At 43.6% G+C, this 144179-nt stretch overlaps 3 protein-coding genes across 3 annotated transcripts; all 3 read right to left on the bottom strand.

Annotated features, from left to right (window-relative positions):
* Nucleotides 1-7475: 7475 nt before the first annotated feature.
* LOC121008766 (importin subunit alpha-5-like) lies at nt 7476-96333 on the bottom strand. Its single transcript, XM_040441460.1, has 11 exons — nt 96286-96333; nt 74914-75048; nt 74291-74299; nt 74016-74101; nt 73491-73759; nt 60876-60957; nt 59709-59973; nt 27331-27564; nt 26966-27148; nt 26609-26758; nt 7476-7571 (listed from the first exon to the last, which is right to left on the bottom strand). Exons 1-11 carry the CDS (start codon nt 96331-96333, stop codon nt 7476-7478), a joined length of 1557 nt encoding a protein of 518 aa, XP_040297394.1.
* A 902-nt stretch (nt 96334-97235) lies between these two features.
* LOC121008634 lies at nt 97236-100197 on the bottom strand. Its single transcript, XM_040441296.1, has 2 exons — nt 100076-100197; nt 97236-99670 (listed from the first exon to the last, which is right to left on the bottom strand). The coding sequence occupies exon 2, from the start codon at nt 99230-99232 to the stop codon at nt 97298-97300; it is 1935 nt and encodes a 644-aa protein (XP_040297230.1). The 5' UTR covers nt 99233-99670; nt 100076-100197; the 3' UTR covers nt 97236-97297.
* On the bottom strand, nt 100197-101985 carry LOC121008635 (lamina-associated polypeptide 2, isoforms alpha/zeta-like). The gene is made up of 2 exons (XM_040441297.1): nt 101560-101985; nt 100197-101482 (listed from the first exon to the last, which is right to left on the bottom strand). Exons 1-2 carry the CDS (start codon nt 101614-101616, stop codon nt 100199-100201), a joined length of 1341 nt encoding a protein of 446 aa, XP_040297231.1. The 5' UTR covers nt 101617-101985; the 3' UTR covers nt 100197-100198.
* Between the last annotated feature and the right edge of the window lie 42194 nt (nt 101986-144179).

Below are 144179 nucleotides of genomic sequence, written 5' to 3' on the forward strand. Positions count from 1 at the left end.
ATAAGAGAAATCTGTATTAAAAAAAACACATAGATAACAGAGACAACCATGAGGGAACTACAAGTTTTTTCTGACCACCCAGACTACGCAACAATGAACCATAACATAAGCAATAGAATCTACCAAAATGAACAAAACATTGTAGCTACCAAAGCAAACAAACTACAAAGAGATAGAACAGACAAACAACAAGGCAATTATAGACCACAACAACGGAAAAACAGCACATACCAAAACCCCGCAAGCACCATTCCAATCCAACATACCACAGACAGTACAGCACACGATCACAGACCTAAGCCTAACCACGAACATAGGAAAAATAGTCATCAGGAGGTTAGAACACGCTCTTTTACTAATCAAACATACAAGAGACCCTTTTCCAAAGACACCACAAACTCACAAGTCCAGAATAGCACCACATCATATAACAGCACAAGGCGCAAAGATCTCAGACCAACATACATTCCCATAACACCTCTGCAAGAATCACTAAAGACAAAAAATACAGCTTACACAGAAGTACAAAATAAGAAAGAGACCCATACCTCTCAACCTGAAAATAGCAAACGTTTGCTACCAATACAATCACATACAATGCTCTCCATAACCACACCAAAGAAGAACACTCAAACAAAAGATAATTTAGAATCACCGTATGTATACAGCCCAAAGACTGACAACATAGAACACAGTCCCCATTGTCCCACAAAGAAAGATTTAGACACGTCCACAGATGTTTCTAGAAAGATTCAAAACCCTAAAATCTAAGTATTTAGACTACAAAAAGAAAAACACAATGAGAAGAGAACAGGAGACAGTCACATTCACACCACTGATATCACTCAGTCCTCTGAATACAGAACACAAGGAGAACCATGCATCTGGCATATACAGCAAAATAAAGGACAGTACTCAACCTCCGTGGAACCCTACCCAAGACACTAACATAAACCTGTCCATCCTTACAACTCACCAAACCTCTATCACAAAAGATCAGATAGACATTACACCGCTTATTATCATAGACAACACTGTGGTAGGCACATCGGCCCTGGTTCCTTTTTTAGATCGTGCCAGACCCCCGCAAGTCAGATATACAGAACCGATTATTCACAAGGACACCATCCCCAAAAAATACCCCAACCAGACAGTCACCCCACAGATAACGGAATTCTGCAAGCCCACTCCCGGAAAGAGAAAATTCGAACCCGAGGCTGCAGGGGAGGACAACACCAGAAAAATAAAACCCACATAAAAAACAAAAAAAGAGACAGAGATGAGATACCAACAGTAAAAATCTTTAATCTCTCATCCTACCGAACCACGAAACAAGATAGTCTGCTACAAAAAGGATTATCTTTTTGCCCACTTCACAACATAGACCCCTTTCAATTATATTTAGACATCCAGAAATTTATAAAAAACCTGACCATAAAAACATTTTTCGAAGAAAACCGCAAAAAAACTGAAAATATTACACCTGCAGAAGTAGAGGAGATAGATACATATAAACATCAGGAAGTACATCCAAAATAAAGTTTTTTCCCGGTACACAGAGAAGGTCATTTCATACCTACCTTCTTTGACCTAATAACAGCAGATCTGAAAAAAATCCCACAAAAAAAGAACAAAAAAGACCCCCCACTAGCGGAAACCTAACACACTGTGAGACACGCGCTATGAAAACCCTAAAAAATAACGAGAGCATAATAATAATAATAATAATAATAATAATAATAATAATAATAGCCGGCTGACAAGGGGGGGGGCATAGTAATTCAAAATATAGAAGATTACGAAGCAGAATCACAGAATATCCTGAGCAACACTGAATACTACCGTGTAACAAAAGATAACCCATTCCCAGACATCATTAAAAGACTACAAAAATCTAGTAAAACATGCCCATGATCAACAGTACATAAATAAAAAAAGAAAAAAAAAAAAAAAACTTCCTTATCCCTAAAGCTCCCTCTAACCCATATTTCTACCATCTACCAAAAATACACAAAAACCCAGTTAAACCACCAGGAAGACCAATAATGTCAAAAACAAACTCATCCACAAGCAATATATCTCACTACCTTGATCTTTTCCTCCAACCGTACGTTCGCAATCTAACCAGCTACTTACATGACTCCAGGCAGCTCATTCAAGAAATAGAAAAAAATAAAATGGAAAGACACATATGGCCTATTGACCATGGACGTAACGGCATTATATTCTAATATCGAACACGAACTAGGTATCAAATGCGTGGAAACCACCCTGAGAAACGATAGCACTTTAAAACCACCACAAATCCAATTTTTATTAGACAGTCTACGCTTTGTCTTGGAAAATAATTTTTTCATTTACAATAAGACTACATATCACCAATGCCGGGGTACCGCGATGGGTACGAAGGTAGCACCGTCCTTCGCAAATATCTTCATGGGCCAATTTGAGGACACACATATACAGGAATACAGTAACACTCAAACACATTGTATATTATAAAAGATATATCGACAATATTTTCATTATCTGGGAAGGAGACGAACAATCCGCACAAAATTTTTGCGACAATCTAAATAAGACAACTTGGGGAATAACCTTTACGCCTAACTACAACAAAAACACAATAGACTTTTTAGACATCTCCATCACTACCAAAAACAATAACCTGACAACTAAAACGTATTTCAAACAAGTAGACACCAACAGCTACATCCACTACAAATGTTTTCATCATAAAAAATGGCTCCACAACATCCCTTACAGCCAATATAAGCGGATAAGACAAAATTACAGAGGACATCGACTTTATCCAACAGGCAAAAATCATCCAGAAAAGATTCATAGATTAAGGCTACCCGAAAGAAATCATAAAGAATGCCTACCAAAAGAGCAAAAAAACAAACACAAATAGAGTGCCTGAAAAACACCAAAAAAGAAAAAAACACAAGAACAGAAAAATACCCCAAACACCTTAATTTGATAACAATATAATACCTCAAAAAGGGCCGTCCAAGACATCCTGTCCAAACATTGGCATATTCCAAAAAGTGACCCATACCTTGAAAAATACCTCCCAAAAAAACCTGCTGTGACCTACAGGAGAGCACCGACCATAAAAAATACCCTAGCCCCCAGCAAAAAGAATACAAAAAAACCAATAGAACCTAAAAAAGAGCCAGTAGGCAGCTTCAAATGTGGGATAAAACGGTGCCTCTGCTGTAACACAATCACACGCAACAATAAGAGTTTCAGCTCAACAAAAAATGGGGCCACCTTCTCCATAAAACATCACCTAAACTGTAAAAGTAGCTATGTCATATACCTCATAGAATGCAAATGTGGACTTCAATATGTGGGGCGAACAACACAAGAATTACATTGTAGACTCAACCAACACAGACACAACATACAGAAACTCTGCCCCAAACAGCATCTCACGACACTGCGCCACAACACCAGAAAAAAGCAAACATACATTTAAAATCACACCCATAGACTTCATCCCAGATAACCCTTACAATAGGTTCAGCAGCCTTCAGAGGAGAGAGATCTACTGGATCTACCAGTTAGATACACTGACCCCATACGGTCTTAATGAGATAAGCGAGACTATTCTATAATCCCCAAAACATTTTGTGACTAAAGAAAGTACCAAGTATTCACACGCTGTTAAAAAAACACAATAACAGTAACATTATCATATTAAGGAGATGGAGATGACTATACAGGGAGGAAACACCATTACACTAGGCTCCCATGCTTATATGTCTGTGTATGTGTGTGTATATGTGTGTGTATATAGATATATATGTATACCATGCGTATGGGTGTGTATGTATCTATACACATACGGACCCTAACCGATCCATATGTATGCTTTTAGAAAAAACCTTTTTACAAAGGTGCTGATTGTAAATGTTTGCGCTTTCCCACATACACTCAGGTTGTTTTCTGTGGGTATAAGTATGCATATATCAGCCTTTTAAGTCTTTTTATATCAGCCTTTTTTAGCTAATTGTCTAGTAATTTAATCCTTTTTACCCTTTTCTATGTATTTAATTATTGATTTATCCATTTATCTATATCTATCTATATCTATCTATATCCATCTATATCTATATCTATTCATGTGTATACAAAATTCTCTTTTTACCTCCGATGACAGTGGATGCAGGAGCACACAGCAGTCACCTGACTATGTGGGCGGACACAAAAAAAAATCACATGACCGCACGCAAACACCGCCCCCGATAACATCCAGATACCACATTGAAAAGACCAGCCCACTGAGGTCACAAATGGGCTTGGCCTGCTACAGCACGATCCAATAAAGATCTGATGACAGTGGATGTAGGAGCACACAGCAGTCACCTGACTATGTGGGCGGACAAAGAATCACATGACCGCATGCAAACACCTCCCCCGATAGCATCCAGATACCACATTGAAAGACCAGCCCACTGAGGTCATCAAATGGGCTTGGCCTGCTATAGCATGATCCAATAAAGATCAACCTAGGAGCCACGACATCATCCAACGACTGGCCCACTTACACCAGCGATAGGCTGGAGACAAACACGTCAGCCGAGCATCACTCCTCCCCGCATGTGATATATATGCCGCACTGCAATACCGGCCCACTGACATCATAGAGGGGCGTTCCTTGCCGCGTCACCCAGATGCCGCCCCCAGAATAAGGCCATACAGACACTGCACAAACTAGCATAATCACCGCCCATACCACGCCCACAGGACGTCACAAGCCAACCTGAAAAACAATATGATTGGCCACTGAACACTGGGGGAGTGTCTGGTATCCTAGCAACAGGAAAAAACACTCACGCCCCCAGCCCCCCCCCTCTCTCCACCCATGTGATTTGCACACATTGCGCCCAAACTAAGTAGATAAAAACTGGAAACATTGTGTTTTTAATGTAATAAGTTTTATTGTCCTGAGGAAGGGGGATGTTTTGCCCCTGAAACGCGTAGACTTACTTTATTATTAATAAAAAGATTACCTTTATTGGTACCTTCTGAGCACAGAGTCCTTACTGCACCAGCGCCACCGAGAATGGTCCGACTTTTTCTTCACTTCTCTGCATACAACTTATCCTGACAACCACAACCACGGCAAGGGATACAGACCAGGGGCAGCAGACGCAGTCTTCTCTTCTCCGTAAACTGGACGGATAAATCCAGACAAGCATTTCGGAGGCATTGTGACCTTTCACAACCCCTTCTGGTAAGCATAATCAGTAGCATTTTTGTGCCTATATACTGTGCTGTAAGGTTCCACACACGAGGCGCTGCCTCTTTCTTTTTTCCTTCTATATTCAACCCTAGAGCAGGGAACCTCTGCATCTATCTCTTGTAGGGACAGGATGAACACTGGTGGGTGGAGGTGGGAGGGACCTTTTTAACCTCTCTGCTTCCTGTGCCAAGAAGGTCAAAAGGTGAACATCCTCCTGTGGTGCTGTCATGAGGGATGAGCTGGAAATAAAGTTATACTGCACAGAATATATACGTCTCCCATAGGAAAGGCCATCGGGTACAACCCCTCTAACCCCACCAAGAGTACAGAGCCAGGTTCTGAGACCACATCCTGTCTCTCAAACCCCACGCTGGGATCCTCTTCACATTTCAGCAAGGGGAATGCATGCTGCACTTCCAGAACGTATCTGCGTCCTGGTGTCTCTTCCGGCCCAGCTTCCCTGCCAGCTTTGACCTCTGCTCCAGCCCCTGTGCAATTTGGACTAATCCCGCCACACTAGGGGGGTGGTTGGTACTGCTATGTATGAATGCAGGAACAACTAACCACCCTCCACCGCAAGTTAACCAGAACACTTTGAAGCCTAATAGTTCCCAGGGGATCCCACAGCCATGGGAAGATAAGGAAACCCTGGGCTTAAAAAGGGCATCTGTCATCAGATTTGTACATATGAAACTGGCTAACCTGTTGCATGTGCGCTTTGCAGCTGAAAGCATCCATGTTTGATATGTGCTCATATTGATGAGAAAAAGGTTTTATTATATGCAGTTGAGTGTCTAGGACCAAGGCCAGGCAGGCGTGAAAGTTTTCACTACCTGGCCCAATCAATAAAGTGCTTAGGACGTGGCAGTTTGAGAGAGCAGGGCCTATGGGCTCTTTCACACGAGCAGATGCCGTGTGGGTAGTAATCCGCTGCGTGAAAGACAGCCAAGTCTCGCTCCCCACAGCAAAGACACTGAGCAGTAACATGATTGATAATGCTCTTTGCCTTTGTGACTTTTACTACAAAAATCACAATCCTGTTAATGCTCAGTGTCTCTGCTGTCAGGAGTGGGGCTTCGCTGTCTTTCACGCAGCGGATTACCCGCACGGCATCCGCTTGTGTGAAAGAGCCCTATAGGTGTAATGGCAACACCCCTGTTTCTCCTAGAGGTTTCTTAGCATATATTAAAACATTTATTTCAGCGGTGTGGGCACATAACATAGGACCAACACAGATGTTTTCAGCTGCCAAGCGCAAATGCAACAGGTCAGTTTCATAGGTACAAATCTGATGACAGATGCCCTTTAGCAGCTCCTAGTCGAGGCTTATGCCTAGAGGTACTTCCATGCCCATAGAGTTTTTTTTTTTTGTTTTTTTTTATTATAAAAGGGTGGGCCTACAGCACCACACACAATCCTGGAAGGTGTATTCCTGTCATTGGACAGGAAACCAGTACTATGAGGAGAAAGGTCCTTTTGAATGATCTTGGGAGTTCCTGTATCCTGTTCAGATGGGAGAATGTCTCTCATAGGTGCTGCCATAGGGCATAATTGCAAGTCTTGCATTTACAGTACATTGATATTCTGGCAGTTGGTAAGAATAGTGGGCTACATTTTGATAAGTGATTGGACAGGCCTATATTTTGGCACATCTACACAGTAGGTTTGGTGCTCAAATATGACCGGGATCAGCCTGTAAAACATGCTGTGTGTGTTGGCCAAATCTCCCAGGCCAACCATTGCTCCCCTGACTCGATAGACTTGCTGTATCATAAATTACTATGTTATGTGGCCATTGTCGTGTACTCACGAAAGTACACTGTAATAGCCCCATCAGAAGAGAACTGACTGCATCATAAGTTACTATGGTACAGTCAGTTTTGGTCAAGGGAGCTGTGATCGGCCCTGGAGAGGCAGTCAACACACGGACAGTGTTTACTGGGATGATCATGGTGGTTCCATCTGTCTCAAAAGCAACTAGTAGTTAGATAGGATTAGTAACTCTGCTCCATTTTGACAACTTAACATACTGGTATGAAAAAAAAAAAAATGAAAAAAACGACAATGAGCAATGGGAATGAACAGAGGCCTTCCTTTAAGGTTAGGGAATACAATGAAGACAATTCAAACTGCTAGAACTGCACATTTATTGAGTTTGCAACAAGAAAAATATTTTATAATTATACAGCTTACTGTCCTTTAGTCAACCTTTGCATAAATATTAGAAATTGAAAGTTTCTTTCTGCACATTTGGAGCTTGGAATTTGTAGGTGTCCTTAGTAGCTTCGGGTGCCAGTACAGCCATGTCATCCACCTCCTGATACAGAGAACAGAGAATCATGCACATTAAGGGAAGGAAATAAACTATCATATCTAAGCACTTAACCACAATGTCTCAGTATTTCATATTTATAGTAATGGACACAAGTATTTATCATATAGAAGAGATGCACATTTCATCATTGTTAGTTTAATGTCCAAGTTGGCACAAGAAGTAGCAAATTCCATCAGCTCCCATGGGACTATAATCTGATCAGACCAAAGTTAGAGACTACAAGTCTATATGCATTCATTCCTGACCATAAGCATAGCAGCTGCTATGGGGCCCTAATAAATAAGGTGCCCATCTCCACATGTGCAGTTAAAGGGGTTGTCTCACTTTAGCAAATCACATTTATCATGTAGGCAAATACAAGCTACTTACTAACTAAATTGTGATGTCCATATGCCTCCTTTGCCTTCCATTACATTTATAGAAATAATCAGTCAGCACTCTGGAAGAAGGAAGTGCTCATATCCTGGGTCGCAGACCCATACATTAAGTAGAAGAAGCGGACATGTTTGAAAAAGGCTGTTTAGCAGAACAAGTCACATCAGCCTATATTTCATTATGGCAATAAAGTTATGATTTATTAGCGTCAAAAAGTGAGTGCTGATCCACTTCTACTTCCATTGCATTATACATTGCTTGTTTTCCATGGTCACAACTAGAGAGGAGCGAATCGAAGCTTAACAAAGTGGAATTCGTTTAGAATTTCAGGAAAAATTAATTAGATTCACAACTAATGAGTTTCCTCGTGCTGATAAGGAATCACAATTTTCCTAAAATGGCGGCTACACGTGTGAGGACTGAGGGCAAGGAACTCTGGGAAGGCGGGATCACCCAGATGGACATGCCTGCATGCAGCCAATCAGCAGCCAGCCCTGTGATGTCAGTCCTATAAATACTTTTGTCAAGGACAGATCTAGATTTCCCTCCGAAAAGAGGGAAAAAGAGGGGTGGAGAGAAGCACACAATAGGGTAATATTGTTTATACAAACAAATAAAAATAGTGGAATTTATCCACACTCACCTTGTAGTGTTGTGCTTAAATAGGCACAACTCTACTGTGAACTTTGTAGTAGTAAGGTCTTTTATCCAGGGATGCAGCCGCAGATGGTTTATTCTTTTTGGTGGGGTGTCCACTCCCCCAAAAAATAAATTTCAAAATAAAAGAAGAAAGGTTTCTGCCTTCATCAGGTTTGATAATGATCCTATAAATACGTCAGCCATCTTACAGTCAGACATTTTCCAGCATTCAGAGTGAAGGGACAGATGTGTGAAGGCGCTAGGGACAGCAAGTAGAAAAACTACTGGGGGGGGGGGGGGGGGGGGGGGGGTTAAGACAAAAAACGATTTATAAAGTGCAGGTAAAGGATAGGGAGGAATCATTTCACAGCATCTTAGTGCAGGGAGAGACGTCAGAAGGCGCCAGGGACATTGATAGGAAAGTGATTTACAAGTGCAGGGAATGATTATTGGGGATCCAAATAGTCATTAGACAGCTCTGTCATTACAGCTTTTTGTTATTGGGATGCAAGTATTATGTTGAAAAGCCTTAGAGATTTATAGCTTAGTATCTTATTCAGTACTACAAGAAAAATATATTCTCCATTCACTTCTGCAGTTATTTCTGGTGAAAGCGTAAGGGGCATATTTCAGTACTATAAGAAAAATATTTTCACTGTTGCTGTGCTGTGCTATCTGGTAAAGCATTTACTGGCATATTGCTGTAGAAAAAAAAAATAAAAAACACATTCGCCAGTGCACTTATATGTAGAAAAATGTATTAACGTACATCGGTAGAAACATAAAAATATATTCAGCATTCACTGTTGCAGTTATATGCGGTAAAGCCTTAGTGGCGTATTTCTGTAGAAAAATAAAGATATATTCAGCGTTCAGGCACTGCAGTTATATGTGTTAAAGTCCTTTTTGCGGTATGGACAGAATTAAGTTTGTGGTGAAATTTTGTATTTACGTTTCACACACTGAGCGCTTATGTGACGTCTATAAGAGCGGCGCAGCAATACAGGCGAATTCACTATGCACTAACCCTGCACAAAAATACGAACCAATTTACACCAGCCCGCATCCATCTGCGGTTTTGCTTACTGGACACTATGGGGACTTCTCTGCAGCACAGAAACCGCGTCTCGCTCTTCCTGCGCGGACCTACTTCCTTCGCTACGGCCCATTCACTTCAGATCACTCCGCCGCAGTTTTTTTTTTTTTTTTTAAACAGTCTATAAGGCTCTGTTGAAAAGCCTTTAGTGGCGTATATTAGTAGAAAAAAGAAAATAAATCTTCGGCGTTCAGCGCTGCAGTTATATGTGGTAAAATCTTTTGTGACTTATTTCGGTGGGCAAAAAATTAAAATATTGTATTCAGCGTTCAGCGCTGCAGTTCTATGCGATAAAATCTCCATGATATCTATGAAAGTTCTGGCGCATGGGGCCCCTGTGTGGCTTCTACACACTTTAAAAATAATCCTCAACGGAGCGAATAGATGCCGGATGACGAGGAGTTTGTATTCAGCGATGCGGTTATGTGGTAAAATCTTTGTGACTTATTTTGGGGCAAATAAAGGTACATGACACTGCCAGCCTGTTAAAGGGAATTACAGCATGATGATACCACAATACATTTGATATGACATTTAGCAAGAGTTTAAAGTGCCCACATATAGCATATAGTGGGGCACTGCATCAAGATGAATCAGGCATGGATCAGCCAGGATTTCCACACACCAATGCCTGATACATCAGACTAGATCATCCATGGTGCCACACCAACAATTTGATATAAGAAACTGTTTCTTTCTGGCTACCTGCCTCAGCTACTATTCTGATGCTGTTACCCGCTTGATGCCACACATCTGATGCCAAGTGCCTCTTCTTTCCCCTACCATCTTCAGTGGGGTGTTGGTATTGCCACCCACCTCCACAGTATATCACCTTGCCACACTGTGGCCTTCTCCTAATGCTGCTGCTGCCACCTACAAACTGTCATTGGCCACTCTGTGGTCTCCTCATGCTACTTTTACCTCACCACTAGGTCATAGGTCCACTCTGTGGACTTCTCATGCTGTGCCCACCCTCCCCACTTCATGACTGGTCCACTATTTTGGCTTTTGGCCTGGCTGACATTTGAAACTTCTGATCTGTTAGAATGAAGGAAAAATAAAACGCACAACGGATCCTGTCTGCAGCAGCTTTAAGGCCTGTATGATACCATCAGAATTGGCTTGTGATTAGTAGCTAAAAGCAGGCGTGGGTACAAAACACAGAAGACATGCAAATATTCCATTCACTGCGTCATCTGTTTTGGACACACTCCTGTTTTTTTGGCATTAGCAATACTGATGGATTACTGACCAAATGCACAGAGTGAAGGCGAATGCTCCACAGACAGGATCCAGTTTTTCTGGGTTATTGTTCTGACGGATCAGAGAGTGGGGAAAATGAATCCGTGACGTCAACACAAACTTGACACCTGCTGACAACCCTTTCCACTCTGTCAGGGGGCTCTACTTGTATACGCGTTTAATATAACAGGTTCTGTACACATCTATGTGGAATCATCTACCTGTAAAGCCGAGTTGATACTCGAGTTGTTTGGTCAGTTTTTGGCCCCGTGACTGCCCAAATAAGTGAAGTGTGCAGCGATTCTAAGAGCGACGCCTGTCATCTGCATGTCATACGGACTCAGTATTATTTTACTACCAAAGCAGACTCCCTATGCAAGGCACAGTGTTCTACACCACTATAAAGGCTCTCAGCAGCCAGGAAATAAGTTTTTTTTAACGTAGTTTGCTGCGAATATACTCGGATCGAATCAAATTTTTCCAGAAAAATTCAGCCAACCAGCGATTAGAATTTTTTAAAAATTCGCTCATCTCTAGTTACAAACACCATGCAATCAAGCAGTAGGGGCAGTGCTTGCACACTATAAGAAAGCACACTAGCCTATCTGCACACAAGCGTTCCTGGTCGTCAGATAGGCCAGCACGTTTCCCTATAGTGTGCATGCGCAGGCACCGCTGGTTAATTGCATAATGTAATGAGGGGGGGAATAAAAATAAATCAAGCCACCAAAGGAGACCATATGGAAAAAACACAATACATTAGTAAGCGCCTTGTATGAACTTTCTCTACATGATGAATGCCACTTGCTGAAGTGAGAAAACCCCTTTAATGATATACACTACTCAGTTAGGGATATTCGGCTGTTTGGTGAAATTTAGGGAAAACAAAGTTCATGCTACCATATTATATCAGAAAAGTAGGGCATTTAACCAGTTGCCGCAACTGTAACGCCGAAAGGCATCATCGCGGCGGCTCCCTCAGGCTACGCTGACGCCGTTTGGCGTCATCTCGCGCGCGCTCACAGGAACGGAAGGTAAGAGAGTTGATCTCCAGCCTGCCAGCGGCGTTCGCTGGCAGGCTGGAGATGTGATTTTTTTAACCCCTAACAGGTATATTAGACGCTGTTTTGATAACAGCGTCTAATATACCTGCTACCTGGTCCTCTGGTGGTCCCCTTTGTTTGGATCGACCACCAGAGGACACAGGTAGCTCAGTAAAGTAGCACCAAGCACCACTACACTACACCCCCCCCCCGTCACTTATTAACCCCTTATTAGCCCCTGATCACCCCCCTGTCATTGATCACACCCCTGTAAAGCTCCATTCAGATGTCCGCATGATTTTTACAGATCCACTGATAGATGGATCGGATCCGCAAAACACATACAGGCGTCTCCCTGGAGCCTTCCAGGGGGGGTGATCACCCCATAATAGACTCCCTGATCACCCCCGTGTCATTGATCACCCCCCCTGTCATTGATTACCCCCCCTGTCATTTATCACACCCCTGTAAAGCTCCATTCAGACGTCTGCATGATTTTTACGGATCCACTGATAGATGGATCGGATCCGCAAAACGCATACGGACGTCTAAATGGAGCCTTACAGGGGCATGATCAATGACTGTGGTGATCACCCCATATAGACTCCCTGATCACCCCCCTGTCATTGATCACTCCCCCCCTGTCAGGCTGCATTCAGATGTCCGTATGATTTTTACGGATACATGGATCGGATCCGCAAAACACATACGGACATCTGAATGGAGCCTTATAGGGGGGTGATCACCCCATATAGACTCCCTGATCACCCCACTGTCATTGATCACCCCCCTGTCATTGATCACCCCCCTGTCATTGATCACCCCCCTGTAAGGCTCCAGACATTTTTTTGGCCCAAGTTAACGGAAATTATTATTTTTTTCTTACAAAGTCTCATATTCCACTAACTTGTGTCAAAAAATAAAATCTCACATGAAGTCACCATACCCCTCACGGAATCCAAATGCGTAAAATTTTTTAGACATTTATATTCCAGACTTCTTCTCACGCTTTAGGGCCCCTAGAATGCCAGGGCAGTATAAATACCCCACATGTGACCCCATTTCAGAAAGAAGACACCCCCAGGTATTCCGTGAGGGGCATATTGAGTCCATGAAAGATTGAAATTTTTGTCCCAAGTTAGCGGAAAGGGAGACTTTGTGAGAAAAAAAAATAAATAAAAAAAATAAAATCAATTTCCGCTAACTTGTGCCAAAAAAAAAAAAAAAAATATTTCTATGAACTCGCCATGCCCCTCATTGAATACCTTGGGGTGTCTTCTTTCCAAAATGGGGGTCACATGTGGGGTATTTATACTGCCCTGGCATTTTAGGGGCCCTAAAGCGTGAGAAGAAGTCTGGGATCCAAATGTCTAAAAATGCCCTCATAAAAGGAATGTGGGCCCCTTTGCGCATCTAGGCTACAAAAAAGTGTCACATCTGGTATCGCCGTACTAAGGAGAAGTTGGGCAATGTGTTTTGGGGTGTCATTTTACATATACCCATGCTGGGTGAGATAAATATCTTGGTCAAATGCCAACTTTGTATAAAAAAAAAAAAATGGGAAAAGTTGTCTTTTGCCGAGATATTTCTCTCACCCAGCATGAGTATATGTAAAAAGACACCCCAAAACACATTGCCCAACTTCTCCTTAATACGGCGATACCACATGTGTGACACTTTTTTGCAGCCTAGGTGGGCAAAGGGGCCCACATTCCAAAGAGCACCTTTCGGATTTCACCGGTCATTTTTTACAGAATTTGATTTCAAACTCCTTACCACACATTTGGGCCCCTAGAATGCCAGGGCAGTATAACTACCCCACAAGTGACCCCATTTTGGAAAGAAGACACCCCAAGGTATTCCGTGAGGGGCATGGTGAGTTCCTAGAATTTTTTATTTTTTGTCACAAGTTAGTGGAAAATGATGATTTTTATTTTTTATTTTTTTTCCTTACAAAGTCTCATAGTCCACTAACTTGTGACAAAAAATAAAAACTTCCATGAACTCACTATGCCCATCAGCGAATACCTTGGGGTGTCTTCTTTCCAAAATGGGGTCACTTGTGGGGTAGTTATACTGCCCTGGCATTCTAGGGGCCCAAATGTGTGGTAAGGAGTTTGAAATCAAATTCTGTAAAAAATGACCAGTGAAATCCGAAAGGTGCTCTTTGGAATATGGGCCCCTTTGCCCACCTACGCTGCAAAAAAGTGTCACACGTGGTATCTCCGTATTCAGGAGAAGTTGGGGAATGTGTTTTGGGGTGTCATTTTACATATACCCATGCTGGGTGAGAGAAATATCTTGGCAAAAGACAACTTTTCCCATTTTTGTATACAAAGTTGGCATTTGACCAAGATATTTCTCACCCAGCATGGGTATATGTAAAATGACACCCCAAAACACATTCCCCAACTTCTCCTGAATACGGAGATACCACATGTGTGACACTTTTTTGCAGCCTAGGTGGGCAAAGGGGCCCAAATTCCAAGAGCACCTTTCGGATTTCACCGGCCATTTATTACAGAATTTGATTTCAAACTCCTTACCACACATTTGGGCCCCTAGAATGCCAGGGCAGTATAACTACCCCACAAGTGACCCCATTTTGGAAAGAAGACACCCAAGGTATTCGCTGATGGGCATAGTGAGTTCATGGAAGTTTTTATTTTTTGTCACAAGTTAGTGGAATATGAGACTTTGTAAGAAAAAAAAAAATAATAATAATTTTCCGCTAACTTGTGACAAAAAATAAAAAGTTCTATGAACTCACTATGCCCATCAGCGAATACCTTAGGGTGTCTACTTTCAGAAATGGGGTCATTTGTGGGGTGTTTGTACTGTCTGGCCATTGTAGAACCTCAGGAAACATGACAGGTGCTCAGAAAGTCAGAGCTGCTTCAAAAAGTGGAAATTCACATTTTTGTACCATAGTTTGTAAACGCTATTTTACCCAAACCATTTTTTTTTTATCAAAGACATTTAGAACAATAAATTTAGAGCAAAATTTATATATGGATGTCGTTTTTTTTGCAAAATTTTACAACTGAAGTGAAAAATGTCATTTTTTTGCAAAAAAAATAGTTAATTTCGATTAATAACAATAAAAGTAAAAATGTCAGCAGCAATGAAATACCACCAAATGAAAGCTCTATTAGTGAGAAGAAAAAGACGTAAAATTCATTTGGGTGGTAAGTTGCATGACCGAGCAATAAACCGCTAAAGTTGGAGTGCCGATTTGTAAAAAAGGGCCTGGTCTTTAGGGGGGTATAAACCTGTGGTCCTTAAGTGGTTAAGTAGAAGCATACAATGGCGATTTCCTCATCTCAAACAATTTATTGAAACAAAAGCCAACAGTGGTCGGTATACCCCCACAAACAATGTCTGTCTCAATAACTTCAATAAGGAACAAAACCGGCACTTCTTGCGATGCAATGTATTCTTTGCCACTTATGAAAAAAATTATGCGCGTTTCGGCAAGTGCCTTTATCAAACAATATATGTGAGCAGCTAAGTACATGAATGAAGACATAGGCGTGTGTTTAAATTGCCCGCTGTCGGTCACATGACTAGAACCATTCAGGTCATGTGATGACATCATGTTGGCAAGGTAACTGGGATAGTTTACAAACACTATCACCAGTCTTACTCGAAAAATACAAGTCATGGCCATGATCCTCGCATCTCCTCGATGGTCAGGGTAAGTGAATTCTCAATTACACTGCGGAAACACATTTACAAAATATGTATTACATAAGTCAGGCAGCTGGGATAAGTACATGAAGTGATAATACAATTACAAATAGCTGGTCACCGCATACTCTATTTAACCCTTTCGGTGTCATCGTCTAAGCGGTGAATCCAGTACGCCTCACGTTTAAGCAACAGCTCAATTCTATTGCCCCCCTTCTAGGTGGCAAGACCTCTTCAATAATTTGAAACCGAAGTTGACACGTTGTGTCTGTTGATGGAAGTGTTGATGGAAGTGTAGTCGGATGGACAATAAAAGGTTTTCATTGCGAATTGTTGATTTGTGCTTTGCAAAGCGGTCTTTCATGCGCATCGTAGTCTCACCTACATAGCAGAGGCTGCATGGACACTTCGACAAGTATACAATGAATGTACTGTTGCAAGTAAAATACCCCTTGATTGGGATTTTTTCCCCAGTGTGTGGATGTGAAATGTAGGGGCCTTTTATTATACTAGAACAGTGGATGCAGCTTAGACAAGAGAAGGTACCTTTTTTAACTGTAGACAATACCATTTGTCAGGGACCCTTTCTAATGGTGCAAATATTCGCTCTGATAATTTTATCTCTTATATTGCCATCCCGTTTGTAGCATAACATTGGGGGGCTTTGAAACTCTGGGATCTGCGGGTAGGACCTGGTCACTATATTCCAATGTTTGTTGATGATGGCCCGCACGCGGTTAATCCAGGGGTGATATTGCACTACTAGGGGGAGTCTCAACAACAAAGAAATAAATGTGAAATAGCCCCAGTAGACAATGTTAAAACATCACAAGAGAGACTCCCTAGTAGTGCAATATTACCCCTGATTAACCGCGTGCGGGCCATCTACAGGACATTTGATAGTAGTATACTCTGCAATGCAAAAGCATAGCAAAGTATAGCACAGCCATTAGCTCCACTGGATCTTCAGATCCAAGTGGGACCTAAATTTATTTTTTTAAATAAAAATGTAATTTAAAAAAATAAAATTGCCTTTTCCTATAAAAAAAAAAAAACAAAAAAAAAAAACAAACCACCACATTAGGCATCACCCGCGTCCGTAACGACAGTCTTTATAAATATATCACATGATCGACCCAGTCCGATAAACACCATAAAAATTTTTTTTAAAAAAGCAATTTTCACCTAGCGATCAAAAAGGCGTATGTACCACAAAATTGTACCAATAAAACAGTCACCTCATATCGCAAAAAATGAGACCCTACAGAAGATTGCTAAAAAAAAAAAAAGCTCAAAAAAAAATTGTGTCCCCATGTTCTATTTCAAATATGCCATTATTGTGTTAAAGTAAAAAAAAATAAAAAATAAAGTGTGCATATTAGATATTGCCGCGTCTGTAACATTATCGATAAAAATATCGCATGACCTAACCCCTCAGGTTAAGACCGTAAAAATAAATAAAATTAAAAAAAAAGCACCAAAAAGCCATTTTTTTTTTCACCTTACATCACAAAAAGTGCAACACCAAGCGATCAAAAAGGCATATGCCCCCCAAAATAGTACCAATCAAACCATGACCTCATCCTGCAAAAAATACCATATTTAAGACAATCGCCCAAAAAAAAAAAAAAAAAAAAAAAGCTATGGCTATCAGACTATGGAGAAACTAAAACACAATTTTTTTTGGTTTAAAAAATGCTAGTGTGTAAAACTTAAGAAAAAGTTGACGATTAGGTATCGCAACTTCCGTAACGATCTGCTCTATAAAAAACGGTCACATGACCTAACCCCTCAGATAAACGCTGTAAGAATAAATACTGTTCTAAAACAGCCAATTTTTTAGTCATAAAGTGTAAGTGTAATAATGAATGATCAAAAAATCCTATGTACCCAAAAATGGTACCAAAAAAACCTTAACTCTTTCTGCAAAAAACGAGCCTCTGCACAAGACTATCGGCAGAAAAATAAAAAAAATATGGCGTTCAGAAAATGGACAAACTTTTTTTCAAAAATGCTTTATTATTTAAAACTGAAACAAAGAAAGAAAGTAGACCTATTTGATATCACTGCATCCGTAACACCCTGCTCTATAAAAATAGCACATGATCTACCCTGTCAGATGAATCTTGTAAATTAAAAACAAAACTGTGCCAAAACAGCCATTTTTTGGTTACCTTGCCTCACAAAAAACTTACTACAGAGCAATTCAAAATCAAATGTACCCCAAAATAGTACCAATAAATCTGGCACCTTATCCCCCAGTTTCCAAATAGGGTCACTTTTTCGGAGTTTCTTCTGTAGGGGTGCATCAGGGGGGCTTTAAATGGGACATGGCATCTAAAAACCAGTCCAGCAAATTCTGCCTTCCAAAAACCATGCGGCGCTCCTTTTCTTGTGCGCCCTTACATCAGTTTACGACCACATGTGGGATGTTTCTGTAATCCGCAGAATCAGGGTAACAAATATTGTTTTGTTTGGCTGTTAACCCTCAATGTGTTAAAGAAAATAAAATGTAATCAAATGGAAAATCTTTAATTCTTGTGGAACACCTAAAGGGTTAACAAAGTTTGTAAAATCAGTTTTGACAAAATTGAGGGGTGTAGTTTCTACAATGGGGTCATTTATGGGGGTATCCACTATGTAAGCCCCACAAAGTGACTTCAGACCTGAACTGGTCCTTAAAGGATAACTGTCACATTTAGACCCCAATTTCAATTTTTATATATGTAGTTACTAACATGATATTCCAGAATCAGTTACTATTAGACTGACTTACCCCATATTTAATACGATTCAGCCCTTAGCAACCAGTCTGCATAAAACTGCAATTTCACTATTCAGTTAAGATGGCCGCCACTGCCCTCATCCTGAGGCTAATCACGTCTGCCCTCACTAGCCAGTAACAATAGCCCCCCAAAGTGTCAGTAACCAGAGCCCTCCCCCTAAAGGGTTAATCTCCTGCAGCACAAAGGGGTCCTCTTACCACATGTGGCTTTCATTTATACACTGAGCAGATGGCAGATCTCCCTTCCCTGTTGTGCACTGGTTCAACTCTGCATTCTCCAGCTCTGCTGGGTGAGGGAGCGTCTGCCAAGCGCAGGGACAGGGAGAAGTGCACACAGCCCAGGCACTGTTATCAGCTGCTGGGGAGGACCTGGCTTTAATCATTTACTTACAGTCCCTGGCTGTCACTAATGTGAGCCTGCACACAGCCTGCTTCTGCGTGCTCTGTCCTTCAACAGATAGATGGACCATGCCTAGCAACCTTATTTTAAGCACAGGTAAAAGTAGGCAGTACAGGGAATGAAAATGTGGAATTAAGGGTTAATTGAATACACAGTGAAAAGTTGAAATGGGGTCACCAAGGGGATATTAATCACCACAATCCAATACAAAAAAAAACAAAAAAAAAACAAAAAAAACACGTCAGTTATCCTTTAAAAAGTGGGTTTGGAAATTCTTAAAAAATTTAAGAATTGCTTCTAAACTTCTATGCCTTCTAATGTCCTAAAAAAATAAAATGACATTTCCAAAATGATGCCAACATAAAGTATACATATGGGGAATGTTAATAAAGGTTTTTATGATGAATCACTGTTTAAAAGCAGAGAAATAGAAATTTTGAAAATTGCAAATTTTTCATGATTTTTGGTAAATTTGGGATTTTTTCATAAAGGTGAAATATATTGACTCAAATTTATGACGTAGAAGTAGTCATGAAGTAGAATGCGTCACGAGAAAAAAAATTCAGAATGGCTTGGATAAATAAAAGTGTTCCAAAGCTATTACCACATAAAGTGACGCATGTCAGATTTGTAAAATTTGACCTGGACACTGGGGCATCAATGACCCTTGGTCATGAAAGGGTTAAATATGGCATATAGGAAATGTAAAATAATTGAATCAGAATAAGCCTATTTAAAATGCATTAACTTTTTAAATTGAGCCCATGGGGATTTCTGGTATTCAAATGAAAAATCCAATAGGCCTCTCAGGAGTATTTTCTTTTTCATATTGCCTCCTCTGATGGGTATAGCAACTTTCTCAACGGGAAATGCGTTCAGATTGTACAGTGTTGTGACCGTAGGACTGACTAAGTGTTGTGCGACATTAGAGATATTAGTGGCTCGGGGGTTAGATATATACAGTAATTAAGGTGTTCTCTGAACCTGGTTTTAAACTGTCTGCTGGTGCTGTCCACAATCAGGTCACAACTAGTGCACCTATTCATGTAGACAACACCAGCAGTGTTAGTTAATCTAGTTCTGAATCGCAAACTTCTCAGTATGTAGAGAATTTTCAAAGAATATTGTTTTAGTAACGAATCTACAGGTCCAACATGGGTGACTTCCACATCTAAAAAAAAAACAAAACACAGATTTGAGACAGGTGTTGCTTATAGATGGCTGTGCACTGTTGAAAAATGAAGGAGACAATATAATGCCCAGTGTCTGGGATCTTGTGGGCACTATACGACAGCCTTTCTTGAGGATATAAAACAGAATATGGTCCTCAAAGTATGGGAAGACATTTTTTGGATTGTCAGTTTGATCTCAGCAAATTGACGACTGTAGGTGAGAATGAGTGTGGGTGCATCACTTGCATAAAGAGAACTCTGGTCCCGTTTGTCATTTGAATCCACAGCTACGTCCGCGGTTTGCAAATTGGACACACAAGTACCCCCAGGGATCAGTTTGATGTTATTTGTTTTTTTAGAGAAAAGTTAATCTACTCTGCTTTTGTTTTTAGCAATATTAAATGCTCCGTTAAGCATCGAGTGAGAAAATCCTCTGTCACATAGGTGATCCCAAATAAGTGAGCATTCAGATTCAAACGCAGCATCAGTGCTGCAATTGCGTCTTGCTCGAATAAATTCTCTGACGGGTATCTCCTTAATGGTGTGCATTGGATGATGACTGGAGGCTTGTATTTCCCGACATTGGTTTATGGAATGCAGTAGTTTGAATAATCAAATCATGCACCCACGTTAGTGTAAGGTCCAAAATGCAAATGGTGTTACTGTCAAAATGACAGGTAAAACAAAGATTGTAAGGATTGTCATTGACATACCAGACAAGGTCTGGTATGGCAGACACCACCGCTCGAAATAAGGAGCAGATCATCGATGTATCTGCCATATGTATGTTATTCCCCTTGCTGCATTTTTTTTCCTGTTTTTATAACTGGTATTACTATCTAGGGTCTCATGCAGATTGCGTGTTTTTTTTTTTTTTTTTAATTATGTTCAGGTCTCATTTATGACCATCATTCATATGAACGTGCAGATTTCTTCTGCATGACACCCTGGAACAACTATTATATAGGAAAAATCTTATATTTAAGAATTTTTTTTTTAAATTCATTTATGTTGGGTTGTATATTTTACTATGTTGAGAGCAGGCTGGGCTTTGTTTCCATCTGCAACCCCACCTCTGGTCACCTGCACACTGTTTCCCATCCCCCTCCCCCCTTTTCCCTTGCAACTGATTGGAGGTAGGGTCCCATATGTGTGTGCAGACCCATACAGCTTACAGATTATGACTAAGAGCCAGCTGGCTTGAAACAGGTCGGTCTGACCAGGGACAAAGAGGGACCTTTTTCACTACACTGCATGTACGTTTGGAATATTCAATAAAGAACATGCAAGATTGTATCTCCTTCGTGCTGGAAATAGTTTATTTTAATGAAGTTAACGTTGAGCTGACCTGGCTGTTCCGTTGCACGACTGAATTGGTGAGCTGGATTTTTACCCATTTATACCGTGGTCATGTACCGTTGCAGGTCATCTAGCATGCAGGCCACACTGATGTAAATTGTTTCAAAATGGTCTGATGAGATTGTTCACAATGAAACGGTCATCGGTGTGGGATGTGGACAAAGGACGTCCACTTCTATGCCTGTGACTCTTCCAGTCCATCTCTATTGCAACCTGCTGATGACACTAAGCTCAGTTGCCACTTCCATCTGAAAACATCTTACTTGAAGCCTCGCAATGGCGAGGTACTGTTGATCAATTGTTAGGTATCGTTGGTCTCAGGTCGTCAAAATGTGATCAGCATGATGAAGAGGACTGTTTAAATACCAATTCTTAGGGCCTCTTTCAGACGGGCGTTGCAGGAAAAGGTGCGGGTGCTTGCGGGAACATGCACTATTTTTCCGCGCGAGTGCAAAACATTGTAATTCGTTTTGCACTCGCGTGAGAAATCTGCATGTTTGGTACCCAAACCCGAACTTCTTCACAGAAGATCGGTGTTCTGTAGATTGTATTATTTTCCCTTATAACCATGTTTATAAGGGAAAATAATAGCATTCTGAATACAGAATGCATAGTAAAATAGCACTTGGAGGGGTTAAAAAAAATATAAAAAATTTAACTCTCCTTGATCGCGCAGTGGCCCGGCATCTCCTTCTGTCTTCATCTTAGCTGTGTGCAGGAACAGGACTTGTGGTGACGTCATTCCGGTCATCACATGATCTTTTACCATGGTGAATGGATCATGTGATGGACCATGTGATGACCGAGTGATGTCACTACAGGTCCTGTTCCTGCACACAGCTAAGATGAAGACAGAAGGAGATGCCGGGCTGCGCGATCAAGTGGATTAAGGAGAGGTTAAATTTTTTAATTTTTTTTTTAACCCCTCCAGCGCTATTTTACTATGCATTCTGTATTCAGAATGCTATTTTCCCTTATAACCATGTTAGAAGGGGAAAATAATAATGCTCGGGTCTCCATCCCGATCGTCTCCATCCCGATCGCAGCCGTGCGTGAAAATCGCACCGCATCTGCACATTGCTTTTCACGCAACCCCATTCACTTCTATGGCGCCCTGCTGTTGAGTAAAAACGCTGAATATAGAGCATGCTGCGATTTCACTGCAACGCACAAGTGATGCGTGAAAATCACTGCTCATGTGAACAGCCCCATAGAAATGAATGGGTCGGGATTCAGTGCGGGTGCAATGCGTTCAATCCGCGCGGAATACTCGCCCGTGTGAGAGGGGCCTAACTGAACCAGGAAATATATTGGGGCGATTCATGGATCAAACACCTGTTGTGATTTGGCCATGAGCGCCTTGTTAGAGAACAGCAAGTTGTGCAAACCGTTGAAAAGTTGGACATTGTGCATTAAAAAAAGTTTACAGGTGGTCACATTAAGTTCACTTTTAGTACATCCTGAAATTTTTAACCGACATACCAAATATCCCCAACTTTTTGTGAGTAGTGTATATAAACTAGAGATGAGCAAATTATTGGTAAAAATCGATTTCGCTGCTTTACCGAATTTACAAAAATAATTCCAATTTGGACAAATTAACTTCGTCAAAGCACATTTCTTTTAGTTGGCGCAGGTGACAGGGGACGACGATTGCACCTCTCCCCATCATTGTACCCCTCAGATGAAGTGTTACTTAGGAAGCAACACTGAGTGACAATCAATTTCACATGCTGTTGTGCAAATGGGCTTGACAACAGGCGGAAATTATAGGCAATTAGCAAGACACCCCAATAAAGGATGGTTCTGCAGGTGGTGACCACAGACCACTTCTCAGTTCCTATGCTTCCTGCTGATGTTTTGGTCACTTTTGAATGCTGGCGGTGCTTTCACTCTATGGTAGCATGAGACGGAGTCTACAACCCACACAAGTGGGCTCAGGTAGTGCAGCTTATCCAGGATGGCACATCAATGCGAGCTGTGGCAAGAAGGTTTTCTGTGTCTGTCAGCGTAGTGTCCAGAGCATGGAGGCGCTACCAGGAGACAGGCCAGTACATCAGAAGACGTGGAGGAGGCCGTAGGAGGGCAACAACCCAGCAGCAGGGACCGCTACCTCCGCCTTTGTGCAAGGAGGAACAGGAGGAGCACTGCCAGAGCCCTGCAAAATGACCTCCAGCAGGCCACAAATGTGCATGTGTCTGCTCAAACGGTCAGAAACAGACTCCGTGAGGGTGATATGAGGGCCCGACGTCCACAGGTGGGGGTTGTGCTTACAGCCCAACACCGTGCAGGACGTTTGGCATTTGCCAGAGAACACCAAGCTTGGCAAATTCGCCACTGGCACCCTGTCTCTTCACTGATGAAAGCAGGTTCACACTGAGCACAATGACAGATGTGACAGAGTCTGGAGACGCCGTGGAGAACGTTCTGCTGCCTGCAACATCCTCCAGCATGACCGGTTTGGCATTGGGTCAGTAATGTGTGGGGTGGCATTTCTTTGGAGGGCCGCACAGCCCTCCATGGTGCTCCGCCAGAGGTATCCTTGACTGCCATTAGGTACCGAGATGAGAATCCTCAGACACCTTGTGAGACCATATGCTGGTGCGGTTGGCCCAATGCTAGACCTCATGTGGCTGGAGTGTGTCAGCAGTTCCTGCAAGACGAAGGCATTGATGCTATGGACTGGCCCGCCCGTTCCCCAGACCTGAATCCAATTGAGCACATCTGGGACATCATGTCTCGCTCCATCCACCAACTCACACAACAGACTGTCTCAGGAGTTGGCAGGATGCTTAGTCCAGGTCTAGGAGGAGATCCCTCAGGAGACAGTCCCGCCACCTCATCAGGAGCATGCACAGCGTTGTAGGGAGGTCATACAGGCACGTGGAGCCACACACACTGACTGAGCCTCATTTTGACTTGTTTTAAACCGCTTTAAAAGTCCGCCCATAGGATATAAACGTCCTATGGGTGGACGTCTATTTCTGAAAGCACGTTTTAGAACGTCCTTTCAGAAATAGCAGCTGCACGCAATCATGCAGCTGCTGATCGGGGTTGCCCGCTGTCATGACAGCAGGGCAACCCTAAGACAAGGCAGGGACAGTTCCCAGGTGTCCCTGCCTTCACGATCGCTGCAGACACAGCGCTCACCGATCGCTGTGACCGCCGGACCGGAGAGTGCAGGGGCTGTGTGAGGAAGTAAATGTCCCCCAGAGGTCTTGTATGACCTTATGGGGGACGAAAAGTGTAAAATAAAAAAATAAAAATAAAAAGTTGAAAATAAAAAAAAAGTTTCACATTTAAAAAAAAAAAAAAAAAAAAAAAGTCCCCAAGTAAGGAATGAAAAAAATAAGTTAAAAATAGAAAATTTTTTAAAAAAAGTATACATATTAGGTATTGCCGCGTCCGTAAAAACCAGCTCTAAAAATATCACATGACCTAACCCCTCGGGTGAACACCGTAAAAAAAAAAAAAAAAAGTCAAAACAAGCAATTTGTGTCACCTTGCATCACAAAAGGTGCAACACCAAATGATCAAAAACGCGTATGTCCCACAAAATAGTACCAATAAAACAGTCACCTCATCCCGCAAAAAATGAGCCCCTACATAAGATAATCTCTCAAAAAATAAAAAAACTATAGCTCTCAGAACATGGACACATTAAAACATAATTTTTTTGTTTCAAAAATGCCATTTGTGTAAAACTTTAATAAATGAGAAAAAGTATACATATTAGGTATCGCCACGTCCGTAACAATCTGCTCTATAAAAATGCCACTTGACTGAACCCCTCAGGTGAACGCTGTAAAAATAAATAGAAACTGTGCTAAAACAACCAATTTTTTGGTCACCTTGCCCCATAAAGTGTTATAATGAATGATCAAAAAATCATATGTACCCAAAAATGGTACTAATAAAACTGGCACCTTATCCCCTAGTTTCCAAAATGGGGTCACTTCTTGGGAGTTTCTACTGTAAGGGTGCATCAGGGGGCTTCAAATGGGACATGGCATCTAAAAACCATGTGGAGTTCCTTTTCTTCTGCGCCCTGCCGTGTGCCCATACAGCAGTTTATGACCACATGTGGGGTGTTTCTGTAAACCGCAGAATCTGGGTAATAAATATTGAGTTTTGTTTGGCTGTTAACCATCGATGTGTTAAAGAAAAAAATTGATTAAAATGGAAAATCTGCCAAAAAAGTGAAATTTAAAAATTTGATCTCCATTTTCCTTTAATTCTTGTGGAACGCCTAAAGGGTTAACAAAATTTGTAAAATCGGTTTTGAATACCTTGAGGGGTGTAGTTTCTACAATGGGGTCATTTATGGGGGTATCCACTATGTAGGCCCCACAAAGTGACTTCAGACCTGAACTGGTCCTTAAAAAGTGGGTTTTGGCAATTTTCTTAAAAATTTGAAGAATTGCTTCTAAACTTCTAAGCCTTCTAACGTCCTAAAAAAATAAAATGACATTTCCAAAATGATGCCATCATAAAGTAGACATATGGGGAATGTTAAATAATAAATATTTTATGAGGTATCACTTTGTTTTAAAAGCAGAGAAATTGAAATTTAGAAAATTGCGAATTTTTCCAATTTTTGGGTAAATTTGGGATTTTTTCATAAATAAAGGTGAAATATTTTGACTCAAATTTATGACTATCATGAAGTACAATGTGTCACGAGAAAACAATCTCTGAATGACTTGGATAAATAAAGGCATTCCAAAGTTATTACCACATAAAGTGAGATATGTCAGTTTTGCAAAATTTGGCCTGGTCAGGAAGGGGGCAAATGGCCCAGATGGCAAGTGGTTAAGGACATTACATCAAAGTTGGATCAGCCTGTAGTGTGTTTTCCCACTTTAATTTTGAGTGTGACTCCAAATCCAGACCTCCATGGGTTGAAAAATTTGATTTCCATTTTTAATGTGTGTGATTTTGTTGTCAGCACATTCAACTATGTAAAGAACTAAGTATTTCAGAAGACTAATTAACTCAGATCTAGGATGTGTTATTTTTGTGTTCTTTTTATTTTTTAGAGCAGTGTAGTTGCATCTGTTCTCATCCTGGTTTTGGCTCACAATCATGGATGGTAATCACTGACCAAGTAAGAGCATGCAAAAATTTGGACATAACCTTTCATATAATAACTTGGAAGATAACAAGCATCTCAAGATAGTTATAGGAAAAACAAGTAGGAATTTGAAATATTCTTTACCTCGCCTGAGAAGTATTTCTCTATAAGTGCCAAAGCAGCATGATAAACCATGTGGTTGTCATGTGTCTGTAGAGCTTCAATCTTTTCTAGTCCTCCCAACTCTTCTACAACTAAACATAGTTTGTCCAACTCACCCAGTTTTTCAGCAGCCTGTAATATATCAAGTTTGTTGGTATTTAAAAAAAAAAAATCAGCAGGAAAAAAACATGCACTTGTTTGTACATGTTTAAGAAGCACATTAAAATGTACACAAGCTCGGTTTAAAAAAAAAAAAAAAAAATTCTAAAAATAATAAAATTGTAATGTACCAGCCTGGCAACTATACCAAAACTTTGTACAACATAAGAGTATACTTACCAGAAATATGTTGGAGATGGCATCTAAAATTACCAAGATAGTTTTACTGTCCTTAACTGTTAGTAGGTTGAGAAGTGGTTCCAGCACTCCACTATGCACTAACTGTACTACCTGCTCCACAGTGCCCCCACTAGTGTAGTTGGTCACTGCCCACACCGCCTCTTTCTGTGCTTTAAAGTCACCCTAGGAAAGAAGAGAAGCTTTCACATATAGTCATCTAAATGGGTACTGTAGTAACTATACCATGATTTCTATTAATAAATCTCACACTGGACATTAGTGGTCAGGGGATGCCAATCTAGATCTATTACATCAACTTAAGAACTGAGTGTTTAAAATAAGATCACAGCAGTTGTGCCACTTACCTTATGGAGAAGTTCCACCAGTGGTGGTAGGAGGCCACAAGTAATAAGTTGTTGAATCTGAGGAGCTGGACCTGCTGCAATATTACTAAGTGCCCACGCTGCTTCCCTCTGAACACTTGACTTCGGATGCCGAAGGAGCTGAGGCAACACAGACAAGACTCCAGCATCTATGGCTACCTGGGTTTGTTTATCTGTTCCAGTGACTATGTTCCCAACAGTACGCAATGCTGGTGTCTGAAGAGGATTTTGTAAAAATTAGGACATACCATGAAAACAAGATATCACATTAAACATTACAGTGTTTGCCTAATGGTCTCTGTGGAAAGTAACAGAGGGTTACCTGTATTTTTAGGAGGGAAACAAAAAAAAAAAAAAAAAAAAAAAAAGGACATACCTTTAATGTATGCTAAAACTAATTACAGAGTTCAAATAAAAATTACATGGGAACCATTGGACCCGGAGCATGTGTTTTCTGTATTGCATAGCAGTTTATCTGGAGGCATCAGAATATAGGTACAGTATATAACTGCCTTATTGTCCCAAGGCTTGCTAATGGTCAGCAGTTGTAAACCAAATGCCACAAAGAAGTGTAGTACCCCCGCCCCAAGAGGAGCAACCTGCGGGTCTGTTGTTGGAACCTTTCCTAGTTACAGTACTGTTTCACCAGCAGTGGAATTCACTACAAATGACAAATTGTGAGCGGTCTATTTAATTGCCAAGCCACACTGTAGCTGGCCAGCTAAGACCTGTCCCAGGTTGCTAATACAGCTTATATGTTTATACAGCTAAACCTGCCAATAACCTTAATACAGTTCCTATGTTTGTGTGTTAAAGACAATAGAGTTATTTACTGTGACTTCATGTTTTGGATGTCATGTAATAGTTATATTGTGTGTCCACAGAAGCAGAAAAAAAGATAATGTGCTTTTAAGATTCATTATATAATGATGTAAGGCAAGCTCAATGACAGCAGAAACAGAAAGCATAGAGTTAAACTGTTGTTGCTGGGCAGGAGTCTTGACCAAATCACAGCCAGCCTCACAGTCTGTGTGGAAAATTCCCCTAGCAGGAGCTGCTAGAAATTATTCAGAGAAGCTGAACAGACATTCACTCCACTAAGAGCTGTGTTTTAAGGAAGCAGAGAGGCCAGAATAGGCATTTAAAACAGTTAAATAATGTTCCTACTGTTAATAGTGATTAGAACTGTATACGGAAGCAGGTGTGTTTACTTACAGTTCCACCAATTGCAAACTACAAATACCATACAAACAATTGCAACAATTCAAATTCCATATTGCAATCCAAATTGCATACAACCATACCAGATCATATTCAACCAATCTGCAAATAGTTACTGCTAACTGCATATTGCAAATTGTGACCAACTTCAGCAAGTGAACTATTAGTTAGACCTCATACCTCTCAGAGAGATCATAAAGTGCTTAAATAACTTAGTGAGTACAGATACGCAAGAGAAATATATCCACCATTTTATGTTGAATGACATGATTGAACATTTGAACCACCATCTTATGCATGCCGCCATTTTGAGATATCTTTTCAACACGTTATGTACAGTCGTTGCCAAAAGTTGAGAATGACACAAATATTAGTTTTCACAAAGTTTGCTGCTAAACTGCTTTTAGATCTTTGTTTGTTGTTTCTGTGATGTAGTGAAATATAAATTACACGCACTTCATACGTTTCAAAAGGCTTTTATCGACAATTACATGACATTTATGCAAAGAGTCAGTATTTGCAGTGTTGGCCTTTCTTTTTCGGGACCTCTGCAATTCGACTGGGCATGCTCTCAATCAACTTCTGGGCCAATTCCTGACTGATAGCAACCCATTCTTTCATAATCACTTCTTGGAGTTTGTCAGAATTAGTGGATTTTTGTTTGTCCACCTGCCTCTTGAGGATTGACCACAAGTTCTCAATGGGATTAAGATCTGGGGAGTTTCCAGGCCATGGACCCAAAATATCAACGTTTTGGTCCCCGAGCCACTTAGTTATCACTTTTGCCTTATGGCACGGTGCTCCATCGTGCTGGAAAATGCATTGTTCTTCACCAAACTGTTGTTGGATTGTTGGAAGAAGTTGCTGTTGGAGGGTGTTTTGGTACCATTCTTTATTCATGGCTGTGTTTTTGGGCAAAATTGTGAGTGAGCCCACTCCCTTGGATGAGAAGCAACCCCACACATGCATGGTCTCAGGATGCTTTACTGTTGGCATGACACAGGACTGATGGTAGCGCTCACCTTTTCTCTGGACAAGCCTTTTTCCAGATGCCCCAAACATTCGGAAAGAGGCTTCATCGGAGAATATGACTTGGCCCCAGTCCTCAGCAGTCCATTCACCATTCTTTCTGCAGAAGATCAATCTGTCCCTGATGTTTTTTTTGGAGAGAAGTGGCTTCTTTGCTGCCCTTGACACCAGGCCATCTTCCAAAAGTCTTCGCCTCACTGTGCGTGCAGATGCACTCACACCTGCCTGCTGCCATTCCTAAGCAAGCTCTGCACTAGTGGCACTCCGATCCTGCAGCTGAATCCTCTTTAGGAGACGATCCTGGCGCTTGCTGGACTTTCTTGGACACCCTGAAACCTTCTTAACAAGAATTGAACCTCTTTCCTTGAAGTTCTTGATGATCCTATAAATTGTTGATTGAGGTGCAATCTTAGTAGCCACAATATCCTTGCCTGTGAAGCCATTTTTATGCAACGCAATGATGGCTGCACGCGTTTCTTTGCAGGTCACCATGGTTAACAATGGAAGAACAATGATTTCAAGCATCACCCTCCTTTTAACATGTCAAATCTGCCATTTTAACCCAATCAGCCTGACAATGATCTCCAGCCTTGTGCTCGTCAACATTCTCACCCGAGTTAACAAGATGATTACTGAAATGATCTCAGCAGGTCCTTTAATGACAGCAATGAAATGCAGTGGAAAGTTTTTTTGGGGATTAAGTTCATTTTCATTACAAAGAAGGCCTATGCAATTCATCTGATCACTCTTCATAACATTCTGGAGTATATGCAAATTGCTATTATAAAAACTTAAGCAGCAACTTTTCCAATTTCTAATATTTATGTAATTCTCAACTTTTGGCCATGACTGTACATGGGCTATCTGCTGCAGAGGCGGCAGTGTTATATGAAGAAAAGTTGAAGTTAATAAAGAAGTTATTTCAAGTATTTGGTGTGCTCTTTAAACCTACTGTTTCCATGGAACGGCCCTAGAGGAATTACAGAGTAACACAGACAGGCTGGTTAGACTAAAAGTCAGAGATATTGAAATTCTTCTAATGCCAAAGCGCGAAAGGCAATTCATAGTGCTGCATCAGCCACACACACACACACACACACACACACACACCCCTCTTACTGGTACTAATACCAGGGAGATCTTTCTGGTTCTATGTTCAGGTCTAACAAACTTATGCATTATGGCTGGTTTTTCTGAAAAAAAACTGTTACCTGCTTCTAACATCAAAACTGTATTCAAAGAGTTAACCAAAGCCTATGAAGACATTAAAGCGTGGTGGAATAGTCAGTCATTAGAAAACTACACTCACCTAAAGAATTAGGAACACCATACTAATACGGTGTTGGACCCCCTTTTGCCTTCAGAACTGCCTTAATTCTACATGGCATTGATTCCACAAGGTGCTGATAGCATTCTTTAGAAATGTTGGCCCATATTGATAGGATAGCATCTTGCAGTTGATGGAGATTTGAGGGATGCACATCCAGGGCACGAAGCTCCCGTTCCATCACATCCCAAAGATGCTCTATTGGGTTGAGATCTGGTGACTGTGGGGGCCATTTTAGTACAGTGAACTCATTGTCATGTTCAAGAAACCAATTTGAAATGATTCGAGCTTTGTGACAGTGCATTATCCTGCTGGAAGTAGCCATCAGAGGATGGGTACATGGTGGTCATGAACATGGTCAGAAACAATGCTCAGGTAGCCCGTGGCATTTAAACAATGCCCAATTGGCACTAAGGGGCCTAAAGTGTGCCCAGAAAACATCCCCCACACCATTACACCACCACCACTAGCCTGCACAGTGGTAACAAGGCATGATGGATACATGTTCTCATTCTGCTTACGCCAAATTCGGACTCTACCATTTGAATGTCTCAACAGAAATAGAGACTCATCAGACCAGGCAACATTTTTCCAGTCTTCTTCAACAGTCCAATTTTGGTGAGCTCGTGCAAATTGTAGCCTCTTTTTCCTATTTGTAGTGGAGATGAGTGGTACTCGGTGGGGTCTTCTGCTGTTGTAGCCCATCCGCCTCAAGGTTGTGCGTGTTGTGGCTTCACAAATGCTTTGCTGCATACCTCGGTTGTAACGAGTGGTTATTTCAGTCAACGTTGCTCTTCTATCAGCTTGAATCAGTCAGCCCATTCTCCTCTGACCTCTAGCATCCACAAGGCATTTTCGCCCACAGGACTGCCGCATACTAGATGTTTTTCCCTTTTCACACCATTCTTTGTAAACCCTAGAAATGGTTGTGCGTGAAAATCTTAGTAACTGAGCAGATTGTGAAATACTCAGACCGGCCAGTCTGGCACCAACCATGCCACGCTCAAAATTGCTTAAATCGCCTTTCTTTCCCATTCTGACATTCAGTTTGGAGTTCAGGAGATTGTCTTGACCAGGACCACACCCCTAAATGCATTGAAGCAACTGCCATGTGATAGGTTGACTAGATAATTGCATTAATGAGAAATAGAACAGGTGTTCCTAATAATTCTTTAGGAGAGTGTATATGGTGAACAGTATTGAACCAAAGGGATTATGCATTACAGTGACAGAATGTATTAGAAATGTCAATATTATGACAAAATGGGAAAGAGGCCACCTCAAGTTACCTTAGGTGCAGTATTCTATTTGATAAATAGCATGCTGTGAAAACAAATGCTCAAACTGAAAGTTGCAGTTTGAAGAAAAAAAAAAGAAAAAAAAAAAAAAGAAGTAGTACTTTCAACATACCATTAGGGAAACAATTTGTGCGCATAATTTAAAAGAATATGGGGCACATTTACCAAGACCGCAGATTTAGATGCCAGTATTAATTGTGCCTGCACTGCTGGAGGAAGCTCCAAAGTTATGTGGAGGTGCAGACGCAATCTATAATCTAGACCAGCTCTCTTACTGGCATAGACCAGTCATTTTGTATGCCAAAAAATGATGGAGATGGACCTGCCAGCCCACAATTTTTTTTTTATTTTTTTTTATTCTTTAAAACCTAAATCAGGCAAGGGGCGTGAGCAGGGAAACTGTGCATTTCATGGGTGCCTCCCCAATGGCACCGACAGGAGGGTATACCTGCCCCCTGGACAGGACTGGAGCTCCAGATTAAAAAGGCCTCCTCATCTTACCCAAGCCAGGGTTGTTTCCTGTCCACAGACATCACGGATGCTCCTGCCAGTACTATGAAGATTCCGCATGGCCTTGATGTTTCCCCCTGCATTGGGAGGGCCACTGCAGAGGTCAGAGACTCCGGGGATGCGGTGGCTACCTTCTCCCATCTTTGGCATAAGCCCTTCTGTGGAAGGCAGCCCCGGGTTTCTTACCCCTTCTTAGGGGTTGTGGATCCGACTCGACGGGCATCGATGCAGGTGGGGCCTTCTCTAGGGTGGAGATGGTTCTGGGAGCGGAGATGATCGTGAAGTCATGCGCACGCACACGTCCCTGCATTCAGGGCGCCTGGTGGAGGGGATTTTAAATATTCATGGCCACTGCCTTGTTCGTGGTGCGTTTCCCTGCTCTAGCATTTCAACTCCTTAGGAAGATGCGGCCCGCAAGCCTGTGGATCCTGGTTCCAGTGCCCTCATCCTGGTAAGCCTCCTCTCCTGTAAGCTTGTGCAGATATTCTCTTGACTGTGGGGCTCCTCATTTTACAAAATACACTAATATATTAGCCTAATCCACCAGACACCTATAAGATTACTAGCCCTTTTTTAAATCTGTTTTAGGGCAGAGAAACCTCCACTACCAGGACACAAGGAGGAGACTCAGGACACAAAAAAGTGTGCTATAAGCTTCCACCTCTCAGAAATCCCATAGTTCCCAATTATAAGAATTTGAGGTTGATGAAGGGGAGATCCTTGATGACAGCTCTGTCTCCTTGGAAGACTGTTATTCCTTCCAGAAGAATCGCAGAGTCTTAAAAAATAAATAAAAATCAGGGCTACTATGGATATAGAAGACCCTAAAGAGAGCCAGTTAGTACAGGATCAAATGTTTCTGGGCCGATGAGAAAGAAAACAAGTCTTCCCAGTACATAATAGTAATAAAGATCAAATCTCTAAGGAATGGAGAGATCCGGAAAAAAAGAGCCCCGGTTACAAGCTCTTTTAAAAGGAAGTATCCTTTTGCGGATTCTGATGAGACTCTTTGGAATAAAACGCCTAAGATTGACGCACCGGTAGCCCGTATATCAAAAGAAATCCTCCCTTCCCAAAAAAAATTTAAACATTTAAAAAAAGCATTGGATATCAATACTGCGATGTTTAGACCCAGTATTTCTTCCTTTTAAATGACAAATACGTGGTCTTAAAAAGGCAGGAAATGCTGAACCCCAAATGCAGTTGTACATTTATACTCAGGGCAACCTATTTTTGTAATTATTCTATCATTTCACATCCACACATTTTACCATCTGGTGTAGGATGTCTCTGTGGCACTTGTGGTCTGTTGCGGGCATCTTCCACTGTAGGCATTTTTTGCTGGGGATTGCCCTTAGCAACAGACCACAAGCACAGTATCTGCTCCCCTGAGTATAAATGCACAACTGCATTTGGGGTTGAGCATTTCCTGCCTTTTGAGACCACATATTGTCATTTAAATTGTATATTTATATGTGGAGGTGTATAAAATCCAATCTAAATGTGCCTTGATTACCATCCATAGGCAGCATTTAGGTGCACCTGTGAGGCCAACAACATATCAGCCAGCCATGTGTGGGGACTCTAAGCCTCCTCTCTCCTCCCATGGTATGTGTGTTTAGTCACACTGGAGGGGACTGGGAGCTGGATGCTGCGAGTCAGACCTTGCGCTGGAGTAATTTGCCCACTGGCTCCTGGTACTACCCATACGGTACAGGTAGGTTTAGCGTTGGGTCCCATGCCATTTGAGAAACCTTGACGTGGTGTGCGGGCTCAGGTAGGTCCTTAAAGGGAACCTGTCACCGGGATTTTGGGTATAGAGCTGAGGACATGGGTTGCTAGATGGCCACTAGCACATCCATAATACCCCGTCACCATAGCTCTGTGTGCTTTTATTGTGTAAAAAAAACTATTTGATACATACGCAAATTAACCTGAGATGAGTCAGAGCTTGAAAAATATGACTCTTCTCTGGTCACACAAGTAAGATATGACTTAATTTGCAAGTGTATCAAATAGTTTATTTTTCATTTTATTTTTTTTACACAAAAGCACAGAGTTATGGGGACTGGGTATTGCGGATGTGCTAGCGGCCATCTAGCAATCCATGTCCTCAGCTCTATACCCAAAATCCCGGCGACAGGTTCCCTTTAATATAAGGATATACTGGCTAAAGTCTCATTTTTAACATCAGTGTGAGGGTTAGTCAGGTTACTTTTTGCATCCACCACAGTAATACACCTATTTTTGTAATTATTTATTTCAGTATTTCTTCCACCTGCACAGCTAGGTCCTTGCCAGTATGGCTAGGTAAATTAGATCACCTGGCAGCTGGAACTCCTAGAAAGGAGATCTTAGCATCTCTACCAAATTTGAAACAAGCAAACTTTTTAGCCGATGCTTCAACCGATTTAGTGAGACTGTCAGCTAGATCAGTCACCGTCTCCAATGCAAGGGCCATCTGGCTCCGTTCCTGCTCAGGGGATATGGCATCCCCAAAAAATAAAATAAAAAAATTCATATGTTCAATGCCCTGTGAAGGAGACTGTCTTTTTGGGTCAGTCCTTGACGATATCCTTGAAAAGGCCTCTATAGGCAGTCTTTGAATGCTGGGAGTTATAGTTTCGCAACAGCTGGAGAGCTGCAGGTTGGCCATCCCTGATCTAGACCAAGTAAAGGAAGTCTTACTTTCTTTAGGATGGATTATAATCACACAGAAAAAAAAAATAATCTGATTTCATCCCAAGTCAACAAAAATTCTTAGTTCTACTGGATTCATGCCTTCAGATGTCCTTCCTCACAGAAGAAAAGCAGTTGACCATATATCAAAAGAGCTCTCAATTATGCAAGTTAAAAGGTTCCATCAGAAACATCATTACTGTTTTAGGTTACCTAACATCCTCTATACCTGCAGTCAGATGGGTGCAGAGCCATACAAGGGTTCCACAATCCTTTCTTATAGATTCCTGGGATGGTATCCAAACCTCCTTAGAAAGAAAGGTCAGCCTTCCATCAAGAGTATTACAGTCCCTATCCTGGTGGAAAATAAGAAATTTGCAGACAAAAATCTGCTAGTAGTCACTACAGATGCCAGCAGCAGAGGCTGGGGTGGTCATGCGGCAGACCTGATGGTTCAAGGAGTTTGCTAGAACCGCAAACTGCTATAAGTTCCTTTTTAAATTGACAAGGCAGTTGCCATGGAGTTGTCCCACTATTCAAAGATGCCTCTACGCCATGTAAAAATCTTATTTGACAACACAACCACGGTTGCAAACAAACAGTCATGGGGGCACTTGGAACAAGTTTCTAGCCACAATCGCAAAGAGGATTTTTCTATGGGCAGAAATACATCTGACTTCCTCATCAGCGGTCCATTTAAAGCGAAGGAAAAATCTCATGGCTGATTTCTTAAGCAGGCAGACAATAATGGAAGGAGTCTGGGCCCCGAGTCCCGACGTATTCCAACTGATCACAGCAAAATGGGTTATTCCAATCCTGTATTCATTTGCAGATCAGGGCACAGGAAGGTACAGAGATTTTGTTCTCTGTACCCACAGGACCAGCCATGCAGATTCTAGACGCCCTATCTTATCCATAACCAAAGGGGCTGCTATATGCGTTCTCCCACTTTCAGCTTAATTCAGAGAACCCTAATGAAAGTGGCGGGGGAACAGGTGTAGGTAATTATGATCGCTCCTTATTGGACTAGAGCCTGGATTTTCCTGCTTCTCAATCTGTCAGGAGGGGGAATACTGGACTCTCCCAGCACTTCCAGATCTTTTATTTCAGGGTCCGATTCACCACCCCAGAGTCTCAGCTCAAATTGACGGCTTGGAGATTGAACACCTAGCTTTAAAAAAAGGAAAGGGCCACTCTGATCCAGTAATCTCCACAATACTAAAAAGGTACGAAAGCCATGACAATTTTTTTTTTCATCTTAGGACCTGAAGGCCTTTCTTGCCTTTGCGAAGAGCAAAAACTGTCAAAAATTCCCTTCCGAATGTTTCCATTATTTGGGATTTCCTACAGTCAGTGTTGAACAAGGGTCTCAAACCCTCTACCCTCAAAGTTCAGATATTGCCTTTGAGTATTTTTCGGGATGCAAAATTGGCAGAACAACCTTTAGGCAAGCAATTTTTTTAAAAGTGCAGTCAGAATCTTACCAACCATACGCTCTACAATTCCAACAGGGGACTTTAATTTAGTTCTTACAGTCTTAATGGAGTCGCCATTCGAACCCATTGATAGTATCTTCATGAAGCTTTTATCACTTAAGACCGCCTTTCTTCTAGCCATAACAACTGCTAGAAAGGTGGGTGAGATCCAGGCACTCTTTTCGTGCACCGTATCCTAAAATTTTAGATGACAGTCTAATCCTTAAGCATTGCCCAGCGTTCCATCCAAAAGTAGTTTCAAAATTCCATTGTAATCTGGAAGTTGCTCTGCCATCCTTCTGTGATTCTCCTACCACGGACCAAGAGGAAGTTCCACAATCTGGATGCAAGACGTTGCCTACTATGTAATCTGGAGAGAACAAAAGCAGATCAGACAGTCGGACCACCTCTATCCAGTTCCAGGGTCCTAATAAGGGTCTAGCAGCCAGAAAGCCTACGATCGCTCGGTGGATAAGAGATATTCTGTTATACCAACAAGAAACTTGTTTCCCCAGCAGGACTCAAGGCCCACTCGACTTGGGCTAGGTCAGCCTCCTGGGCAGAAAACACTGCTATATATCAATTCAACAGATTTGCAAAACGGCTGCCTGGGCTAATCCTATGACCTTTTAAGCACTACAGGCTGGATGTGACCCATAATCAGGACTTGTCCTTTGGGCGTAGAATTCTTTCTACGGTAGTCCCTCCCTGAAATATGTTCATTCTCTGTTAATCCTTCTTTCAGTGCAGTTAGGGAGGCGCCTGGGAAAAAAGGTTAATTACATTTCCATTAGCCTCCCCAACAGCACTGGGAGTTTTCCTCACCCTTCTTTGTTGCCTTTGATAAAAGTATAATTACCTTGGTGGATTGTATTATGTTGAATTAATAATTTTTCTTGCATCATTTTCCATGTCCTTGGTTATTAACTGTCTTATATAAGGACAGGAGGCCTTTTTAAATCTGGAGCTCCAGTGTTTCCTGTCCAGGGAGCAGGGATACCCTCCTGTCAGTGCCGTTTGGGAGGCTAATGGAAAATCCAAATACCGGTAAGAGTAATTAACTCTTTTTGTCTCAAAATGCCTTGTGACGAGATCTACAACTGATATGCCACAAAAGTGGTGTAAATCAGCACATAAAAGGGACCCTTATATAATTTTCCTGAACAAAATCACATACAGAAGAGGAAGCTTCTAGGGTGGTGGAAGGGAAAGGAAACCAAGGCTAAAAACAGTACAGATACACATTTTAGCTCCGCCTCCACAATGCCCAGGAACTTCTTGCCCCAAACAGGAATCCCAAAAAGCATATAACCCAGTATGAAAAAATGACATCTCCTCTTGCACTGTGACAAAAAAAAAAAAAAAAATGCACAACAGAAGCCTTTGTCACAAAAGCGGTTGATACTGCCCTAGTTTTCAGTTTCTCTAGCAGCACCTTTCCCATGGTTTTGTAAGACTCACATATGGGCAACCTTTTCCATCTAGCAATAGAGCATTTTGAATCCTTCATACCCTTCCCGCAGTGGCATAACTACCACAGCGGCAGACCATGCAACTGCTATGGGGCCCAGGGCAAGAGGGGTCCCAGTCTTGGTTGGGATTTTCTCCTTCTACTGGAGGTGAAAACTTAGTCAGGACTCTACCCTCAAAAGGAACAACTTTTAGCAAATGAGGCAGGGGAAAACTGGCCCAAGGGTCATTGAAACGTGTTTAGGCAGAAACCCTTCTGTCCTATGTGGGGGGCCTGGTTTGATCTTTGCTATGGGACCCTTACTCTATGTACGCCACTGCCTTCCCAGTCTCCAGGATTCAGTAACTGCCAATTATTGACATCAACTTATGAAACACCTTTTCGGACTGTTTTAAGATTTTTACAAAGAGGAAAGAAAAATACTTCCTCTAATCTGTGAAAGTCCATCACTACTTTAGAAAGGAAAGAAAGCTATTAAAAAAATTCACGAAACAGCCAAAAAAGGGTTGAACAGATTCACCAGAAACTCATGGATCAGGAATTTCAATATGGTTTCTTTTAGTTGTTCAAAGGCAGATCATGTTAACCCTGAAAGAGCTAGATTCAGATTCCATGGAGGAACAGATGTTCTAACTCTTGGTCCAAGTCTATCAGTTCACTTCAGAAGACTTCTACATCAAGGATGTTCTGCTAGGCTTTAAAATAAAAAAAAAAAAAAGACTGGAGGACTGGTACCTGCACTGTGTACTAGTTCTTAAACCTTAACCTTTAGTGAATCCTTGCTGTAGACATTCCAAAGTAGTAGGAATATGTAACTTACTCTGCCAAATTAGAAGTATTACACCAGGACAGATACTTCATCCAAATCTTATACCACTACATGTCACCACATTTCTACTAGCCATCACGGTGTCAATATCTGACAAGCCTTTTGTTTTAAGTAGCATCCTTTCATGATCCAAGATGCCAGATCTTTCTCCTTGAAGGTGAAACACGAGCCCTTGACATATCAAGTCCTGACTCCAAGAGAGTTTGGGCTTTCTACTGTTGATGCTAAAATATAATAATCTCAATTTTTGGGGGCAGTTTAGGGCTATTAAAATAATCTTCCCTTCTCTTCCTGAATTTTCCTCAGAACTTGTGGAATCAAGGGAAGAGGAGGAAAGACGTATCCCAGTTGAAAACTCCATGACAAGTCCACCACATCTATCCCTGCACAAAGTGTCCCCTTTGGGCCCAGAGAGAATTATTTGGGAAGTTTTGGATCCTTTTGACATGCAAAGAAGTCTACTTTGGAAAGGCTCTATTTCTGGACTAGAATTTTGAATATCTACTTCTTAATATTCCATTCCCCTGGATCCAACCTTTTTTGAATCATCTTTGACAATACGGTGGGGAAAATAAGTATTTGATACACTGGTAAGTTTTCCCACCTCCAAAGAACCGAGGTCTGTAATTTTTATCATAGGCACACTTAAATTGTGAGACAATCTTAAAAAAAAAATATATATATAATTTGCACTTTATTGGATGAAAAATATTTGATACAATAGAAAAACAGAACTTACTATTTGGTACAGAAACCTTTATTTGCAATTAATTACAGAGGGCAGACATTTCCTGTAGTTCTCGACCAAGTTTGCACACACTGCAGCAGGGATTTAGGCCCACTCCTCCATACAGATCTTTTCCAGATCTTTCAGGTTTCGGGGCTGTCGCTCGGCTACATTGAATTTCAGCTCCCTCCAAAGATTTGATTGGGTTCAGGTCTGGAGACTGGCTAGGCCAGTCCAGGACCTTGAAATGCTTCTTACAGAGCTACTAAGTTGCCCTGGCTGTGTGTTTCAGGTCATTGTCATGCTGGGTTTTCAATGCTTTTACTGAGGAAAGGAGGTTGTTGGACAAAATCTTGCAATATATTGCCCTATCCATCCTCCCTTCAATACGGTCATTCTGTCCCCTTTGCAGAAAAGCACTAGTGATGAGCGGCAGGGGTCATATTCGAATTCGCGATATTTCGCGAATATTTGTCGAAAATTCGCAAATTCACGATTTTTTTTTACTCAAAAAATCGGAAAGGTAATAACTGTGCAATATGCAAATTTTTGGAATTTGGATTCGAATTTTTTATTGCGAATTTTTCAACTTACAACTATTAAAGAAGATTATATCACTATATTAGCTAAATTGCTCTATTCGATTTTTTTAGAATATTCTCTATATTGCTATAACTTAGTTTTTTCGAATATTCATAATATTCTAAAACAAGAATATATAGCAATATAGCGAATATTCAAAAAAACCAAATAGAGCAAAATTCGCAAAACACTACTACTCCTAAAGTCAAGTATATTGCAGCCTTCTTATTGGCCCACAAGCTAGAAGCAGTGAGGGATCATGTGTACTGAAAAAAAATAATAATAATAATTCTGAAAAAAAATCCGAATTTTCGAAGTACCTATATTCGCGATAAAAATTCGAAATTCGAATATTCGTGATCAACACTAAAAATCACCCCCAAAAGTATGATGTTTTCACCCACCATACTTCATGGCCAGGGCAGTGTTCTTAGGATTGTGCTCATCCTTCCTCCAAAACATGGGTAGTGGAGTTGATACCAAAAAGTTCTATTTTGGTCTCATCTGACCTTCCCCCATGCCTGATCTGGATCATCCAGATGGTCACTGGTGAACTTAAAATGGGCCTGGATATGCGCTGGCATGATCAGGGGTACCTTTAATCCATGATGGCGTAGTGTGTTACTAATAGAAATCGGAGATTGTGGTCCCAGCTCTCAGGTCATTGACCAGGTCCTCCCGTGTAGTTCTGGGCCGATTGCTGACCTCTCTCAGAATCCTCCTTAACCCACAAGGTCATATCTTGCATGGAGCCCCAGACAGTTGACAGTTATCTTGAGTTTCTTCCATTTTCTAATAATTGCATCAGCAGTTGTTGCCTTCTCACCAAGCTGCTTGCCTATTGTCCTGTATCCCATCCCAGCCTTGTGCAGGCCTACAATTTTGTCCCTGGTGTCTGTAACGGATCACCGGGCACCCCGACCGGGTACCTCCGTTGAATGAATGCTCCTAGTGCTTTCCGAGGACTCCAAGCACTCCACTTGACACCGTACGCACTGCAGACCCCACGAACTGCCGAAGCTTGGTGGAGGTCTCGCCGTCTCCTACCCACCCTGGACCTATGACAAGGCTCCAGTGGGTGAACCTCTCCTAATTACAGAGGCAGGAACCAGGAGCAAGCTCTTACAAGAGCTAGGAGTTATAGCCAGGGGAGTATACACGTATAGCAATCCCCACACACGAGACGAGGCTCTATGTTGAAGGTGAAACAGGAACTGACTGTACTTCACGTACAGCCTCTTTTATTCACAAACCAAAAACATAGTACTGCCCACAGGGGTTTGAAATACAACCAATCAGTAATTAACAACACATACAATGTAACTACAGCAACCAATCGTTCACGCCCCCAGAGGACCAGAATGAAGACTGGGACATAGGACAACATATCCCCACAATGCATCATGGTCTCCTCCCCTCTGTCTGGAGACAACCTGAGGAGCAATCCAATTATCTCTCAGAACAAAGGGAGATCGCCAATACACATGTAGATACAACAGGACAGACATCACCATTTAAACACACAATGGGACAATGGCACAATAGAAACACACCCAGCATTTTCCTCCCAAGCTGACAAGTTACAATTATTATAGATTGTTACAACTTTGTGAGTTTACATTGGCCATACATATAACTTACATTAATTCAAACAGTATAACGTGGGGACAAACCTATCCAAAATTCACTTGAATCGGTTCAGGGGTTTAAAAGTTAGTATATGGCCCATAATCCTGGGGCAAAAAGCCAGCAGCCAGTCCTCTCCAAAACCCAGTGGCGAGGTCGGTTTCGCCACACATCTCCCCCTCCCAGGGAAGACTAACCAGATACCTGACCTCACGGTCAGTACCTGAGTTAGTCTGGCAGTCCAACCACAACCCAATACTGGACCTGTTGAATCTTGGGGCCTGGCTCTGTTCTGTATGTCCCCAGCTGTTGAGTGGGCATCTGCTACTCCTCGCTTCCTTGTGGTTCTCCAGCTTGGAACTGTAGGTACTTGGTGGGCAGAGGCCGACTGCGCTCTGCCCAGATGCCAGCTCTTCCGCTGGGGTAGCCTGTGGGAAGTCCGGCTCTGGAGAAGAGGATAGGGGAGGGCAGAGGCCGACTGCGCTCTGCCCAGATGCCAGCGCTTCCGCTGGGGTAGCCTGTGGGAAGTCCGGCTCTGGAGAAGAGGATAGGGGAGGGCAGAGGCCGACTGTGCTCTGCCCAGATGCCAGCGCTTCCACTGGGGTAGCCTGTGGAAAGTCAGCCTCTGGAGAAGAGGATAGGGGAGGGCAGAGGCTGACTGCGCTCTGCCCAGATGCCAGCTCTTCCGCTGGGATGTGGTCAGGGAATCCTATCCCCAGGATCTTGTTGCAGATCGGCTGTGGAGAGGAGGAATCGCTTACCTCCTCCTCCTGGCATTCCTGCAGGGTTGGTGGGGGATCTGAACCGGCCGTCCAGCATCCCGGTAGGCCTGGTGCAGAGACCGCGGTCCCATCTGCACCATCGGAGTTAGGGGTGCTGTCCCCCTCCTCCTCCTGGTATCCCTGCGGAGATGGCTGGAGATCTGGACCGACCGTCCAGCATCTCTGTAGGACTGGTAGAGAGACCTCGGTCCCATCTCCACCTGCCATCTGTGGGTCCTCCCAGGACCAGTCTGTGAGGTCCCTCAACATTTGCGAGTAAGGACCACCTGCGTCCACACCTGGCAACTCCGGCTGCTGTTGAGGGTCTGGGCCAGCTGCCCAGCATCCCGGTGGAGAGACCTCGGTCCCGTCTCCCCCTGCCTGTTGTGGTTCCTCACAGGACCAGTTTATGAGGACTTCTACCTCTGTAGCTGGTACTGAAGCAGGGGATACTTCAGTCGGGTCTTCCCAGCTGTAGGGTTGTAGGTCTGGGACTGCCACCCAGCTCTCTGGCAGTGTATATTGGGACCGAATTGAGCTGAAGAAGTATTGGTAGTCCTGCTCCAGCTCCCACTCCTTTGTCACTAGAGATGCCAGGTCTTGTCTCACCTCTCTCGCTGTAGCCCAATCATGCATAGCCTCCCTGTAGTCATAGATATCCCAGAACCGGGACGCTCCAGCATCTCCGAACTCCGGTTCTGCGAAGGCCTCAAACAACAGGCCAGGGCCATCAGAATTCTCACCCTCGGGTCTGTCGTGCTCAGCCATCCAGGGGGAGTGCCGAATCACATACCACCAGAGTGCCTGGTAGGCGTCATCTAGCCAAAGCTCCTTCCATACCAGGCTCTCCAGTTCTGTCACCCACTCATTCAGGGGCTTCTCTCCCAGAAGGGGCATTCGCAGGGCCACTCGCATCCGCAACTGCTGTTCCTCACTGGGGAGACACTCGCCCCGCCGCCGCTGGGCATTTTCCAGGGCATCATACCAGATGCCTTTCCGGACTGCATCCCTCCAGTCCGGGTCATCCTCATCCTCGTAGTGGAACGCTGTTTGAAGACTAGCCGATTCCATCCTGCTGTAGCCAGGGGCGCTGTACGGATACTAGCGTTACCCTCAATTTAGTAAATCCACGAACGGTGTCTCCGAGCTGCTTCTCCTCACACTAGGACGCCATCCCACTGCTTGCCACCAATGTAACGGATCACCGGGCACCCCGACCGGGTACCTCCGTTGAATGAATGCTCCTAGTGCTTTCCGAGGACTCCAAGCACTCCACTTGACACCGTACGCACTGCAGACCCCACGAACTGCCGAAGCTTGGTGGAGGTCTCGCCGTCTCCTACCCACCCTGGACCTATGACAAGGCTCCAGTGGGTGAACCTCTCCTAATTACAGAGGCAGGAACCAGGAGCAAGCTCTTACAAGAGCTAGGAGTTATAGCCAGGGGAGTATACACGTATAGCAATCCCCACACACGAGACGAGGCTCTATGTTGAAGGTGAAACAGGAACTGACTGTACTTCACGTACAGCCTCTTTTATTCACAAACCAAAAACATAGTACTGCCCACAGGGGTTTGAAATACAACCAATCAGTAATTAACAACACATACAATGTAACTACAGCAACCAATCGTTCACGCCCCCAGAGGACCAGAATGAAGACTGGGACATAGGACAACATATCCCCACAATGCATCATGGTCTCCTCCCCTCTGTCTGGAGACAACCGAGGCGTAATCCAATTATCTCTCAGAACAAAGGGAGATCGCCAATACACATGTAGATACAACAGGACAGACATCACCATTTAAACACACAATGGGACAATGGCACAATAGAAACACACCCAGCATTTTCCTCCCAAGCTGACAAGTTACAATTATTATAGATTGTTACAACTTTGTGAGTTTACATTGGCCATACATATAACTTACATTAATTCAAACAGTATAACGTGGGGACAAACCTATCCAAAATTCACTTGAATCGGTTCAGGGGTTTAAAAGTTAGTATATGGCCCATAATCCTGGGGCAAAAAGCCAGCAGCCAGTCCTCTCCAAAACCCAGTGGCGAGGTCGGTTTCGCCACAGTGTCCTTAGACAGCTCTCTGGTTTTGGCCATGGTGTAGAGCAGTGTTTCCCAACCGGTGTGCCTCCAGCTGTTGCAAAACTACAACTCCCAGCATGCTCGGACAGCCTTTGGCTGTACGGACATGCTGGGAGTTGTAGTTTTGCAACAGCTGGAGGCACACTGGTTGGGAAACACTGGTGTAGAGGTTGTAGTGTGATTGTGTGGACAGGTGTCTTTTTATACAGATTACGAGTTCAAACAGGTGCAATTATTACAGGTAATGAATGCAGAGTAGGTCTGCGAGAGCCAAAATTCTTGCTGGTTGGTAGGTGATCAAATACTTATTTCATGCAATAAACAGCAAATAAAAAAAAAATACAAAAATCATACAATGCGATTTTCTTACAGTTGAAGTGTACCCATGATATACACACACACGTCTGTCAACTATAGCAGTATTTTGCTCCTTGATCCTCGATTTATATACACTGCTCAAAAAAATAAAGGGAACACAAAAATAACATCCTAGATCTGAATTAATTAAAATATTCTTCTGAAATACTTTGTTCTTTACATAGTTGAATGTGCAGACAACAAAAATCACACAAAAATAAAAAAAATGGAAAATCTAATTTTTCAGCCCATGGAGGTCTGGATTTGGAGTCACACACAAAATTAAAGTGGAAAAACACACTACAGGCTGATCCAACTTTGATGTAATGTCCTTAAAACAAGTCAAAATGAGGCTCAGTAGTGTGTGTGTGTGGCCTCCATGTGCCTGTATGACCTCCCTACAACGCCTGTGCATGCTCCTGATGAGGTGGCGGACGGTCTCCTGAGGGATCTCCTCCCAGACCTGGACTAAAGCATCTGCCAACTCCTGGACAGTCTGTGGTGCAACGTGACGTTGGTGGATAGAGCGAGACATGATGTCCCAGATGTGCTCAATTGGATTCAGGTCTGGGGAACGGGCGGGCCAGTCCATAGCATCAATGCCTTCGTCTTGCAGGAACTGCTGACACACTCCAGCCACATGAAGTCTAGCATTGTCTTGCATTAGGAGGAACCCAGGGCCAACTGCACCAGCATATGGTCTCACAAGGGGTCTGAGGATCTCATCTCGGTACCTAATGGCAGTCAAGCTACCTCTGGCGAGCACATGGAGGGCTGTGCGGCCCTCCAAAGAAATGCCACCCCACACCATTACTGACCCAATGCCAAACCGGTCATGCTGGAGGATGTTGCAGGCAGCAGAACGTTCTCCACGGCGTCTCCAGACTCTGTCATGTCTGTCACATGTGCTCAGTGTGAACCTGCTTTCATCTGTGAAGAGCACAGGGTGCCAGTGGCGAATTTGCCAATCTTGGTGTTCTCTGGCAAATGCCAAACGTCCTGCACGGTGTTGGGCTGTAAGCACAACCCCCACCTGTGGACGTCGGGCCCTCATATCACCCTCATGGAGTCTGTTTCTGACCGTTTGAGCAGACACCTGCACATTTGTGGCCTGCTGGAGGTTATTTTGCAGGGCTCTGGCAGTGCTCCTCCTGTTCTTCCTTGCACAAAGGCGGAGGTAGCGGTCCTGCTGCTGGGTTGTTGCCCTCTTACGGCCTCCTCCACGTCTCCTGAGGTACTGGCCTGTCTCCTGGTAGCGCCTCCATGCTCTGGACACTACGCTGACAGACACAGCAAACCTTCTTGCCACAGCTCGCATTGATGTGCCTTCCTGGATAAGCTGCACTACCTGAGCCACTTGTGTGGGTTGTAGACTCCGTCTCATGCTACCACTAGAGTGAAAGCACCGCCAGCATTCAAAAGTGACCAAAACATCAGCCAGGAAGCATAGGAACTGAGAAGTGGTCTGTGGTCACCACCTGCAGAGCCACTCCTTTATTGGGGGTGTCTTGCTAATTGCCTATAATTTCCACCTGTTGTCTATCCCATCTGCACAACAGCATGTGAAATTGATTGTCACTCAGTGTTGCTTCCTAAGTGGACAGTTTGATTTCACAGAAGTGTGATTGACTTGGAGTTACATTGTGGTGTTTAAGTGTTCCATTTATTTTTTTGAGCAGTGTACATACACATACATATACACACACAGTACAGACCAAAAGTTTGGACACCTTCTCATTCAGAGTTTTCTTTATTTTCATGACTATGAAAATTGTAGATTCACACTGAAAGCATCAAAGCCATGAATTAACAAATGTGGAATTATATACATAACAAACAAGTGTGAAACAACTGAAAATATGTCATATTTTAGGTTCTTCAAAGTAGCCACCTTTTGCTTTGATTACTGCTTTGCACACTCTTGATGAGCTTCAAGAGGTAGACCCCTGATGGTTTTCACTTCACAGGTGTGCCCTGTCAGGTTTAATAAGTGGGATTTCTTGCCTTTTAAATGGGGTTGGGACCATCAGTTGCGTTGAGGAGAAGTTAGGTGGATACACAGCTGATAGTCCTACTGAATAGGCTGTTAGAATTTGTATTATGGCAAGAAAAAAGCAGCTAAGTAAAGAAAAACGAGTGGCCATCATTACTTTAAGAAATGAAGGTCAGTCAGTCGATAGTCATGAAAATAAAGAAAACTCTTTGAATGAGAAGGGGTGTCCAAACTTTTGAAAATATATATATATATATATATATATATATATATATATATATATACTATACATATTTATATATACACACCTCACTACAAACCACACACTCACAATTGATAGGGTGTGCATTGGTCATATCATAAGCGATTGATCTATGTGAGATGTGTCGATAAGGCAAGGGGGTGAACTAGTGTATATTGAAATGATATTGTCATGTTCATCCTGTATATTATTTAGGATAGTACATTGGTGCGTTAAGTGGTGAAAGTCTTTAATGGTGGGAGTGTGTGAGATGAATAATGGGATTCTCCAGGTGCTTGTGGTAGTGGGATGAGTTGCTGGGTGCGGATTATGTTTTAAAGAACATTTTTTTTTAGGAAATAAAAATAAAAGCCTTTTGGGGGGGGGGGGGAAGAGTTTAAAAGTTGGTATATCAAGTTAATATTAGGAATAGGAGTAGATATACTGTTCTTTCCTGTGTTTGCAATATCTCTCGGATTGGTGTGGTCTGTATGTTTGACTTCTATATGTAGAGATGCATAATGATCCACTACTAATATCCTTTCTCTGATCATTTTATTTTTTCTTCTTCCCACTAGTTACTGGAGGGATGCATCCGTGAAAAATGTGAAGAATCGTCAGGGAGGAATATAATGAGAGCATGAATGGTATATGAGACGAGAGGGTGCTGGGTGGGGAGCGGGTGCCTATCCGGGAGAAGAGATGGTGGGACCGGTAAGCACCCGGACCTAGATTTCCCATCCCAGATTGGCCGCCGCCCCAAAGTTAGTAAGTTACAAAAAAAAGAGTTCTATTTCCTCGTTCAATCCAGCTGGAATGAGGGTATCGAATTCAAATTTTTTTTATTCCGTTTTGGACATGTTGATAATTGGTTACCCCCTCTCCAATGTCTCCTGATCTTCTCAATGGCCACAAATGACTGTTATGGTGGGTCTTTGTAATGTTTAGAAACAATGTAATTCAAACCCTTTTCGGATATGAGCCATGTGTTCTGAAACTCTTTTCTTAAAGATGCGTTTAGGGTGCCCGACATACTGCTTATGGCATGGACATTACAGAACGCAGATAGACGTCTGTTCCTTCCCTCAAAAAAAAAAATTTCCCTTGCTTTAAAACCATAGTCCGCACCCATCAACTCATCCCACTACCACAAGCACCTGGAGGAGTATCCATAATTCATCTCACACTCCCACTATTAAAAACGTTACTTTCACCACAACGCACCAAAACCGCACCTGTAATGCACCAATGTACTATCCTTAACAGAGGATGAACATGACAATCTCATTAAATACACACTAGTTCACCCCTTGCCATAGACACATCTCACATAGATCAATCGCTTAACAATACGACCAATAGACCTATCAATTGTAAACACATATATAGGAATATGGAATGCACTAATCTATGCTTTTAAAAGACCATATCCTGCAAACGCATCAGTCTCCACTTGGTTTCTGCTGCTACTTTCTCCCCCCCCCCCTTTTTGGTAACGCCTCCTTCTGGGGTGAAGTGTCTTTCCCTTTAAAAGCCAGGACATACCACTATGCTGCAGGCCACCAAGAAGCATTGCGCTTCGAAACAGCATCTCGTATCCCCTGCAGCAGCACATATCTTTGATATTTCCCAGCCATTACAGGCATCCTGCAAAAGACTGATCCAGCTCCAGTCTTACTGGGAACAGAAAGAAAAGCCCGGCATCTCCACGCTCATCTGAAGACAGCACACCGCCAACAAACTACCGCCCACATCAGGAGGCTGGTGAGTACAGCGGTTCTAACAAATGCCCGCCGCAACAGATCACCCCAATCCAAGCGACACTAGCAAGACGGGTATGTAACATTCTATAACATACTGGCTACCTTATGCTATGCTGTGTACAAAAACTAGCTATTACCGATCCGCACACTATCACTTACAACAGCGACCAGCCGATACTCATTGAGATAGGAAGATTCTACAGATTCGGCTATCAGCAAACACTATTACCGCTGCCAACGGGCTAGAGCGAGTAGTACCACAAAGCCCAACATTCCTATCTACCAGCAGGAAGACATTTCTATAAAACAGATTACCTACAAAATAACTACTGGAAACTCTACTTTGTAGAACTTTTTATTGGACTCTATCCATTTGACTTCATTTATTTTTATATTATTTTTTCATAATTTTTTTTATCCTGAATACTTCTAATTTTTTTTCAACTTTATTCAAATTTTTAAACCTTTTTATATTTATGCAATTGTTATGCACTCCTTGCAAATATTAATCTCCCTTATAGTAAGATATTTGTATCCAGTTGTATTATACCACGAAGTGCCTCTAACCTCAGAACACCCTTCATGTCTATTGACTGCATGCATCCAGCCATAGATATTGAGTTCCCCCTACATCCATACTTGGCAGCACCTATTTTGACTATTACCTGTAATTCTGACAGAATAACTAAGGAATACGCGACAACCTTCTTTTGTTGCTTTAATGATCATTTAAATCAGTTTCTATGGAGGAGGCAAGTTCTAGACTTGACAGCGGTAATTCAATGGATGACTTCTCCAAAGCATTTGACACTGTACCACATGAAAAGGTTAGTATATAAAATGAGAAGACTTGGACTGGGAGAAAATGTCTATGTGGGTAAGTAACTGGCTCAGTGATAGAAACAGAGTGTGGTTATAACGGTACACACTCAGATTGGGTCACTGTCACTAGTGGAGTACCTCAGGGGTCAGTAATGGGCTCTATTCTCTTCAATATATTTATTATTGATCTTGTAGAAGGCTTGCACAGTAAAATATCAATTTTTGCAAGGGACACTAAACTGTGTAAAGTAATTGACCGGAAGAGGACACTATACAGCTACGGATGCATGTGGATAGATGGGAGGCTTGGGCAGAGAAGTGGCTGATGAGGTTAAACAATGACAAGTGTAACGTTATGCACTTAGAAGCAATAATGACAAGTCACCAGTACATACTAAATGGTAAACACTGGGTAACACTGACATGGAAAAGGGAATGTTGAGTGAACCAGCAAACTAAGCTGTAAAAACCAGTGTCAAGGCCAATAAGATAATGGGTTGCATCAAAAGGGGCATAGATGCCCGTGATGAGAACTTAGTCCTACCAGTTTACAAATCACTAGTCAGACAACACAAGGAGTACTGTGTACAGTTTAGGGCTTCTTTGAACAAGGCAGACAGAGCTGGAAGGGTTCAGAGGAGTGCAACTAGAAACTAAAGTAATAACTGGAATTGGTGGACTACAGTACCCTGAAAGATCAAAATTAGGGTATATTCACTTTAGAAAAAAAAAGAATACTGAGGGGAGATCTAATAACATGTATAAATATATCAGGGGTCAGTACAGAGCTCTCTCCCATCATCTATTTATTCCCCCAGGACTGTGACAAGGGGACATCCTCTGCGTCTGAGGAAGTTGAGTTGAGCGGACACTGGATGTTCGGGACCCAAACTTAACCCCGAACCCCATTGAAATCATGGGGACCCGAACTTTGAGCACTAAAATGGCTGTAAAAATGTAATGGAAAGGGCTAGAGGGCTGCAAATTGGCATCAAAATGTGGTTAAGAGCATGGCAAGTGCTCTGCAAACAAATGTGGATAGGGAAATTACTTTAAATCACAAAATACGTAAAAATAAAAATAAAAATCTTGATCTAGGACGAGGTCCATATGGAGTAGGAGGTTGAGGAGGCGGTGGATGTGGCGGTGTAGGTGGTAGCCTACACTGCTTTTTGGTTTTAAATAATTTTTATTTTTTTTAAATTGGGGTACACCCCAAAACATTGGGATTATAACCTGTGATAACTCCCTGCAGTCGTACTAAACACACGTTCAGACAATACACTGGCTGCAGGGCTGGCCAGCACCTCCAAGGTTGTAAAGGGCAAGCTCAGGCCATGTGCCCAATTTGGTGACCCAGAAGTTGAAGGGGGCAGACCAGTCATTCAGTAGTGTAGGCGTGTGCACACATACTGCCTCCACCATGTTGCTGAAATGATACATCCGGCTAAGTCGTTTCCTATCAGCTGGTGGTGCTGGTTGTTGTGGTGTGTGACAAAGCTTTTCCACATTTCCGCATGCTAACCCTGCCTTCGAGCTGCTGGTGGTGTGCCCAGCTGCGTTGACGACCCTCTTCCTCGTCCTCTGCCTTTGCTTGTGCTTCCACTGTCAGGTGGGAATGCCCCCAGCAGCGCGTCTTCCAGCGTGCGCTTGTACTCGACATCTTACGATCACTCTCCAGTGACGGAATTAAGGACGGTACGTTGTCCTTGTATCAGGGATCAGAGTAACGTGGTCACCCAGTAATCAGCACAAGTTAGGATGTGGGCAACTCAGCGGTCGTTGCGGGAGACATTGCAGCATGTAATCGCTCATGTGTGCAGGCTGCCAGAGGCAACGAAAAGCTGTCCTATGTGGGAGGTGAACAGGTTCTTCAAAAAAAATTGCATATTGTGATAAAGTTCATTATTTTCTGTACTGTACTGATAAACATTAGACTTTCATATATTTTAGATTCAATACACACAACTGAAGTAGTTCAAGCCTTTTCATGTTTTATATTGATGATTTGCATACAGCTCATGAAAACCCCAAATTCCTATCTAAAAAAATTAGCATATCATGAAAAGGTTCTCTAAACGAGCTATTAACCTAATCTGAAATCAACTAATTAACTCTAAACACCTGCAAAAGATTCCTGAGGCTTCTAAAAACTCCCAGCCTGGTTCATTACTCACAAAACCCGCAATCATGGGTAAGACTGCGACCTGACTGTCCAGAAGGAAATCATTGACACCCTCAAGCAAGAGGGTAAGAAAGAAATTTCTGAACGAATAGGTTGTTCCCAGAGTGCTGTATCAAGGCACCTCAGTGGGAAGGAAAAAGTGTGGCAGAAACGCTGCACAACGAGAAGAGGTGCCCGGACCCTGAGGACGATTGTGGAGAAGGACCGATTCCAGACCTTGGGGGACCTGCGGAAGCAGTGGACCTGAGTCTGGAGTAGAAACATCCAGAGCCACCATGTACAGGCGTGTGCAGGAAATAGGCTACAGGTGCCGCATTCCCCAGGTCAAGCCACTTTTGAACCAGAAACAGCGGCAGAAGCGCCTGACCTGGGCTACAGAGAAGCAGCACTGGACTGTTGCTCAGTGGTCCAAAGTACTTTTTTCGGATGAAAGCAAATTTTGCATTGTCATTCGGAAATCAAGGTGCCAGAGTCTGGAGGAAGACTGGGGAGAGGGAAATGCCAAAATGCCTGAAGTCCAGTGTCAAGTACCCACAGTCAGTGATGGTCTGGGGTGCCATGTCAGCTGCTGGTGTTGGTCCACTGTGTTTTATCAAGGGCAGGGTCAATGCAGCTAGCTATCAGGAGTTTTTGGAGCACTTCATGCTTCCATCTGCTGAAAAGCTTTATGGAGATGAAGATTTCATTTTTCAGCACGACCTGGCACCTGCTCCCAGTGCCAAAACCACTGGTAAATGGTTTACTGACCATGGTATTACTGTGCTCAATTGGCCTGCCAACTCTCCTGACCTGAACACCCCATAGAGAATCTGTGGATATTGGGAAGAGAAAGTTGAGACGCAAGGACCCAACACTCTGATGAGCTTAAGGCTGCTATCGAAGCATCCTGGGCCTCCATAACACCTCAGCAGTGCCACAGGCCGATTGCCTCCATGCCACGCCGCATTGAAGCAGTCATTTCTGCAAAAGTATTGAGTGCATAACTGAACTTAATTATTTGAAGGTTGACTTTTTTTGTATTAAAAACACTTTTATTGGTCGGATGAAATATGCTAATTTTTTGAGATAGGAATTTTGGGTTTTCATGAGCTGTATGCCAAAATCATCAATATTAAAACAAGAAAAGGCTTGAACTACTTCAGTTGTGTGTAATGAATCTAAAATATATGAAAGTCTAATGTGTATCAGTACATTAGAGAAAATAATGAACTTTATCACAATATGCTAATTTTTTAGAAGAACCTGTATAGGTCTGTGTCCTCTGTATCCCCACCAGCCACGCACCAGTGATGGCCATGAGCTGGTCTGGGTGCCCACCCTGCCTGTGAACATGGTTTCCTCCTCCTCCTCCTCCTCAATCTCCTCCTCCACCTAGTCATCCTCCAGAACTGTGCCCTGGCTAGACAATTGTGTACCCGACATTTGTGGATGCAGGAACCCACCCTCGGAGCCACTTGTGAATGACTGGCCGGAAACCCTACAAAATGATCCCTCTTCCTCCTCCTGTGCCACATCCTCTTCCATCATCGCCAGCAGCGTTTTTCAAGGAGGCATAGAAGTGGGATAGTAATGCTGAGAACGGTGTTATCGGCACTGGCCATTTTGGTGGAGTACTCGAAACATCGCAACAAGGAACACAGGTCTCGCATGGAGGCCCAGTCATTGGTGTTGAAGTGGTGCTGTTCCACCGAGCGACTCACCTGTGCGTGCTGCAGCTGAAACTCCACTATCGCCTGCTGCTGCTCGCACAGTCTGGACAGCATGTGCGAAGTGCAGTTCCACCTTGTGGGCATGTCGCCAATGAGGCGGTGAGCGGGGAAGGCCTTATGTTACGCTGCAGCGCTGACAGGTGAGCAGCAGCAGGGTGAGCACGCCCGAAAGTGCACACAGACGGCCCGCACTTTATGCAGCAGCTCTGACATATCGGCGTAATTTTTAAGGAATCTCTGCACCACCAAATTTAGTACATGCGCCAGGCAAGGGATGTGCGTCAAACCGGCTAGTTCCAGAGCTGCTACGAGATTTCGCCCATTATCGCACACCACCATGCTGGGCTTGAGGCTCACTGGAACCAACCACTCATCGGTCTGTTGTTCAAGGCCCATCCACAACTCCTGCACGGTGTGGGGTTTGTCCCCCAAACAGATACATTTTAAAACTGCCTGCTGTCGTTTACCCCTGGCTGTGCTGAAGTTGGTGGTGAAGGTGTTACGCTGTCCGGATGAGAAGCTGGTAGAGGATGAGGAAGCAGAGTAGGAGGAGGAAGCAACAGGAGGCAAACTGAAGCTCCCCTGCAATCCTCGGTGGTGGAACGACCTGCGCCAAACTGCCTATCCGCCCTCAGGCCCAGCCGCCACTGCATTTATCCCGTGTGCTGTTATGGAGATATAACGTCCCTGACCGTGCTTACTGGTCCACGTATCTGTAGTGAGATGCACCCTTGCCACAGATGCCGTTGCGCAGTGCACAACGGATTTTTGTCCCCTACCTTTGTTGTGCAGGGAAGGGATGGCTCGCCTGGAAAGTAGTGGCAGCTGGGCACGACGTACTGTGGGACAGCCCACCGCCATAAGGCCTTTAAAAACTATCAGTCTCCACCAGAATGAATGACAGCATTTCAAAGGCCAGGTCATTTTGAAATGCTGGCATTCAGGGCTAGTGATCGCGGGTGTGTAGGGGGGGTACTTCTCTCCAGCGTTTGGGAGATTGATAGCTGAACGCTTCCGTGGGACATTGTGGAGATGCTTGGTGACCCAGATGGTGGTGTTGCTGGCAGATCCTCTGTTTTCGGGGCGGCAGGTGGCCCTGATTGCACAGCGTGCAAACCACTCGTGTCTTGTCGTCAGCACATTGTCTGAAGAACTGCCACGCCAGGGAACTTCTTGGAGCTGGCTTTGGTGTGCTCGGTCCCTTGCTGCGGTGGGCAGGCGTACTGTCTAGAGGACCGCCGCTCCGCTTTTGCACCTGCTCCCTCTTCTGCTGTGCTGGTGGCTGTGCGACCACCCGCCTCTTCCTCCGAACTACATAGGTCACTCGCATGACCTTGATTTCATGTGGGGTCGAGGACCTCATCGTCCTCCACATAGTCTTCACCCCTGCCCTCCTTGTCCTGTCTGCACACTTCTGAAAGCCCCAGCAGTTGGCACCTGTGTTTCATCATCCGAGATGTGCTGCGATGGTCCTCCCCATGTACTCACCTTGAAAGATAGTGGTTGGGCATCGATGCACTCAATCTCTTCCACTTTTGGGGCCAGGGCTAGGTGGATGGCCCTGGGAAACCCTGCTAACAGAGTCATCAAAAAGCAGAAGAGACTGCTGCTGCATGACTTGGGGCTCAGACCTGCTTGGCTGATTTGCAAAGGGGGTGTGTGAAAGACTGATGGACATCGGCTGCAGGTGCCAACTGTGGTCTTTCAGCATGAGACTGGGTGAGAGACAATTTGAAGGAACTGGAGCCAGTCAGCAACCCAATCTACTATCGCCTGTACTTGTTCAGGCCTCACCATTCGTAGAACCGCATTAGGCCCGACTAAATACTGCTGCAGGTTCTGTCGCCTACTCTCACCTGAAGAAGGGGTTTCAATTGTGCGTGTAGCTGGCACAGATCGACCACGTCCTCTCCCTGCAACTGGAGCTCCACCAGCAGCACCATGACCTGGGCCACGTCCCTTATTTGACGCTCTCCTCATATTTCTCAAATTTAGGATCTTGCCCTAAATGGGTGTTTAATAGTAGAATAGAACGACAGTATGTACCGGGTGTATCTCACACGCCCTGAACTAGACTAGGCTTCAATTAAATTTTTTTGTCAAAAATGGCTGTATTTCAAATACCTGAATAAAACCCCTGTATTTAAAGGGAATTTCAAACGTCTTGATGATGTAAGGGCGCAACAATTGTGTATTTTGCCCCAAAAAGGGTGTTTTATTAATAGAATATAAGCCCTGTCTATACAGGGCTTATCTCACCACGGCCTGACCCACACTAAGCCGCAATTAAAGATTTGTGCACCAAATGGCGCAATTTCAAGTACCTGAATAGAACCACACTATGTAAAGGCTGTATCTCACAATGACATGCAGCAAAGGCTGCAAAATAAACATTTTTTTTTCCCCAAACGGGTGTTCGTTTAATAACTGAATATGACAGCAGTATACAGTTGCAAGAAACAAGTATGTGAACCCTTTGGAATGATATGGAATTCCTGCACAAATTGGTCATAAAATTTGATCTGATCTTCATCTAAGACAATCAGTCTGCTTAAACTAATAACACACAAATAATTAAATGTTACCATGTTTTTATTGAACACACCATGTAAACATTCACAGTGCAGGTGGAAAAAGTATGTGAAACCCTAGACTAATGACATCTCCAAGAGCCAATTGGAGTGAGGTGTCAGCCAACTGGAGTCCAATCAATGAGATGAGATTGGAGGGGTTGGTTACAGCTGCCCTGCCCTATAAAAAAAAACAACAAAAAAAAAAAAAAAAAACAACACGCCAGTTCTGGGTTTGCTTTTCACAAGAAGCATTGCCTGATGTGAATGATGCCTCGCACAAAGAGCTCTCACAAGACCTACGATTAAGAATATGTCGACTTGCATAAAGCTGGAAAGGGTTATAAAAGTATCTCCAAAAGCCTTGCTGTTAATCAGTCCACGGTAAGACAAATTATCTATAAAAGGAGAAAGTTCAGCACTGCTGCTACTCTCCTTAGGAGTGGCCGACCTGTAAAGATGACCTGCAAGAGCACAGCGCCAGACTGCTCAATGAGGTGAAGAATCATCCTAGAGTGTCAGCTAAGGACTTACAAAAGTCTCTGGCCATATGCCAACATCCCTGTTAGTGAATCTACGATACGTAAAACACTAAACAAGAATGGATTTCATGGGAGGATACCACAGAGGAAGCACTTCTGTCCAAAAAAAAACATTGCTGCACATTTACAGTTTGCCACAAGAGCACCTGGATGTTCCACAGCAGTACTGCGCAAAATATTCTGTGGACAGATGAAACCAAAGTTGAGTTGCTTGGAAGAAACAACACTGTGTGGAGAAAAAGAGGCACAACACACCATCATCCAAAACCTCATCCCAACTGTGAAGTATGGTGGTGGGGGCATCATGGTTTGGGGCTGCTTTGCTGCGTCAGGGCCTGGACGGATTGCTATCATCGAAGGAAAAAATGAATTCCCAAGTTTATCAAGACATTTTTCAGGAGAACTTAAGGCCATCTGTCCACCAGCTGAAGCTCCAACAGAAGATGGGTGTTGCAACAGGACAACGACCCAAAGCATAGAAGTAAATCAACAACAGAATGGTTTTTACCAGAAGAAAATACGCCTTCTGGAGTGGCCCTGTCAGAGTCCTGACCTCAACCCGATTAAGATGCTGTGGCATGACCTCAAGGAAAGCGATTCACACCAGACAATACCAAGAATATTGCTGAACTGAAACAGTTCTGTAAAGAGGAATGGTCAAGAATTACTCCTGACCGTTGTGCACATCTGATCTGCAACTACAGGAAACGTTTGGTTGACAGTTATTGCTGCCAAAGGAGGTTCAACCAGTTATTAATCCAAGAGTTCACATTTTTTCCACCTGCACTGTAAATGTTTACATGGTGTGTTTGATTAAAAACATGGTAACATTTAATTCTTTGTGTGTTATTAGTTTAAGCAGACTGTGATTGTTCTATTGTTGTGACTTAGATGATCAGATCACATTCTATGACCAATTTGTGCAGAAATCCATATCATTCCCAAATGGTTCACATACTTTTTCTTGCAACTGTATAACCCTGCAATTTCAAACGTGCTGATGCTGCAAGGGCGCAACAATTGTGTATTTTGCCCCAAAAAGGGTGTTTTATTAATGAAAGAATCAAACCCCTGTATTTAAAGAGTATCTCACACGCCCCTGAACCAGACTAGGCCTTTAAATTTAGTTTACCCAAAATGGCTGTATTTCAATACCTAAATAGAACCCCTGTATGTACAGGGTGTATCTCACACGCCCTGATCCACACTAGGACGCCAAAGAATACTTCCCAAAATGGCTTTATTTCAATAACTGAATAGAAAGACAGTATGTAAAGGCGGTATCTCACAATGACATCTGCAGCAAAGGCTGCCAACAAATCTTTTTTTTGCCTAAACGGGTGTTTGTTTAATAACTGAATTTGACAGCAGTATATAACCCTGGAAATTTCACACGTGCTGATGCTGCAAGGCGAGGAAAAATAGTGGAATCTGGAAAAAAAAAAGTGTGTTTTTAAAAATCCAGGAAAATTACGGCTGTATTTCTAGCTTAAAAATTGCACACTGACTAAGCCTGCAAATGCACCAGATGTTATAAATTGCCCAAAAAATGTGTGATTTCTTTACAGATATGTGCCGTTTTTAAAGCTTGGATTTTAATGTCCCAAAAGCTCAGACGCAGTGCTGGTGCACTGAGCTTGCATAAAATGGCCGCCGCCCACCTAACTGACTTATAAAATTATTTTTTTTCGGTCACTGGGCTTAGGGCAGGATTAAAAGATTGTGCCCTGCACCCACAGAACACAATGTATGTAGATTGCGGAGTTAGATTCACGTTTTAGAGCAAGGTTCTCTTTTATTCTCTCCTGAAATCACCAGCAGCATCCTCTCTCTACACAGCAGAGTGACGTGCAGCGCTACGTGAACTCCAGCTTATATAGAGCCTGGGGTCACATGCTGCACTGGCCAATCACAGCCATGCCATCAGTAGGCATGGCCTGTGATGGCTTCTAAGGGCAGAGTCAAACGCTTGTTGATTTGCTGCTCCGCAGCCTTTCAAAAAGCGCTAAGAAATCACCGAACTTTTACTAAAATGTTCGGGTTTGGGGTCTGGGGTCCAACAAATCCTAAAGTTCAGTACGAACCCGAACTTTACAGTTCGGGTTCGCTCAACCCTAGAAAAGTTTTGTACACAAACATAGAAGAGGATTATTTACAGTAAAAGCAGTGAGACTATGGAGCTCTCTGCCTGAGGAAATGGTGATTGTGAGTTTACTAGAAGAGTTCAAGAGGGGCCTGGATGTATTTGAGTGTAATATTACAGGCTATAGCTACTAGAAATGGGTCGTTGATCCAGGGAGTTATTCTGATTGCCTGATCGGGGGGGGGAGGGGAATTCCTTCCCGGCTCCAAAGTGGGGAAAATTGGCTTCTACCTCACAGGTTTTTTTGCCTTCCTCTGGATCAACTTGCAGGATAACAGGCTGAACTGGATGGACAGATGTCTTTTTTTGGCCTTATAAACTATGTTACCATTTATATAATTTAGCTATAATCAGTTATATGTGCATTTAGGACTGTTCCAATATTCACTTACCAAAATACTGAGCTCCTGACTCTGCATTAAATGCATCAGTCTGTCCACAGCCCCAGTCTTTACAACCACATCAATCCTATCATTGGCACCATCGGTGAGATAAGACATTGCCCAACATGTATCTGATAAGATGTCCTTGTCTTCATGGTGCAAGAGCTGTGTTAGAGTTGGTAGGATTTGAAGAACAGCTTGCATAGGTGGGTATGGGTTTTTGTTTCTACATAGGTTAGACAGGGTCCATGTAATGTTCCGAAGAAAGCCAATCTAAAAGTTTTAAACAAAAAAAAACTGTAGGCAACAAACATGATTAAAGCAAACATGTCACAATGAAAACGCAATGTAAGATACAGGCAGCATATTTTAGAGCAGAAGGAGTTGAGCAGACTGTTATATAGTTTTACAGAAAAGATTCATTTCAAATCTTGCTCATTCTGGTCAAGAAGTCAGGGGGCAGTTCCATCAGTGACTGAACTCTGTATAGACCGTCCTACAGGGAAGGCTTTCAATCACTGATAGGACCTCTGACTTCATGTCCAGAATGAGAAAAACGTCAAATGAATAAAATAGAAGTTATACGGAATCATTTTCCCTTAAACCTATATATCAATCTACTTAGCTCATACAGCTCTATAACACATTGCCTGCAGCTCAGACGGCATGTTCGACTTGATCGGTTTCCTTTAAATTTAAAAGTTCAGCTAAAAACAGAACTGAGGTTTGTGAACTAGGAATATAAGAACTAAGGGGAACGATTGATGAAATACTAGTCAATCTGCTGGCTCACTTCATATCTTATGTTGAAATCACACAGGCATTTTTGCATTTCTTGGATAGGCTTTAGCTGAAAAACACTAGCTCATGATGTTGGCTGAAAGAAATATGTAATGTAGGACAAGGGTCTTTGCCTAGTGGCAGCAGTCTGTATGCTACAGAAAATGTGTGGTATAGGGGGCAGGCACTTACCATACCATAGGCCTGACTACAAAAAAAAAAAAAATGCATCTGGGTTTATTTTTTTTAACATTACTTGTTAGTAACAACGTTATGCTCCGCAAGTCTCTGGAGGTTAGAGAGGATACAAAAACTTTTAAGGAAAGAAAACATATCCCCATACAACATGCATGTAAATACATTTTACAACGAAAAAAAAAACACAAAAAAGTACCGGGAGTCTGGGGTGAAACCAAGGCCAAAAGTGGTGAAATCACATTGCAATTGATCAGTGCATCTCTGTAGAGTGGACCATCACCTACAGAGAAAAACCCTAAATAAATTTTTGTACAGTATGACCATTGCAGGATAAAGAATTTTCACAATAAAAATAAAGCATTACTTCTTTGCTTAAAGGGAATTGCCCAACTTGTGGGCAATTTTGATCAATATCTTTATCCCGGGAACCCCTGGGTGCTCCCTAACAAATTAGTGCAAATAGTTAGAATGTTATAAATTTATCTAGCAAAGGTTTTTATTTTATTAACTTTCTGCATATTACATTGAGAATCTAAGGTGTACTTAAACTTGTATGGGAGTACGAATTCCCCTGTGGTCACACTGAGCACTGTATAAGCAGGAGCTCCATAGTACATTGCTCTACTGCCTGTACCAGTGCTGCTCTGCTAAAGCCATGTATGCCAGAGGAGTGATGTGTTATGGAGCTCCTGCCCTTGATATGCTAATAACCTGCTTACCAGCTCAGTGGCATAACTAGAAATGACTGGGCTCCACAGCAAATTTTGAACAGGGACCCCATCAGCAATTTCTTCACAACCACCTCCTTCTGCCATGCAACCCTCACTCTTGCAGCTAGTCAAAATTGCGCTCTCAGACCAGGCCTGGCAGCCTCTCCATCAGTTTCCTACACATATATACTGTATTTAATGTTGCTATAAATAATGTAAATTTTAATACTGTTGAGTGGGCCCTGACAATCCTTCAGTCGTCCTCCTCCTGGATGGGCCCCTTCTGAGCTCGGGCCCCAAAGCAGCCGCTTCCCCTATAGCTACACCCCTGCCAGCGGTACAGAATACTAAGAGCGGAGTGAGCTACATAGCATAAAATCACTCTTCTGCCTCGCTCTACTAAAGCTCGACACAGCCATGTATGCCAGGCCTTAGCGGAGCAGCGCTGGTAAAGCAGTCAGTGCGGCCACAGGGGAGTCCATACTCTTATACCCAGCAGCATACAAGAGTATGGATCCGAAAGGGCAATAGGCACCTGAAAGTGAAAAAAAAATTAAAGTACATTAGAAAAATGTATTTCATCACATTTACAGTAGGTTTAATAATGTGCATTTATAAGTTTAGGTACATTTTAAACCAAGTATGCACTATTCTGTCCGCATCTAATAAATCCAGTAGTCTGTTCTGGCAGAGGAGCAGACTACCAGAGCGACCCCATCACTATAAAAGGGATCAAGCAGGTTTCCAGCTTAAATGCCGGCTTTCTGCTGGAAAAACTGAATTAGGCTTACCGGTAATTCCTTTTCCATGAATCCACCATGACTTCAAGATAGGAGATTGACCCCTGACCTCTGTAGTGACCTGAAAACAAAGATTAAATTGCCCACGCCCCCCCACCCACTTCAGTGTCTAACAGATACTGTAGTACCCATGCACCTTATTTATATGTACACACATTTTTTGTAATTCTTCATACTAACTTAATATTAAGCACCACGTACAGGCAGTGACTTTTCTTGGGTGGGAATTCTGTGCAGTCATGGAAAAAGAATAACTGGTAAGCTTAATTCAGTTTTTCCCATTTTTCCACAATGATGCAAGATAGGAGACCTACCAGATCACCTAATTGGGGGGGGGGGGGGGGGGCGGCTATGGCTTGTAGGACCTTCCTACTGAAGGATAGTTCTGAAGATCCTGACAGGTCGAGCCAATAATGCTTAATGAAAGTATGGACGTTGGACCAGGTCGCAGCTTTACATATCTGTTCCAACGAAGCTCCCGCTTTTTCTACATAAGAGACTGCCCTGGCGGAATGGGTCTTAACTTTAACCGGGCATGGAATATTTTGTAGTCAGTAGCAATCATAGATAGTTTGTTTTATCCACCTAGCGATGGAGGCTCTAGAGTCAGCCTTCCCCTTATTCTTCACTCCAAACTGGACTAACAGGTTGTCAATTCTTTAGATACCTCAATGTACCTTAGCACAACCTGTCTGACATCTAAGGAATGAAATTCCTCCTCACTTTTTTGGGTTATTACAGAATGAAGGCAGCACCATCTCCTGGTTTCTATGGAAGTCAGAGACTACCTTTGGAAGGAATCCTGGATCTGGTTTAAATATTACCCCGTCATCCAGAATGGTTAAAGGGAACCTGTCATGTGGATATTTGATTATAATCTAACTAATTCTATACAATCATTAACTACTAAAAAGTGCCTTAGATGTATTCACTTACTGGTGTGACAGATGGTTACCTCATAATATACACACAGGTGCCACATGCTAATGCGCTGATTTGAGTCCAGCGTGACGTCAGTGAGTCCAGCGTTTTTAAAAATTCTGAGCTATAGCCACTCCCCTGCCCACCTGCTGCTGATTCATATGGAAAATAACTCAGCAGCAGGTAGGCAGGAAGAGTCAGGAGCTCATGAATATTCAGGACCCATCATTATGAGCTGGAGCTTTTCAATACAAGATGTTGGCAGATTGACAGGGTCAATTAAAGAAAGTGACCCAGCATTTTGCTAAGAGAATCAATCACTTATTTAGGTTGCCCTTAGTTAGAACACCATAAAACTGGTGCCAGGTTCCCTTTAAGTGTGGATGTATGGTAGAGAGGGCCCTGGATTTCCCCTACTCCTAGCCAATATAATTGTGATAGGGAAGGCTGTCTTGCCTAAGCCTAGCCCTTGTTGAAGGAAGTCCGTAATTCTCTGTATATTTGGAGCCGACTGGTTTATATTCTCTTGTCCCCACCAGGAGCAGAACTTTTTCCAGATTTCTAAGATAAAATCGCAGATGTGACTTTCTTCCTACAGGCCTTAAGTGTGGAGATGACCTTCTCTGACAAGCCTTGGCTTTTTAAAATTTCTTATTCAGGATCCAGGCTGTCTGAACGTGGATGTATTAATGGACCCCGAGTCAGGCTGTCCCTCCTGACAGGAAGTATCCAGGGATCAGATAGTCATATTTTTGAGAATCGAAAACCAGCTTCGCTTTGGCCAGAATGGTGTTATTAGAATGAGATTTGGTCTGTTCTGGGAAACCTTTGGAATCATTTGAAACGGAGGGAACACTTACTGTAGGCCAAAGTCCAATTCCAAGTCTGGGAAAAGGCATCTATGGCCCAAGGGTTGTCTCTTGGATTCAGGGAGCAGAATGTTCTCACTTTTGCGTTTCCCCTTGAGGCAAACAGATATATGACATCTGGCAAGTATGAAAATGCTTGGTCTTATATTGTTTGCCTGTTTGAGGATGGAAAAAAAAGTGTGGGCCTTTTTGCATAGCATTGCAGTTACTACAGTTCAAACATGGGTAGCAGCCCTTTTTCCGAGGGGCTAAAAAGGTCACTGTGCGTGTCTGTACACCACCCCATCTTCAAAATAATTTATCGGCCAGATCATAAGAGAAAATTGGACATCCAAATGTAGAAGTGATCAAAGAGCCCCCTATTATGGCCTGCAAGAGGCCAAAAGAACTTAAGATTTTCTTGCAAGATCGGATATAAGCCCAAAAGAAGGATTGACAGACCTTTTTAGCCCCTCGAAAAAAGGGCTGCTACCCATGTTTGAACTGTAGTAACTGCAATGCTATGCAAAAAGGGCCACACTTTTTCCATCCTCGAACAGGCAAACAATATAAGATCAAGCATTTTCTTAATTGCCAGACGTCATATGTGATACACATTAGTGTCAGTGTGGTCTCCTTTACGTAGGGGAAACCACAATGGAGTGTAGGGAACGCATCACAAAACATAAATCCACTACACGGAACAAGAATGTGGAACAGTCAGTTCCCAGACATTTTTTACAGGCTAAACATATTAGCCAATGACTCCTCCCAGACAGAAGAGGCGGTGATGGGGAAAAAAAATAAAAAAAATAAAGTCTGAAACGCTGCTAGCTGAAATAGATTTATGAATTGGACACATTGACACCTAAGGGCATGAATATGGATTTCTCCTTAACCCCATTTCTGATTTTTGCAGTATATTGGCTTAAAAAGTCTCTGCACTAATATTGTGTTTTTATCCTTTAGGAACATACATCTTTGTTGGACTTTTTGAACTTATCACTTTGTTTTCTTTATATCCTCACTCCAATACGTGGGAGGGTAAAATACCTTGGTATTAATATGGTATGAAATGTTTAACCATAGAGACCCATAATTTTCATTAACCCCCTAAGTACCTGTTGATTATATAGGGCACTAGCATTGGATTGCATATATTGTTATATCTACATTATTTTGCATTTAAATTGTCTTTAACAGCATGATACGCAAACAGTCATTAATCAAGTTAGTCAATTTGCGCATGTCCCTGTCACTAGTAAGTCAACCAGAAGTATCACTCCTGAAGGATTCATGTGGAACGCGTATGCGTTCCAAGCTGCGCAAGCTACACCTACCAAACGGACCGGAAGTGACTTCACTTGCCAGACAGACTGAAAGGAAATGACGTACTGGCACCGCTACATACTGCATGGAGCACAGTAAGTTTCCCCATAGACACACTAAGGTCGACCAAGTGCAGAGCCACTTAACAGTTTTGTTTCCCCCCCCCCCGAGTCCTCGTTTTGTCAAGCGGTGACAAGCGCACCGGAAATAATCTCCCGGAAGTGATACCGTGGAACGCAGCTGCGTTCATTACCACATGCCTGAACTGCACACACACTTAGCGTCCCACATGGGTCCATACCATGAGCACTATGGAGGTTACAGGTACCTTCCCCCGTTTAAGTTTTAGGAGGCATGGCTATATTGTATTATGTTATTTGTTTATTTGTATACACACCCCTTAACCCCAATGAAGGCAATTGGGTCTCAGGGGCCACCCCCACTGTCTGTGCAAACCTTAGGAAGTTTTGAGATTGTAGTCTGATCGGTACATGGTAATATGCATCTTTCAGGTCGATTGTGCATATTAACGAGTTCTGTCTTATTAGCAGGATTGTTGACGCCAACAACTCCATCTTCAATATCCTGTATAGGATGTTCTTGTTTAGACCTTTTAGATTTATTATCATTCTGAATGTCAGTCTGGTTTGGCCACAAAAAAAAATAAAAAAATATAAAGTTACAGTAGAATCCCTCCTTTTCTTGATGTGGGAACTTGCGTGATTGCCCCTAGTTTTAACATTTCTAGGACGACCCTTCAGAGTCTTTTCCTTAGCCCATTTGACGATGGGAAGTGACCACATATTTGTTTTGGGGGGGGGGGGGGGGGAGAGGAGAACTCTTGTATCCCTTCTCCACCATGTGTAGAACCAAGGGATTTGATGGGATTCCCTTCCACTGAGAGAAGAACCCCCTCAGTCTTCCCCCTGGTGTCATTGTCACCGGTTTTATTTTGCAGATTAAGGAGGAACCCCCTACCTCGACCGCCCTTTGGGTAGTTCCACCTTCCCGCCGGTAGAGTTTCTTTTCCCCCATAGGAACGAAAGGTAAACAAATTGCTCCAGTAATTGTTTTTCTTGAAACCCATGACGGCACCCATGTGAGCGAGACCTCCCATCCCGGACAGGAACCCTGATGAGATAAAAAGGTTCACATCCCCACCACACCTCAGAGATTATAATAACCGAACTCTGGAGGCGTGCCAACCACCAAGAAGGAATACATTCAGTAACTCCAAGACATAGTGGAATTGAAAAAAAACAATCAAAATTTTTTTTTTTTTGGGGAGGGAATTTGGGGGTGCAATCATGGGTTTCAAGAAAAACTATTACCGGTAAGAGCAATTATTGTTTCCCCATCACCCAAGAGAGCATAAAATATTAAAAGCAAAAAGATTGGGGTGGGGTGGGGTGGGGGGGGGGGGAGACTATGGCCTGAAGCACTTTCCTGCCAAAGGCCGCATCCGTGTTGAGATGCAATCTATAATGCTTAAAAAAAGTGTGGGGAGAACTCAAAGTAGCTGCTCTACATATCTGGCTCAAGAAAGCATTGCCTTTTCTGCCCATGAGGTAGCTACTGCCCTGGTAGAATGAGCTCCGAATCTTGGAGGAGGAAGATTGAGGGAAGACTGAGCCATTGATATAGCCTATTTAACCTATCTAGCTATCACTAGAGAATACTTTGTGGCCCCTATACCTTCCCTGGAATTGAATAAGAAGGTTTTCATCTATTCTCCAAGGAGAGGTGGAACCTAGGTAAAAAAGCAAACACCTTCTTACGTATAAACAATATTTTTTCCTCTAACGCATTGGCCGGGTTAGGGCAAAAAGATGGAACATCCTGATTCATATGGAAATCAGACACCACCTTGGGTTGGAAGGAAGGGATCGGCCTGATAACCTTATCCTCCAGGATTGTAGTATATGGAGAAAAAAAAAGGCAGAAAATACTTGAATTTCAGATACCTTTCTGGCCAAAGTTATGGCAACAAGGAAGGTCAACTTGTAAGCGAATCTTAATAGAAATGTCACTTAACGGTTCAAATGGTTTCTGAGAGAGCTGTAAGAACCGTATTCAGATCCCAAGGAGGGGACAAGGATCTGAAGGATGATAAAAATCTCCTGATCCAGGGATGCTCTGCTAGATTGAAAAAAATAAAAAATAAATTAACTCATGGCGGCTACCTGGACCTTCAAGGTTGAAGCTTTAAGGCCCCAAAGCCACGAGGCAGGCCATCCAGGCCCCAAAGCCACGAGGCAGGCGATCCAGGCCCCAAAGCCACGAGGCAGGCCATCCAGGCCCCAAAGCCACGAGGCAGACAACCCAAATATTTGCTGTGCAACTTTAGAGTCATTATAAGGAGTACCTTTTTTCACAGCCATGGGATCTGCATGATCTAGGCTCCTTCCTTATCTGAGCCGCATGCCGGAGAATGCACATGTTCCCTCCATGGATCCGTACTGCATGCGGTGGAATGCAATACCCCTCTAGGCTGCTTTCTCTTATCCATGGATCTGGGCTTCAAACGTCACATGGCCTTACTCCACTGAGGGGCCCACGCACCTGCCGCAAGAACCGTACAGAGAGCCCAGGCCCATACCTGAAAGGAAAACTGCAGGTCTCCCTCTTCTGGGACAGGAAACCACTGAGGTTAGAGAGGCAGCACCTTTTTATTCTGTAGGTTTCCCGTCCCTGGGGGCAGATCCTCTCTCTCTCTGTGGTGCCGTTGTGGGGGAAGGGAAAAAAATCATCCTATTGTTCCTTACTTCTGGAAGTGCTATTGTTAGTGCCATTTGTACTGCTTTTAACTACTTAAACTTGGATGATTTCTCTCTCATACTCAGATCCCACCTCCCCTGCCAATACCTCCTCTGGGAGTGGGCCCCCCCATCCCCAACGACTGGCATCTGTGGTTACTATAGTCTGATTCGCAAATGTCCATGGGATGCCTGCTGACATCCACAACATCAGGGAATACCTTGCTTTCGAGGAGAGATAGAACTTCTGATCTAAATACTTTTGAGAACCGTCCCACTGCCTCAGGATGTTTGCCTAAAGATCTCTGGAGTGGATCTGTGCATATGGAACTGCCGGAATAGCGGATGTCATTTGCCCCAGTACTGCCATTGAAAGTGCATAGATAGGACAGGAAGATTTACCGTATTACCTCTATAATTATGTCCTTTCTTCGGGTGGAAGAAAACTCTTCTGGAGACAAGAATCTAACTTGAATTCCCAAAAATCTGCAGCTCCGAGATGGAATTAGGCTTGATTTTCTCCAATTTTTTTAACTACCTTGATTAAACCACCCTAGGTCTTCTAAGGTGGAGCAGAGGAAATTAATATCTTTTTGTAGCTCCTCTTTTGATTGAGACAAATCAGAAAATCGTCCAGATGGTCGAGCGTTACATTAATCCCCTATCTTAAAAAGGCTGCCACCTCCGCTATCACCTTGGTGAAAACCATTGGTGCTTGTGACACTCCGAAGGGAAGAGTTTTGTACTGAAGATGTAATAACTCCCCCTGATCCCATAGTGCAGTTCTTAAAAACTTTTTGGAGGCAGGATGAATTGGGACATGATAGTATGCGTTCTGTAGGTCGAGGCTTGCCATCCAGCACCCCTGGAAGAGAAGATTCATCGTAGATTTGATTGTTTAAATACTGAACTTTTTTTACAGTAGGGATTTGTTCAGTCTTTTGAGATTTAGTATAACCCTGAAAGATCCATTTGGTTTCTTTACTAGGAAGGGGGAATAAAAACCCTTGCCTCTTTTTTTGCTATGGGAACTGGACAAACAACTCATGTAAAAAAGAAAAAAAAAGAAAAAAATCTTCTGGGTAAGACAGACTCCAATCGGAATCCTTTTTCTATTAAATTTATAATCCATTTGTTTTCGGACACAGATTTCCAAGCTAGAAGGAAATGAGACAGTCTTCCTCCCACCTGACTTCTGGCATCATTGAGATTTGTCTTTGGGTTTGTTGTCCTGGTCTTGACCAGAAAACCCCAAGACTTCCTAGAGAATCTTTCATTTCTATTATTTTGTTCTTTTGACTTTTGAAACCGGCCTGACGTTTGCGAAAAAAAAAAAAAAGTTTTATGGGGAACTGGAAACTTTGTTGTCCGAGGCTCTCTCTCTAGAACAGGCATCCTCAAACTGCGGCCCTCCAGCTGTTGTAAAACAACAACTCCCACAATGCCCTGCTGTAGGATGATACCTGTAGGCTGTTTGGGCATGCTGGGAGTTGTAGTTTTGCAACAGCTGGAGGGCCGCAGTTTAAGGATGCCTGCTCTAGAACCTCATCAAAAGAGAAGAGCCAAAAAGTCTAGAGCCTTCACATGGAGAGGAGATCAGGGCTCAAAGTCTAGACTTTGCTCACTCCCATGACCTAAGCTAGAGAGCCCGCCTGGCTGCATTTGACAAAGCCGCAGCTCTGGCAGAAAAACTGACTACATCAGTGGAGGTGTCCGCCCAAAAAATCTGCTGCTTTATGAAAGGTTGGTAGAGCGAAGCAAGTAAATCTTCCCTTGCGGTTTTGTCTCTGATGTGGGATTCTAACTGCCCCAGCCACAACCTTAAAGACCTAGACACCCATGAGGCCGCAATAGCTAGTCTGAGACTTGTCGATGCACATTCCCATGACCTCCAAAGATCAATATCCGCCTTTTTATCTAAGGGATCTCCTAAACAGCCTAGGTCTTCAAAGGGAAGGTCTGATCTCCTGGCAATCTTTGCTACCGATGCATCAACTAAAGGTGCCTTAACCCATACGCTAGAGACAGATTCCTCAAATGGGTATTTATGCTTGACAGAATTTGGGATAAAAATTGTCTGGATTTTCCCATTCCTTCTTAATGTCTCAATGTTCTTGTGAATGGGAAAAGCCCTATAGCGCTTTGGACCCAGACCCTCAAAGCCCTGATCAGATATAGTTTTAGGCTCTCTAGTGTCCTTTAATTACATAGTCTTCATTGGGCTCTACATCCTCTGGTGGAAAAAGATTTTCCTGCCGTATCCTCGTCAGAAGACATACTCTGAGGACAATTCCTGGCCTGATTTTAGGTCTTCCTCAACCACGGAAAGCTCAGAGTCAGTGTCCCAGTTAATGGCCTGTTTCTCTGGCAACTTGCATCGGCTTTGCCTGAAGGATTTTAAAGAGGATTTAACTTCCGATCACACTAAGGCCTTAATGGATTTAGAAAAGCTATGGGACTCTTCCATCACTAGCTTATCAATACATGATTGACATAGTGGCTTAATGCAAGTAGAGGACCGGGGCACTTTACATCCCCCACATCCTTTATGCTTGGTTTTCCCAGAGGCTTTTTTAGGAACTTTAGCAACCTACAAAAACAAAAAAAAGCATACAACACCCAGGCATAAAAAGGGGGTTCGAAAACAATAATTCTCACCCAAGTGTCGGGTCAATCTTCCCCACTCCTTGAGTCCAGTACTGGGCTTGTGGGCCTTGAGGGTTCCACAGGGTCGGCGCGTCCGGTATCACCTTGCTCCGACATAATATGTGGCTGCTCCAGATTCTGCACCACACTGTCCACGGCTGGCTGCCTCCTCCTGCTGCCGTATTTATGTGCCTCGGCTCCTTCATGTCATATTTAAAAGGACCGCCTAATCCATGCTCTCACACTTCCAGTCTCAGACGACGCCACCGGAAGTGACATCTATGCGCCGGAAGCCGCTTGATACTACGCATGCGCCAAGCGTCCCTGTCCCCCGATCTATCATTTTGGCAATGGGACGTCAGCGTTGCCACAGCCATGGAACCGGAGTCACCTGAACACTGCCACAGTGGCTCCCCAAAGAGGCCTGGGAGGGTGCAGGATAAAGGGCAGACTTAGGCAACTGCTCCACCAGGAAACTTACGTTGCCAGGGATGGGTCCCGTTACGGTATGGTAGACCAGGACCTTCCCCAGCCACCCGAGGTGAGAACCAAAAAAACCAAAAAACTCCTCAGGTACCTCCTATCCGGAGGACAGGAAACCTGAACCGAGGTGTGGTGGGGGTGTGAACATTTTTATCTCATCGGGTTTCCCGTCCTGGATGGGAGGTCCCGCTCGCATGGGTGAGGCTTTTTCCAGGATTTGGTCCAACAATGGACCAAAGACATACTCTCTGGAAAAAGCAATGGAACAGAGCTTCATTTTTGAGGCCATGTCACCCGACATGTTATCCATAAAGCCCTGCTAGCGGTATTCACAGGTACATTGATCTCACCACAGATGTCGCAGTTATGTTGGTTTTAACGCTGTACATGGCAGCCTCCCAGGATTTACGCAGGAGACTATCTGCTTTCCGTTCCATAGGTTCTCGTAGCTGGGAGGAATCTTCAAATTGTAGTGAGGTTTTTTGTTTACGTTAGCTACCTGCACGTCTATTTTAGGTATATATCAAATAATTTTGACTCAGATCAAACAAAGGTCGATTATGAAATTCTCTTGATATGCCCAGATGTTTTTCTGGATCAGACCATTAGTCAAGAACAATCTTATATTTTCGTTTATGGGGAAAACCTTTGACCTCTTGGTTCCTAACCCCCCAAACATTTCCTCCTGTATGGAATGTGGCTTTTGGACTTCCTCTATGCCCATAGTGGCCCTAACCGCTTTTAATAGATCCCCATATCTGCAGAGGAAAAATAATTTAGCATTTTTTACAACTTCTCCCTCCGAAAGGGGGTAGTTGTCCTCCCATTGCCTAGAAGGCTCTGCGTCATCCATAACGTCCTCAGAATCGGAAGGGACCGCCATTTTTTCATCTTTTAGGGGGAAGAGGACCTGGACTGGATTCTTTAAGCAAAGCCAGGGAGGATCTAACTTAATCAGTGATTGTTTTTAATGCCTCCATCATAGATGGTTGCTCCTCAATATTTGAAATGCATGGAAGCCTCTTCAAGCAAGAGATACATTTATTGCTCTTTTTTGCGCCTCTTTAGAAACCTATTGACAAGAGGGACAATTACCATTAACCCCCTCTTTTTCTGGACAGAATACATATCACTGTCCATAATATACCAGCTATGCCACCAAGCTGTACAAGATAGGATTCCCCCATGGGGGACTTACGGTCACCGATGCAGGAACATACAGCTCTCTAGGCTGTTCAGGGGCCAACTAGCTTGTGGATGTGATCATCAGACCTCAGATCAGGATCCACCATGGCTTTCTGCAATTTTAAACATGTGGCAATCCTCCAGCATATCGTACTTCCAGTATTCCCACTGCATCATCACGCCACCGGAAGGGACGTCAGACGCCAACACAACCACGTGTGAGACTCCCCCCTGCTTATCCCACCAGGTGGAAAGGTGTGCATGCGTCCGCCGCAGGCATCCGATTCACAGATGCGAAGTCCGCATTTCCCCTGCTCAGCTTTGGGAAAATACAGCCGGTGATTCGTCACAGGGGATCTTTTAACCCAAGGGAGGCCCCCAGCCATTGATGAGCCGGCCCTTTGAAATAAGGTACTCCCAATACCAATCCATCTTCACCTCCTGACAAGCAGAGAGGCTTTTCTCTGTCCTGGCCACTATAGGGGCAGGATAACACTGAAGTGGGTGGGGCAGCAGGGGCTATTTAATCTTTCTCAGTTTTCCTGCCCCTACAGAGGTCTGGGGTCAATCTTCTATCTTGCCGTCATGGTGGTGAAATGGGAAAAATATGCTGCATGTAAACAAACATCTTGCAAAACTACCATTGCACACGAGCAGTAGAAGTTCTTCCACTAACTACTGCTGGCTTTTCACATGATGCTTTTTTGCTGCATCCATCTTTCTAATCTGCTGCAGAATATTGAAGACAAATTCAATTTGCAACAGGTAAGCCTTTATGTTAAAGAGGTTATTCAAGACTGAATAACCCCCGCCCGAACCTGCCATATTGAAAATACTTACCCGGTTCCCAATGACTCCCAATTTGCATCTCCCCTGCCTGTGAAAAAGCAACATACATTGGAGCGTGTGCAGCCAATAGCAGGCAGCAGCGGTGACGTGCCCCCTTGCTCCACAGGGAGCAGGTAAGTATTGTCAATATGGTGGGTCCAGGCACTGGGGGGGGGGGGGGGGGTATTTATTCACTGTTGGATAACCCCTTTAGTAGTAATACCATAGGAAACTGTATAAACATAACAGTGTATTGTTTTTGTGTGGGGGTGGGGGGGTAAATATATAAAAAAAATCCAAGTCTCACCAGCAATGTTTCCCAAGGCCCACACTGCCTGCTCACTAATTTGCATATGTGGTGAGGAGATCAAAGATATGAAAGCAGGAATGGCTCCTCCATCAACCACAGCTTTTGTCTGTTCAGATGTGCCAGAAGCAATATTTGTAAGTGCCCAAGCTGCTTCAAACTGCAAAGTGCTGTCATCATGGTAGCTCAAGAAATACACCATCTTGGGTATTAATCCAGCTTCAATTATGTCATTTAATGGAGGATTCCTTTCCCGAGACAACATTTTCCTGCAATAGTATTTATAGAAGTCAATCTTTGTAGACCATTAGGTTATATGCAGACATGGCAGAAATTGTTTTAGAAATTTAAGTCACTGAAATTGCGATTTCTACACAGCTCAGTCAGATGAATGGAACAGTTGCAGAACCTTTTCTAACATATCTGTCTAGTGAGTGGCGTAAGCGTGGATTCGCACAAAAGCAACCACCTTCTAGCAAACGTTTTGTAAGCCATAAAGTCATTTTTTTGTAACGTCTTACTTACCTTACAGATTGTGTGCATTTCAGTTCAAGGTCTGGGTTTCCAGAATATATGCCTTCTAGTATCTCATCTATGGAAAGAGAAGGAACCTGAAAAACAAATCTACAATTCAGCAAAAGCATGGCAGCCTTATGAAAATAGTATATTACAAGCCATTCTTATTATTTTGACAGAACTGAATTTTAATGCAAATGAGACCCAAGAATTGTTAACTCTCAAAGTCTCATGCACCAGACATTTTTCTATGCAGCCACAATAGAGCTGCCATAGTGCAACACCTCTACATGCTTCTGTTTTTATACAAAGTCAGTTTTCATTGGATTCTGTAAGAATGTGTGGCTGTGTGCATAAGCCCCATGACCACTGGAGTCATGGTTTCTGTTTATAAAAGAATGCACGTCGGACCCAAACAGTGATGGATTAAACCCTTTGACTTACAATGTGAACCATGGAAGTTCGGTTCATTTTTCTTTATATCAAACAGCACAACTTTGGCATGCAAAAGTGAAGTAGGGGCGCTTCCACAGTTATTTTGTAAAAATAAATAAATACTACCTGTTTTTGGTAGCTTTCTTAGGCATTTAAGAGTTTTTCGGCCAAATTGTTATTTTTTCGCAAGCCTTGCATTTTTATATATGAAAGTGTGGTATGTACCCCCTGTAATGTCACTCTCTGTAGAGCAGGGCAGGAAAACACAAGTTTGTTAGTAGTGAATGTTATGTCAGAGTATTGGAACCAATCAGTATTACTTTAAGTGTTATGAACACAAATAAGAAAGTGACATTTAGCCCTCTAGAGGCATTCATACATTGTGGAACTCAGCTTTGCGATTGGCATTTCTAGACTAAACCAACATTATGGTTTTGGTTTTATTGTATATAAAATAAAGGGGTTAAACCACCTGTTGACATTTTTGTTCAGGGGAGAGAACCTCGTCTTCTGGAAAGGAAGTCACATTCCTTCTCTTAAGAATCTGTTCATCTTTCTTGGCCTTTCTAAGCTCCACACTAACTTCAACTCTCCGACGTCTTAGCTCCTACAACAAAAAACATGGTTGCGGGTTAACTAAAGGAGGGGGGGACGACAAGAATTGCAGTACAGTGTCAATACCCTATAGTTACAGATGCAAAAGGTACTTAAAATGTCTTATTCATTATTATAAATTATGTACACTGAACACGCAAAAAATATATTGCCTTTCCAAATGGATTTAGGTACATAAGGATTTAGTTACAGTGGAACAAAAAGATAACTCATGTTTTCATAAAAATTCAATTTTAGCATGTTACTGTTGCATCATCATTATGCATAAAGCAATCTTTAGTTTCTTCAGATACCACCGTTTTCCGAGTTTCCCCTTAGTTACGGCTCTCTTGATTCCTACAATATGAGGATCTTCTCAAGATGGCTCCTCTGCCAGTTCTGAGGCCAAAACTGCCTTCCCTTACACACTTCCTGCCAGCCAATCAGATTGGATTACTGAAAAAGACATGCTGCTTCACTCTGAAGCCTAATGCAGGCAGGTATTCTGTTTACATTAAGTTGGAGACAGATTAGCCCTAGCAACGATCTTTTAAGGGAGCAGTGGAAAGGGACAGGAGACCTTAATGAAAGCTATTATAAGGTAATTACAGATCTTTTAACAATCATTGACAGACTAACTCAGGTATACATGCCTAGCTCTAATAAAAAAATAAATAAAATAAAAAACACGTTCTCCTTTAAAAGATCTCTGGTGCAACATACCAAGACATTATTCAAATGTCAATGTCAGTTTTATTTATGCATCCTCCATATCCATGTGCACCAATAGGACACTACACTCCCCAGTCTCTGCTGGCTAGTCCATACTCTTTCCCGGAACATAGCCAATGGGTGACCCAGAATAGCATGGTGGGACCGAGGTTCCTTGGGCCCACTAGGGGAAGTTATTTATTCTTGGGGCCCAAACCCCCATATAAAGTCAATAAAATGTAAGAAGATTTTGATTAAAAAAATAAAATAAATTAGAGACCCTAGTGACAAATTATTGGTTCCAAAGCTCCAGCTCAAAAGGTCTATCCTCACTGGACCTTTAGGACCAATATTCTCTGGTAGTCCAGTCTGACAACTTGCCACTCTTCTTCTGCAGCATTATGCACCAACTGCACCCAGGAAAGAGGGCAGAGGGAGCCCAGAGCATTGAAAGGAGATAGCCTGGTGATCTGTACAACCAAACAAAGCAATTTAACCTAAGCTATTTTGTCTGACCTATTTCCTGATAACTAGCCTCTTAAACATTAATACAAGCTTCCATGTTTGCCATTACAGGGGCTTTATCCCTTGACAGCCAGCTTCCTACAGTCTCTGGTGCAGCAGAGTGGGGGCTTGGCATTTAACTCCTTAGTTGTTGGTTAATAGAGACCACAGCATCTAAGCAACTACAAAGGGAGCGGACTGTCTATCAGCACCCCATGAATAGAATTGTAGGGTTCCAGTGCATGCACTGCAGGCTGTGGCCTAACAACTACCCAAAAAATACAATATTTTCTAAATTTGAATTTGTGCTTTAGACTAATACCTCACAAAATAGTTAACCACCATTCACCATACAGTAAATCTACTTTATGTTAGCATCATTTTTTTTTAATTTAATTAATTTTTTTAGGTTGTTAGAAGGCTTAGATTTTTAGAAGCAAGTTTTCAAATTCTCAAAGCTGACTTTAAGGACCAATTCAGTTATGAAGTCACTGTCGGACTTACATAGTAGAAACCACCCATAAATAACTCCAATTTAGAAAATACACTCCTCAAATTATTCAAAAGCGATTTGATTAGATGTTCCACAGGAATTAAAGCAAAATGGAGGCGATATTTAAAAATTACATTTTCAATTTTTCCTGTAACACAGGACAAACCTCAGTATTTATTACCATTGCAGTTTATGGAAACACCCCAGATGTGATCTTAAACTTTTGTCACATGGCAGAGCTCAGAAGGGAAGAAGTGCCATATGGTTTTTGGAGGGCAGAATTTGCTGGAATGGTTTTCAGGTGCCATTTCAAAATTGAAGTGACCTTGAGGTACCCCTACAGTGGAAAGCTCCAAAATGTGAGCCCATTTTAGAAACTGCACCCCTCTGGAATTTATCAAGGGTACAGAGTGCCTTGACCCAACAAGTGCTTCATAAAATAAACACTTAGCTGTGAAAATTAAAATTACGGGGGTCATTTATCAAACTGATGTAAAGTAGAACTGGCTTAGTTGCCCAAAGAAGCCAGATTCCTCCATTTTCCAAAGGAGCTATCCAAAATGAAAGGGGGAATCTGATTAGTTGCTATGGGCAAATAAATCAATTCTAGTTTACACTGGTTTGATAAATGACCCCCTACATTTTGTTTCCAATAAAATGTTGCTTTAGCCCCAAACATTTTTCACAAGGGATAACTGGAGAAAATGCACCCCACAATTTGTTATGCATTTTTTCCTGAATACAGCAACACCCCATATTTGGTTCTAAACTTCTAAATGCTACCATGTCCCCAAACAGAAGGTAGGCAGTGGCATGCATCTAGATTTTCTAACATGGAATTCTTTATTATTTTGTTAATTGAGCTTTGTGATGACAGTCATGTATAGTTATTAGCGTATTGTAGATATTAGTTTTGCAGGCTTTTGTACCTGGCAAGTCTGGAAGCCTTTCTAAGGGCTCTGGCTGAAAGATTCTGATGGTTAAAGATTCTGATCTTCACTGTGGAGATCATAGTCTGTAACCTGCTTGTTAGACTGGAATACACCAACTAGTCTGTACAGAATAACTAATCAGAGCGATTGTGAGCAAGGAACCTATCACGATGTAAGGGGAGGGGCGGGACAACATGAAAAAAAAAAAAAAAAAAAAAAACTAGGCCTCAAGGCTAGGGAAAGGAAAACTGTCACCACCTATGGAAACCCTAAACCTAGCCATGACACCGGTCAGTATGAATAGACCCTGAAGGTAGGAATATGCCTTCCCTTAAAAACCTAGGCCCTGGTAACCCTGAATAGCCCTAGGAGTAGTGACAGGGTCAGAGACTACTGGTTACTTCCCAGATGAACGAACCGTCTCCCTGAGGCCTAGTAAACAACGAGCAAATGGGAACAAAATACAAAGAAGAACACTTCTCTTCAATAGAAAATGGATGAGCAGGAACTCAGAAGAGGAGAACACACCAGCTCTTCCAATTCCAGGCAGAGAATATCAACCGCATGGTATGAAGTGTGAGTCCAGACTAAATAGAGGAGTAGTAATGACCACAAGCTACACATGACAAAAGCGGTGTGGTCATTAACAATGCAACACGTGAAAACAGAGAGGCTGTCAGATAACCTCACATGCAGACACTCAGATCTTCTAACCTTTGCCAAGGGAGGGACAGTGACAGCACCACTCTACTGGTCCGTTGCTAGCTGCTGCAGAGTCTCCAGGGCTGTGACACTATAGTTAATAGTTCAGATGTAGGGATGAGCGAACCCGAACTGTATAGTTCGGGTTCGTACCGAATTTTGGGGTGTCCGTGACACGGACCCGAACATTTTCATAAAAGTCTGGGTTCGAGTTCGGTGCTTTTTGAAAGGCTGCAAAAGCAGCCAATCAACAAGCATCATATTACTTGCCCCAAGAGGCCATCACAGCCTTGCCTACTATTGGCATGGCTGTGATTGGCCAGTGCAGCATGTGACCCAGCCTCTATATAAGCTTGGGTCACGTAGCGCTGCACGTCACTCTGCTGATACAAATGTAGGGAGAGGTTGCAGCTGCGACGTTAGGGCGAGATTAGGCAGTGATTAACTCCTCCAAAAGACTTCATTCAGTGATCGATCTACAGCTGTGGATCATTGAACTGCTGCTATTCAATTGCTCAGTGTTTTTAGGCTGCCCAGAGCATTTTTCAGTCACTTTTTTCTGGGGTGATCGGCGGCCATTCTGTGGCTTGTGGTGCGCCAGCACAAGCTGCCAAGTACATTTAACCATCAATAGTGTGGTTATTTTTTGCTATATCCTACATCAGGGTCAAGCTGTCATCAAGTGCATTTAACCATCAATAGTGTGGTTATTTTTTGGCCATATACTACATCAGGGGCAAGCTGAGCCTGTCCCCCAAGTGCATTTAACCATCAATAGTGTGGTTATTTTTTGGCCATATACTACATCAGGGGCAAGTTGAGCCCGTCACCCAGCGCCTAAAAAATAGGCCTCACATTTATATTCATCCAAATCTGTCATTACTGTTTTAGCTGGTCAAGTTATTTAGTGTCCGTCAAAGCACAGTTTGTTCTGGGTTGAAAAACAATTTCCAATTTTGCAATTCTCAAAATTAGTGGTTTCTGCTGTATCAGGCCTACTTTAAAGCCATCCCTAAAAGGGTAGATTAGATTCAAGGTGCTGATAGGGTCATTCTCAAGAACTTCACACACACGCTACAGTGCAGATCCAAGTCTAACTCTGTCCGTAAACGTATACCCGTTACCCAGCGCCTAAATAATAGGCCTCAATTTTGTATTCAGCTAAATCTGTCATTACTGGTGTGCCTGTATTAGTGTAATACAGTACCTAAATAGATAGCCAGATAGTGTTAGGCGTCTAAAAAAAAAAAGGCCCGATTTTGAATTCAATACATTGGCCAGAATAATATTTTTCTTATTGTGGTGAACGGCAACAATGAGGAAAACATCTAGTAAGGGACGCGGACATGGTCGTGGTGGTGTTAGTGGACCCTCTGGTGCTGGGAGAGGAAGTGGCCGTTCTGCCACAGCCACACGTCCTAGTGTACCAACTACCTCAGGTCCCAGTAGACGCCAGAATTTACAGGGATATTTGGTGGGGCCCAATGCCGTTCTAAGGATGGTAAGGCCTGAGCAGGTACAGGCATTAGTCAATTGGGTGGCCGACAGTGCATCCAGCACGTTCACATTATCTCCCACCCAGTCTTCTGCAGAAAGCGCATGAAAACCAAGCCCATCAGTCTGTCACATCACCCCCATGCATATCAGGGAAACTGTCTGAGCCTCAACTTATGCAGCAGTCTCTTATGCTGTTTGAAGACTCTGCTGCCAGGGTTTCCCAAGGGCATCCACCTAGCCCTTCCCCAGGGGTGGAAGAGATAGAATGCACTAACGCACAACCACTTATGTTTCCTGATGAGGACATGGGAATACCACCTCAGCACGTCTCTGATGATGACGAAACACAGGTGCCAACTGCTGCGTCCTAGACCCCACATGGAATGAAGGTCGTGCCACTGACTTTCACAGTTCGGAGGAAGAGGCCGTGGTGAGACCGAGCCAACAGCGTAGCAAAAGACAAAGAGGGAGCAGTGGGCAAAAACAGAACACCCGCCGCCAAGAGACTCCGCCTGATACTGACCGCCGCCATCTGGGACCGAGCACCCCAAAGGCAGCTTCAAGGAGTTCCCTGGCATGGCACTTCAAACAATGTGCTGACGACAAGACCCGAGTGGTTTGCACGCTGTGCCATCAGAGCCTGAAGCGAGGCATTAACGTTCTGAACCTTAGCACAACCTGCATGACCAGGCACCTGCATGCAAAGCATGAACTGCAGTGGAGTAAACACCTTAAAAACAAGGAAGTCACTCAGGCTCCCCCTGCTACCTCTTCTGCTGCTGCCGCCACCTCGGCCTCTTCCTCCACCTCTGGAGGAACGTTGGCACCTGCCGCCCAGCAAACATGGGATGTACCACCAACACCACCACCTGCGTCACCAAGCATCTCAACCATGTCACACGGCAGCGTTCAGCTCTCCATCTCACAAACATTTGAGAGAAAGCATAAATTCCCACCTAGCCACCCTCGATCCCTGGCCCTGAATGCCAGCATTTCTAAACTACTGGCCTATGAAATGCTGTCATTTAGGCTGGTGGACACAGACAGCTTCAAACAGCTCATGTCGCTTGCTGTCCCACAGTATGTTGTTCCCAGCCGGCACTACTTCTCCAAGAGAGCCGTGCCTTCCCTGCACAACCAAGTATCCGATAAAATCAAGTGTGCACTGCGCAACGCCATCTGTGGCAAGGTCCACCTAACCACAGATACGTCGACCAGTAAGCACGGCCAGGGACGCTATATCTCCCTAACTGCACACTGGGTAAATGTAGTGGCGGCTGGGCCCCAGGCGGAGAGCTGTTTGGCGCACGTCCTTCCGCCGCCAAGGATGGCAGGGCAATATTCTTTGCCTCCTGTCTCCTCCTCAGCTTCCTCCTCCTCCTCCTCTTCCACCTGCTCATCCAGTCAGCCACACACCTTCACCACCAACTTCAGCACAGCCCGGGGTAAACGTCAGCAGGCCGTTCTGAAACTCATATGTTTGGGGGACAGGCCCCACACCGCACAGGAGTTGTGGGGGGGTATTAAACAACAGACCGACGAGTGGTTGCTGCCGGTGAGCCTCAAGCCCAGCCTGGTGGTGTGCGATAATGGGCGAAATCTCGTTGCAGCTCTGGGACTAGCCGGTTTGACGCACATCCCTTGCCTGGCGCATGTGCTGAATTTGGTGGTGCAGAAGTTCATTCACAACTACCCCGACATGTCAGAGCTGCTGCATAAAGTGCGGGCCGTCTGTTCGCGCTTCCGGCGTTCACATCCTGCCGCTGCTCGCCTGTCTGCGCTACAGCGTAACTTCGGCCTTCCCGCTCACCGCCTCATATGAGACGTGCCCACCAGGTGGAACTCCACCTTGCACATGCTGGACAGACTGTGCGAGCAGCAGCAGGCCATAGTGGAGTTTCAGCTGCAGCACGCACGGGTCAGTCGCACTGCGGAACAGCACCACTTCACCACCAATGACTGGGCCTCCATGCGAGACCTGTGTGCCCTGTTTTGAGTACTCCACCAACATGGCCAGTGGCGATGACGCCGTTATCAGCGTTACAATACCACTTCTATGTCTCCTTGAGAAAACACTTAGGGCGATGATGGAAGAGGAGGTGGCCCAAGAGGAGGAATAGGGGTCATTTTTAGCACTTTCAGGCCAGTCTCTTCGAAGTGACTCAGAGGGAGGTTTTTTGCAACAGCAGAGGCCAGGTACAAATGTGGCCAGACAGGGCCCACTACTGGAGGACGAGGATGAGGAGGAGGTGGAGGAGGATGAGGATGAGGATGAGGCAGGTTCACAGCGGGCTGGCACCCAACGCAGCTCGGGCCCATCACTGGTGCGTGGCTGGGGGGGAAACACAGGACGATGACGATACGCCTCCCACAGAGGACAGCTTGTCCTTACCTCTGGGCAGCCTGGCACACATGAGCGACTACATGCTGCAGTGCCTGCGCAACGACAGCAGAGTTGCCCACATTTTAACGTGTGCGGACTACTGGGTTGCCACCCTGCTGGATCCACGGTACAAAGACAATGTGTCCACCTTACTTCCTGCCCTGGAGCGTGATAGGAAGATGCGCGAGTACAAGCGCACGTTGGTAGACGCGCTACTGAGAGCATTCCCAAATGTCACAGGGGAACAAGTGGAAGCCCAAGGCGAAGGCAGAGGAGGAGCAAGAGGTCGCCAACGCAGCTGTCACGGCCAGCTCCTCTGAGGGCAGGGTTAGCATGGCAGAGATGTGGAAAAGTTTTGTCACCACGCCACAGCTAACTGCACCACCACCTCATTCAATCCTATTTTTATTTTCATTTTACCATTATATTGCGGGGCAACCCAAAGTTGAATGAACCTCTCCTCTGTCTGGGTGCCGGGGCCTAAAAATATCTGACAATGGACTGTTCCAGTGTTGGGTGACGTAAAGCATGATTCTCTGCTAGCACATGCAGACTGATTCTCTGCTGACATGAAGCCAGATTCTCTGTTACGGGACCTCTCTCCTCTGCCTGGGCCTAAATATATGACAATGGACTGTTACAGTGGTGGGTGACGTGAAGCCAGATTCTCTGCTATGGGACCTCTCTCCAATTGATATTGGTTAATTTTTATTTATTTTATTTTTATTCTTATTCATTTCCCTATCCACTTTTGTTTGCAGGGGATTTACCTACATGTTTGCTGCCTTTTGCAGCCCTCTAGCTCTTTCCTGGGCTGTTTTACAGCCTTTTTAGTGCCGAAAAGTTCGGGTCCCCATTGACTTCAATGGGGTTCGGGACGAAGTTCGGGTCGGGTGCGGATCCCGAACCCGAACATTTCCGGGAAGTTCGGCCGAACTTCTCGAACCCGAACATCCAGGTGTTCGCTCAACTCTACAGTTAACCATTCCAGGACAGCGAGATTGGTTGTCAAAACACAAGCACTGGAGGACAGTGGCAACTTTAACCTGTTGCTACTTCTGCCAGCTCCAGCAACATTTTTGCGACTGCATATTACTTTGGAGGGGCCTGGCAACTGTCTGTTGAAGATACGGTACTGTAACACTAACTGTATGTAAAATAAGTTGTTCAGTGTCAGTTATTCACATCCGACATGCCTTTATTCTGATATTTGGGTGAATGACCCAATAGAATTGCTTATGTAATCAAGGTGGACACCCCACTAACAGTAGAATACAGGTTATTCACCCCAATTTGAGAATCAAGGCAAAATAGAATTGCTTATTTAGTATACGAGGTGGACACCAATAACATTAAAGTTAGGCCTTGATTCCTAAATTGGGGTGATTAAGCTGTCTAATAGAATTGCTCATCTATTTGAGGAGGATACTGTTTAGATAGCTCTGCGCCCTGCACAGGGATTGATGCAAACTTCACTCTCTCCTATGGACTCCTTCAGCCTCAGAATACAGCCCCGGTTCTGAGCCTGCAGTCTCCCCATCCAATATTCCACAATTAAAAGCTTCTAGCAACATGGTCCCTAGTGTTTGTCACATTTCTCCCCATGCTCAGATTATATAGTGAAATGCTGGAGACATGCGGGATGAGGATTTCACTTTGTAACACGTGTAGCTGCAATTTTACGCAGAAACGATTTGTTACTACGAATTTGTTGCAAGTTGAATTTTTTCCTACACTTCAGATGCTTTGATTTGCTCAACATGTTGTTATTTCCATCAGTTTAACCCCTTAAGGCCATTTTTTGCAAATCTGACCAGACTTATCCAGGCCATTCTGAGATTGTTTTTTCGTCATATTGTACTTCATGACACTGGTAAAATGAAGTAAAAAAATTTCATTTTTATTTATTTAAAAAAAAAAAAAAAAAATTTACCAAAAATTTGTAAAAAATTGCAAATTTCCAAGTTTCAATTTCTCTACTTTTATAATACATAGTAATACCTCCAAAAATAGTTATTACTTTACATTTCTCATAGGTCTACTTCATGTTTGGATCATTTTGGGAATGATATTTAATTTTTTGGTGATGTTACATGGCTTAGAAGTTGACGCAAATCTGGAAATTTTTCTGAAATTTTCAAAAACCCAATTTTTAGGGACCAGTTCAGGTCTGAAGTCACTTTGCGAGGCTTACATAATAGAAACCACCCATTCTAGAAACTACACCCCTCAAGGTATTCAAAACTGATTTTACAAACGTCGTTAACCCTTTAGGTGTTCCACAAGAATTAATGGAAAATAGATACAATTTCAAAATTTCACTTTTTTGGCAGATTTTCCATTTTAATAATTTTTTTTCCAGTTACAAAGCAACGGTTAACAGCCAAACCAAACTCAATATGTATGGCCCTGATTCTGTAGTTTACAGAAACACCCCATATGTGGCCGTAAACCGCTGTACGGACACGGCAGGGCGCAGAAGGAAAGGAATGCCATACGGTTTTTGGAAGGCAGGTTTTGCTGGACTGTTTTTTTGACACCATGTCCCATTTGAAGCCCCCCTAGAGTAGAAACTGAAGGGATATATGCGACTCCATTTTGTCTGTTCTAACTATATGTATTGTTATAGCTTGTTCATGCACTGTTTCAAGTTCCCCCACTGGAATTTGGGTTTCTTTCCCTGTCCTTTGACAGTTTCTTGAAATTCCTAAATTCTAGTGGACAGTCACGCTTTACAAGGTCATTCTGGCTTAATGTTTACCGGTAGAGTTGAGCGAACACCTGGATGTTTGGGTTCGAGAAGTTCGGCCAAACTTCCCGGAAACGTTCGGGATCTGAACCCCATTGAAGTCAATGGGGACCCAAACTTTTCGGCACTAAAAAGGCTGTAAAATAGCCCAGGAAAGGGCTAGAGGGCTGCAAAATGCAGCAAAATGTAGGTAAATCCCAATAGGGAAATGAATTAAAAATAAAATAATTAACCAATATCAATTGGAGAGAGGTCCCATAGCATAGAATCAGGCTTCATGTCACCCACCACTGGAACAGGCCAGTTTGTTTATGATATTTAGGCCCCTGGCACCCAGACAGAGGAGAGGTTCATTCAACTTTGGGGTTCCCCCGCAATATAATGGTAAAATTAAAAAAAAAGGGATGATTGAATTAAGTGCCCTGGAATACAAGCATATATTGTTAAGGGGAGATCGTTATAAAATGTCTAATCTGCACAAGGGATGGACAGGTCCTGTGGGATCCATGCCTGGTTCATTTTTATGAACGTCAGCTTGTCCACATTGGCTGTGGACAGGCGGCTGCGTTTGTCTGTAATGACGCCCCCTGCCGTGCTGAAAACACGTTCAGACAAAACGTTGGCCACCGGGCAGGCCAGCACCTCCAAGGCATAAAAGGCTAGCTTTGGCCACGTGGACAATTTGGAGACCCAGAAGTTGAATGGGGCCGAACCGTCAGTACGTGTTCCATGTACTGTTCCTCCATGTTAGTGAAATGCTGCCTCCTGCTAACACATTCCGTATCAGGTGGTGGTGCAGTTAGCGGTGGAGGTGACAAAACTTTTCCACATCTCTGCCATGCTAACCCTGCCCTCAGAAGCTGGCCGTGACACAGCTGCGTTGGCGACCTCTTGCTCCTCCTCTGCCTTCACCTTGGGCTTCCACTTGTACCCCTGTGACATTTGGAAATGCTCTCAGTAGCATGTCTACCAACGTGCGCTTGTACTCGCGCATCTTCCGATCACGCTCCAGTGCAGGAAGTAAGGTGGGCACATTGTCTATGTACCGGGGATCCAGCAGGGTGGCAACCCAGTAGTCCGCACACGTTAAAATGTGGGCAACTCTGCTGTTGCTGCGCAGGTACTGCAGCATGTAGTCGCTCATGTGTGCCAGGCTGCCCAGAGGTAAGGACAAGCTGTCCTCTGTGGGAGGCGCATCGTCATCGTCCTCCATTTCCCCCTAGCCACGCACCAGTGATGGGCCCGAGCTGCGTTGGGTGCCACCCCGCTGTGAACATGCTTCATCCTCGTCCTCCAGTAGTGGGCCCTGTCTGCCCACATTTGTACCTGGCATCTGCTGTTGCAAAAAACCTCCCTCTGAGTCACTTCAAAGAGACTGGCCTGAAAGTGCTAAAAATGATCCCTCTTCCTCCTCCTGGGCCACCTCCTCTTCAATCATCGCCCTAAGTGTTTTCTCAAGGAGACATAGAAGTGGTATTGTAACGCTGATAACTGCGTCATCGCCACTGGCCATGTTGGTGGAGTACTCAAAACAGCGCAACAGGGCACACAGGTCTCGCATGGAGGCCCAGTCATTGGTGGTGAAGTGGTGCTGTTCTGCAGTGCGACCGACCTGTGCGTGCTGCAGCTGAAACTCCACTATGGCCTGCTGCTGCTCGCACAGTCTGTCCAGCATGTGCAAGGTGGAGTTCCACCTGGTAGGCACGTCACATGAGGCGGTGAGCGGGAAGGCCGAAGTTACGCTGTAGCGCAGACAGGCGAGCAGCAGCAGGATGTGAACGCTAGAAGCGCGCACAGACGGCCCGCACTTTATGCAGCAGCTCTGACATGTCGGGGTAGTTGTGAATGAACTTCTGCACCACCAAATTCAGCACATGCGCCAGGCAAGGGATGTGCGTCAAACCGGCTAGTCCGAGAGCTGCGACGAGATTTCGCCCATTATCGCGCACCAGGCCGGGCTTGAGGCTCACCGGCATGTTCAATACCCCGCCACAACTCCTGCACAGTGTGGGGCCTGTCCTCCAAACATATGAGTTTCAGAATGGCCTGCTGACGTTTATCCAGGGCTGTGCTGAAGGTGTGTGGCTGACTGGATGAGCAGGTGGAAGAAGAGGAGGAGGAGGCAAATAATGTTGCCCTGCGATCCTTGACGGCGGAAGGACGTGCGCCAAAGAGCTCTCCGCCTGGGGCCCAGCTGCCGCTACATTTACCCAGTGTGCAGTTAGGGAGATAAAGCGTCCCTGGCCGTGCTTACTGGTCCACGTGTCTGTGGTTAGGTGAACCTTGCCACAGATGGCGTTGCGCAGTGCACACTTGATTTTATCGGATACTTGGTTGTGCAGGGAAGGCACGGCTCTCTTGGAGAAGTAGTGGTGGCTGGGAACAACATACTGAGGGGGACAGCAAGCAACATGAGCTGTTTGAAGTCGTCTGTGTCCACCAGCCTGAATGACAGCATTTCATAGGCCAGTAGTTTAGAAATGCTAGCATTCAGGGCCAGGGATCGAGGGTGGCTAGGTGGGAATTTACGCTTTCTCTCAAATGTTTGTGAGATGGAGAGCTGAACGCTGTTGTGTGACATGGTGGAGATGCTTGGTGACAGAGCTGGTGGTGTTGGTGGTACATCCTCTGTTTGCTGGGCAGCAGGTGCCAACGTTCCTCCAGAGGCGGAGGAAGAGGCCGAGTCAGCAGCAGAAGAGGTAGCAGGGGGAGCCTGAGTGAGTTCCTGGTTTTTAAGTTGTTTACTCCACTGCAGTTCATGCTTTGCATACAGATGCCTGGTCATGCAGGTTGTGCTAAGGTTCAGAACGTTAATGCCTCGCTTCAGGCTCTGATGGCACAGCGTGCAAGCCACTCGGGTCTTGTAGTCAGCACATTGTTTGAAGAACTGCCACGCCAGGGAACTCCTTGAAGCTGCCTTTGGGGGTGCTCGGTCCCAGGTGGCGGTGGCCAGTAGCAGGCGAACTCTTGGCGGCGGGTGTTCTGCTTTTGCCCACTGCTCTTGCTATGCTGTTGGCTCGGTCTTACCACTGCCTCTTCCTCTGAACTCTGAAAGTCAGTGGCACGACCTTCATTCCATGTGGGGTCTAGGACCTCATAGTCTTCTGCATCGTCTGCCACCCAGTCTTCCTCCCTGACCTCCTGTTCAGTCTGCACACTGCAGAAAGACGCAGCAGTTGGCACCTGTGTTTCGTCATCATAGACATGCTGAGGTGGTATTCCCATGTCATCATCAGGAAACATAAGTGGTTGTGCGTCAGTGCATTCTATGTCTTCCACTGCTAGGGGAGGGCTAGGTGGATGCCCTTGGGAAACCCTGCCAGCAGAGTCTTCAAACAGCATACGAGACTGCTGCATAACTTGAGGCTCAGACAGTTTCCCTGATATGCATGGGGGTGATGTGACAGACTGATGGGCTTGGTTTTCAGGCGCCATCTGTGCACTCTGCAGAAGACTGGGTGGGAGATAATGTGAACGTGCTGGATCCACTGTCGGCCACCCAATTGACTAATGCCTGTACCTGCTCAGGCCTTACCATCCTTAGAACGGCATTGGGCCCCACCAAATATCGCAGTTAATTCTGGCGGCTAGTGGGACCTGAGGTAGTTGGTTCACTAGGACATGTGGCTGTGGCAGAACAGCCACGTCCTCTCCCAGCACCAGAGGGTCCACTAACACCACGTCCGCGTCCCTTACTAGATGTTTTCCTCATTGTTACCGTTCACCACAATAAAAAAAAAAATTGGCCCAATGTATTTAATTCAAATTCAGGCCTTTTTTTTTTTTTTTTTTTACAGGCACCTAACACTATCTGGCTATCTATTTAAGTACCTTATTACACCAATACAGGCACAGCAGTAACCACAGATTTAGGCCTCATGCACACTACCGTTTTTTTTAAGGTCCGCAATCAGTGTCCGTATTTTCGTCCGTGGGTCTTCCTTGATTTTTGGAGGATCCACGGACATGAAGAAAGTAGTTTTGGTGTCCGCCTGGCCGTGCGGAGCCAAACGGATCCGTCCCGACTTACAATGCAAGTCAAAGGGGACGGATCCGTTTGACGTTGACACAATATGGTGCAATTGCAAACGGATCCGTCCCCCATTGACTTTCAATGGAAAGTCAGGAGTTAATATACCATAGGATCAGAGTTTTCTTCAATCCGATGGTATATTTTAACTTGAAGTGTCCCCATCACCATGGGAACGCCTCTATGTTAGAATATACCATCGGATTTGAGTTAGGTCGCCAAAACTCAGATCCGACAGTATATTCTAACACAGAGGCGTTACCATAGTGATGGGGACGCTTCAAGTTAGAATATACTAAGAACTGTGTACATGACTGCCCCCTGCTGCCTGGCAGCACCTGATCTCTTACCAAGGGCTGTGATCAGCACAAATAACCCCTCAGGTGCGGCACCTGAGGGGTTAATTGTGCTTATCATAGCCCCCTGTAAGAGATCAGGTGTTGCCAGGCAGGAGGGGGCAGACCCCCCTCCCCTGTATTTAACTCATTGGTGGCCAGTGCCGCCCCCCTCCCTCCCCAGTATTATATTCATTGGTGGCCAGTGCGGCCTCCCCTCTCCCTCCCCTAATTAAAATCACCTTCCCCCATCATTGGTGGCACGGAGAGTTCCGATCGGAGTCCCAGTTTAATCGCTGGGGCTCCGATCGGTAACCATGGCAACCAGGACGCTACTGCAGTCCTGGTTGCCATGGTTACTTAGCAATTTTAGAAGCATTATACTTACCTTCGCTGTCTGATCAGCCAGGCGCTCCTCCTACTGGTAAGTGAAAGGTCTGTGCGGCCCATTGCCTATAGCACAGACCTTTTACTTACCAGTAGGAGGAGCGCCCGGCCGGTCACAGACCTCGCAGGTAAGTATAAGTCTTCTAAAAATTACTAAGTAACAATAGCAACCAGGACTGCAGTAGCATCCTGGTTGCCATGGTTACAGATCGGAGCCCCAGCGATTAAACTGGGACTCCGATCGGAACTCTCCGTGCCACCAATGATGGGGGAAGGTGATTTTAATTAGGGAGGGGAGGCCGCACTGGCCACCAATGATGAGAAGGTGATTTTAATTAGGGAGGGGGGGGGGGGGAGAGGGGAGGCCGCACTGGCCACCAATGAATATAATACTGGGGAGGGAGGAGGAACGCACTGGCCACCAATGAGTTTAATACAGGGGAGGGGGGTCTGCCCCCTCCTGCCTGGCAGCACCTGATCTTACAGGGGGCTATGAAACGCACAATTAACCTCTCAGGTGCGGCACCTGAGGGGTTAATTGTGCAGATCACAGCCCCCTGTAAGAGATCGGGTGCTGCCAGGCAGCAGGGGGCAGTCATCTACAAAGTTCTTAGTATATTCTAACTTGAAGCGTCCCCATCACCACGGGAACGCCTCTGTGTTAGAATATACTGTCGGATTTGAGTTTTCACAAAGTGAAAACTCAGCTCTGAAAAAGCTTTTATGCAGACGGATCTGTGATCCGTCTGTGTGAAAGTAGCCTACGGCCATGGATCACAGACGCGGATGCCAATCTTGTGTGCATCCGTGTTTTTTCACGGACCCATTGACTTGAATGGGTCCGTGAACCGTTGTCAGTCAAAAAAATAGGACAGGTCCTATTTTTTGGGGCGGACAGGAAACACTGATCACGGCCGCGGATGAACAACGGTGCATTTTCCGAGTTTTCAATGGACCCATTGAAAGTCCATGGGTCCGCAGAAAATCACGGAAAACGGAACGGCCACAGATGCACACAACAGTCGTGTGCATGAGGCCTTAGGGGAATATAAATTCTAGGCCTAGTATTTCGGCCCTGGATGAAAGGTATCCTTTTACGGACAGAATTACACTTGGAGATGCATGGTAGCGTGTGAAGTTATTGAAGATGACCCCATCAGCACCTTGAATGTAATCTACCCTTTTACGGACAAATACACTATGTGAGATGCACAATAGTGCGTGCAAATTTAAAGGCTTATGCTTTCAGCAATTGTAATTTAACAGTTTGTGTAATATACCCTTTTACAGACAGATTTAAACTTGGCCTGCAACAGCAGAAACCACTGATTTACCCTGGGTTCACACCTGAGCGTTCTGAAAGAAGCGCTTTGTATGCGCGATTGTACGGGCGTTTACAAGCGTGCATACAGAGACAAGCGAACGCCCATTGTCGCGCGTTCCCAAAAGTATGTACGGGAACGCGCGACAAAACGCCCCAAAGAAGCTCAAGTACTTGTTTGAGCGTCGGGCGTTTTACAGCGCGATCGTACGCGCTGTAAAACGCCCAGGTGAAAACCATTCCCATAGGGAAGCATTGGTTTCTCCTTGTTGTGCGGTTTACAGCACGTAGGAACGCGCTGTAAAACGCTCAGGTGTGAACTTAGGGTATTGCTATTTTGGGAATTGAATTTCAACCCAGAACAAAAACTATGCTTTGACGGACACTAAAAAACTTGTCCAGCCACAGCTGGAACACCAGATTTAGGGGATTGCTATTTTTGCAAGTGAATTTCACCCCTCAATATAGAAAATTATATCCTGAGTTTCTAGGGGTGACAATAAGCACAGCCAAGCCCCTGATGTAGGATATAGCAAAAAAAAAAAAAAAAACTATTGATTGTTAAATGGACTTGGTGGCAGCTTGTGCTGGCGCACCACAAGACACAAAATGGCCGCCGATCACCCCAGAAAAAAAAAGTTACAGAAAAACGCTCTGGGCAGCCTAAAAACAGTGAGCAATTAACTATCAGAAGATGAATGATTCACAGCTGTAGATCGATCACTTCATTAAGTGTTTTTGCCAAGTTAATCCCTGCCTAATCTCGCCCTAACAGCAGCTGCATCCTCTCCCTACACTGATCAGGGCAGAGTGACGTGCAGAGCTACGTGACTCCAGCCTAAATAGAGGCTGGGTCACATGCTGCACTGGCCAATCACAGCCATGCCAATAGTAGGCATGGCTGTGATGGCCTCTTGGGGCAAGTAGTATGACGCTTGTTGATTGGCTGCTTTGCAGCCTTTCAGGAAGCGCCAAACTTTTACGTAAATGTTCGGGTCTGTGTCACGAATGCCCCAAAATTTGGTACGAACCCGAACTATACAGTTCGGGTTCGCTCATCCCCATTTACCGGCCTATATGTGTCTACATATGATTGGTTAATGCTGTTACTATGTAAATTATACTCTATGCCTAATAAAAAGGCTGAACTGAAGGACAATAAAATCTGAGTGAATTTGAACAGACCCATGTTTGTGTTGTATCTGACAAGTTCATTCTCCTGGCGCCAGATAGGACTTAAACCAAGCTGACCACCGAAGTCAGATACCAGGGGTATCTAGCAAGCGTCCAATTTCCTTAGTTTTGGGGGCTCGTGTCCGGGATCGAGAGGGTCATCCTCGGGTCCGGTGAGAAAGACATAGATTTTGTCTTCCGTCTGATCCAAGGGCACTGGCCACGTCTCGACCCAAGTAAGTTGAACCATCTACTTAAGACTTCGGGAGATCACTGTCAGGGACACAGGAGATAAGGCTCAGGGAGCCAAAAGGTGATTAAAAAGGGACTCCGGAAGTCCACATCACCACAGAGATAAATGTGCACTTAACTAAAAAAAAAAAAAAAACTGTTCAGGGAACAGAAGGTTACAAGCTTGGATTAACTCATATGTATATATAGTATAAGTGTCTTAGAAGTGATAAGATTATCTGTCTGTGTGAGATATTGACCAGAGTTATAAGGACATTGTATTGTTGTTTTACTGTGTTGGGGAGGTCTGCAAGACGCCCCACCCCCCGGCTAGGAGCAATCCGTTGACCCGGGGATAGGTGAACTCAAGTAGCGGACCAAAACAACAAATTATAGGCTTGATGAAACTGATATTTTGTGATCAGACCTGAGTCCTTAGTCTAAGTTGACAGGATTTGTTGGAGCCTTCACAGTTCAGTACAGCCAGTCCTAGAGAAGTGGCATCATTAAAATATCAGACGGAATGGGGGCACAAGGGTCAAAAACAGATTACCCCGAGACGGGAGAAACATATAAAGTTTGTTGCACAGTGTAGTCCCACAAATTACTTCCTAGTTAACCCACGGGTAGACAATTTGGCAGGATGTGATATTAATGGAGAATTGAAAGTTAAAAATGTGAAAAAGAATGTTATAGAGAAAGTATGGCCCCAGACAGCAGGTCACCTGGCTGGCAACAGGGATGAAATCTGTAAGAATCTGTGAAGTTAGAGCTTACAGACTGGACATCAGAACTCCTGTGATGGTGAAGGGGGGGGGGGGGGGGGGGGGTTCTAATGAGTGAGAAAACCGAGCAGTGTCAGGAAGTTAATTGATGTCACTAGCAAGAAAGCAAGTGCCTCAGTGTCTGCAATTAGAAAGGCGCTTGTGTTAAATGTTCAGAAATGAACTGGTTAAGTTTTGTTACCCTAAATGATGTGTGTGTTTAAATAGGGAAGATCCATAGCCCTAGCATTAGAGATTAGAGCAGTAAAAGATGGTCAGTTAATGGATAAGTATTGTACCTAGTGTGAGCCACAGAGATTCACTTTCCCTGCATTAACAGAGAAACATTCCTGAGATAAGAGAAGCAGGCAAAGAAAAGGGGGAAGGGAATCATGCAGAGTAAGTGATGTTATATGTGTAATATCATTATAGAAGACAAAGAATTGTTTAATTATTGTATTTCTTTCCCAAGCAGTGTAATGTGGGAATCTAGCTTTTAACAAAAATTATTATATATGTGCAACACTAACTAAGACCACATGGCATATAAGATGATTTGGGTTTAACAAAATTACTGTATGATTATAACATGTATATTGTCTTCTTATAAGGGTTGATTAATCACAGAGTTAAGACCAGAAGACATTGGAAAACACAGCACAACAGCGATATAGACCATCAGCAATTCTGGGTGTGGCGTGGCTATCTGTTTCCAGGAAAGCTGTGTTTGTGCTGCAAGTTTTGGGATGAAAAAGAACTGTGGCTGGGTTGGAAGACAAATGATTCAGTGGAATGTGAATGGGTGTGGCTTTGAGTTGTAGTTGAAGTGAAAATGTGTGAAGACTGATTAATGTTTTTAGCAGAGCTGTGTATGCAATTCATATTTTATGTATAAGGGCGTGGTTATGAGCCGTTTGTGAAAATGAGTACATGAAAATGTGAATGTGTATGGAATATGATATTTGTTTTCAGATTATGTGCATTGAGAATTTTATTTTATTTTTCTTGGCAGATTTGTTTTTTATTGGTGCCAACAGTGTTGATTGAGCTGTACATTTTTTTTTTTAAATTGAAGTCAATGAAAAGTTTCTTATTGGCCCTTTGTGTGTTCATGTCTGTATTGTCAGATCTGTTTGTTTCAATGTTTGAAGTTACGTGTTACATGTTAAGTGTTGTGCTCAACATCAGAGCTCTGTTCTCACGGACGGCTGGGACACTACTGACGGACAGTAGGAGGACCACAGCATCTGACTAAAAGGGGTCGACTTAGATGACAGAGTGGGAGGAAGGAGATTAGGATTCATGGTGGATAGCGGTGCAACCTCAAGTGTGTTAAGGATTTGTACAAAGGACCATTGAGAAAATCTGAGCCCTCTATGGGAATTAATGGGGTATTGACAAAAAAAACTTACAAAACTGACTCACTACCACTCGAGACCATGGACAGGGAATAAGGGAATACATCACAGATCATGTATTCAGCATTATACCAGATTGCCCAGTCAGCCTGTTAGGGAGAGATTTGTTCATCAAGATTGACTTGCAAGTATCAGCAAAGAATCAGGGCATAAAAGTACACTCCGACCCAATCTCTACACCCGTGCCACTGATTCTTGCAAACATATAGGACCACCCAGAACTTAACATTAACCCTGCATTATGGTCCTCAAATGAATATGACACGGGACTCCTGGATTGCACACCTTACAAAACGACTGTAAAACCAGGTGTCATCTCAGTGTTCCAGAAACAATACCCGTTGTCCACAGAGAAAATTTAGGGCTTGAGGCCAATGATCGAGGAATTTTTAAACAAGGGCATTTTGGAAGAGGTGATTTCACCCTTCAGCACCACCATAAATCCTGTGGCAAAAGCAGATGGTTCAGTTCGCTTTGTGCAGGATTTAAGGGCCATCAACAACATCATTGTGCCTATAGCCCCCATTGTATCTGATGTCACTCAACTACTATCTGCCATTCCAGCAGATGCTGTTTGGTTCAGTGTGATAGATCTGAAAAATGCATTCTTTTCTATCCCAGTTGACAAGAAAACCAGACTACTTTTTGCTTTTTCCTTCGAGGGGCGACAACTAACCTGGGCAAGAATGCCACAGGGATATGCTGACTCACCTGTAGTGTTCAGCATCTTTGGGGCCTTTATGCAAATGCTTACTGATCTTCAAAGGTATGTCACTGAACAGGAACGGCAAGACTGGTGTGATCAAGTATTGCCGAAAAATCGAAGAACAGCAGTCCTCACTGAACAGTCACCCACGTGGATCCACGCCACAAGGATTAAGCTGGTGAAGAAAAGAGAGGTACTAACAGAGGCAGAAAGCCTAGACCTCGAAGAGGACACAGAAAGGGGACAAACGGAGGCAGACAGCCCCGACCCCCAACTGGGCGAAGCGCTACGAGTTCTGGCAGTTGATTGATAAAAATGACACCTCTGATCACCCTGTCAATGATCCTATTGACTTTTCTGACAAGTAGCCAGGCAGAAGTGAACATTACAAAAAATGATGTTGGGACTACGCTATGGTACAACTCGAACACCCATGTTGCCACATACACCTTCTGTCTGAGCGATTTTATGCCATGTCGGATCTATGGTCTATCTAGGGGGGGGGATTACTCCCATAAGGCATTACAAGCATATATATGTTACTGATACGTATTGGGGGAATTGGTAGCGGGATTATAGTATTATCCACCTCAGTACTCCTCGCAAAACTGATACTGAATATAGAAAATCCCTCCCCTGTAGACAGTGGACTGTATGTCCTTGGTCTCCATTTCCAGCGTGGGGAAGGGTGGGAAAGAGTATAAACAAAAAAAATTGATGCCCCACATGGTCACCCTTAAAGATTTAAAGGCCATATCTAATCCCACATATGAGGACACTCTGGCAATGGAGACAGGGTTTTCTGATGCCAATCTCTGGGTAGAGTGGATGAAGTACACTGCAGCATCTGTCAATAAAAGTAACTGTTATATTTGTGGAGCCGCAAAACCACACCTAGGAACAGTTCCACTTACATTACCTCCAACAGTAGAGGAATGTTTTATAAGTCTGTTTTCAAACATCTCTACCAATGACAGTCTGTAAAACAAGATACCCTTTGTTGACGAAAACCCCGCACCCGGGGACGGGTATACATATTTACCCAGGCAACTACACGTGTTATAAGGGAGGAAATGAAGGTGTGAATCAATTTTTTTTTTTACAGAGGGGTATTGTGCTAATTATAGTTCTGTAAATATGTCACTCACTCAAAACCAGGTATTTTCAATAGGGGACATCTACTGGATCTGCGGCGATGGTAAAATAAGGTCCAGATTGGAGGGAAAATGGAAAGGAGAATGCGCCTTGGCAAAAGCTATTATGAACATTCAAATATTCACTGAAGTGGAGGAACACGTAGACTTTGCTACAAATAGGTTAAAGAGATCAATACCTAAAGGTAGTTTGGATCCACATGTGTACATAGATGTAATAGGGATCCCAAGAGGGGTCCCTGATGAGTTGAAGGCCAGGGATCAAGTAGCTGCAGGTTTTGAATCCATCATTCCTATAATCACCGTAAATTAAAATGTAGACTGGATTAATTACATCTACTACAACCAACAAAGGTTTGTAAATTACACAAGGGATGCAATGCAAGGGATTGCAGAGCAGCTGCAAGCTGACTCCATAATGACATTCCAGAACAGAATGGTTTTAGATAGGATATTGGCAGAAAAGAGTATTACACTCACCGGTAATCCGGTTTCCTGGAAGTCTCCATGACACCAAGTCCTGAGATTGACTTCCTTCTGATTGGACAGGAAAAACACAGAGAGGTTAAAACCCCCACCCCCTCCTCACATCACCAGTGTATTTTAACGAAGAACCCCAGGATGAAAGGATAATAGCTAATAGCAGAAAAAAAGGGTGGGATATATGTGGTGTCATGGAGACTTCCAGGAAACCGGATTACCGGTGAGTGTAATACTCTTTTCCCCAGTCGTCTCCATGACACCAAGTCCTGAGACAATATCAAAGATACAATTAGGGGGGGACAACTGCCGACAGGACCTTACGTCCAAATCTTAGGTCGTCATTAGCAGCTACATCTAGTCTGTAGTGCTTAGTGAAAGTATGAACTCTTTTCCATGTTGCTGCCCTGCAAATCTGTTGTAAGGAGGCTGAGGCTTTTTCCGCCCAGGAGGCAGCCATGCCTCTCGTAGAATGTGCTTTTAGGGAAGCAGGGACGTCTTTTCCCTGAGCTTTATATGCTTCGGAGATTGCCATCTTAATCCATCTGGAGATGGAACTTTTTGCCGCTTTCTTCCCTTTGTTAGGACCTGAAAATTGGACAAACAGATTTTTGTCTTTTCTCCAAAGGCTGGTAGCTTCCAGGTACTTTAAGACCGCTCTCCGGACATCTAATGTGTGGTAAGTGATTTCTTGATCGTTTTTCGGATCGTCACAGAACGAGGGGAGAACAATGTCCTGAGACCTATGGAAGGTCGAGACTACCTTGGGGAGGAAAGTCGGATCTAATTTGAAAATTAATTTGTCCTCAAATATTGCAAGGAATGGTTCTTGGATGGACAAGGCCTGCAGCTCACAGACCCTTCTGGCTGAGGTTATTGCCACCAGAAAAATCGTTTTAATGGTAAGCCATCTGATGTGGATAGAGTCCAGAGGTTCGAATGGATCGGAGGTTAGACCCCCTAGTACTGTATTAAGGTTCCATGGTGGCACCATGTTTCTAATTGTAGGTCTGATCCTATCTGCCGCCTTAAGGAATCTGGATATCCAGGGATGTTCCGTTAGCTTGGTATTATATAGTGCTCCTAAAGCCGATACCTGGACCCTAAGGGTATTGGGGGATAGACCTAAATCTAGCCCTTCTTGAAGAAAATCCAGGATTAGTGAGATGTTGGCTCTAAACTGGTTGAAGGAGGTCCCAGACCAATCAGCAAATTTCTTCCATATTTTTTGGTACTTGTCGTTGGTACTCTGTTTCCTGCTAAGGAGTAAGGTGTTCACTACTTTTTTTGATAGACCAAAGTTTAATAAGTTGGATTCTTCAGAATCCAGGCTGTTAACTTTAGTATTTTCAGGTCTGGGTGAGAAATAGGTCCCTGACTTAGAAGGTCCGGCCTTTGAGGTAGAAGGAGAGGAGCTTCCACGCTGAGGGCTTTCAAGAGGGAGAACCAACTTCTCTTGGGCCAGAAGGGGGTTATCAGGATTAGTGTACACTTTTCTTTTAGGAACTTCTGTAACACTCTGGGGATAAGCGGAAATGGGGGGAAGGCGTAGACTAAGTTTGTTGTCCAACTCTGGTTGAGGGCGTCTACTGCCCGAGGATGATCCCTGGGGTTGAGGGAGAAGAACTGGTTTAGCTGATGATTTCTCCTGGATGCAAACAGGTCTATCGTCGGCCTGCCCCATTTCTTCGTGATTAAATGGAAGGCTTCTGGGGCTAACATCCATTCCCCTGGGTCTAGTCTGTGCCGGCTTAGGTAATCGGCCTGAATGTTTAAAACTCCCTTCAAATGAACCGCTGAAAGAGATTGAATGTTGCCTTCTGCCCAGGAAAAGATTTTGTTTGCCAGGTTCTGTAGCGGGCGATGCCTTGTGCCTCCCTGGTGTTGGATAAAGGCCACGGCTGTAGCGTTGTCCGAGTAGACTAGGACGTGACGACCCTTTGCCAGCTGACTTGTGTGTTTCAGTGCTTCCCACACTGCCCTCAGCTCCTTGAAATTTGAGGATTGCTGGCTCACGTAATTCCCCCATGTTCGCTGGTAGGAGTTCCCCTGGACGACCGCTCCCCACCCGTGGAGGCTGGCATCTGTTGTGATGACTAGAGGGAGATCTTGTGCCCAGAAAATCCCGTTTTCTAGGTTCGAATTGCTGAGCCACCAAGTTAGTGATTTTTTGGTCTCTGCATCTAAGAATATTTTCCTCTCTAGGGTTAATTGCGATCTGTTCCATTTGTCTAAGATGAATTTCTGGAGTGGTCTTAGATGGAACTGTGCCCAGGCAACTGCTGGAATGCAAGCGGACAGACTCCCTAGTACCTTCATGGCCTGTCTTATTGAACAGAATTTCTCCTTCTTGAACTTCCTCAAAGCTGTCTGAAGTTTTACTATCTTTTGAGGTGGTAGAAAGGATCTTTGGGAGACTGTGTCTAGAGTAATGCCCAGAAAAACTTTCCGTTTGGATGGGATTAAATCCGATTTTTTCCAATTGATGAGCCAACCTAGGCTCTGTAGATGATCCAGGACTAACCCGAGATGGATTCCCATGGTCTCTATGTTGTCCGCCACTACCAGTAGGTCGTCCAGATAGGGGATCACACAAATTGCCTTTTCTCTCAAGGTTGTCAAGGCTTCCGCCATTATTTTGGTAAAAACCCTTGGGGCAGAAGAGATCCCGAAGGGGAGACACCTGAACTGGAAATGCTGAATGTTTCCCTCCAATTCTATTGCGAACCTTAGGAATTCCCTTGATGACCTGTGAATTGGGACGTGATAATAGGCGTCGCTTAAATCTATTGTGGCCATCACTGCATCCTTTTTTAAGAGTTTCACTGCTGACTTCAGGGTCTCCATTTTGAATTTTTGATATCTTACGTATTTGTTTAGATGTTTCAGATTTATAATTACCCTGGATTTCCCGTTTGGTTTCTTTATAATGAAGAGGCGGGAATAGAATCCCAGTCCTGTCTGATTTTTCGGGACGGGCTCTATGGCGTCCAAGGTTAATAGGTTTTTTATGTCGTTTTTTAAGGTCGCAGTTTGAGATGGGGGAAGGGTAGTGATCACATATTTCTGTGGAGGGGAAGAGAGAAGATCTATCAGATAACCCTCTTGTATAATACTTAAGATCCACCGGCTGTTTGTTACATGCTCCCAAGATCTTAGAAAGGAGCCGAGTCTTCCCCCCACTGGTATGGCGTCATTGTTTGTTGTTGGATGAGGAGGCTTCGGCCCGATTTGGGTTGAAGAGGAAGCTTCTCCCCCTGCCTCCCTTCGCATAGCTCCACCTCCCAGTCTTCCCTTTATCTTTTTTATTTTCGGGTTGAAAAAATCGGTCACGAAAGGGCTGCCTTTTTTGTTTATATCTTTCCTCTGGAAACCCTCTTTTTTTATTTGTCGCGTTGTCTAGGATTTTATCTAGATCTTCTCCGAAAACGTACTGACCGTGGAAGGGGAGTGCGATTAATTTATTTTTAGATGTGATATCTCCTGACCACGCTTTAAGCCATAGTGCCCTTCTCGCTGTATTTGAGAGAACAGCTGTACGGGCGGACAGTTTAACTGATTCAGCAGCTGCGTCTGCTAGAAAGGAGGTTGCCATCTTTAATAGAGGCAAGCTCTCTAGAATTTGATCCCGTGGTGTCTTATTGACCAGATGTATCTCTAGCTGGTCTAGCCAAAGGTTCAGTGTTCTGGCCACACATGTGGAGGCAACGCCCGGTTTGAGAAGGGCCGCCGTAGTCTCCCAGGTCTTTCGCAAGAGACTTTCCGCTTTCCTGTCTAGAGGATCTTTCAATTGTGCTGAGTCTTCAAACGGTAGGGCCGTATGTTTTGCTACCTTGGCCACTGGCGCGTCTACTTTGGGAATGGTCTCCCAATCCGTACAGTCCTCTTGGCTAAAGGGGTAGCGCCTCTTAATTCCTCTTGGGATAAAGGATCCTTTATCCGGTTTTTCCCATTCAGACCTAATTAATTTTTGGACACTATCAGGGACTGGAAAAACGGCCTTCTTCCTTTCACCTAGACCCCCAAAAATTTCTTGCTGGGTAGACCTAGGGGTTTTAGGCATCTCCATCTGAATGGTGGCCCTGATGGCCCTGATAAGTTCATCAATATCTTCAGGATTGAACAGGAAGCGCTTATATTCGCCCTCTTCATCTGAAGATGCCGGGTGTTTTTGGACAGATTCGGAGTCTGAGACCGCCAGCCCCTCAGAGTCGGAATCCAGGATAAGTGATTTAACACTACGGGCGTCCTGAGTGGGGGGAACTTTGGGAGGAGTAGGTTCTCTGGTAGTTAAGGCTAGCTGAACCTCTTCTTTTACCACTTTTCTAATGTCTTCAATTAGACTAGAAGACTCAGACTTGATGACACTGGCAGTACATTCTTTACACAGGGGCTTGGATCCAGTGTTAGACAATCTTTTGCAGCAAATACCACATTTTCTAGTTTTTTTGGCTGCAGAAGCCGAATCCTTTTCTCCCTGAAATGGTAAGGGAGGAAAGGATGAGCAGACTGAACCCACCATACAAGGCATGTACCTGAGAACAGGTTACTCACTGTCCCAGGGTTTGATGCAGGCTCGGTTCCAGAGCCCGGCGTGAGGGGGGTGCTCATCTTGACTCCCGACCGCTTCAGAGATGCTTCACCAAAATATGTGAGCCGCGCTATGCAGGGCGCCGTTACACAGGTCCTGAGCGTTTTTATAGTGTCTCCATGTGCTTCTCATGCTGCAGGACCTGTGGCGCATGTTGATGACGTCAGCGCGCTTAGCTCCGCCCCCGGCGTCTGACGTCATCCGCCTGCCGGCCGGAAGGGACACATCACAGTGCCGATCCGCCGTGTTCCTCCTTCCCTCTGCATCAAGCCCTCCGGGACCGCCGCAGAGGGAATCTTCGCAGGGGCACTACCTATGTGCCCGAGCCCAGGCCTAACCAAACGGAGGAGGGAGAGCTGCACTGCAGATCCGACCTCGGCCCAGATGAAAAAAAAAAAAAAAAAAAAAAAACTCCAGGTGAGCCCAAACGAGCTCCGTGCACCTCTCCTGCTTCCTATCCTGATGGGACAGGAAAAACACTGGTGATGTGAGGAGGGGGTGGGGGTTTTAACCTCTCTGTGTTTTTCCTGTCCAATCAGAAGGAAGTCAATCTCAGGACTTGGTGTCATGGAGACGACTGGGGAAAAGGGTGGGGTGTGCAAGGTGCTCACGGATCCCACATCATGCTGCACCTTCATACCTAACAATACAGGTCCCAACGGTAAGGTAACCATAGCTATACAGAAACTGGAGGATTTGTCTGTTGAATTGAAAAATAATTCAGGTATTACAAATCCCTGGGATCAGTATTTTGGTTGGTTTACTAATTGGAAGCAGGCGTTAGCACAACTAGGCATTATTATCCTTGTAATCATTATTATCATTGCTGCATTTTCACTATGTATCATACCATGTATCAGGAGATTAGAAAAAGGAGTAACTAACGCCACAGCCTCTTTCTACCAGGCCATCCCCCCCACCAACCCCCAATAAGGATAACACACCCAGTGGATACATGAAATATCTGAAGATATATAGACAGAAGAAAGAAAGAAAGAAGAACCTTATAATATAAAATATATAAGGCTCTAAGAGGGGATTGAAGGGATATATGCGACTCCATTTTGTCTGTTAACTATATGTATTGTGATAGCATCTTGTTCATGCACGGTTTCAATTTCCCCCACTGGAATTTGGGTTTCTTTCCCTGTCCTTGGACAGTTTCTTGAAATTCCTAAATTCTAGTGAAGACAGTCACGGTTTACAAGGTCATTCCGGCTTAATGTTTACCGGCCTATATGTGTCTACATATGATTGGTTAATGCTGTTACTATGTAAATTATACTCTGCCTAATAAAAGGCTAAACTGAAGGACAATAAAATCGGAGTGAATTTGAACAGACCCATGTTTGTGTTGTATCTGACAAGTTCATTCTCCTGGCGCCAGATAGGACTTAAACCAAGCTGACCACCGAAGTCAGATACCAGGGGTACAGAAACTCCAAAAAAAGTGACCCCATTTTAGAAACTACGGGATAGGGTGGCAGTTTTGTTGGTACTAGTTTAGGGTACATATGATTTTTGGTTGCTCTATATTGCACTTTTTGTGAGGCAAGGTAGCAATAAATAACTTTTGGCACAGGTTTTTATTTTTTGTTATTTACAACATTCATCTGACAGGTTAGATCATGTGATATTTTTATAGACCAGGTTGTCACGGATGCGGCGATACCTAATATGTATACTTTTTTTTTATTTATGCAAGTTTTACATGATTTCATTTTTGAAGCAAAAAAAAAATAAAAAAAAAATCATGTTTTAGTGTTTCCATAGTCAGCCATAATTTTTTACGTTTTTGGGCGATTACTTTGGGTAGGGTATGATTTTTGCAGGATGAGATGACTTTTATTGGCACTATTAAGGGGTGCATATGACTTTTTGATTGCTTGCTATTACACTTTTTGTGATGCAAGGTGACAAATAATGGTTTATTTAGCACAGTTTATATTTTTTACGGTGTTCATCTGTGGGGTTAGGTCATGTGATATTTTTATAGAGCCGGTTGATATGGACGCGGCGATACATAAATAAAAAAAGTATACATATTGGGTAAGTTTTACACAATATCATTTTTTAAACAAAAAAAAAATTTAAGATTACACTCACCGGTAATCACTTTTCCATGAGCCCATGACAGCACCCTTGAGAGAGACCTTCTCTATCCAGGACAGGAAACAGTAACTTGTGGAGAGCTCTTAAGGAGGGAGCATGGCCCCAAGACCACCAGTTAATTGCGAGAACTTGTCCTAGAACACACTCTTACAGAAAATATATTTTCCTTTTTTTTTTTAAATATATATATGTATATATTTTTTTTTTTGTATACCAAATCTAGGGTGGGAATAAATCCCAGGTGCTGTCATGGGCTCATGATTACCGGTGAGTGTAATCTTAAATTTCCCTTATGTCCATGACAGCACCCTTGAGAGATGACTAGAATAGAAATTCTTTTTGGGGGGGGGGGGGGGGGGGACTACCGCCTGGAGGACTTTCCTACCGAAAGCTAGTTGTTCCCTAGAGCCTATGTCTAGTCTGAAGTGATGAAAGAAGGTACAGGGCAACTGCCATGTGGCTGCTCTACAAATCTGTTCTAAGGTAGCATCAGCCCTTTCTGCCCAAGAGGTGGAAACTGATCTAGTGGAATGAGCACCAAAACTTTTCAGGGGAGTTTTTCCGGCTGAAGAATAGGCCAAAGTAATGGCACCCACAATCCATCTAGAAAGAGATTTAGGAGAGGCTGAGAGACCCTTGTTTTTTCCACTAAATTTAATGAAAAGCTTAGAGGTTTTCCTCCATTGACTTGCAATGTCCAAATAATGGACAGACATCTTTTTACATCCAAGCAATGGAGCTTCTCCTTTTCATTGCTTGGATTTTGGCACAGGGAAGGAAGGACAATGTCCTGAGTTCTTTGGAACATAGAAACTACTTTCGGCAGAAAGGAAGGGTCTGGCTTAATGAGTACCCTGTCATCTAAGATGTTAGTATACGGTGGGGAAATTGAAAAGGCTGAAATTTCACCAACCCTCCTGGCTGAGGTGTTTGCCACCAGGAAGGCAGTTTTGAAGGAAAGGAGTCTTATGGGCAAGTCTTGTAATTTTTCAAAGGGAGGCTCCATGAGGCTAGTGAGGACTAAGTTGAGGTCCCAGGGGGGAACTGAAGGTCCAAGTATCGGTCTAAGTCTGCTGATTGCTTTGAAAAATTTTCTAACCCAGGGGTGGTTAGCGATCAGGGAACCAAAAAAGGCACTTAGGGCAGATACCTGTACCTTGAGAGTGCTCAGCCTCAGATTCTTTTCATGACCGGCTTGCAAGAAGTCTAAGATGTTACACATAGGAGGAGGGTTTAAAGGATTCACTGGATCCTTGGCAAACTTCTGGAAGGTGTTCCAAATTCTGAGGTAAATCGGGGAGGTGACCTCCTTTCTGCAGGATAGCAAGGTGGAAACTACATTCTTGGAGAGCCCTCTACTTTCTAGGATTTCCCCCTCAAGATCCATGCTGTTAGATGTAACTGCCTCACATTCGGATGGATGACAGGTCCTTGAGACAAAAGATCTTGCCTCACCGGGAAAATCCAAGGGTCTGCCAGGGAGAGTTTCCTCAACCAGGTTCTTCAAGGCCAAAATGGAGCAATTAGGATCACTCTCGTTCGTTCTTGCCTTAACTTTTGGAGAAACCTTGGAAGGAGTCTTAGCGGAGGAAAGGCGTAGAGGAGCTGGTTCGGCCAATGGAAGGAGAAGGCATCTATCCCCGATGGTGAATCTCTTGCCCTGAGGGAAAAGAAAAACACAGCATTTTCTGTTCTCCCTGGTTGCAAATAAGTCCAGATGTGGACGACCCCAGAGTTGAGTTATTTGGTTGAAGACCTTTTGATTTAGACACCATTCCCCCTGGTCTAGTGGGTTTCTGCTTAAAAAAAAAAAAAAAAATCTACCTTGTTTTCCGTGCCCTTTAGATGTACTGCCATAATGGACGGAACACAAGGAATTAAGGTAAAAAATGTCTGCGGCCAACAGCATAAGATTTTCTGATTTGGTTCCTCCTTGTCTGTTCAGATAGAAAACGACTGTGGCGTTGTCCGAAAAAACTTATAGCTTTTCCCTGAACCAGAGGAAGAAATCCTTTTAAGGCGAGAAGAACTGCTCTGAGCCCTTATGTTTTGAGAGTCTTGGCTCTTCTTCCTTCCAAACTCCTTGCTGCAGGTACCCCTGGCAACAGGCTCCCCAGCCGAAAGGACTTGCGTCGGTGGTAAGGGTTACAAAATACTGTTGGTTCCAAGGAAGCCCCTGGGACAGATTTACAGGATTCAGCCACCAGTGAAAAGATTGAAGCACCTGAGGGGTGAGTGTGAGTGGTGTATCTAGCAGGCAGAGGGCACCCTGCCATTCCTTCAGGATTTGCGACTGGAGGGGTCTGGAGTGAAGCCGACTCCAACTGATCGCTGGTATAGTGAAAGTCATTCTGCCCAACACCGCCATTGCCTGCCTGATAGTACTTTTTTTGTAGATATCAGACTGAACTCAGTGTTAATTTCTGAATCTTGTCTTGGGGAAGGATAGTGTAAATTCTGCGAGTTCAGGATCATTCCTAGAAAGACATTCTTGGGAGGGTATTAGATGTGATTTCCGCCAGTTTATTTGCCATCCGAGTTCTTCTAGGATCTGCACCACTTTGAGCTGCAACTCGAGAAGGTTCTTTGACTCCGCTATCACCAAGAGGTCGTCTAGATAAGGAATTAGCAGAATGTGTCTCTTATATGGGCCATGACCTCTGCCACCACTTTTGTGAATAGCCTGGGAGCCTGAGAAATTCCGAATGGAAGGACTGTATATTGTAGGTGATTAATCTGACCTTCTATTGAAACTGCGACTGAGAAATTTTTGACAGTCTGCATGAATAGGGATGTGGTAGTATGCATCTCTTATGTCTATTGTAGCCATGAAACAGCCCCCAAAAAGATGTTTTAAAACTGACTGGATTGACTCCATTCTGAACTTTTTGTAGGAGAGAAATTGATTTAGATCTTTTAAGTTTATGATGGTTCTGAATGTATAGATATAGATGGATTGGCTCACCCTCCAAATAATACGGAAAGGGTGCTCCCCCTAAAAAAAGGATATCCCCAATCTTCTGAAGTATGTGGATTGACTAAGCAAAATAAGAGGGGCACACCTGCATGTGAAAGTCAGATGGAGCTGCAGCCAATATGTTTAAAACTATTTAATAGTGTTCACAGTAAAATAAAATAAATATAGGGTACCTCAATAATACATTCATAAAATACGGTTAAAACATAAATAACCACATATATGGATTCAGATATTAGCCAGTATAATGTCACTATCAGCCAGTAGGAAATTGTGGATTAGATAGTATAGTCTTTGATATAAATTCCAGTGCGCAAGGTTGGATGCGCTATGTCTCTGCTGGTGTTAGGTATAACTAGCAATTGTAGCTAGTATGTTGCAAATTGTATACAAAGTCTCATGATATTGCTTGCTGGTTGTTACGGTGTATCTAATAATGTGCAATATTAGCTTGCCGTGTGTGGCCACACTACTTACTGTTTGAAGCGGTGGAGTGACCGATCACTCGTGCTTAACGTGGCGTCCGACGTGTTGCAGCACAAGAGGTCTCAGTTCCGGTCCGCTCTCGATATATGAGCAGGGTACCGTGTCCAGGAAAGAAACTGTCCGTTTAGACGCCGGGGTCTATTTGCTCTGACCCACTAGAATCGTCGGCGTTGATTTGGTGTCTGTTAGTATAGACACAGAGGGACTTAGATTTCTTCCTGTCCGTTATCGAAAAAGCGCTTCAAATAGCTCCAAAGGTTGCGCAGATGGTGTGCTGCGGTTTCTTGCTGCTGTTTCACGAGACTTGTGCACCAGACGCGTTTTGGAGTTGGCAGTGACTCCTTCCTCAGTGGTCAAGTCTCGTCTGTTATGGAGGGTTTTTATAAGGCTAGCAACATGTGTTCATTAAGGTTTATTTCGTCATCATGAGGAGAGACCGAAAATCTGGATCCGGTTTCCTGGCTGTTTAACATTTGGTAATTTGATGTGAATATATACCTATATGAATTCACTCAATGTGGCAAAAGTATATAGACAGTATAGATAATACATATATATGTCTGCATATGCGCATAAAAAGGAAAGTTAAGATAAACGTATTGGCTGGTGATGTGATATGTTAAAAACGATCTTTCATGTGAGCAGAGTCCTAAGAGCATAATAATAGAATTTAATATATAATTTAGTTTAAAATTGCTTACTCATACAGGATTATTTGCATGTGATATATACTTAATATTTAAACGCCTTTTCATATACCTTTTAATGCGGTTGGTGTTTGGTATTGCTTGTGTTTCAATCAGATGCAGTTTTTATGCGTTTTATCTTCATGGACATAATATTTAATATTTGTTATTCATCATGATTGCATGTGGAAATACAAGCAAGATCAAACTAATAAAATACCGCACTTCAAGATTAAAATGACTAAAAATGATAAAAATATAATTATATAAATATAAAACTGTAAAATAATGATCAACATATTAAGTATGGTATAAATTCCAAAGTTACCCAATGAATCGTACCTTGTACACATTAGGCATCTATTCCATACTTATTAATGCGGTTCCACTCTTTACTATTGCTTCATTACATCGCATACCATGCTAATTGACCGTATCTACATACTTATTAATTATGAGTCATAGATGAGATCAACATATTAGTGATCCCCATATGGGTGTGTGTACGGTCAAAAGAGCATCAAAATTTGTATATAACTTCAAGAACATGTAGACTATAAAATGTGGAATTATACAAAAGCGAACTGGTAATATTGGTATGGAATTTTCTTAAAATTAATAAAATGGATAAAATGGTTAAAAATGGTAAAGTATTTTTATACATAGTTAATATTTTTTATTCAGTAGTATTTAATTTAATAAAATATTGATATAATGAATGCAATTGGTACAATTAGTAAAATTATCAGTTACCAGTTTTCCATACCAAATTTATCAAATCCGTGACTGACATTAATATTAACATTGTATATATTATAAAGATGTATGGATTGCTACATATACAAGGTCAGTATATTTACAAAAAACAAAAAACCTCCATTTCTGCATTTAATCCTAGAGGGAGGATAGAATTGAACTCAAAAATTTTTGGGGATTCAATTCTAGACATTTTACTTATATGATCTCCTCCTCTCCAGTGAATATTCACTTTCTCCAAAGCTGCAAAAGTCATTCCCTGTGGGTTTTGATTATGTACCATCTTAAAATGGAGGGATAAAGTATGTTTATCATATCCTTTTTTAATGTTTGAGATATGCTCAGCAATACGTTTTTTCAGTGTTCTTTTGGTTCTGCCCACATATTGTTTTCTGCATGGGCATTGGATAATGTATATGACACTTTCTGTATTGCATGTCAAAAATTCTCTGATTTTATGAATATAAGTATTGCTGGTAGATTTAACCTCAATGGTTTTTTTAGGGAATGTGGTGGATCTACATCCCATACATGCCCCACATCTATGAAAACCTGTTAACCCTATCCATTTTTGAATTGATGGTGTATTTGGGGATTTGTTAATTGTGGGTGCTACCAATAGGCCCAAATTAGGAGCTTTGGTAAAAGTGATTTGAGGTTTATTTGGTAAAATGTGTCCTATTATATTGTCTGACAATATGATGCCAATGTTTATTGATTAAATATCTGATCTTTTTATATTGAGAGTTAAACGGTAATATTAGTCTTACATTATCATTTATATCAGTCTTTGGTGTTTCTATTTTATCCAAAAAGAAAGTGTTTCGATCTAGTTTGCGCACTATTTCCAGAGAGGATTCCAATACTTGTGGTGGGTATTTTTTCTGCAAAAATTGGTCCTTTAATTTTGTGGCCTCTGATTCAAAAGTTTCTTCTTTTGAGCAGTTCCTTTTAATCTGTCTAAATTGTCCTGATGGAATATTGACAAGCCATTGTGGTAAATGACAACTGTCGTACAATATGTAACTATTTTTAGACGTAGGTTTTTGATAAGTGCTACATAATAATTTTTCATTATCTATATTGATTTGCAGGTCCAAAAATTCAACCGAGGTAGTACTTGTGGCGGCCGTGAAGTGCAAGTTCAGTGAGTTATTAATATTTTCTAAAAAGAGATCAAGTGATATTTGATCCTCCTTCCATATAAACACATCGTCTATATAACGATTCCAGAGCACTAGGTCTGTCCCCAGTCTTGGGACAATGGTGTCCTGTTCCCACTGAGCCATAAACAGGTTGGCATAACTGGGGGCAAACCTGGTGCCCATGGCTGTACCTTGCACTTGAACATAAAATTCCGTATCAAAATAAAAATAATTATGGTCCAATATAAATCTTACCGCCTCCATTATGTACTCTGTTGAATAGGTAGTTTTCCATCCTGTAACAATTGTTCTTTCATAGCATGAATCCCCTGGTCATGATGGATTATAGTGTATAAAGACTGTACATCTAATGTACCTATAATCCAGGTTGGATCCCATTTTATTTTTTCTATTGTTTTGATTATTTGGGTCGTGTTTTTAGTATAGGATCTGGTTTTCTTCACTACAGGTTGTAATAGTCTGTCTATATATTGAGACAGATTCGCTGTAAGTGAATTTATGCCAGAAATAATGGGTCGTCCTGGGGGGTCACTATGATTTTTATACAATTTTGGGATGCAATAGAAGACTGGTAATCTTTGTTGGTTATTCAATATATAGTTATATTCTTCTTTTGTTAAGATTTCTTGTTCTAGACCTTTATTACATAATTCTATCAACTCTGAATGATAATTTGTTGTAGGATCTGATTTTAATTTTTTGTATGTTTTAGTATCCGCTAATTGTCTCTTGCATTCACTATTGTACTTTTCTGCTTCTAAAATGACGATTGCTCCGCCTTTGTCTGCGGGGCGTATCACAATATTATTGTCTTTCTGTAGTTTAACTGCATGTATCTCCTGTCGAGATAAATTACTCATATTTTTCAACGTTTTTATTTTTCTTATATCACATTCTACAGATTGTCTAAAAGTGGCCATTTCATGACTAATTTCTTGTCTGGGGTATTTTCTAGATCTACTTTTCAAGTTTGTATGAATATATGTCTGTTTGACTGATTTGATTGGTTCTGAATTAACAGGATTTTTCATGTAATATTTTTTCAGACAAAGTTTTCGGATAAATTTCTCCACTCCTATATAGGTATCAAATTTATTTAATTGAACGGTCGGCGCAAACTTAAGGCCTTTATTTAGTAGATCAATTTGTGGTTGTGTGAGAGATAAAGTGCTCAAATTTACAATCGCATTTGAAATATCCGTGTTTTTGTGATTTACCTGTCGTGTTTTTTTTGTTTTTTTCCCCTGCGTATTTTTTTTTTCGTGTGGTTGTGGTTTGTGTTGATAATGATGTGCATAATGTGGTTCTCTGTGTTGTGTGGACTCCCACTGTTGTGATTGGTAGTGATGTTGTGAATTGTGATTCCGATCCTGACTGTTGTGTCGGTATCTTAAATTGTATTGGTGCTGTTTGGTGGGGGACTTCACCTGTGTTTTTGAATAAGTTTGAGGGGAGTGATATCTCGGACGTGCTCTGTGATGGGGAGGGGTTTGATCTAAAAAATGATTATCACAAAAAATTTCATACCTATTGGTTGTGGGTATAGTGTAATTTTTTTGAGTATCTATATGTATATCCCTTATTTCAATTGGCTCTTGTTCTTTCAACTGATTATAAGAGATGTCCTCTGTTTGTTTTTAGATTTCTTTGGGGAATTTGATGTATTATAGATTTTCCTAGTTTTTTTCGTAATAATATCATATTCCATTTTATCCAAATTTTTACACAAACGTTCCTGTAAAAGTGTGAATTCATCGTTTTTGGCAGTTTTTCTATCACAGTTTTCATTTGTTCAATCTGTGATGAGATTTGTTCGAGCATCTGATTGAAACACAAGCAATACCAAACACCAACCGCATTAAAAAGGTATATGAAAAGGCGATTAAATATTAAGTATATATCACATGCAAATAATCCTGTATGAGTAAGCAATTTTAAACTAAATTATATATTAAATCCTATTATTATGCTCTTAGGACTCTGCTCACATGAAAGATCGTTTTTAACATATCACATCACCAGCCAATACGTTTATCTTAACTTTCCTTTTTATGCGCATATGCAGACATATATATGTATTATTATCTATACTGTCTATATACTTTTGCCACATTGAGTGAATTCATATAGGTATATATTCACATCAAATTACCAAATGTTAAACAGCCAGGAAACCGGATCCAGATTTTCGGTCTCTCCTCATGATGACGAAACGAAGGTTTAGTCTTACCGGTAAACGGTTTTCCAGGAGTCCGACATGACAGTACCCACTGGAGGATGTCCTATTGGATCTCTGTAGGGACAGGAAGCGTGAGAGGTTAAAAGGCCCCTCCCCTACCCTCCCACCAGTGTTCTTTCCAATTACTACACCAGATAGGATCCAACGTATTTATTAAACTTCCATGTTAGACACACATCGGAAAGATAATTTTAAGGATCCTGGCAATAACTGAAAAGAATTATGGGGGGGAAAATAACGGGTACTGTCATGTCGGACTCCTGGAAAACCGTTTACCGGTAAGACTAAACCTTCGTTTCCAGGACGTCCCTCCATGACAGTACCCACTGGAGAACTACCAGCTAAACAACTAGGGGGGGACCACAGCCTGAAGGACCTTGCGACCAAATGCCAGATCCTGGTTGGCCAGGGAATCTAATCTATAGTGCTTAATGAATGTAGAGAAACTGGACCAGGTTGCGGCCTTGCAAATCTGCTCTACAGAAGCATCTGCTTTCTCTGCCCACGATGATGCGACTGCTCTGGTGGAGTGGGCTCTTAAGGGAAACGGACAAGGAAGTCCTTTTTGTGAGTAAGTCTCTCGAATCAAGTCTCTGATCCAGCGGGCTAGAGTTTGTTTCGAGGCCTTGTTGCCTCTGTTCTTTCCCCCAAAGGAAACAAAGAGGTTCTGTGATCTTCTCCACGGCTCCGTCCTTTGGAGGTAGGCGAGAATGGTTCTTCTTACGTCGAGGCAATGGAACCTTTCTTCTTTCGTATTCTTGGGAGAGGTACAAAAGGAGGGAAGAATTATTTCCTGCTCTCTGTGAAACGGTGATACCACTTTTGGCAAGAAAGATGGGTCTAATTTCAGAATGACTCTGTCATCCAGAATCCTCAAGAATGGTTCTCTGATGGAGAGGGCCTGAATCTCCCCAATTCTACGAGCTGTGGTAATAGCTAGTAAGAAAACAGCTTTAAGGGAAAGCATTTTATCTGATAATTGGTCAATAGGTTCAAAGGGGGGCCTACAAAGACTCTCTAGGACTACATTTAAGTCCCATGGGGGAACCGTCTGTCTAACAGTGGGTCTTAACCTGGAAATCGATTTAACAAACCTCCTAATCCACCTGTGGTCGGCCAGAGGGGTGTCAAGAAAATTACTCAAAGCCGAAATCTGGACCTTAAGGGTACTGGGCTTTAGGCCCAGGTCGAACCCTGCCTGTAAAAAGTCCAGAATGCAGCCTATAGATGGGACCGAGATTCCTGGATGAGTGTCTGCGAGCCATGATAAAAACCTTTTCCATATCTTTAAGTATATGGCAGAGGTTACCGGTTTTCGGCTCTGCTGCAAGGTTGAGATTACCTTATCCGAAAGGCCCTTACTTCTCAGGATCTGCCTTTCAGGATCCAGGCTGTTAGCATTAACTTCTCGAGATTCGGGTGTTCCAGGGGCCCCTGAACGAGAAGGTCCTTCCTTGCTGGAAGGGCTATTGGGTCTTCTAGGAGTAAGTCCGTCAAGAGCAGAAACCAGGCTCTCTTTGGCCAGGCTGGGGCTATCAGGATAAGGGTCGCTGAGCAAGCCTTTAGTTTTTTCAGGACCAGCGGAATTAAAGGAAACGGAGGAAAGGCATAAGCTAATTCCATGTCCCATTTGTGGGATAAGGCGTCTACCCCCCTCGGATTGTCTCTGGGGTTCAGGGAGAAGAATTGATCTACCTGGGTGTTCCTTCTGGAGGCAAATAGGTCTATCTGTGGGAACCCCCATTGATGGCATATTTGAAGGAAAACTTCCCGGTTTAGACACCATTCGCCTGCATCGAGACAGTGTCTGCTCAGAAAGTCTGCCGTGGAGTTCTCTGTCCCCTTTAAGTGGACCGCTGTCACCGAGAGGACTTTCCTCTCTGCCCAGTGAAATATTTTTCCGGATAACTCCAGAAGTAGAGGGTTCCTGGTACCCCCCTGACGCTTCAGGTAACATACGGTGGTTATGTTGTCTGACAGCACTCTGATGTGGTGGTCGGAGAGAATATATTCGGCTGATATTAGTGTCTTCCATACCGCCTTCAGCTCCCTGTAGTTTGATGATCTGCGGCTGTCCAGGGTGGACCATTTGCCCTGGAAGACATGTCCTTCCAGATGGGCCCCCCAACCCCACTGGCTTGCATCCGTGGTGATGATTATAGAAGGAGAGAGGTTCCAGGCAACCCCCTTCTTTAGGTTTCCGGGATTGGTCCACCAGGATAGAGAATCTAGACACCGCCTTGTAAGTGTTACCTTCGAGTCCAAGGACTGATGATCCCGGTCCCAAGCTGCCAGCACTGCGGACTGTAGGCCCCTGGAATGGAACTGGGCCCACGGGATCACTGAGATGCATGAAGTCATTAGGCCAAGGATCTTCATTGCCTCCCTTAAAGTATGACCCTTCTGTTTCTGGAAGGTCAAAATCTTTCTCCTTATCGTCTCCTGTTTGGATACTGGAAGGAAGGAGAACTGACTTTCTGTGTCCAAGAGAACCCCTAAGAACTGTTTTTTGGTGTTTGGTACCAGGTCGGATTTGGGGTAATTTATCACCCAACCTAGATCCTTGAAGAGGGCTAGGGTCTGATGAATACTGCCCTCTAGATCTTGTTTTGTGTTGGCTATAAGAAGAAAATCGTCCAAATATGGAACAATCCTTATTTGCTGCTTTCTCAAATGCGCCACAATCTCCGTGATGACTTTTGTAAAGATTCGAGGGGCTGAAGAGATTCCAAAGGGGAGACACTGGAATTGATAATGAAGAACCGTCCCCTCCTGAATGACTGCAAACCTGAGATATTTCTGGTGTAGGGGGTGAATCGGGATGTGGTAATACGCATCCTTCAGGTCCAAGGTGCATAGAAGGTCTCCCTCTGAAATTAACGGAATTGCCGACTTTATGGATTCCATTTTGAATTTGTGATAGGTTAATGATTTGTTCAGGGACTTCAAATTGATAATTGTCCTGAAGGATCCGTCTGGTTTCTTTATTAGAAAGAGACTTGAGTAATGACCTAGAAATTTCTGATTTTCCGGAACCTGGACGATAGCATTTAATTTTAGTAGCTTCTGCACGTCCAGACCTAATTGATTCTGCTGACTCACTGAATGGACTTTTGTAACCAGGAATCTTTCCGGGGGAGGACCACGGAAATCTAATTTTACCCCTTCTCGGATGGTTTTTAGGATCCACTGGTTTTGGGTAATCCGAGTCCAGGATTCCCAAAATAAGCGGAGCCTGCCCCCTACTGGCCTGATGTCATTGCTTACTTGGGCCTGAGTTGGGATTGAAGAGGAACCCCCTACCTCTCCCTCCTTTAGGGTAGCTCCATCTACCTGTTTTACCTTTCCCTCTCTCTGAGGGTGTATACTGTTTGGAGGTCTTACGAAAGGGCTGCACAGGCTTTTTTGCTTTTCCCTCCGGAAACCCTTTCTTTTTATCGGCTGCGCTTTCCAGAATGGAATCAAGGACCTGGCCGAAAAGGTATGTTCCGGTGAAGGGAATTGCGCATAATTTGTTTTTAGAGGCAATGTCTCCTGTCCAGGATTTGAGCCAGAGGGCCCGTCTTGCAGTATTCGTAAGAGCGTCGTTCCTGGCAGCGAAACGAATGGACTCTGCTGAGGCATCCGCCATGAAGGATGCAGCAAATTTTAATAAGGGTAAGGACTCAAGAATTTCCTCCCTGGAGGTTTTCATCTTGAGATGCTCCTCCAGTTGCTCCAGCCATAAGCACATAGCTCGAGCCACTGAGGTTGCTGAAATGTTAGCATTAATAGTGGCCGCTGAGGATTCCCAGGCCTTCTTCAGGAGTCCATCCATTTTCCGGTCCATGGGGTCTTTTAATTGTGAAGAATCCTCAAATGGAATAGATGTCTTCTTCACCACCTTGGCCACCTGGATGTCGACTTTTGGAATTTCATCCCAAAGTTTAGTCTCCTCTGGATTGAAGGCCAGTCTGCTCTTGAATTCCCTGGGAATATAGAGCTTTTTGTCACCTTCTTCCCATTCCTCTTTGATCAGATCTTGAAGGTAAGAATTCACCGGGAAAATCTTTCTTTTCCTGGCCCTTAATCCGCCGAACATCTCGTCCTGTATAGAACGTTTCGGCTCCTCCTCCTCCACTGCCATGGTCTGCCTTACTGCAGTAAGGAGCGAGTCCAGCTGATCCGAGGAAAACAGGTATTTCCTTGGCTCCTCTGACATTGAAGGGGGGATCTGATCCTCCCGATCGTCTGAAGGGTACCCGGTTTCTTCCTCTGAATCCGATACTAAGTGTACCCTGGTACGCTTGGACGGAGGGGAAGCGGGAACTGGAAGAGAAGGGGGCTGATTCATTCCGGCCGCCTGTACTTCCTCCCTGACGATGGTTCTCAGCTCTTCCAGGAAGGAGGGTTGTTCTTCCTTCAGGATCCTTGCTAAGCAATCCATGCAGAGGGCTTTTTTATACGACTCAGACAGCTTTTTTGTGCATGTCGCACACTTCTTAGCTTTTTTCTTGGTGTCTCCATGCGGTCTATGTCCCGCCTCTTTTTCCACATTACTCTGGACGAGGGGGTCAGCTACCGCATCTAGCTTGCTCACACCTTGGCCCTCCATGATGCAACCGCCACATAAGCATACATCATAGCATTTAAATAAGGTTCCTACCTTACAGGCCCTCCCCTCATCGCCGCCGGGACCGCCTCCTCTTCTGGGGGACTCTTCCATAGAAAAATCAACCCCACATGCGAGGCCCCAAACCGAGGCCTCCAGCATGTATGCGCGCCGCCATCTTGGACGCGTCACTTCCGGGTCATCAGGAAGAGACGCCGATCGCATCATCGAGGAGGGCGGAGCCGCTGCTGAGCGCAGAGCGAGAAGCCGCTCAGCGTCCGGGTACCTGCGGCCTGCTCAGGAAAAAAAGGTACCGGACAAGCTAGGGGACCCCTCCCAGAGGGGTGCTGGCTTTTAGGCCCCACGGAGGCTGAAGAGGAGAGGCAAGAGCCCCCCGACCAGCCTCGGCCTAGTGTTTTCTCCCTACATTAAGCAGGGATCCACTCACTGCTCCTATCCTTGTAGGGACAGGAAGAACACTGGTGGGAGGGTAGGGGAGGGGCCTTTTAACCTCTCACGCTTCCTGTCCCTACAGAGATCCAATAGGACATCCTCCAGTGGGTACTGTCATGGAGGGACGTCCTGGAAATAAACCTTAATGAACACATGTTGCTAGCCTTATAAAAACCCTCCATAACAGACGAGACTTGACCACTGAGGAAGGAGTCACTGCCAACTCCAAAACGCTTCTGGTGCACAAGTCTCGAGAAACCGCAGCAAGAAACCGCAGCACACCATCTGCGCAACCTTTGGAGCTATTTGAAGCGCTTTTTCGATAACGGACAGGAAGAAATCTAAGTCCCTCTGTGTCTATACTAACAGACACCAAATCAACGCCGACGATTCTAGTGGGTCAGAGCAAATAGACCCCGGCGTCTAAACGGACAGTTTCTTTCCTGGACACGGTACCCTCATATCGAGAGCGGACCGGAACTGAGACCTCTTGTGCTGCAACACGTGGGACGCCACGTTAAGCACGAGTGATCGGTCACTCCACCGCTTCAAACAGTAAGTAGTGTGGCCACACACGGCAAGCTAATATTGCACATTATTAGATACACCGTAACAACCAGCAAGCAATATCATGAGACTTTGTATACAATTTGCAACATACTAGCTACAATTGCTAGTTATACCTAACACCAGCAGAGACATAGCGCATCCAACCTTGCGCACTGGAATTTATATCAAAGACTATACTATCTAATCCACAATTTCCTACTGGCTGATAGTGACATTATACTGGCTAATATCTGAATCCATATATGTGGTTATTTATGTTTTAACCGTATTTTATGAATGTATTATTGAGGTACCCTATATTTATTTTATTTTACTGTGAACACTATTAAATAGTTTTAAACATATTGGCTGCAGCTCCATCTGACTTTCACATGCAGGTGTGCCCCTCTTATTTTGCTTAGTCAATCCACATGGTTCTGAATGTGCCATCTGGTTTGGGAACCAGAAAAAGGGAAAAGTAGAAACCCCTGCCTTTCTCGGACTCTGGCACTGGAACCAGAACATTTTTTCATAACAAAGATGCAATCTCCTGTTGTAAAGCTAGTTTTTTTTCTGAATTTCTTAGGATATTTGTGATTTTGAATCTGTCCAGTAGGCGAGAGACAAACTCCAGAAAAAAGCCTTCCTTTATGATGCTCAAAATCCAGAGGCTTGAGATTTTCTCCCAAGTGTGAAGGAAGTGAGTAAGTCTGCCGCCCACAGGAGAGAAACAGTCATTGCTGAGTGGGTTTAGAACCTGAGGATTGGGAACCGAACAAGAAACCCTTGCCTTTCCTATTTTTATTGTCTGCTCTGAAAACTTTTTTTGTTTTTTATAAAAATACTTTGTTCTTTCGAAAAAAAAAGCTGTTTTTGGGGGGTCTGGAGACAGGGAAACCTTTTTTATTGTCTGAAGTCTTATCTAAAAGGTCGTCTAAAACAGAACCAAAAAGATAATCGCCCTGACAAGGAATGGCACAAAGTTTATTTTTTGATCAAGTGTCTCCAGACAACCCTTTGAGCCAAATAGCTCTCCTAGCTGAATTAGAGAGTGTGGCTGACCTAGCATTCAATTTCAACGCATCAGCTGAGGCGTCAGAAATGAATTCCACCACTTTAAGAATTGTGGGAAAAAAGGGCTAGTAATTGATCTGAGTTTTATTTTGAATGTGAGATTCTAATTCCTGTAGCCATAATTTTAAAGACCTAGCAGTGGATGTGGCGGCAATATTTGGCTTAAAGGCTTGAGCTGAGGTCTCCCAGACTTTTTTGAGGTAAACATCCGCTCGCCTAGCCATAAGGTCCTTAAGAGGGACAAGGTCCTCAAACGGTAAGGCCGACTTCTTTGAAATTTTAGCAACAGGAGCATCCAACTTGGGAGGCCTATCCAAATTAACAGAGTCTGCCTCATCAAAAGGATACTTCCTTTTTACATTTTTAGGGGCAAAAAAGTGATCAGGTTTTTTCCATTCTTTTTGTATCAAGAATTTTATGTTTTCGTTCACGGGAAAAACTCTGGATTTTCTCTGACCTAGGTCGCCAAACAATATCCTGAATGGATTTCGGATCTCTGGATTCATCAACCTTCATGGTAGCACGGATTGCTTTTAATAAAGCTTCCGTATCATCTGGGGAAAAAAAGTGGCCTGCCGGTGGATTCTTCGTCCTGTGACGAGTCTGAACTATCTAGGATCTCCCCTAGCTCACTTTCTTCCGATGAATCTGAATCTGATGTTTTATTAGCCATGCCTTGTCTGCCTGTTACGGAAGGGAGGCTCTTTTTGAAAATTTTCAAAGAATCAGAAACTTCCGACTTCACCATATTTCGAATATTCTGAAGTAGGGATGGAGACTCTTCTTCCACTACTTTTTCAACACAATGTTGACATAATTTTGGCCAAGAGGGTGCAAGCTTCTTTTTACACACAGCACATTCCTTCCCTCTGGTCTTTGAGACCGCCTTTCTAGGCACCTCTTTTATAGTCTAAAACTCAAGACAAATAGAAAAAACGTTTAGCATGATCAAAAATAAAGGATGGGGAATGATCCCCCTTAGCCCACCAGGAGTACCGGTTTGATCTCATGACCCTCCTGCAGTTCAGCGCGCTGGGCACTCTCATCCTCCATGGCACTGTAGGATAGAGTGTTGTCCAGAAGAAAAAACAGTTTCTTAGTAGGCTGGCTGAGTTGCTTCTGACCGCGCGCTCTCCTGTGGGAAAGATCCCTCGGTCGGGTCATTGCTGGAGCCAAATTTACTTCCTACTTCCGGAATGCACGTTGCATGCATTCTAAACACCGGAAGTCACAGAGCGTACCTCCGGTTCTCGCCTGTCCCGCAAGACTTTGGCCCTCAGACGCCCCATGGAAGAGGGAGGCCCCGGCCCGCCTGAACACTGTCAGGAAGCACCGGCGTGCCAGTCGCACCTCCCAGTCATCCGGGACTGCAGCCTAGCAGCAGCGCGGAAGAACCAGGACCCCAGAAGCAAGCACCAGACTTTTCTTCAGCGGCTCCTAGAGGAGACTTACGCCGGATCAGGTAACCCCTCTACAGAACAAACCCAGGGGCCCTGCAGCCTAAAATATTCTGCTCTCCACGGGACAGTCCTAGGTCTAGGACAGGAAACAGGAACTGGTGGTCTTGGGGCCATGCTCCTCAAGAGCTCTCCACGAAAGTTCCTGTTTACTGTCCTGGATGGAGGCGGTCTCTCTCAAGGGTGCTGTCATGGGCGTAAGGGAAAATTATGTTTTAGTGTCTCCATATTCTGAGCTATAGTTTTTTTATTTTTTGGGCGATTGTCTCAGGTAGGGGTTCATTTTTTGCGGGATGAGATTGGTACTATTTTGGTGGGCAAACGCCTTTTTGATCGCAAACGCCTTTTTGTGATGTAAGGCGACAAAAAAAAGTGGTTTATTTAGCACAGTTTTTATTTTTTATGGTGTTCATCTGAGGGTTTAGGTCATGTGATATGTTTATAGAGCCGGTCGATACAGACACGGCGATACCTAATATGTATACTTTTTTTTCCCCCCATTTACCATTTTTTTTTACTTTATTTGGGGAAAATTATGTTTGTTTATTTTTACTTGAAACTTTTTGGGGGGAAAACTTCATTTTTTCAACTTTTTTTTTTACTTTATTTTTGTCCCACTTTGGGACTTCAACTTTTGGGGGTCTAATCCCTTTTACAATGCATTCCAATAATGCATTGGCTGTATGAGTAATACTGTGTGTATTACTCATACAGCTTCCGGCCTGTAAGATCCAGGGGGCTGGATCTCACAGGCTCGTCACCGGAAGGCAGCGCAGGGCCTTCATTAGACATCGTGCTGCCTTCCATGCCATCGGGTCCCCCCTACAGCCTCATGGGGACCCGATGTCACCACCGCCCGCAACCGCCGGATAAAGGTAAAAGCCGTAAACCGCGGGTCTGAATTGACCTGCGGTTTGCGGCGATCGCCGACACGAGGGGGTCACGGGACCCCCCCGGCGTTGTGACAGGATGCCCGCTGAAGATCCTGTTTCGATTGACCCCCGCCGCAATCGCGATTTAAACTTAGGGCGTACTGGTACGCCCTGAGTCCTTAAGGGGTTAAGAGCCAAATTCAGAAGCCAAGCTTACTCTCGGATTAGCCATCATGAACAGATCTACACCTGTTCTGTGGGTTTGACCCACACCTGCTTTTGGCTGACAATAAAGGATAATAACTGACCAAATAACTGAAGTGTTAACTGAGCCTAATGGTGACAGTCATTCTACAGCTAACAGAAGGGATTCAAAAACATATGTTTGCACTGCAACATGGATTAAAAACTTTTTTTCTCTACTATGTTATTGGCACTGCCTCCTTGTCTTTATTTTGTTCCACTAAAGATTAATTTGGACACCGCTCCTGCAGTGTTTTACTCAAGGTTACCGTCTGCTTTTCCTTTGGTTTAAACAGGGATGGGCAAACTAAGGCTCTCCAGCTGTTTTAAAACTACAACTCCCAGTATGCCCAGTCTGCCTATAGCTATCAGCCTACAGCAGGGCATGATTTGTAGTTTTACAACAGCTGGAGAGCCGCAGTTTGCCCATCACTGGTTTAACAGAAGGGATTAGCTAGGAATATCGGTGGCCTGCACAATGATGCACACACCCATATATGTGACCTGCCTGTCATTCTGACCCACAGTAACTGCTACCAAAAAGGATTAGCTATGCATGTTAGTGCACTGACGTACAGTGAGATACACACTCCTGCGAATTAAATGTGCTTCATGACAAATTCTCTTAAACAAATTTTTGAAAAACTTTGCTCATCTCTTGCATCTGCTCCATACAATGGAAAGATATTCATCACAAAGTAATTCATAGTGAATCAAATTTCTTGACGAAGTTAGGTGAAGCTGCCAAATTGGGTTTTTCAAAACTTCGCTCACCTCTACTGATGACACACACACCTCAGAAAACTCATTTAACTTACGAGCTTTCTACGTAAACAAATTCAAAAAGAGGCATGGGTCTTCATCACATTGAGAAACATGTCCCAGTATGCTTTTTCCAGCAGAAGATTGCTGGGACTGAAGCAGCAATATACTTACTGCCGTGTCTTTACCCTTATTCTTAAATTTTTTCATACGATCATCTGCTTCATTTGCAGGTGGCATCTTTTTCAGTCAACTATGCAGAAAAAAAATAAAAAAAATAAAAAATAAAAAAAAAAGTCATAAATCAAACCAGGATATACACAAAATTTAGACTATGCAACTTTTGTGGCACCCTCTAAGACATACTGTATAGAACACCTTTTGATAAGGGCTCATTCACACGACTTAAACGGGTCCACAATCTTCAAGATACACAGCAGTGCAGAGCTGAGACATGGATTGGAAGCCCACAGAAACACTACAAAGTTTGTGGGATTTCAGTTTGTCTCCGCACCGCAAAAAAAAAAATAAAAAAAAAAAATCAACATTTTTGCGGACTTTCTATTGTGCATCTCTGAATTACAGAATTGCAGTCTGGAATACGGGAATGGGGCACACACATTCGCGTTTATAAACCCCAAGGTTGTGTGATGCAGTTTGCTAGGTTGCATCTGTCCCATCAAAACTTGCATGTGTGAATATTCCCTGGCAAGTTTACAAGTATTTGACTTTTGCCTAAATCTTATCACATAGAAACCGCAGGACAACAATTCTACTATGCATAGCGAGTTGTTGGTTGCTATGGACAACTGATCCAATTGTTAGATACAGGACCGGTTATGTTCAGTTGCTCTTAAACTATATGGTTGGCTTCTTACATTGTACTGAGAGCTGCAACCCACTTCTGTGAGGTCAAAGTCACAAACTTTGCTGAATGGAAGTGTGTGACCCAGTCAGTGGAGAAAAAAAAACAAAAAAAAAAAAAACACTGATGTACAAACATTAAAATCAATGGGTCTGTGTGCTGTCCACTGAAAATGCTTACAGTATACAAACAGAAATGTGAGCAAGGCGTTATGCCACACTTCTGAAAAGTGGGTGGGTGTAATTTAAATTATAGGTAATTTATAGACCTTTCTGAAGGCCCCTTTACACTGGTCAATTGAGCAGATTGTCAGGAAAGAAGCGCTCCTTCCCGGCACTTGTCTGCTCGTCAGAGGAGGAAAAGGCTCAATTTACATACAGCGATCCTCCCCACAGTATGGGAGCTAATGCCATCGCTCGTCACCATACAGAATTATTGTTTGCCGGCAGCAGATGCTGTTTAGATGGCACAATCTGCTGCCAACAAACAATTTAGTCAACTACATAGCTTGGTGTCATCTGTAATAGAAACCGTACTATTAATTCCATCCTCTATATCATAAATACAATAGGGGACCCAGCACTGAACCTTGAGGTACACCACTATTAACCCCTGACCATTCAGAATATTAAATATCTATCATATTAAATGTCTATGAGGGACAGTATCAAATGCCTTTGCAAAATCCAGAAACACTACATCCATAGCCACCTCTCTATCCAGGATTCTACTCACCTCGTCAAAAACAAGTCAGGTTAGTTTGACAACTCCTGTCTTTAGTAAACCCATGCTAGTTGTCACTGATATTTACAGTCTCATACCCCTGTATACAGTCCTTCATACATTTTTCCCCTACAACAGAAGTTACATTTACTGGTCTACAATTTCCTGTGAAGGACCTAGAGCCCTTTTTGAATAAGGGCACCATATTTTGCCTTGTGCCAGTCACTTGGCACTGTACCAGTCACTAGAGAATTATAAACAGGGACAAAGCAATGACTGAACAGAGTTCCTTGAAAACTCTTAGGTATAATCCATCTGGAAACAGAGCCTTGCTCATATTAACCTTATTTAATTTAGCTTGGACAGCTATCCAGTTGAATATATTACTGGATGTACTAACCGCTCCTTTCTCATCTTTTGTATACACAAAAAGCTTTAGTAACTATCCCCCCCTTTCCCTTATTTAGGGGAAACTATTTGCTCTGAACTTTGTTTTTTTTAGCAATTATACATGTAAAGCATTTTTGGGGGTTTGTTTTGCTCTTTTGCCATCTACTGTTTGTTTTGTATTTTCTCCCTTTTACAGATTGCATTAAGCCGTTTGTAAATTTCAAAGGCTACAGCTAACCACTTAGATTAGTGTTTATTTAAATTCCCTTCTCATTAATTTCCTTTTTACAGTAGTCATAAGCCATGTGGGATTTAATTTTAGTTGTTTATACTGGTTACCTACAGGAATACATTTTGCAGCGTAATTACCCAATGTGGATTTAAAGCTTGCCCATTTATCCTCTTAGCACACATGGCTGTTGTGGTTCCGTTCATTGGGGACTGCAATTTGCGGTCCCCAATGCATGGGCAACGTCTGTGCGGCAGCCGGGACAGATCCAGACCCATTCAATTTGAATGGGACAGTGAGCCGTCCGCTCTGCAAAAAAAAAAAATAGAATTCTATTTTTCTGCGGAACAGAAGCACGTATCGGAAACCACACTGCCGGATTTGCAAAACCATTCAAGTGGGTGCCCCGTGTATTGCGGAACCAGCATATGCAGCCTGCAATATTTCACACTTTGACAGTAACATTTCCAGCAAGCTCAGGATTGTTAGAAAAGTACCAGGTCCAACAAAGCATTGCCCCTAGTGGGAACTTCAACAAACTGGCCCATAAAGTGGTCCTGCAGCAAGTTGAGGAATTTTCTCCCTTTTGCAGTTGATGCAGAACCATTACCCCAGTCAATTTCTGGGAAGTTAATCTCCCATTATGACCACTGTACAAGCCTGTATAACCGGGTATAATACAGATGAACTTCTATCTCCTCTGTGATGTTAGGGGGGGTCTATATATTACACACTATTTTTTGAGAGTTTATTTCCCTTTGTAATTCCACCCATAAGGTTTCAACATCCTCACCCACAATTGCCTCTCTCACACTCACCTTCATATCACTCTTCACATACAGGCACACGCCACCTACTTTTTTACTGGCCCTGTCTTAGAGTGTAAAACCCTGAATATTAACAACCCAGTCGTGAGAAGGTCTCAGCCACACCAACTAAGTCTATATGATCCTCTAGTACCATAAACCAGGGATGGCCGACCTGCGGCTCTCCAGCTATTGTAAAACTACAACTTCCACCAAGCCTTGCTGTAGGCTGATGGCTGTAGGTCAGTCTGGGCATGCTGGGAGTTGTAGTTTTGCAACAGCTGGAGAGCCTCAGGTTGGGCATCCCTGACAGACTCCAGCTCCCTCATTTTACTTGCTAGACTTCTGGCATTTGTAACCACACATTCTAAAAGGTACTATTTAATTTCCCACATTCAGTTCCCAGAATATGAATATATGTGGGTTTTTTTTGGTACCTTGGATGATATTGTTTGTAGCAGGTCCATGTTACCACCAGCCCCGTTTTTCATGGGTGTACATTTTTTTTTATTCAGTCAGCTCCCTACTTTCTTCACTAACCTCAACCCCCACTGTCCCCTCCTATATCCCACCATCTACTCCCTTCCTCTCCCTAGATCCTAGTTTAAGGCCCCTTTCACACAAGCGAGTCCCATGCATCGGATTCCCAGCATGTGTCTGGGAGAGCACTCGTCCTGACCTAGTACTGAGGGGGGAAGGGGGGGGGGGGTCACATAGCATTATATTCATTTATGATGCTATGTAACCTTAACAGTTATAGAATGTATTGGATAAACACGGACAACATTATGTCAGGGTTACCCAATACATTCCAGAACGGTAGGGTTATATAGCATCATAAGTCAATATAATGCTAAGCAACAGAGTCAGTGCTGGGAGTTCAGGATGGAAACAGCTGCATACACAATGAGAGTCCGATGCGGGGGACTCCCTTGTGTCAAAGGGGCCTAAAAGCTCCTCCAGCCATCTAACCATTTTTTCCCACCACAGCAGCTGCACCCGCCCCATTAAAATGCAGCCAGTCCCGATAGAGCCTGTAGCCAACAGTGAAGTTAGCCCAGTTCTCCATAACCCAAACCCTTCCTTCACCAGTCTCTGAGCCACTTAACTCCTATTGACTAGTGACAAATAACCAGAAAAAAAGCCAAATCCAATCAGAATAACTCCCTGGAACAGTCCATCTCCGGTAACTAACCTGTAATACTACACTCTAGAAATGCATCCATGCCACTCTTGAAATCTTTGTGAATTCACCATCACCACCTCCTCAGGCAGAGAGTTCCATAGTCTCACTGCTCTTACCGTAAAGAATCCTCTTCTATGTGTATGTCTCAGGTTGTTGGGCAATCAGTTGAAAATATATACATATATGATATATATCATATTTTCAACTGATTGCCCAACAACCTGAGACATACACCTGTTAACACACCAGCCAATAAACAGACAACAAAAACTCACAGAATAAAACACAATCAAAAACGTTTCTCATTCTATCAATCAAACCTCACCAAAAATTATTTTTATTATCCCCGCCACACCGTTCATTGACCACACTAGCGCTGACTAGTATTCCTTCTGAAAGGGACCCTCCAGGAGATTGCACCAGCGGGCTCACGGTGCCAAGGATACAGGTACTACAGGTTTACTTATTACAAAACACTTATGTATGGTACAACTTCCAGTTTTTAAACAAGAGAATAGCAAGGTCTAGCACTCCTGTCCAGTTGATAGCATTCTACTTTGGGTATAAATTCTCAAAGAATTGTTCTGTTATGAGGGAGAGTTATTATTCTCCATGTAAGGGACTTTTTTTTGCACCTTAAACCATGTACTTTTACCTATCCGTACATTTACACCTGTATACAATCACGAAACCGTTCGATGCGATTATATATACCCCCAACAGGGCTTTTTAGTTGTCTTAGTTTTTACCTTTTTAGATATACAATTAATTTTATCTACATCCTTCAGCCATTTTTATCTCTTTTACTTCCCCCCCTCTATTTAAACATTAGTCTAATCAATCATCCAGCTAAAATACTGAAGCAACCAACTACTTATGGATATATATTATGTTCATGTTTTTGTCTTTATTCATTGATCTATCCATACATCCAAATAATTTTTATATATACAAATATAAATGCCTGCATGTGTACATTTATGCACATATGTATACACACACTATTTTAACTACAGTCTTCCAGCTACTATGAACTTTTGATCATTTACACTGCCCAGACTACTGTAATAACTGTTTTTTCAGACTTGATAAAGGGGTCCTGAGTACCCCGAAACATGTCTTTTCAAAATAAAAAAATCTTGTATCCAAGCTCGGGTTGTGATTTGCGCCTTATGTCCATCGGCCCGCCGCACGAATCCAGTGCAGACGAGACTTTTTTTTTTTATATATGTAAAGAGCCGACACCTTCAGATTTATAATTTATATAATTGAACATTTTAGGGTTAGTTTCACTCTTTGGCAATGAATCTTTCTTTAGTTTGGCTGCTTTTATTTTATTTACATATTCAATTTTTTTCAATGCTTCCTTGTTTTAGTGATTTAAATGCTTTGTCATTTATTGCTTCCTTTATACAACTCTATTTACCACCATTTTTTTTTTCTTGTTCCTTACCCTTCTATTCCCATAAGGTATGTATCTCTCACTATTAGAATTTAGGATGCTTGTAAAAATATCCCATTTTGTGGCTGCATTTTTATTTTTGATGACTTTGTGCCAGTTTGGTCAATGGCCTCTCTTAGATGGCTAATAGTGTTGATCGAGCATGCTCAGCTAAACAGTTCGACTCGAGCATAGTGATGCTCGGGTCAGTGTATTTAAATTTAAATTTAGCCTCCATTTCTGAAAAGTTTGACGGGATTTGAACTCACAACCTTCTACATTACAGCCAATAATCTTAACCACTACACTATAGAGCTGCATGGCCAGTTACTAAAAAATAAAATATGAGACTTCTGCTGTATAGGAATACTTACTACTAACCCCACAATGGACCTTTTACTTAGCATTCTGAATTAAAGAATGCTATTTTCCATTATAACCATATTATAATGTTATAAAATAAAATATACAGAACACCTAACCCAAACTCGAACTTCAGTGAAGTCTGGGTTTGGGTCTGGGTACCACAGTCAGTTTATCACGCATGTGCAAAACGCATTGCACCCGCGCGATAAAAACTGAAAATTGCTGATCGCAGACGCATCAGGACACGCTCGTCTGCAAGGGGCCTTAGGCCCCTTGCAGAAGATTGTGATGGATTAGGTCCAGATGTGTTCAAGTTAAAAATACACAATTTTGCAAGTAAGTTCAGTCAGTTTCGTCTGCGATTGCATTCAGTTTTTTTTGTGCGGGTGCAATGCGCATTGATAAGTTCTTCACTGAAGGTTTACTAACATCTCTTAGCAACCATCAGTGAAAAACGCATTGCATCTACACTCACCTGCGGATGAGATTTTCACGCAGACCCATTCACTTCTATGGGGCTAGGGCTGCGTGAAAAACGCAGAATATAGAACATGCTGCGAGTTTCATGCAATGCACAAGTTATGAGTGAAAAACAACGCTCAAGTACACAAACACATTGAAATTAATGGGTCCAGATTCAGTGCAGGCATAACGCGTTCACATCATGCATTGTACCTGCGCGGAATACTCGCTCGTGTGAAAGGGGCCTTAGAAAGCAGGGTAGAGGGAATGTTACCCAGCTACCTACCTGTATTTCCTGAGCCTCCATGCTACCACCCTTCCCCACATCTATCCCATAGAGTGCCTGCTCAGTGGGCAAACTTTTCCAAATTGCCAACACTTCGCAGTGTCAAAACTTACTCATTTAGATACATGTGCGATTCCAAACTAGCAGTTTGCACATATTTTTAACAAACATGCTCCCTCAGATGGCTGTTCCAGGACTGCATACGGTACATTTGACAAGATGTGCACTGGACTGCGCTGTCAATAATGGAACACATACTAACAGGGATTACACAAGATAATAAAGAAGTTTAAGCCTGTCTCCAGGTTTGCAATTCTCTACGTGTTGCCAGCTGCACATTTAGATCCATAATATAGGCTTCCAAATATGCAACATGCTGGCATCTAGTTCACATGTATTCACCCTCAAATGGCTCTTCAAAGCATGCATACATTGCACAGGACATGTGCTTAAATTGGGATGAATAAAAAAAAAAAAAAAAAAAAAATTAACAGCAAGTATGACTTTAAATTTATTCCCCTGTCTGCTGTTATTGTTGGAGAACATGCTACAATCAAGCAAACACTACACAAGGAAATTATCAAGCCTTTGTTCCCATGTCATTGTGTTGAAGTATGGCCAGTACTCTTCAAAATCTCGCTCAAAAACTGATTTTAAATTGCCGTCTCCATACAGCATTTAAGAGTATGAGCTGCATATGAGGTTAAATTCATATTGCCCAAAGTCACGAGACTGGAGAATTAACTCGATATTAATCAGCATCTTTAAAAATATTAAATTAGGAATCCAATGTTTGATTTGGTAGACAGGAACCAGCCAGTAACCAAAGCAGACTTTGGATTCCCATTTTAAAAATGTTTATTTTTATTTTTTAAGAGCCATATACCGAATAATTGACCGAAATGGCTAATACGAATTTTGCCTATGCGTAGCCCATACATTAGTTTTTACGAAGACAGCATACAAAATCGAAGTTTTTGAACAATTAGACTTTGGATCTAGGATCCGAAGGTGGATTCGATCAGCACTAAAAGGGATAATATAATACAGCTGGACAGTAATGTGTAATTCAGGGATGCGGCCTTTGGGTCACTGCAGTCCCAGTTTCCCCACGAGCCCCATAGCAGCTGTGTGGTCTGCCTCTATTAGAGGTATGCCACTGTGTATAAACTGTTTTTAGCGATTAGCTCATGCAGTGTAAAGGGCCCTTAAGACTAAATTCACATGGCAAAATCTGCAGCAGATTAGTAGCTGAAAATAGGTCAGTTTTGGTGACAGATTGAGGATTTAGGAGTCACTTCCCCATTTACTTCAATACAAAATCCACTAACATTCCACTGCTAAGAAGTAGCATGGCACTTCCGAAGTGGATCTCAATTTAGTAAGGGGGGGGGGGGGAGCGCACATGGTGACTTTCCATTGACTTAAATGAAAAGTAATTTTCTGCAATGAAATCCACAGCAGATTTTATTCCTGAGAACAAAGCCTAAATGTCTTCCGTGTGATTTCTACAGCTATATGTCCGTTCCGCAAAGGATAGAACATGTCCTATTCTTGACTGCAAATGTGGATCATGGACCCATTGAAATAAATAGGGGAGGTTTATCAAAACTGGTGTAAATGAAAACTGACTTAGCTGCCAATAGAAACCAACCAGATTCCACCTTTCATTTTCCAGAGCTACTTTGGAAAATCAAAGGTCTCATCCGATTGGTTGCTCTGGGCAACTAAAACAGTTTATTTACACCAGTTTTGATAAAGCTCCTCCAATAATTCTGCAGAAAATGCGGATGCCACATGAAAGGTATCCATATTTTGTGGGATCATACCCAAAATATGCCATTTTACCATGCAAAACGTTACCATTCCATACCATTAGAGGCACTATCTCAGTAAATTCCATTTCATAAGCCCTTGAATAAACAAGTTGCAAAAGTTCATTATTGCAGTTAGTAACATGGCATTGAATTCTTTGGCCCCTTGCAGACGAGCATGTCCGGATGTGTTGCATCTGTGATTAGGGAAAATCGTGTGCGTGCATACGCAATTTCGCTCAGTTTTGACTGTTTGCGTTGCTCAGTTTTTTCCGCCCGAGTGCAAACTTCTTCACTGAAGTTCAGGTTAAGTGTTCTGTAGATATTATTTTCCCTTATCACATGGTAATAAGGGAAAATAGCATTCTTAATACAAAATGCTTACTAAAATGTGGCATGAGGGGCAAAAAATAAATAAATGAATATTTACTCACCTCATCCACTTGTTTGCGCAGCCAGCATCTTCTTTCAGGACCTGCCAAAGGACCTTTGATGACGCAATTGCGCTCACCATGTGGTGAGCGCGGTGACGTCAGCACACTCACCACGTGGTGAGCGCGATTATGCCAAAGGTCCTTTGGCAGGTCCTGAAAGAAGGAAGAAGATGCTGGCTGCGTGAACAAGTGGATGAGGAGAGTTCATATATATTTTTTTTTAACCCCTTAAGCCACATTTTAGTAAGCATTCTGTACTAAGAACTCTACTATTTTCCCTTATAACCATGTTATAAGGGAAAATACTGTAAATTGACTTCTAATGGGGTTGCTCATACCCATCATCTCCTAGCAACCATGTGTGAAAAATAAATAAATAAATCACACCGCATCCACACTTTGAGGATTCTTGTGATTTTCACGCATCCCCATTCATTTCTATGTGGCCTACGTTGCGTGAAAAACGCATATAAGGGCATGCTGCAGTTTTCACGCAACGCACAAGTGATGCATGAAAATCACTGCTCATCTGAACAGCCCCATTAAAGTGAATGGGCCCGATTCAGTGCGGGTGCAATGCGTTCACCTCACGCATTACACCCGCACGGAATTCTCGCCCGTGTGAAAGGGGCCTTAGGGTAACTGCACATGTTGAGGATTATACCTGGATATTCGTGTGGATGGCCTCATTCACACATCCTTATTTTTGGTCCGCATCAATCTGCATTTTCTGCAGATTGGATGCAGACTCATTCCTTTCTGTTTCAATAGTTTTTCAAGGACTCATTCCTTTTAACAGAGCTGCAAAAAAATGTGTGCTGTCAGCATCCACATGTCTGTTCCGCCAATAGGATACAACATGTCATTCATGTCTGTTTTGCAGGAAAGAATAGGCATTGTTACAATGGGTTAAAAAAAAAATGCACCACCAAGACTGATCATGTGGATTTATTTGTTTTTTTTTAATGGTTTTGGTGTGCATATCACGCAGATTCTCTGCATACAAATAAGAGAGTACATATCACTATTATGTTTCCATTCTTCTGATCCACCAGAATATTGTTCTGGTCTGCATCCGAGCCGCATTTTTGCGGCTCGGGTACGGACCCATTCACTTCAATGGGGCCGCAAAGGATGCGGACAGCACTCCGTGTGCTGTCCGCATTTGTTGCTCAGTTCCGTGGCCCCACAAAAAAATAAAATAAAAACATAAGTGCTATTCTTGTCCGTTTTGGGGACAAGAATTAGCATTTCTACAATGGGCCGCCTGTTCCATTAATTGCAGAAGGCACACGGGCAGCTTCCGTGTTTTGCAGAGCCGCAAAAAAATGGACTGGTCATGTGCATAAGGCCCTATGCACATTTGGCATCCATTAAAAAAATAAAATATAATTTTTTTTTTCTTTTTTATATTATACTCCACCCCCCCCAATGTAAAAAAAATGGATCTCAGATGGACATGGCTCAAACAGATGCCAAATGTACACAGTATCCTTTTCCTTTATCTTTCTGATGGATCAGGAAAACTGAAAAATAACAGTGATGTGAACTCTCCATAAGCATGTGCAATAAACCCTAAATGCGCACACGGTAAATCTACACTATTCATTGTGGTTTTGGTGCAGATTTGGGGGGCCATTTATTAAGACCAGCGTTTTAGACACCAGTCTCAACCCCTATAGCTGGCAGTGGATTGGCGAAGTTGAGGTGTCGGCCTCTACATAACTTCAGCACATCCAACGCCAGTCGAAATTTAAGCCATCTTCCTTGTTCGCTTAATTTTAGACCATTTTCTATGCCTAAAACAGGCGTAGAAAATTATAAATGAGATGGGCATACTGGCCTGTGCACTTCCCCACCCACTTTTGTAAACCTGGTGTGAGTGCAAAGTTCGTTCTGGATAATAAGGACCTTTATTTTTTTATTTTATTTTTATTTAGACAACCCCACTGAAGTCTATGGGTAAACCACTCTACAGAAGGTGCAGAATCGCACAAACAGTTGACATGCTGCAGATTTTGAAATCCACACAGCAGCTCAATTTCCACACCTAATTTAAAAAGCAAAACGTACATGAGATTTGTGAAGTCTCATGTGCTTTGCTGGTACTGCGATACACTGCGGTTTTGCTCACAAAATCAGTGCAGAGAAACTGAGTAATCCGCACCGTATGCAGCCACTTAAGATCAGTTCCAGTCATCTGAATGGACAGTGCAGCAGACACCATGGGCCCATGCACATGACAGTGTGCTGGCCAGGCCCGTGCTGCAGACCACAATGCGCGGGCACCGATCATAGGACTGCCGCATGCGGAGCGCGGACCCATTCACTTGAAGGGGGTCTGCGATCCACATTTGACGGTCCACACCGCAAAAAAAATACTTATGGTCCGTGGTAACGGAATTCTTAGATCACTCGAACCTTGTACACTGAACTTAAAACCACAAGTTTCCACAACACTATTCACCACTGAAGACCGGTAAGAAAATTACACCAGCCCAGGAGTGGATTTTTATTATAAATTAGACTTTTTGTGATGAATTCAGGCACAAAAAAATAAAAATCTATAATAAAAATAAAAGATTTTCTGAAACAGCATTTTCTTAGACTACGGTAAATACAGGAGCAAACACTTTAGTAAATGTGCCCCTGCGTGTGAAGGCACCCTTACTGTACAAGTAAAGCATTGACTTCAATACCATAGGAGACCAGCATTAGGAGGTTACTTTTCTTGTTTTAGAAGATAAGAAAAATAAAATGTAAAAGCTACATTTTTTTTTTTTTTTTTTGCAATGTGGAAATTGACCACATGGATTTTACAAGTGAAATAGGTTTCACCTGTATAAACCATTACCTATGAGCTCTTTCAACACTGCAAAAAAAGCCAGACCTGTGTCTTATTACCTTGTCAGCCAGGCCCCACAGCCAACCAGAATATACAATAGTCACATATGAAAAGCATGTACGTGGCATCAGTTAGCATTAACAAGATAAAGAAGGGATACTTTTATTCAGTGAGCAGTCAAACATTCAGTAAATCCACATTTACCATGTTAATTTAGGCCTCTTTCACACAGGCGTATTTGCGATCCATATATGGGCCGTATCTTATGTACCAAAATCCGCTGCCAATGTTAATGAATAGAATTATTCACATGTACATATGATTTCCATCAGTATTTGAAATCTACAGCATGTGCAGGTTTTGTGCATATTTGTTTTCAAATAAGCACATTACAGTCTATGTGAGTACATAAAAAGAAAATGCAGGGAGAAAAGAATATGCATGTAAATCCTGATGAGATCCTGAAGCAATACGGATTATAATACTGATGGTATATCAGGAACCAGTGTATAATCCAGAGCCAGAATACTGTTGGATTTCAATACACTTGTGTGAAAGCAGCCTAACAAGAAATGCAAAGCTTGAATTCTTCAGAGCAATATCTAGTCATACATAGCCACATGTGAGAACACTTCAGACTATCACACTCCTTACCTACACAGTACACCAGAACTTTGACCAGAAAAAAAAACTGTGCACACCTACCTGGCGCCCTACACCTTATAACATGAGGAAGGGTGTGGTTATTCCTCCATGAAAACACATCACCTGACAAAGAAAAAAAAAAAAAAACCTTGTGGAGATTTATCAAACTGGTGTAAAGAAAAAGTGGCTTAGGCTGAATGCACACGACCGTGAGCGGTCCGTGGTATCCCGGCCTGGCATCCTGCTGAGAGCAGGAGCGCACGGTGTCATTGATGTCTATGACGCTGTGCTCTTCATGCCGCCGCTGCACTACAGTAATACACTCGTATGATCTATACGAGTGTATTACTGTAGTGCAGCGGCGTCATGAAGCGCACAGCGTCATAGCAACCAATGACGCCGTGCGCTCCTGCTCTCAGCAGGATGCCAGGCCGGGATACCACGGACCGCTCACGGCCGTGTGCATTCGGCCTTAGGCTACTTTCACACTGGCTGTAGTCTTTTCCGGCAGGTTGTGCCGGCGGGGGAACAGCCTGCCGGATTCGTGCTACCGCAAGTCCACTCCGGCCCCATTCACTATAATGGGGGCGGCCAGGAGATCCGGTTGCAGCATGGCAAGCATACTGAGAGGTGGCCGGACAAAATCCGCAGCTTGCTATAGTTTTAATCCGGCCGCCTCTCTGCATATTTGCCGTGCTTCGGCTGGACCTCCGGCCCGCCCCCATTATAGTTAATGGGGCCGGAGCGGACTTCTGCTAGCACGGTGGATTTGCGGTAGCACGGATCCTGCAGTCTGTTCCCCCGCCGAAACAGCCTGCGGGAAAAGGCTACCACCAGTGTGAAAGTAACCTTAGGCCTCATGCACACCGCCGTTGTACGTCCGTTCCGTGCATTGGGGACCGCAATTTGTGGTCCCCAATGCACAGGCAACGTCCATGCGGCGGCCGGGACGGATCGAGACCCATTCAATTCGAATGGTTCCATGATCCGTCTGCACCGCAAAAAAATAGAACAATTTCAATTCTTTGCGGTGTGGCGGCACAGCCAGAAACACCACGGAAGCACTGCGTAACTGGACTGTAACTGGCCCTTAACCGCACTGTAAAATAAAGGTAATATTTTAAACCAAGCTGGACCTTTTTCTTCCTATTTTCAAGCAACGCTGTGGTTCTCGGCATGGTCCGTGCTCGGTGTGGCGGGGTTGAGCACACCTATTCTCCATTTCTGCTTACGTGGGGTTCCGATCCATGCTTTTGTTCTGCATCTCTGTGATTGCGGACTCATTCAAGTGAATGGGTCCGCATCCGTGATGCAGAGTGCACACAGGCCGGTGCCCATGTATTGCGGACCCACCGTTTGCGGATCCGCAAGACACGGAGGCCACCCGTGTGCCTTCCGCAATTTGCGGAACGAAACGGATGCCCCTTCATCAAAATACCTATTCTCTCTTTTTCTGACGGATGAAAAAAACAGAAAGCTAAACGGTGATGTGAATTCACCCTTAGTTGCCCATAGCAACCAATCAGATTCAGCCTTTCATTTTCCAAATATCAATAATAGCCTGATTACTTGACAGGTGAAGTCTATTTAAATATAGATATTAAAATAGGCATATGAATTGTCCAAATCTCACCAAATTGGGTGCTGTAGTAAGTTTCCAGTAAGGCCTCTTTCACACTTGCGTTGTTGGGATCCGGCATGCACTTCCGTTGCCGGAGGTGCCTGCCGGATCCGTAACAACGCAAGTGTACTGAAAGCATTTGAAGACGGAACCGTCTTCCAAATGCTTTCAGTGTTACTATGGCACCCAGGACGCTATTAAAGTCCTGGTTGCCATAGTAGGAGCGGGGAGCGGTATACTTACAGTCCGTGCGGCTCCCCGGGCGCTCCAGAATGACGTCAGAGCGCCCCATGCGCATGGATGACGTGATCCATGTGATCACGTGATCCATGCGCTTGGGGCGCCCTGACGTCACTCTGGAGCGCCCGGGGAGCCGCACGGACGGTAAGTATGCTGCTCCCCTGCTCCCCGCTACACTTACCATGGCTGTCAGGACTTTAGCGTCCCGGCAGCCATGGTAACTATTCAGAAAAAGCTAAACGTCGGGTCCGGCAATGCGCCGAAACGACGTTTAGCTTAAGGCCGGATCCGGATCAATGCCTTTCAATGGGCATTGATCCCGGATCCGGCCTTGCGGCAAGTCTTCAGGATTTTTGGCCGGAGCAAAAAGCGCAGCATGCTGCGGTATTTTCTCCGGCCAAAAAACGTTCCGTACCGGAACTGAAGACATCCTGATGCATCCTGAACGGATTACTCTCCATTCAGAATGCATTAGGATAATCCTGATCAGTATTCTTCCGGCATAGAGTCCCGACGACGGAACTCTATGCCGGAAGACAATAACGCAAGTGTGAAAGAGCCCTAAGCCATGTGCAGTTCAAGCAGCCAGCTATACAATACAGGATCGTTCCTCCACTATTCCATCTGGCCCAATTGTCTGCAAGTGCTGCAATGGAACACCACCACAAATACCAGGTTCCTTCGTGGGAAGCAGGAAAGCTCTGTATATAGATTGGAAGCAGAAGAAACGCCAGTTTTCCTTTACACCAGTTTCAATAATTCTCCTCCGCTGTGTCTTAACGTAATATAGCATCATCAACTTGTTGTGGCACATTTACTAAGACCAGCTCTTTACGCCAGTGTAGGCCAAGTTCACACTTCAGTTATTTGGTCAGTTATTCCCATCAGTTAGGCTACATTCACATGACTGTAAGTGTTTTGCAGATCCGCAAAACGCAGATACCGGCCGCGTGTGTTCCGCATTTTTCGGACCGCACATGGCCGCCGCTATATACAAGATGCCTATTGTTGTCCACAATCGGGCAAAAATAGAACAAGCTCTATATTTGTGTGGGGCCGCGGAACAGAACTACGGATGTGAACAGCCAGGGGCGTACATAGAAATCATTGGGCCCCATAGCAAGAATCTGAATTGGGCCCCTTAACTCCGCCCACTACCCACCCCTGGCCCATCCCACTACCTACCCTGGCTCCCCCCCTGCCACACCCCCATTGCATTCCTACTGACCCAGAGAATAAAAGGCACAGGTCAGTTTTGCCGCAAAGGAAACGCCGTAGGAACAAAACCCGTAAAATGGTGGAGGAATTCCGTATTTTTTTTCTAATTCCACCCCATTTGGAATTTTTTGCCCGCTTCCCACTACATTGTATGCCATATTAAATGGTGGCATTAGAAAGTACAACTTGTCCCGCAAAAAATAAAAAATAAGCCGTCATATGGTTATGTGACCGGAAAAATAAAAAAGTCATGGCTCAAGGAAAAAAAACCTCTGGTATCCTGGTAAAGGGGTTATCCAACCCCTATTATGCCCCCCAAAATGATTGGCCACCGCATACAGGTAATACTTATGCTCGGGGGGGGGGGGGGGGGGTGCAGCCAGTAGCAGGCCGTGAAGGAAATTACCCTCCCTAGTGTCACCCGTGATGCTAAGGAGGCTCGTTCCCATTGTGGCCTGCTATTGACTGCCCCCCACGTCTCTGGATGTTTTCATTCATGTGACAGGGGGATGCAGTGGTGGCCATGTGGGCATCAGTGACGCGGGTGCCAGGAGCGGGCAAAGTATTACCTGTATCAGGTGCCCTGGCATTTTGGGGGGCATTATAGGGTTTGAATAACCCCTTTAACTCCTTGCTGCTGATGCTTAGTTTACCATGAGAAAAAATAGCCATTTATCATGAATAATGACTTGAGTATAAGTTGATATTGCTGTCATAACGTGCAAGAAATAAAAGCGTGAACATCATACGTTATACACTAAAAATAGGATCTATTACACGTTACACACCAATAATGTTGTTAAACCTTGCACACACCAGTAACTCCACCATATAGTGCTTCTCCCATACACTATGAACAAATAATAACATAATATGCTATACAGATAAATAATCCTGCTAAGGGTCCATTCAGACGTCCATAGTGTTCTGCGGTCTGCAAATTGCGGACCGCAAAACACTGACGCCGCACATCACCGGCACTTAATAGATCACTCCTATTCTTGTCCGCAGCTGTGGACAAGAATAGGACATGCATATTTTTTTCCGGAGCCGAAGACCGGAAGTTCGGGGTAGTGGACAGGAAATGCGGATGCGGACAGCACACTGTGTGCTGTCCGCATCTTTTCCAGCCCAATTGAAAATGAATGGGTCTGCACCCGTTCCGCATAATTGCGAAACGGATCCGGACCCATTCAACAGACGTCTGAATGGACCCTTATACAATGTGCACCATATCCTGCACACAGTGGGACAGGGCAGCTATTAGCAATTTTTTGTCCCATAATTGCCACAGAGTCAGTGCCACTATACACTGTTAGAGGTGGCAGATGTCAGGGACACTGCAGTGGGTGGGAAATTAGAAGCTGCTAGAGGCTCTATGAGGGGAGTGTGTTCTGTCAGAATACTATACCTTATCAGGTACCACTTAATGCGCATGCACGAAACCGGCCAGGACACACTGCGCCTGTGCTCGGAGCCACGGCTTGGTAGGAGAGGGTGTGCACGTGCGGCTATATACTCCCGTGGGCCACACACATCAGGATTACACCACGCGTGCGCACTCAGGGGTAGGAAGATTTGGACCGGAGTATATAGCCGCACGTGCGCACCATCTCCTACCCAGCCGTGGCTCTAGGCACTGGCGCAGTGTGTCCCGGCCGGTTTTGCGCATGCGCATTAAGTGGGCGCTTCTCCCGTGGCGCTGCTATAATTTTGACTTACCCGTGGATCTGCGCTTGCACACCCCCTCCTCCAGCTGATTCTCGTCACTTCTGGTGCGGCCACGTCACCGGAAGTGACAAGGGTATAGCATTCTGATAAGGTATAGTATTCTGACAGAACAGAGTGAACATAAAAGAAAAAAGGTGATGGAGATATGTTATTAGAGGGAGGGGAGCAGAAGCTGGCATGGGCTCTTTTATATGAAAGGGGAAAGAAGCAGGTGGCATGGACTCTGATAGATCAGGGGGCAGAAGTTGACAAGGGCTTTGTGCTAAGGGATTGGGCACATCAAGTCCAATAGGTGATAGGGGCTCAGTTACTGATGGATGGACAGACACAGATTGGAGAAGGACAGAGGGTTCCATAGGCTTTGTGAGTGGGTGGTGGTGACAAGGAATACAAAAAGTGGCGGGGGCTCTGTTATGAGAAGGGGGCACAGAAACTGGTACATGTTCTTTGGGTCACAGAAGGTGGCAAGGAGTCTCTGGGGACTTCAGGGAACATAGGAGATGATAGTGGCTGGGAGGCCACAGATGTTTGCAGGCTTGCAGCTATTCTATGGGGAGAGTAGTAGAGGGGCATACAAGAGAGGTTCTGTGGGGGCCAGGAGGGAGAAAATAGTAACAGCAGGATAGAGGGAGGAGGCAGACAGCTGGTGTCCTACCTCAGATTCTTTAGCGACTGGCGTTGGGGGCGTGGCTTCATGAGATGGGGCGTGGCTTCATGTATGTGGGCGTGATCAGTGAAGTTCTGTCTGCTTGAGCCTGACACGGAGGGTCGGGACATCAGCAGAGTGTGCTCTATTGTGTACAGAATGGGGGGGAGGTTCGGAGGGGGGCCCTGAGCATAGAGGAAGCAAGCAGGGCCCGGCCAGGACTGAACGGAGAACAAGTGGGTGTGCTTCCTCAATGCCCGATAAACTGTCTGCAGATGTAGGGGGCGGGGCCTTCCATGCGCTGCGGGCCCCCCATGCCATGGGCCCCATAGCAGCTGCGTGGTCTGCCTATATGATAGGTACGCCACTGTGAACAGCACAGAGTGTGCTGTCCACATCTTTTGCAGCCCATTGAAATGAATGGGTCCACACCTGTTCCGCAAAATTGCGGAACGGATGAGGACCCATTCATACTGTCGTATGAATGTACCCATATTGTGAGACAAAACCACTAGTGAAGCCTACTCATAGATAAGGTATAATGGAAAGATCTGCTCCTGTTCTGTGTTTTTGACCCACACCTGTTTTTGGCTCATTGTGTTGCCACGCAGCTTTAGACCCCTTTCACACAGGCGAGAATTCCATGCGGGTGCAATGCGTGAGGTGAATGCATTGCACCTGCACTGAATCCAGACCCATTCACTTCAATGAGGCTGTTCAGATGAGCGGTGATTTTCACACATCACTATAGCATGTTCTATATTCTGCATTTTTCACAAAACGCAGGCCCCATAGAAATGAATGGGGATGCGTGAAAATCACAAGCATCCGCAAGAAAGTTGCTGGGAGACAAGGGTTGAGTTACCCGGGACCCCATTTACTTTATTATTTTCCATTATAACATGGTTATAATGCAAAATAATAGCATCCTTTAATTCCGAATGCTAAGTAAAAGGTCCATTGTGGGGTTAAAAAAAAAAAAAACGTAACTCACCTCATCCACTTGATCGCACAGCCGGGCTGGTCTTCTTTCTTCTCCTGCTTGCAGGACCTGGCTGGAAAAGGACCTTCGGTGACGTCAGAAGAACCTTCTATCTTCATTCAGCAGAACCTGCGCTGATGTCATCGCGCTCAGTGGTGAACGCGATGACGTCACCGAATGTCCTTTTCCAGCCAGGTCCTGCAAGAAGAAAGAAGACGAGCCTGGCTGCGCGATTTTTTTTTAACCCCACAATGAACCTTTTACTTAGCATTCTGAATTAAGGAATGCTATTATTTTCCATTATAACCATGTTATAATGGAAAATAATAAAATATGCAGAACACTGATCCCAAACCCGAACTTCAGTGAAGAAGTCTGGGTTTGGGTCTGGGTACCACAGTCAGTTTTTTATCACGAGCGTACAAAACGCATTCCACCCGCGCGATAAAAACTGAACATCAGAACGCAATCGCAGTCAAAACTGACTGCAATTGCGTACCTACTCGCACGATTTTCCCTGATTGCAGACGCAACGCATCCGGACCTAATCCGGACACGCTCGTCTGCAAGGGGCCTTACTATTTAGCAGTTATTATTCCATGTTATGTTACAATATTATTTGGTATCATCCTCACACCCCTGCTGTTTCTGGCTAGTTGGTTTTCTGCTGTAACTCCATTTTGTATAGTTGTTATGAAGAGACTGCAGAGTGTGGGAGCTGTAAGGCAACATAGACTCTTTTGCCTAATGTGTCCCTGACACAAGATTTCGGTGATCAGCTTGAATTAAATCTTATCCGGTACCGGGAGAATGAATAAGATAACACTGAACACGTGTGTAGTTCTAATCCATTCTGGTTTATTTCACAGTTGGCAAACAGTTATAATAGAGGGGGTTGAGCTTCCTTGACATCCAATCATATGTTAGCATTTGTTTGACCTATAGTATGAACACACATGAGCTCTGCATTAACATAATAGATGACTCATAGTAACAGCATTTGACCAATCAGGTATATACACATAGGCCAGCATGCATTTGAGCCAAGATAACCCTATAAGGTAGGACTGTTCAAACTTACAAACTAAGGAATGTATGGGTATCTTGAAACCGCACAGCAAGTTTCTTACATTCCAAAGGGGGGAAGGGGGAAGGGAGATTTTGTAAGTGCACTGGCCAAATGTAATACACGTTACTGACAGGACAAAATGGAGTTACTTATACCCCATCAATCCCCTCTTAGAACCTTATATATATATATATATATATATATATATATCTTATACTATATGGTTCTTTCTCTGTTCTCCCTTGGTTGGCTTGTAAGCCTTTAGGTATTCCATATACCCTTCAGGAGTATAATCCTCAGGCTTTGTTGAGGTTAAGTTTACCTCTTCTACCTCTACCGGAGTATAGAGGAATGTTGAGTGTACCCCTCTTTCGGCCACATTTTTACATACGGCAAGAAGGGAGGGCACACTGTAGACAACAGCAGAGACACACTATTGCAGCGATCACGGCGAGTGCCACTCCTAAAACATATCTTATTTGACCAATGTCAGGTATCCAGCCAAAAAGCCAATCCCACCAACCTTGGTCAACATCTTGTTTTATATGTTTTATCATCTCTTCTAGTTGGCCTATTTTATCTTTTATTCCACGGGAGTGATCTGATAAATTGAAACAACACATCCCTGCGAACGCTGAGCATCCTATACCATGTTGGAGCAATAAATAGTCAATAGTTGCCCTATTCTGCAAGATAGCCTTTTTATATAATTGTATATCCAGCAGCATATCTTGCAGAATTGCACTAGTGACATTTATTTGTTTTACCATAAAACAGGCAAGTTTTGATATTGTCCTGTGGTTATATATGGCCAACCATGGTACTCCTATCAAAGACATCCCAAAACTCATATATACTGATCTAGAGAGGAGATTCACATTATAACCACAATTTTCTAGTAACTGTAGGGAAGTGTCTCTCGTGTGTCGCGTCTGTATTGCTGGGAATAGTGGTATCATTGCTAATGTCAACCTAGCTATTGTACAGGGTCCCTCTGTAATATTGGCCGGTATGTATGTGTAACTAGTATTCCCACAGGCAAATACCCATCCTGCTGGTAGAGGTACATGTTTGTCTAGGGATGGTACTGTTTTAGTAATATTACATTGCATATACTTTCCTGATACTATCTTTTTACAACTACCTAAATCTCTATCACAAATATTTGGTTTAGTCTTATTCTGCATTATTGCTTGTATGCAGGGAGGCAATAGTTTCTCATCGCAGGAGAACTTGTAACATATTTCTGTGGCTGTAACAAGACCTGTAATTATTTCTATCATATTACTTTGCAGAGTCTCATATTTAGGACAGTCATAACAAGCATGATAAGGATTTATATATCCATATTTAACATCATGATCCTCCAAATCTGTGTCATTCCATTGGGAACGTAAGAGCCCCGTCCATACATCTACTGGGGTGGGGACTGCTACCAGACATGTCTCCAAAATGTTAGATGCAGATAAAGTGTTCGGAGACAAAAGTCAGTTAAGTTCAGAGTTTTGGCCAGGTACAGCCATAAGTTCTCCTTTGTCTTCCATAGATTGTCTTCCCCTCTGCATTCTGTTTTCAGGTATGTCTGTCTGTTCCACAGCTATGGGACAGTGAATAGGAGACACAAAACTGCAATTATCAAGGCACTATATGTCAGCCATCTCGAGGAATTTCCCAACTGCGTCATCTCGTTGGGGGTCAAGGCTGTCTGCCTCCATTAGTACCCCTTCTGTATCTTCTTCGAGGTCAAGGCTGTCTGCGTCCGTTAGTACCTCTCTTTTCTTCACCAACTTAATCCTTGTGACGTGGATCCACGTGGGCGACTGTTCAGTGAGGACTGCTGTTCTGGTGATCGCGACTACCTCGGTAGGTGGTCCGTAGGTGAAGCTTCCTGGTTCCTTTCCCTTCTTTAAGATCTTGATCATCACCTGGTCGCCTACCCGGAATGGATGGGTTGGTTCCTGTGAAAGAGAAGGAGACTTACAAGCAACTTATTCTTCAGTTTTACTGAGGACCTTGATCAGATTAGTACTCCTCTCTGAACAGGTCCAAGTTCCCTTCCTGCACTACTAGGGGGCGTCTTGCCCATGGTGTGGGGAAAGGCCTACCCATGAGTATCTCAATGCTGTTTATGTCCTACTCCGTGGAAATGTGCTATTAAGAT

Source organism: Bufo bufo, chromosome 7 (assembly GCF_905171765.1).
Source record: "Bufo bufo chromosome 7, aBufBuf1.1, whole genome shotgun sequence".
Classification (NCBI taxonomy): Eukaryota; Metazoa; Chordata; class Amphibia; order Anura; family Bufonidae; genus Bufo; species Bufo bufo.

Excerpts from the sequence above, each read along its gene's own strand:
- LOC121008634 (XM_040441296.1), bottom strand. The coding sequence starts at position 99,232 with ATGGAACAGATCGCAATTAACCCTAGAGAGGAAAATATTCTTAGATGC.
- LOC121008766 (XM_040441460.1), bottom strand. The coding sequence starts at position 96,333 with ATGTTTGAAAACAGACTTATAAAACATTCCTCTACTGTTGGAGGTAAT. Across the intron at positions 27,149-27,330 it reads TGGTGGAACTTCTCCATAAG|GGTGACTTTAAAGCACAGAA; the intron begins GTAAGTGGCACA and ends CTTCTTTCCTAG. Across the intron at positions 7,572-26,608 it reads AGAAATACTTCTCAGGCGAG|GAGGTGGATGACATGGCTGT; the intron begins GTAAAGAATATT and ends TCTCTGTATCAG.
- LOC121008635 (XM_040441297.1), bottom strand. The coding sequence starts at position 101,616 with ATGAGCACCCCCCTCACGCCGGGCTCTGGAACCGAGCCTGCATCAAAC. Across the intron at positions 101,483-101,559 it reads CTGCATCAAACCCTGGGACA|GGAGAAAAGGATTCGGCTTC; the intron begins GTGAGTAACCTG and ends TTACCATTTCAG.